This window comes from Lithobates pipiens, unplaced genomic scaffold, assembly GCF_037356315.1.
Source record: "Lithobates pipiens isolate NorthernLeopardFrog02 unplaced genomic scaffold, aLitPip1_a1.2 Scaffold_11, whole genome shotgun sequence".
NCBI lineage: Eukaryota > Metazoa > Chordata > Amphibia > Anura > Ranidae > Lithobates > Lithobates pipiens.
Genome location: NW_027507696.1, coordinates 23814563 through 23958741, shown reverse-complemented (window position 1 = coordinate 23958741; position 144179 = coordinate 23814563). Strand labels below are relative to the sequence as shown.

Below are 144179 nucleotides of genomic sequence, written 5' to 3'. Positions count from 1 at the left end.
CGTAGGCCTCTTCAGGATTGGGAGGTTTACTAAGCAATTGGCTGGCTTGACGTATAAGCGCCAATGACTCCTCCTCTGTCTGTGTCATCCTCCTGGGCCTTTTGCTGGCTAGGCGGAGGGGAGGGACCTGACTTTCGGTCCGACTCCTGCTGGGCCCAGCTATCTCCTGCGCGTGGCTGGTCCCGGCCTCCTCCTCCATACCACTGGTCCCAGCCTCCTCCTGGGTGAGCTCATCCTGTGTAAAAAATAAAGAAATAAATAAATAAAATATGTCTATATTTTGAAATCATCAATCACTGACAATTTTACAGTTCTCACTTGCAAATACATTTGTCTTGAAATACAAAAGGCTATCATTTTGACACCATCATTTTTCCATCAGTTCACCAAGATTTTAGCCACATTTGTGGAAACTACTGTATCCTTATATCTAATTTAATTTGTGATGAAATCCTAGATTTGGAAGCAATTCAAACATTGAACTTTACATCATTAATATTTGAGCAATCCTAACTTTAGAAACTAAAATATACCTGGCTCCAGCTGGGCGCATCAACTTCGTCCAGCAAGGAAGGGTCTGAAACTTCCTGGGGTGGCTCACCTGAGGTGGAGGGGAGGGTGGAGGGAAGGGTAGACGGAAGAGTGGAAAGTGACTGCCTGGCTTCTGACGGGTCATCCAGAAAACGCAGCCTGTTGTAATACCACAGCCTAGGTACATATATCTCATCTGTTGCTGCTCCTGATGTTTGGGACTCTAGGATCTTGTTGCGCTCCCGCCTATACATGTTACGCAGGCCCTGAATTTTGGAGCTCACAAACGTAATGTCTGCCTGGGGGAGTCGGGTTTTCACAAACTTCAAAATTGTCCCCAGTGTTTTCCTCCGGCCAGGACGGCTTGAATATAGTGGGTGCTTGGTATCCCACAGGTTCCTGTGCATCTCAAACATCTCAATGAATGTTGACAGGAATGCCTCCTCCTTAAAGGGGTCCGGAGTGTACTTTTGCATTTTGAGTTCTGAAAAAAAACAAAAAAAAACATAAATACTAATGTCAGACCAAACGCACACTATTTATATTGTGACAATGTAGGCGAGACACACACTACACCCACACTACACCCACCCACACTACCCCCACACACACACACTACCACACACACTACCCCCCCACACACCCACCCCCACACACACCCACACAAAACACCAACCCCACTCAATCACCAATCAACATTAAAATCAACTAACCATCCACAAGGTAAAATCCCACTATATACATTCCTAACGCAGGCCTAAAACCCTAAAAATAAAAAGATAACCCTCTTACCATCGCGTGTATCACTCGCTGCTTCCGTTCGGACAAACGTACGGCCTCGCTGTAACGCTTTATATACAGCGCATGCGTCAAGCTCCGCCTGCGTCGCCCACGTTGCCCGCCCCTGACGTTCCTTGTGACCGTATTTCCCCGCCCCTTTTACCCTCGTTCCGCTGTGGGAGATTGAATAGATAAAGATGGCGGACGGATTTTCAGTTAGCAGCGCGGAGGAAAGCCCTGAATCCCATGCTTCCGGAGCAAGGAAGAGGTTTAAGGCCACAAACATGGCCTTTGAAGAGATGGTGGAGATGGTGGATATACTTCGAAGGGAGGATTACGATGGGGAAAATGGCCCGTATCCCAAACCCAATATCCGAAAAGATCGCATCATGACGACAGTTGTGAGCACTTTGGAGAGCAAATTTGGGGTCCGAAGAGCCAAAGATCAGCTCCGGAAACGATGGTCCGACATCAAATCCAGGGAGCCGGACCAATACAGGAGAATCAAAAAGGCACTGAAAAAAAGTGAGTACTCTGCGCTTATCGTGACGGTCGTACATAATCATTCGTATAGGTGTATACAATATATTTGTAAATCTGGCGAATTTGATCGTTTGTGTGGTTAATCGTTCATGTAATGAGCGAATATGCTCGTTCGTATATGTGGATGTAAATAGCGTGAATTTGTATATGGTGTAAATTTATCTGGTGTTGGATTAGATTTTAATTAGTTATTAATTTTTTTGTATTGTTCATGATAAACTGAATTGTCACACTCAGTTTAAGATATCCTTGTGTACATGTCTTTATAGCTGCAGCTGTTTCATAAATTTATTCAGTGTAATGTAGTCTAAATAAAAAAAAGAGATAGATAGATAGATAGATAGATAGATAGATAGATAGATAGATAGATAGATAGATAGATAGATAGATAGATAGGTAGATAAAATGCTGGTTCAACATCTGGACTGGGAATCATTTAGTGTAGTTTGGGACATCATAGAACATTTTTTGACATAATCACACACAGGTACTCCAGGGGATGATTGGAGTGTGTCCGTCTGTGAAACTTGGACAAAAGATATAAAGTATCGCAGTTTGGTTAAAGGCTAGGTTCACATTGCTGCAATGTACGAGATCGAATGTGATTTGCACCGCACTGCAGTGCAAATCACATGTGATCTCTGTGTGATGCGATTTCAGCCATACATATAGTATGGCTGAATTCGCATCGCATCCGGCCCAAACTTGTACATGGCCCTTTTTTTAGTCCACAGCAGAATCGGATCACATGGGTGTTCACACCATGTGGTCCGATTCCTGTCCGAGTTTAAAGATTGCACTGTGATATGAGAAATAATTTGGAGGTGTCAATAAAACTTTACACTGACACTCCCAGCAGGTCACATAGGGCAGTGTGAACTGCCTCCGGGAGGCATGCGATGCGTGAAACCACAGTAGATTTGCAGCGTTCGCACATCGCAGCAGTCTGAACACAGCCTAACTAAAAAAATGTCATTTAAATGATGTATTAAACTAGGATCTTGTAACAACCAGCTAATAATTGTACACCACTTCAAACTAATGTTTCATATTCCAATTTCTGAACTCAAATATCACTGTGCTTAAAAGTATACCTTTTTTTTTGTTTTTTCATTCTCATAGGGGAACAAAGACTCAGACAAGAGTCGGAGCAGCCCAGGACCCCCCGACCTCACCAGCCTGATTGGGCAGTTAGCCCCAGCCCAGTGCCAGAGCTGGAGCAGCCCAGTCCATTGCCAGAGCTGGAGCAGCCCAGCCCATTGCCAGAGCTGGAGCAGCCCAGCCCAGGGCTAGATGTGGAGGAGGAAGAGGTGGTGGAGATACGCACCCCACAAAGTGAGTGTCTGACAACCCAGCTTAAGGTAAACAATTAATGGCTGTATATTTTAACAAAATTTTTTATCTACACATGTTTTTAGGTGATGATCTGGTTGTGGAAGGACAAGCCGCGGAGCCATTTTCCTCAGACAGTGCCCAGAGACTGATTGGTCAGATCATGGCCTGGAATGGCCAGATTGATCACATGCGGAACCAGATGCGGAACCATATGCAAAACATGCAACGACAACTGGACACTATGGAGCAGGAAATGAAGAACATGATCGATGTTTTAGGGAGAATCTAAGCCCCTTTTCCCTAAAATGAAAGATCATGTTCTTCATTCCTTGTAAAAAAGTTTTTAATGTTTTTATAACATTGTTTTTAGAGGCCAAATTTTATTTTTTTATTATATATATATATATATATATATATATATATATATATATATATATATATATATATATATATGTGTGTTTACCAAAAAAATTGTTTACCAAAACAAAAAAAAACTAAAGAAAAATACCAAAAAAAGAGGCACTTGTTGGAATGTGCACTATTAAACATTTAAAAAAAAGATGTGTGTGTGTGTGTCTCCTTCTTTCAATACTCAATACCAGTTTGGGAAGTCATTTTGTGTTTTCTGTCACAAAGGGCCTTATTTACTATTGGCAAAAACCACTTTGCAATACAAATGCACTAGGACAGGAATATGCAATTAGTGGAAATCCAGCTGTTGCAGAACTACAAGTCCCATGAAGCATAGCAAGACTGACAGCCACAAGCATGAGACCCAGAGGCATGATTGACTTGTAGTTTTGCACCAGCTGGAGGTCGGCCAATTGCATATCCCTGAATTAGGAGAATGTAGGAGACAACCACCTTGAAAAGCAAACAAGAACCAAACTTAAAAATTTGATCAGACAATACATATTTAAACAAAAGGAAATCTTTATTGCTCAGCTGGCATTGGAATAGCCCCCCTACCATTAAAATAGGTGACATACTGGTCACGCACCTCACGTGCTGTTTGGGGAGCTAAGCAAGGATGGGCATGATCCAGCCCTGTGAGTTCTGGCATTAGTCCGGCCTCAGGACCAATTGGCTGCAGGTAATGGGTTCCAGAATGTTTTCTTAAAAAGTTGTGTAAAATGCAGCAGCAGAGAATGACATAGTTCAGTTTGTACTCTGCCAAGTTTATTGCTGTCAAAAACAGACGGAACCGGCTGGCCATAATACCAAAGGCATTCTCCACAACCCTTCTTGCTCTGGCCAGCCGGTAATTAAAAACCCTCCTCTCCGGGATGAGGGTCCTTTGGGGGAAGGGCTTCATCAAATGGTCACTCAGACCGAACGCTTCATCAGCGATAAAAACAAAAGGTAGACCCTCCACATTATCAGCATCTGGTGGCAAGTCCAGGCCACCAGTGATGAGACGGTGGCAGAACTCGATCTGCCTAAACACTCCTCCGTCTGACATCCGGCCGTTCTTCCCCACATCCACATAGAGAAAGTCATATTGTGCTGACACCACCGCCATTAACACCACACTATGGAACCCCTTATAATTCCAGTAGTAGGACCCCGAATGAGGTGGGGGCACAATCCACACATGTTTCCCGTCGATCGCCCCTCCACAGTTGGGAAAGTCCCAACGGGCAGCGAACTGGGAAGCCACAGTCTGCCATTCCTGTGGCGTGGAAGGAAACTGGGGAGTCAAACACAGGAAAAAATAAATAAAAAATTAGTCATTAAATCAAAACAATTCATAACAAATAAAACTCAAAAACATTTTGGAACAGCAGTTAAACATAAATATTGAAAATGTTTTTCTGCAAAAAAAACAAATAGACGGCCCAATTCACAGATTACTCAGCCCTCTGATGGACCAGGGGACATAAGTTAGGTGGGTGAGTGGGGTGGGGGCCTAATTAATGAGTATACAATCCCTGCAACCAATTTGAGTGGGGTGGGGGCCTAATTAATGAGTATACAATCCCTGCAACCAATTTGAGTGGGGTGGGGGCCTAATTAATGAGTATACAATCCCTGCAACCAATTTGAGTGGGGTGGGGGCCTAATTAATGAGTATACAATCCCTATATATATATATATATATATATATATATATATATATATATATATATATATATATATATATATATATACAAAGGGTGTATACAAAGAGTATACAAAGGGTGGGGGGCAGTAAAACAGTACAATGGAGCTGACAATATGAATTAGAGAAAAATAGTCTCGGCTGTGTGTGTATAGGGGCCCAGGATTGCATGCTGGGGACGTTAGTGAAAGCAAATATGCACGTGGGACACAAAAAGGTAAAAGCTATAAAAAAATGACACCAAAAAAAAAAAAAAAAAAATCTAAAAAACAATTGCATGCATTCATATAAAGGGGACATTCACAGCATATTCCTGTCATGGATATTAAAAGTCATGATGAAATTGGGGCGTGGCCATCGCATGAGCTGAATGGAAGCTCTGTGAGAGAGCTCTGTGACACGAACGGGCATATTAGCGACAATTCACAGCGAATATCGATAAAAAAGATACGAACAGACGACGGAAGAGTTCCTGAATCCGAAGGTGATGTCAAAAAGCGGAAAGACGAACGGAAAATGAAAAAACTAACGACATTCTCCTCTCAGTCAGCGGGAGGGAGAAAAAAAGATGGCACAGATCCTCTCACAGCTGCTGTACCAGCAACAGCCTCCTCAGGGAGAGCGCAATACACTGACAGGCCTGATGCTGCTCTAGAAGAATCACCTCAGAAAACACATCTGGAATCTCCTCATGAGGAAGATTACCTCAGCCCTACATGTCGCAGCCCGGCTAAAACTCGTATCAAACTGGATTTCACAGGCCAGGAGGTAAGCCATAAATTACCTCATATTAGTCAAGATAACACAGTCATAACTCCTATAGCTTCACCTATAGCCGCATTCCCCACTAATAACCAGCCTATTCTGGACACCCAATTAAAAGAAATGAATAAAAATGAAAAGTCCTGCGCAAATCGTGCCACTGAAAAAATAGGATGATATATATAAATGTGAAAAACAAGAGTCAATGGAAAACTCATATAAATAAATACACCAATAAATGTAGGTGTATGGTGAAAAAGCTTGAGAAAGAGCAGGACCAAATGTTCCAAAATATCAGGCTCTCAGAACTCTCACCTCCAAGCAGGTATAATCAGGCAAAATACAGATGTTCCCAGTAAACTTCTCCTTTAATTCCCTGCGCACAATTCCCAAGTGGTATAGACTTCTGCCACTAGAGGGCCAATTCAACCTCTTGTATGTAATGCTGCAGCATTTGTATCCTCGTGGTATAAAACTTAAAGAGAACACAGAGGGAAGGAGGGAAGGGAGAGAGAGAGGGGACTCCAATAGTGTAGTGGTTTCAATAACTAAATAAATTTATTAAGAGAAAGCAATGGACTCTCACATTTAAAAAGAAAGTTCAAACAGATAGAGATCTGGCGTGTACCGCCAGTCTTACGTTAGTTCCGGTTTGTCCTACGGCCACTCCCTACGCGTTACGTCACCACGTGACTTCTTCATGGGGATCCCCATGAAGAAGTCACGTGGTGACATAACGCGTAGGGAGTGGCCGTAGGACAAACCGGAACTAACGTAAGACTGGCGGTACACGCCAGATCTCTATCTGTTTGAACTTTCTTTTTAAATGTGAGAGTCCATTGCTTTCTCTGCTCCTTTCTTTGGATGCAGAGAAGGCGTTTGATAGGGTCCATTGGGGCTATTTACAGTCAGTTCTTTTAAAATTCGGCTTTCATGGAAATATTTTATCGGCAATTTTTGCACTGTATAAGGGCCCCTCAGCGAGAGTATACACAAATGATATGATGTCTAGGCCCTTTGGCATCTCGAATGGAACACGACAAGGTTGCCCCTTATCTCCTTTAATATTTAATTTAGCCATCGAACCTCTAGCAGAACGTATACGATCTGACACAAAACTATCTGGTATAAAAATTGGGCAAATAGATAATAAAATAAGTCTGTTCGCAGATGACATAGTGCTTATAGTGTCTGATCCTATTTCATCTCTCCCAAATCTCCAAAATATACTAACGACATTTGGAGCAGCATCATATTATAAAATCAATGAAACTAAGTCCAATATTTTAGACCTAGGATTAGATAACACAACCAGGCAGTTATTGTCTAATAAATACCCCTACCACTGGAAAGACGAGGGGATTTCTTACTTAGGAATCACTCTCACTAACAAAACAAAACAGTTATTTAAAACAAACTTTTTACCATTAACCACTTCAGCTCCGGACCAATAAACACCTTAACCACTTTCAGACCGGACCATTTTGCTGGTAAATGACCAGAGGTCTTTTTACACTTTGGCACTGCGCTGCTTTAACTGGTAATTGCGCGGTCATGCAATGTTGTACCCAAACAAAATTTGCGTCCTTTTCTTCCCACAAATAGAGCTTTCTTTTGATGGTATTTGATTGCCTCTGCGATTTTTATTTTTTGCGATATAAACGTAAAAAGACCGCAAATTTTGAAAAAAAATGATATTTTCTACTTTTTGTTATTAGAAAAATCCAATAAACTCAATTTTAGTCATACATTTAGGCCAAAATGTATTCAGCCACATGTCTTTGGTAAAAAAAAAGTCAATAATTGTATATTTATTGGTTTGCGCAAAAGTTGTCACATCTACAAACTAAGGTACGTTTTCTGGAATTTACGCAGCTTTTAGTTTACGACTGCCTATCTCATTTCTTGAGGTGCTAAAATGGCAGGGCAGTACAAAACCCCCCCAAATGACCCCATTTTGGAAAGTAGACCCCCTAAGGAAATTGATAAGAGGCATGTTGAGCCCATTGAATATTTTATTTTTTTGCCTCAAGCGATTGAATAATGACAAAAAAAAATTTTTTTTTTTTTTTTTACACAAAGTTGTCACTAAATGATATATTGCTCACACATGCTATGGGCGTATGTGAAATGACACCCCAAAATAAATTCTGCTGCTTCTCCTGAGTATGGGGATACCACATATGTGGGACTTTTTGGGAGCCTAGCCGCGTACGGGGCCCCGAAAACCAAGCACCGCCTTCAGGCTTTCTAAGGGCGTAAATTTTTGAGTTCACTTCTCACTACCTATTACAGTTTTGAAGGCCATAAAATGCCAAGATGGCACAAAACCCCCACAAATGACCCCATTTTAGAAAGTAGACACCCCAAGCTATTTGCTGAGAGGCATGTTGAGTTCATGGAATATTTTATATTTTGCCACAAGTTGCGGGAAAATTACAAACTTTTTTTTTTTTTTTTTTTTTTTAACAAAGTTGTCACTAAATGATATATTGCTCATGCATGCCATGGGCATATGTGAAATGACACCCCAAAATAAATTCTGCTGCTTCTCCTGAGTACGGGGATACCACATATGTGGGACTTTTTGGGAGCCTAGCCGCGTACGGGGCCCCGAAAACCAAGCACCGCCTTCAGGCTTTCTAAGGGCGTAATTTTTTGATTTCACTCCTCACTACCTATTACAGTTTTGAAGGCCATAAAATGCCAAGATGGCACAAAACCCCCACAAATGACCCCATTTTAGAAAGTAGACACCCCAAGCTATTTGCTGAGAGGCATGTTGAGTCCATGGAATATTTTATATTTTGCCACAAGTTGCGGGAAAATTACAAACTTTTTTTTTTTTTTTTTTTTTTTCACAAAGTTGTCACTAAATGATATATTGCTCACGCATGCCATGGGCATATGTGAAATGACACCCCAAAATAAATTCTGCTGCTTCTCCTGAGTATGGGGATACCACATATGTGGGACTTTTTGGGAGCCTAGCCGCGTACGGGGCCCCGAAAACCAAGCACCGCCTTCAGGCTTTCTAAGGGCGTTACAGTTTTGAAGGCCATAAAATGCCAAGATGGCACAAACCCCCCCCCAAATGACCCCATTTTGGAAAGTAGACACCCCTAAATTTAGGGGTACACTAGTGAGACTAGGTAATAAATGGTGGGTGCCCTGAAACTATAAAAAAATAACTAACCAACCAGCGTCACCTGTAACAGTTATATGGTGATCACTGGTGAAAGGGTTAACTAGGGGGCAATTAGGGGGCTTTATGCGGTAGTATATGGGGGTCCCTGGCGCTATAAAAAGCTGCAGCGAACCTAAATACCTACCTGCCTAACTAGCGTCACCTGTGACACTAATACAGCGATCAGAAAAACGATCGCTTATTAGGCTGGGTTCACACTGGAGCGATGCGGGAACGCCACGAATGCGCGGCGGGTTCCCGCATCGCATGCCTCCCGGCGGCAGTTCACACTGCCCTATGCGAACTGCTGGGAGTGTCAGTGAAATGTTACTGACACCCCCAGATCAGTTCGCATATCGCAGTGCGATCTGCAAACTCGGATCGCATGGTGTGAACACCCATGCGATCCGATTCTGCTGCGGGCCAAAAAAAGGGTCCCGTGCGAATTTGCGGCGGGTGCGGCGAATGGCTGAACTTGAATCGCACAGAGATCGGATGTGATTTGCACTGCAGTGCGGTGCGAATCACATCCGTTCTCATAAACCGCTGCAATGTGAACCCAGCCTTAGTGACACTGGCGACGGGGGGTGATCACGGGGTTAAACCTTTATTGGGGGGGTTAGGGGGGTACCTTAGAACTAAAGGGGGCTAACCCTAACTGCCCTAACAGTTATTAGTCACAAATGACACCCGCCGGGTGATCAGGGGGTTAAACCTTTATTAGGTAATAAATGGCGGGTGCCCTGAAACTATAAAAAAATAACTAACCAACCAGCGTCACCTGTAACAGTTATATGGTGATCACTGGTGAAAGGGTTAACTAGGGGGCAATCAGGGGGCTTTATGCGGTAGTATATGGGGGTCCCTGGCGCTATAAAAAGCTGCGGCGAACCTAAATACCTACCTGCCTAACTAGCGTCACCTGTGACACTAATACGGCGATCAGAAAAATGATCGCTTATTAGGCTGGGTTCACACTGGAGCGATGCGGAAATGCCGCGAATCCGCGGCGGGTTCCCGCATCGCATGCCTCCCGGCGGCAGTTCACACTGCCCTATGCGAACTGCTGGGAGTGTCAGTGAAATGTTACTGACACCCCCAGATCAGTTCGCATATCGCAGTGCGATCTGCAAACTCGGATCGCATGGTGTGAACACCCATGCGATCCGATTCTGCTGCGGGCCAAAAAAAGGGTCCCGTGCGAATTTGCGGCGGGTGCGGCGGGTGTGGCGGGTGCGGCGGGTGCGGCGAATGGCTGAACTCGAATCGCACAGAGATCGGATGTGATTTGCACTGCAGTGCGGTGCGAATCACATTCGTTCTCATAAACCGCTGCAATGTGAACCCAGCCTTAGTGACACTGGCGACGGGGGGTGATCACGGGGTTAAACCTTTATTGGGGGGGTTAGGGGGGTACATTAGAACTAAAGGGGGCTAACTCTAACTGCCCTAACAGTTATTACAGTCACAAATGACACCAATGCAAAAAAAAAAAAAAAAAAAAAAAAATGACATTGGTGTCACTGTGACTGGGGGGCAGGGGTAATTGGGGGGGTGATCGGGGGGTAAAGGGGGGGTGTGAGTGTGCCTGGCATGTTCTACTGTGTGTGTGAGTGTTGGTGCAACTTACTGATCCGCTCTCCTCCGTGTCGGAACGAAAAATACCGACACGGAGGAGAGAATACATCACTTCCTCTCCTGTGTTTACATTACAGGAGAGGAAGTGATGTCACCGAGGATTTCTATTCGTCGGGAGCGATCGCGAGGGGGTGGCCATGAATGAATGGCCGTCCCCTCGTCCGGGATCGCTCCCGTACGAATACCGACCGCCGCAGGCACCGGGCGGGGGCCCGATCGGGCCCCCGACCCGCGGGAGGCAAGGGACGTACATGTATGTCCTTATGCCTGCCCGTGCCATTGTACCGACGTACATCGGCGTGCGGCGGTCGGCAACTGGTTAAGGACCAGAGGTCTTTTTGCAATTTCGCACTGCGCTGCTTTAACTGGTAATTGCGCGGTCATGCAATATTGCACCCAAACGAAATTTGCGTCCTTTTCTTCCCACAAATAGAGATTTCTTTTGATGGTATTTGATTGCCTCTGCGATTTTTTTTTTTTTGCGATATAAATGGAAAAAGAGCGAAAATTTTGAAAAAAAAAGATATTTTCTTCTTTTTGTTATAAGAAAAATCGAATAAACTAAATTTTAGTCATACATTGAGGGCAAAATTTATTCAGCCACATGTCTTTAGTAAAAAAAATGTCAATAAGCGTATATTTTTTGGTTTGCGCAAAAGTTATAGCGTCTACAAACTAGAGTACATTTTCTGGAATTTACACAGCTTTTAATTTATGACTGCCGATCTCATTTCTTGAGGTGCTAAAATGGCAGGGCAGTACAAATCCCCCCCAAATTACCCCATTTTGGAAAGTAGACACCCCAAGGAAATTGCTGATGGGTATGTTGAGCCCATTGAATATTTATTTTTTTTGTCCTAAGGGATTGAATAATGACAAAAAAAAAAAATTTTTTTTACAAAAAGTTGTCACTAAATGATATATTGCTCACACATGCCATGGTTATATGTGGAATTGTACCCCAAAATATATTCCGCTACTTCTCCCGAGTATGGGGATACCACATGTGTGGGACTTTTTGGGAGTCTAGTCGCACACGGCACCCCGAAAACCAATCACCACCTTCAGGATTTCTAAGGGTGCAAATTTTTGATTTAACTCCTCACTACCTATCACAGTTTCGAAGGCCATAAAATGCCAAAATAGCACAAAACCCCCCAAAATGACCCCATTTTAGAAAGTAGACACCCCAAGCTATTTACTGAGAGGCATGTTGAGTCCATGGAATATTTTATATTTTGCCACAAGTTGCGGGAATATTACAAACTTTTTTTTTTTTGCACCAAGTTGTCACTAAATGATATATTGCTCACACATGCTATGGGCATATGTGAAATGACACCCCAAAATACATTCTGCTGCTTCTCCTGAGTACGGGGATACCACATGTGTGGGACTTTTTGGGAGTCTAGTCGCGCACGGCACCCCGAAAACCAATCACCACCTTCAGGATTTCTAAGGGTGCACATTTTTGATTTAACTCCTCACTACCTATCACAGTTTCGAAGGCCATAAAATGCCAAAATAGCACAAAACCCCCCCAAATGACCCCATTTTGGAAAGTAGACACCCCAAGCTATTTACTGAGAGGCATGTTGAGTCCATGGAATATTTTATATTTTGCCAAAAGTTGCGGGAATATTACAAACTTTTTTTTTTTTTTTGCACAAAGTTGTCACTAAATGATATATTGCTCACACATGCTATGAGCAGAAGTCAAATTACACCCCAAAATAAATTCTGCTGCTTCTCCCGAGTACGGGGATACCACATGTGGGGGACTTTTTGGGAGCCTAGCCACGTACGGGACCCCGAAAACCAAGCACTGCCTTCCGGATTTGAATATAAAATGCTACCAAAAAACCTGTTAGCGATGGCAGGGATCAGGCCTGACTCTGCGATCGCTGCAGTTATGTGTTTAGTGTTTTGTAAGTGACAGTGATCGATCGATACTGCACTTGGGTGGGCTGGGCAGAGGGGCAAAACGCAGGTGCTAGCAGGTATTTGGGCTGATCCCGCTAACAATGCGTTTTTTTTGAACCCTAAACTGCTGGGGACGCTAGTATAGATCTGATCAGATCAGATATTGATCTGTTCAGATTCTATACCACTACGGGAGGTGTATGCTTTGCGTGTGGATGTTAGCGGTACTGGCACTAACCTAGCGCTGCCTGGGGCGACGCAGACCCTGACCCTAAAACCTAATTGATATCACCCGCCGGGTGATCAGGGGGTTAAACCTTTATTGGGTAATAAATGGTGGGTGCCCTGATGCTATAAAAAACAAACTAACCAGAGTCACCCGTAACACTTATACGGTGATCAGTGGTGAAAGGGTTAACTACGGGCAATCAGGGGGTTCAAATTTTTATTAGGTAGTATATGGGGGTCCCTGGCGCTATATAAAAACCTGACGGGGAACCTAAATAACTAACTGGCTAACCAGCGTCACCAGTGACACTTATACTGTGATCGCTGGTGAAAGGGGGTGAAAGGGTTAACTAGCAGCAATCAGGGGGTTAAAGCCATTATTGGGTAGTATATCGGGGTACCTAGCGCTATAAAAACCTGGCGGTGAACCTAAAAAAATAACTAGCTACCTAGCGACACATGCAGCGATCAGAAAAATGATCGCTTAGTGACACTGGCAAAAGGGTGCACACTTACTATTAGTCTTCTCCTCGTAGTCCGGTCAAAAAGACCGCCCCAAGGAGAATGACATCACTTCCTCCTTCCTGTGTAAACAATACACAGTGGGAGGAAGCTTCTCATTGGCCAGGAGCGATCCAGAGGGGGTGGCCGAAAACGAACGGCCATCCCCTCATCACGGAGCGCTCCTGGAGCGAACCGGACCGCCGTAACCAGCGGGAGGGGGTCCGATCGGACCCCCCACCCGCTGGAAGGCAATCACGTACATCTACGTGATTGTGCCTGCCTGTGCCATTGTGTTGACGTACATTGGCAATACGGCGGTCCTGAAGTGGTTAAAGAAACATTTTGAAACAGATCTGACAACACTTAGTAAATTCGAATTTACATGGGCTGGTCGCCTGGCAGCTTTCAAAATGATGACCTTACCAAAATTATTATATCAACTCAGGTCCCTTCCAATATGTATCCCTAAATACTACTTTAAATCCTTAAAAAGCAGTTTGGGAAAATATCTATGGAATGGCAAAAAATCCCGTTGCGCATACCATATACTAATTAAACATAGAAATATAGGTGGTGCGACCGTACCTGATCTACAGGATTATTATGACGCAACTCTTTTGACCCAATTGCAAGAATGGTTCTTGCCTACTCCTAAAACTTTATGGGGACAAATTGAGAAAGACATCACACGACAGCCTAATATGCAATTCTGGTTACTTAGTAAGAAAATTAAGTCCACAATTACAGCTCAATACCCACCAACGGTGAAAGCGATGCTACACTCTTGGCAGAGAATCGTCACATACAAATGGGATAAAACTCCAATCACGGTGTTAAACCCTCCTCTAACAATTATACCAACATTAATTCCTGGCGTACAAATACACGACTGGAATTTGGGTCGGGATATCAAACTTGGTTCCTTCTTCCAACAGGGCTCATTAAAGTATTTTTCTCAGTTAGGTAATGAATTACAGCTTCCGAATTCTGAGCGATCTACATATATTCAAATAGAAAAGTGTCTGCTACACAATCCACAACTCAGAGCTTCAATCTCGGTTAAAATATGGTCTTTCCTCAATAACCATGCCACCTCACAGAAAGGAGTAGCTACAATATACCCAATTCTAGGGGGAAAAAACATACCCAGCAAACTACCTTCCTTCCTTAAATGGGAACAAGATTTGGGGCAAGACTTTTCAATTAAACAATGGATGGCTTCCCTACGAAGCATATATAGGGCCACTGCATGTGTTACACTATGGGAACTGGCACAAAAAATTGTTCAAAGACAATACCTGACTCCACATATCCTAGCAAAATTCAAGGGGAACTCGTCACCTAATTGCTGGAGAAATTGTACCCAATTGGGGACCCTATTTCATATTATGTGGGACTGCCCAAGCTTACATAACTACTGGCAGGCAATCTCCCATTTACTCACTTCCGTAACAGGTATTGTCCTTCAACTTTCACCAGAACTAGCCATTCTGAATATGAATTTACATACGATTCCCAAACAATATCGTAAAGTAGTAACACATATACTTTTAGCTGCGAGACTATCAATAACTAGAAAATGGAAAACTGACTCTCTTCCTACTATGACAGAAGTTATAGAATTAACCCAACTCCACCACTCCTACGAATTGTTATTTCCTAATGACAAATCCCTATATATTAAGGAACAACAACTATGGGAACCTTGGAGTACATGGTACAAAAATTATACTTCCACAATTTAGATAATGCTGATTCTTTAATCATATAGAAGAAAGAACTCCTGTGCGTTTTAATTTTTTTTTTTGGATGGCTTTAAAAATAATTTCATAACAAAGTGACAAATATATCACATGTTTATTTATCTGAATTGAGCTGCGGAGTAAGAATAGATCTTTATTTTCCTTCATAAAAGATAACTACTGTGTTTGAATTTCCTTTAGGATGTTGGACTAGGTACTCCAAGACACAGATAGATCCCTGTAAGGGGTGTCTTGGGGTCCAGAAGTGGCCATTATCCATATCGCTATTTATAAATCTTACAATAATTATATTACGGACTTTATTATACAAATTCTAAGAGACTTACTCTTGTTCGAGTCCCTTTATGACTATGAATATGAGATACTTGGGAATACTACTTTATTCTTTATTGTGGATTATTTGTTTATATGCTATATTGTGCTGAGAAAACCCTGTCACTACATTATACTGTGTTATGTTACTTTTATTACTATATATTATTTTTTTTTGTTTTGTAACCCTTGTTGTAACTAACTCTGCTAAAAATCTCAATAAAAACATTTGAAAAGAAAAGTCATGATGAAATTAATACAAACATACAATGCATATAATGCAATATTAAAAGAACAAACTTACCTTCATATATTCCTTCTGCAGGACCCGAATAATGGCAGAACAGGTCTCTGGAATAATGATCCCCAGAGCCTGGGGGGAGATGCCTGTAGAGAACTTTAGGTCCTGAAGGCTTCTCCCTGTCGCCAAGTAGTGCAACGTGGCGACGAGCCTCTGCTCCGGAGTGATGGCTTGCCGCATGCAGGTATCCTGCCTGCTGATATAAGGGGTCAGCAAAGCCAGCAGACGGTGAAAAACGGGGTCCGTCATCCTGAGATAATTCCTGAAATCATCAGGATTATTCTCACGGATCTCACGGAGTAAAGGCATATGCGAGAATTGGTCGCGCTGGCGCAACCAATTCTTTGTCCATGAACTCCTCCTCGCCCTGTTCACAGACTGGGCTCGGGTCAAAGTATTAACCCCAACACCAAGCCCCCATATAGCACGAACTCGCGAACGAGTACGTCCACTCTCCATGGCTTTGAAACGGTCGGCTGGACAAACAAGCTTAACTGAACGCACTTAAGAACAGCCAGACCTATGAAGAACGACCTGAAACCCAGAAACGAGCGGACCAGAAGCGCCTAACAACAGGTACCAACTGATCCACGCGTACCGAAAGACAGATACAAACCTCACAGGCAGACTGCGCCGCAGAAAACGGACAAATTAATCTGAAGTATGAAAAGCGCGAATCGTCTCTAACCAAACTTCTACTAACGCAAAGTCAGCAGAAGGAGCCCAAAGGGTGCTTTGCTGTGTCTTGGACTTCCTATTTCTAGTCCCGTCATACGTGCTGTACGTCATTGCGCAAGCTTTCGTCGGACTGTTTGGGTATCCGTGTGTGGTCAAGTCCATTCAGTGGAAAGTACGACGGACTGTCCGTCGGATTGTATGATGGACTAAGTACGCCATACAATCCGCTCGTGTGTACGCGGCATAAGGCACACCTGTGCAATAATCATGCTGTCTAATCAGCATCTTGATATGCCATGCCTGTAAGGTGGATAGATTATCTTGGAAAAGGAGAAGTGCTCACTAACACAGATTTAGACGATTTTGTGAACAATATTTGAGAGAAATAGGCCTTTTGTTTACATAGAAAAAGTCATAGATCTTTGAGTTCAGCTCATGATAAATAGGGGCAAACACAAAAGTGTTGTGTTTATAATTTTTCTCGGTGTATATATAATTAGAGATTTAAACTGCAGGGTCAAAATTTGATTTTTGTAGACTACAAATGCTATAAGGTACAATATTCAAAGCTGTGACATCTCTAAAAACATAAAGAAATGTTCTAGGACTCAAGGAGGTTTAGGGAGAAAAGGCCTTGAACTCACAAGGTAACAGCTGTTGAGATGGTATATCAACCACACAATGGGGTTGATTTACTTAACCCCACTAGCGGTAATCCCGAGTCTGGCTGGGGTTAGGAATTTACTGATAGAAGCGGTAACCCAGAGCCAGAATCGGGATCGCTTCGCTGGATGCAGGGGAAGACACAGGTAGACTTACTTACCTTGTCCCCTGGATCCAGCGATGTCCCCCGTGCTGTGTGATCGAGCTGTCCTCCATTCGATTCACAGTGCCGAATGCCGCCGAGCTCTGTTCCCTGCGGCGTTATGGCGCACGGGAGCGGAGAACAGCAGCAAATTTAAAATAGTAAAAAGACACGAAACACACACAGCACGGTAATCTTACAGATTACCGTGCTGTATTACAAAATACACACCCCCTTTGTCCCTAGTGGTCTGTGCAATGCCCTGCATGCACTTTTATATTATAAATACAGTTTTTTTTCTGCCTGGAATTTGGAGATTGTCCATAGCAACCAAAACGTGTCCCTTTTTCAGTGTTTTAGGATTTAATTACATTATTGAATAATTTTTATTATTCTTTATTATATTATAAACTTTATCATACACGGGATGTCTGCTAGACTCTGGTTTGAACAGATTTAAGAGCGTTATTCCTAAGAATTACAGGACTAAAAAATAAAACGCCAGATTTCCATGCAAAATAATTGTACCGCTTTCAGCACCTAATTCCAGACTGAATCATACCGCCAGGGAGGTTAATGCATGGAACATGATAATTTTCAAAATGAATTTTCACTTACCTTAGTGAATGCAAAAAAAACACCCAATCAAGTACAAGGAGGGTTACAAAAACAGAATTTTTGCTACACATGATTGAATAATTGAAGTCAATACAACTTCACCCTATTCACTAAGCTAGATATTTGCAAAGTGAATTTTCTCTTTGCCAAGTCAATTTCATTAGGTTAGTGAATGCAGTTAAATTGTGCTGACTTTAATAATTCAAACATGTGAAAGCAAAAATTCATTTTTTTTTTTTTTCTTTGCACCTAATTGGCTATTTTTTGCAAAGTGAACATTCATTTTATAAAAGCAACATGCTCTGCTCCTTTAGTAAAAACCTGAGAGAGTGCATTATTTTCAGTTAGCTGGTTGTCTCATATACTTGCTCTGAAAGAAGGAACAGTAAAGTACAACCAGTGTGCAGCACTATAAACTATATATAGAAACATGCTTTTAAACATTGATATTCATTGATTTTAACATTAAACTGATTCCTTTTGAATATATATATATATATATATATATATATATATATATATATATACAAAGGATGGCAGCTTATTTTCTGGACAGCTGGTGTGTTTGCCCATTTTTTTGGGTTGTGGTCTCTTTAAGGTGGATGAATTTTAGTACTCAAGGGATCTAACCCATGCAGGGTAAAGGGTTACAGGGTAGTCCGGTTGGAGAGTTACAGTACTCTCTGGATTGATAAGTCCTCATTTGGGACCCAGAATTTGCACATCCCCAGTGACCCCGCACACTGCGGGGGATCTATCAAAACTGGAGCAGGCACAAACTGGAGCAGCTGTGCATGGCAGCCATGTGCTCATTTTGAGGGGCTCCCACCATCCCTGTGCTGTGCTCATTATGTGGGGCTCCCACCATCCCTGTGCTGACTTCCTCCTGGGGCTGTACCCCTGCTGTGCTCAGTATGTCAGCACAGCACAGGGATGGTGGAAGCCCCTCATAATGAGCACAGCAGGGGTACAGCCCCTAAAGGAAATCAGCATAGCACAGGGATGGTGGGAGCCCCTCATAATAAGCATAATGAGTCGACGACTGTCATATTGAGAAAGGTATTTTTTCTCTTTTTAAATTCATCATAACTAATGTTCGTAATTGTTACGAAAAGCTAACGAACCCAACGATCCAAAATATATTATGTACAAAATTCAGAAGCATGGCAATTCGTATTTCGGATCCTCCCAAATGTAAGAATTTACGGAAATTTGTACGAATTTTTGATTCGTATGAAACTAATCGCACATGTCTATTATCCTGCTGGAAGTAGCCATCAGAAGATGGGTACACTGTAGCCATAAAGGGATGGACATGGTCGGTAACAATACTCAGGTAGGGCGCTGTGTTTAAACAATGCTCAACTGGTACTAAAGCCCCGTACACACTATCAGATTGTCTGCTGAGTTTTTCCTTCAGATTTACCAAAACCATATAATATGAGGTCAAACCTTAGGAGTTTCAATGTGTATGCAATCAGGCAGGCCCTTCTACTACATGGTTTTGGTAAATCTGAAGGAAAAACTCAGCAGACAATCTGATAGTGTGTACGGGGCTTAAGGGGCCCAAAGTGTGCCAAGAAAATATCCCCCACACCATTACACGACTACCACCAGCCTGAACCATTGATACAAGGGGGGGATAGATCCATGCTTTCATGTTGTTTACGCCAAATTCTGACTCTACCATCTGAATGTTGCAGCTGAAATCGAGACTCATCAGACCAGGCAATGTTTTTCCAATCTTCTATTGTCCAATTTTGGTGAGCCTGTGTAAATTGTAGCCTCAGTTTCCTGTTCTTAACTGACAGGAGTGACACCCAATGTGGTCTTCTGCTGCTGTAGCCCATCTGCTTCAAAGTTTGATGTGTTGTGCATTCAGAAATGGTATTCTGCATACCTTAGTTGTAACGAGTGGTTATTTGAGTTACTGTTGCCTTTCTATCATCTCAATCAAGTCTGCCCATTCTCTTCTGACCTCTGACATCAACAAGGCATTTTTGTCCACACAACTGCCACTCACCAGATATTTTCTCTTTTTCGGAACATTCTATTGTAAGCCCTAGAGATAATTGTGTATTAAAATCCCAGTAGATCAGCAATTTGAAATACTCAGACCAGCCTGTCTCGGACCGATTACCATACCAAGTTCAAAGTCACTTGCCCCTTTCTTCCCCATTCTGATGCTTGGTTAACTTCAGAAAGTCGTCTTCACCTAGATGCCTAGTTTCTGCCATTGAACAGGTGTACATAATAAAGTGGCCGTGAGTGTATATATATATATATATATATATATATATATATATATATATATAAAATATTAAAAAGAATGTACAGTCCCTTTAAAGAATAGATAAAAGTGTTTGGAGTAAGGTAACAGAAGGCTCTGCTGAGTCAAAGCCAAAAGTCATAAAATATGATGCATCACCAATTATACCATAATCCTCTCTTCTTCTTGCCATTATTTCCAGCTCTCATTGCTCAGGTTTGGAGTTATTTTTTTTAATGTAAATTAGTTCTCGTAATCCATCTAGAACATTAACAATTAAAACACCACTGTTCAAATGGCTCCCATTTAGTCCTTATCTTTAATTGCTCTATACCATTATTCCTTTACGGTTAGCTACAATTATGTGTGGCAAATATAGTTTCACAAACAAATAAACAGCATGTGAGATATTCTGTTTCTGGCTGTGAAACCTAAGCTTCTAGTGTTAATGGCAATATTTAGATACAAATGCAAAGTATACAATGAAATAGCATGACATTTTACAAAGTTATATTGTATATATATATATATATATATATATATATATATATATATATATATACTGTAGATAATTCTGCACACTATAAAGTTGAATTAATAAAGGAATAACTTTCACTCAAACTGTGTTTATTTAAACTGTTCAATCCAAAAAAAAATTAAATGTCTATATTTTTTTTTTCTTATACCTGACTGGGTCCTTCATGTGAAAATAGACAGGAGTAGAAAAACTCTTCTGAGGATGCCAATTGCTGCACACTCTCCTACATTTATGGTGTGAAGCAAGGGCTTCTTGATCACCATATACCAATTAGTGTACACAATACTGGGCAAAGGTATACAAAAATCACCTAGGGATACATTGTTGAACTTGAAACCATCAGAATGCACAAACATTCAATTTCACCATGTGACGTTTCTGTTCACTGCAACAAACCAAACCCTTGCAAAAGCATTGAGGTCATCCATCACTCTGGTGAAGTACAAGATGACATGGTTCTTGATCCAGGAGAGAATAGCCGCAATTCCCATAAATACAGTCTGTAAATTTGAATGTATATAGACCCTATGGGAAGAACATTACCTCCCTAAAGATTTTGATTGGTCCTTATAAGCTCTTTGAAGTAGATTATTTCCACGACTGGCCCCATGGTACTGCAAAGATTCACTCCCTGGCTTCCTCCCCACTCCACACCTTGACACTCTTACCAGTGCCTCCTTCACCTATATATTGTTTTCTTCTTAAGCCGCGTACACACGGGCAGACTGTATGGCCTACTTAGTCCGTCATACAATCCGACGGACAGTCCGTCATACTTTCGAATGAACGGACTTGACCACACACACCAATTTTGAGCGGACTAATACGGCGTACTAAGTCCGCCATACTATCCGCCCTACTTTTGAAATGAACGGACTCGCCCACACACGCGGAGGAAAGTCCGCTCATTTCGAGCACGTCTCCAGGTAGGCGGGGCCCGCGAAGGAGACGTCGCTGACCCCGCTGCCTGGAATGGACTTAAAGGGGAACCCCAACACCGAAAAAAATCGGCGTGGGGGTCCCCCCCAAGTCCACAGCAGACCCTTGTCCGAGCACGCTACCCGGCCGGCCAGGAAAGGGGGGCGAGTGAGCCGTACCAGGCCGCGTGCCCTCAACATGGGGGGGTGCCTTGGGGAAGGGGGGGCCGCGCGGCCCCCCCACCCCAAAGCACCTTGTCCCCATGTTGATGAGGACAAGGGCCTCTTCCCGACAACACTGGCCGTTGGTTGTCGGGGTCTGCGGGCGGGGGGCTTATCGGAATCCGGGAGCCCCCTTTAATAAGGGGGCCCCCGGATACCGGCCCCCCACCCTATGTGAATGAGTATGGGGTACAATGTACCCCTACCCATTCACCTGTAAAATAAAAGTACAAAAAAAAAACACAACACACGAGATAAAATACTTTATTGCACAGCTCCGGGGGTCTTCCGTCTTCAGGGGTCTTCTCGCCGGACTCCTCCGCTATCTTCTTGTAGCTCTTTTACTAGCGGAGGAGTCCGGCTTTCTTCCTCGCCGCCGGCCTCTTCTCCCGACTTCGGGGGTCTTGTCCCCCTCTTCGGTTCTTCTGCCGGGCCACCGCGCCTTCTTATAGCTCTTTTACACCGCGCGGCCCCCCCTTCCCCAAGGCACCCCCCCATGTTGAGGGCACGCGGCCTGGTACGGCTCAGGAGGGGGGGGCGCTCGCTCGCCCCCCTTTCCTGGCCGGCCGGGTAGCGTGCTCGGACAAGGGTCTGTTGTGGACTTGGGGGGGACCCCCACGCCGATTTTTTTCGGCGTTGGGGGTCCCCTTTAAGTCCTTACCAGGCGGCGGGGCCAGCGACGTCTCCTTCGCGGGCCCCGCCTACCTGGATACCCGCTCGAAATGAGCGGACTTTTCTCCGGGCGGGAAAAGTCCGCTCATTTCAAAAGTACGGCGGACTGGCACACACACGGGCGGATTGTCCGCCGAAATGCGAGTACGACGGACAGTATTACGGAAATTCCGAAATACTTAGTCCGCCAGACTGCACGCTGAAAAAGTCCGCTGAAGCCCACACACGAGCGGACTGTCCGCTGAAATGTGTTTCGGCGGACTAAGTAGGCCATACAATCCGCCCGTGTGTACGCGGCTTTACTTTCTACATCTTGACTTTTTACCTGATGCTCATGCCATCCATATTCTCCCTTAATATGGTGCTTGCTCTCTGGTCAAAGTAATCTATTGCCGCACATAGGGATGAGCTTCGTGTTCAAGTCGAACGTACGTTCGACTCGAACATTGGCTGTTCGTCCGTTCGGCGAAGTCCGAACATTTTGGTCCGTTCGCATCAAATTCGTGTGGCGCTCACGGCCCACAATGCACTGCGATGGCGCAATGCATTGCTGGCTCATGATTGGCCAAGCATGCACTGTGACCCCGCATGCTTGGCCAATCGCAGCGCCAGCAGCGAGGAGAGCCATCATCATAGCTCAGGCTGTGTAGTGCACGCCCCACACTATATAAGGCCGCCATCGCGGCGGCCTCGTGTAGTGTGTTGGCGTCTGAAGCAGTGGGTGTTCTGTGTACCTTCAACACAGTACACACCGATCGTTTTCGGACGATTTTCTATCTTGCTGTTGTGTAGTGGTTATTGTCTGCGTGCCCTGACCGCAGTATACACCGCTATATTCACCTCACCTATATAGCTAGTGATCTATCTTTTATAATAGAGCTTGCAGTCAGTAGTGTTAGGAGATAGTGCGTGCTGTCTGCGTGCTCTGTACCCAGTACATACCGCTATATCCACCTACATAGCTGTTCTCTATTTGAGCCCACTTGCCATCTGCAGGAGTTATTGGAAGTTGTGTGTGCCTCCAGCACAGCACAGTATACATCTGTATATACCCCTTTATCTCTGGTGTTCTCTGGTTATTGTCTGCGTGCCCTGACCGCAGTATACACCGCTATATTCACCTCACCTATATAGCTAGTGATCTATCTTTTATAATAGAGCTTGCAGTCAGTAGTGTTAGGAGATAGTGTGTGCTGTCTGCATGCTCTGTACCCAGTACATACCGCTATATCCACCTACATAGCTGTTCTCTATTTGAGCCCACTTGCCATCTGCAGGAGTTATTGGAAGTTGTGTGTGCCTCCAGCACAGCACAGTATACATCTGTATATACCCCTTTATCTCTGGTGTTCTCTGGTTATTGTCTGCGTGCCCTGACCGCAGTATACACCGCTATATTCACCTCACCTATATAGCTAGTGATCTATCTTTTATAATAGAGCTTGCAGTCAGTAGTGTTAGGAGATAGTGTGTGCTGTCTGCATGCTCTGTACCCAGTACATACCGCTATATCCACCTACATAGCTGTTCTCTATTTGAGCCCACTTGCCATCTGCAGGAGTTATTGGAAGTTGTGTGTGCCTCCAGCACAGCACAGTATACATCTGTATATACCCCTTCATCTCTGGTGTTCTCTGGTTATTGTCTGCGTGCCCTGACCGCAGTATACACCGCTATATTCACCTCACCTATATAGCTAGTGATCTATCTTTTATAATAGAGCTTGCAGTCAGTAGTGTTAGGAGATAGTGCGTGCTGTCTGCGTGCTCTGTACCCAGTACATACCGCTATATCCACCTACATAGCTGTTCTCTATTTGAGCCCACTTGCCATCTGCAGGAGTTATTGGAAGTTGTGTGTGCCTCCAGCACAGCACAGTATACATCTGTATATACCCCTTTATCTCTGGTGTTCTCTGGTTATTGTCTGCGTGCCCTGACCCCAGTATACACCGCTATATTCACCTCACCTATATAGCTAGTGATCTATCTTTTATAATAGAGCTTGCAGTCAGTTGTAGGAGCTTGTGCGTGCTGGCTGCGTGCTCTGATCTCTGAGGACTTCCAGAGTGGTGGAGGAGGAAAGGGAGCTGATGACGTCGGTCAGCCCAGGCCAGGGGCCTGTTTCTCAGCCTAATGAAGGACGTGGAGCCCCTAAGCTCCTGGAGCTCGTCAAGGAGGAGAGGTTGTTTTTGGAGAACCAGCTGGATCTTGCAGATTGGTCTCTGAGACAGCCAGGAGAGGATGCGGAGAAATCTGCAGACAGAAGGAAGAAAGCTAAAAGCTTAATTGTGAAGGCTTCCCGCAGCTACTGCGAGAAAATGAAGGTCCTGGCGGAGCTAAGGAACCGGAGAGACAGATCGGGTGTTGTAAAGAGACAGGAGTTCAAGACGGTGATAGACGGGTTGAAGAAGCAGTGCAACTTGATGGGTGAGCTGTTATCCAACCTGATTGACAGTGCTTCTAGTGAGAAAGATTTTCTATCTAATGTGGACAAAGCGATGAGAATTGCGTGTGACGAGGGGACCCAGGCAGGGAGACGCCGCAGACAGCGTTCAGCCCCTGACACAGCGCCTGAAGAGGAAATGGCGGGTCCCTCTGTGGAAGCCAGCCATGAAGAAAAGGAAAGTGCGGTGGAAAGAAAGGTGGCCAGTGACAAACCAGAGGGAAAGACTGTGGTGGAAAGAAAGCCAGCGGTGTGTAAAGAAACAGTTTTGGAGAGAGAGAGTGCTGTGAAGGCTGGAAATGTGAAGAGCATTCCTGGTGAAAAGACTGCTAGCCCTGCTAACTCCGCTAATCCTGCAGAGGGGTCAGGTAAGCCTAAGGGTTGCCAGCCTATGAATGAGGCTGTGTTCCCAGAGGGCAGGTTAGACCCCGGTGAAGTGGGAAGGAGGCAGCAAAAGGACATTAAAGACAGGAGTGTTGTTAAGAAGATACCAGTGGTGCAGCTTGCTAGGATAGTAAGCAAAGGAAAAATGGACTTACCTGTACAGTCCCCAGTGATCCCAGCCGGTGGTTGCAAGCAGGGCACGCCGTCAGTTGCGTTGTCGGCTGCCACTGCTGCAAGCCGGTCTCAGGGTAAGGGGACTAGGGTATATGAGAGTCAAGCCAGCTTGGCTGCCGCTGTGGGCAGCGGTGCAGTGTCGGCCGGCGGCATGGCATCTGACAGTTCGGGAATGGCGGCCGTGAATAAGAAAACGCCGTCTTCCCGCGGGAGGAGGGGTGGTGCTACTGACCGCGAGGCCAATAGTAGCGCGGGAAGGGGTGATGATGCACTTCCGGTGCGCGAGCTGGTTCATGGCGGGAATAGCCCGCGGCCGGAAGTGACGGTGGCGGGTCCGGAAGTTGACCCCGAGGGTCGTTTTCAAAGGACTTCCGGTCTGCTTTCTGGTCAAGAGAGTGTAAACAGTAACAGTAATGTTGAAATGTCTAGTTGTATAGTGCCAGAACAAGCTACGGCCTGGGGTGACTGCCCAATGGGCGAGCTTGATGGTGAGAACCCTGCAATGACGTTCATTCGCGGCTTGGAGAGTTCTCAATCAGGGCCGAGCCAAGTGTCAGTGGATTCCTGCGGGGCCCATATGGAGGTGGAGTGGCAGGAAGCCTGGGAGGCTTTGCTTTATAGCTCTGAGGATGAGACCTATCCTAAAGTTCAGGCTGGGGTAAACGATGTGGGGAGTGTGACTTCCCATGCCGTGAGTGGGGGGGCTGCTTCTCATGTCGTACCCCCAGTGTCTGTGGCAGAGGCTCCTCCTCCGGGACCCGTACTAAGGGGGACACCGGAGGTAAGGTTGCTGACGGCACTTGGTGAAAGGCGTTCCTACGCCAATGTGGCTGGGTCCAGTGTGCCTCTGGACCACCTGTACCACCAGTTTGGGGCCAGTAACTTTCGGGTACCCCCGGCTGGTCAGACCCCTGGGGCCAGTACTTGGTCTAGGGGGACAGGTGGTCCGGAGCGCAAGCGTAGGAATGTGGTCCAGCTGAGATGGGAGGGTGAAGGTCAGTGTCCCACGAGGGGTCAAGTGGTTGACATGGTCCTGGCGTTGGGGTTCAGGGTGGCTGAGCTATTTGCTGTGATCCACCCAGCTGGCACCCCTGACTTTGATGTCAGTTTCACCAACGCTGTGACCATGGAGCGTTTTATAACCGCTTTTGGGTTGGTTAAAGGTACTGATCCCTGGAAAGGGTTCCGCCTGATTCCTTTGAGTAGGCAGGAGGAGATTAAAAACCTGACGGTGTTAGTAAGGAACGAGAGCCTGCCCCCGGAGGACATAGCAACTTGGCTGGGGAGACACGGCCAGTTGCAGTGTCCTCTAAATAAATGCTTAGACGAGCGTGGGGTATGGACTGGAGCATGGAACACCAGGATTCGTTTAAGAAGATCTGGCAACACGGTTGCACATGTCCCAGGAAGTGCTTTCCTGGGACGAGACAGAATCCTGGTGTTCTACCCAGGCCAGCCCCGTAGGTGTTTCAGGTGTGGGTGTCCAACCCACATGAGTGCAGATTGCACAGTTGTGCGCTGCACTAAGTGCAATAAGTTTGGACACTCAGGTGACACGTGTGGGTTGATCTGCTGCAACCTTTGCGGTCAAATGGGGCATCCCTTTAGCAGATGCCCCAGAGCCTACAGGGGTGAAGCTGCAGCAGGTGGTGGGCCAGGAGGGGATAGTGCTCCTCCTCCTGCTGGGCAGAGTTCTGGAGGGGAAAGGCAGGGAAGCACTCCTACGGCGGAGCCACAGGGTGCACCTCGAGCCCAGAAGGCAAGTAGGGTCCCTCAAAGAGAAAAGGGGGTACGGCCTGCAGATGTTGCCCAGGCCCCTGTCACTGAAGTTCAGGTGCCCGGTCCAGATATTGGTCAGGTGGAGGTAGTTGGGCCTCCCCTTTTGGATAAGGGGGGCACAGGGTTCTGTTTCCCAGGTTACTGCTCCCACTCCCCTTCCTCGGAGATGTAGGCCGAGCAGACGTCTGGTCACTGTCTCCTCATCCGATTCTTCGGCTGGGGATGACAGGTCTGGGGAGGAGGAGATGGAAGTCTCGGTTAAGGGGGCTCAGAAACGCCCAAAAGAAGTATCGGATGAGGAGGGTGAAGTGGCTTGGGTCACGATTAGGAAAAAGCAGGGGAAGAAGAAGAAAAAAAGGGCCCCGTTACCTGAGGTGGATCCTGGGCCACCAGAAGGGCCTAGCAGTAGGGGTGATGCTCTACTTGTAAATTTTTCTTCTGGGGAGGAGGAGGGGGAAGATGATATGTAAAAATAGTTTTTTCCCTTTTTGACTGTATAGTTTATCGTTGTTTGTTTTTGTAAAGTGAATGTAAACTGATGTTTGTTTTGTTATGTTAAGCTTGTAATTTGGTAGCAGTATACTGGAATAAAAAAATATCCACCTACATAGCTGTTCTCTATTTGAGCCCACTTGCCATCTGCAGGAGTTATTGGAAGTTGTGTGTGCCTCCAGCACAGCACAGTATACATCTGTATATACCCCTTTATCTCTGGTGTTCTCTGGTTATTGTCTGCGTGCCCTGACCGCAGTATACACCGCTATATTCACCTCACCTATATAGCTAGTGATCTATCTTTTATAATAGAGCTTGCAGTCAGTAGTGTTAGGAGATAGTGCGTGCTGTCTGCGTGCTCTGTACCCAGTACATACCGCTATATCCACCTACATAGCTGTTCTCTATTTGAGCCCACTTGCCATCTGCAGGAGTTATTGGAAGTTGTGTGTGCCTCCAGCACAGCACAGTATACATCTGTATATACCCCTTTATCTCTGGTGTTCTCTGGTTATTGTCTGCGTGCCCTGACCGCAGTATACACCGCTATATTCACCTCACCTATATAGCTAGTGATCTATCTTTTATAATAGAGCTTGCAGTCAGTAGTGTTAGGAGATAGTGTGTGCTGTCTGCATGCTCTGTACCCAGTACATACCGCTATATCCACCTACATAGCTGTTCTCTATTTGAGCCCACTTGCCATCTTCAGGAGTTATTGGAAGTTGTGTGTGCCTCCAGCACAGCACAGTATACATCTGTATATACCCCTTCATCTCTGGTGTTCTCTGGTTATTGTCTGCGTGCCCTGACCGCAGTATACACCGCTATATTCACCTCACCTATATAGCTAGTAGTAGTGATCTATCTTTTATAATAGAGCTTGCAGTCAGTAGTGTTAGGAGATAGTGCGTGCTGTCTGCGTGCTCTGTACCCAGTACATACCGCTATATCCACCTACATAGCTGTTCTCTATTTGAGCCCACTTGCCATCTGCAGGAGTTATTGGAAGTTGTGTGTGCCTCCAGCACAGCACAGTATACATCTGTATATACCCCTTTATCTCTGGTGTTCTATAATAAAGGCATCTGCAGGAGTTAGTGGGTGTTGTGTGCCTCCAGCACAATATACACTACCCAACTGCTGTTTTACCCAACTCCCTTCAGGCCATTACCATGTCTGGAAGGCCAGCAAGGAGAGGCAGACAGGCGCGAGCCGATAAAAGAGGGCAAGCAGGCTCTGTGTCTAGAGACAACAGTGCTGGTCGTGGACGCGGTGCATTGTCATCAGCACGTGGCCATGGGACATGCTTGTCCTTCTTTTCGGCAGCTGGACATGTTGAGCCGCAACATGCCAACGACTTGGTAGAGTGGATGACCAAGCCCTCTTCATCCTCCTCATCCTCTCTCACCCAGTCTCAGGGTAGTAGCAAAGCAGCTGCCAACGCATCGTCTTCCCTCCTCTCAATGTCATCATCAGTGACTCCTTCCCTAGACCCACCACGTCCTCCTGAGGAGTCTCCTGAACTCTTTGAGCACAGTGTTGGGTACATGCTCCAGGAGGATGCCCAGTGTTTTGTGGGCTCTGATGATGACACTCAGCTAGAGGAAGGCAGTAGCGTGAGCGCAGAGAGAGGGGATGCTCAAGAAGGACAGCAATCTGGCAGTCATGTTCCACAAGCTGCAGCATACTGCCAGGTTTGCTACAGCGATGAAGAGGGAGGGGATGATGAGGGCACTGACTCCACGTGGGTGCCTGGAAGGAGGGAGGAGGAGGAGGAGGAGGAGGCACATGTCCAACGAGGCAGGATGCCCTCCGGGGGCCAGCTTAGGGGCAGCACACCGACTGAATCACACCGCAGAGCTCCGCCTGTGCAGAGCGCTGCCTCTGCGTGTTATTCTAAAAGTTCTTTGGTGTGGGCCTTTTTTGAGACTAGTGCATCAGATCACACCGCTGCTATTTGCAACATATGTCTCAAGCGTATCTCACGTGGCCAAAACATCAGCCGCTTGGGCACCACATGCTTGACCAGACATATGTTGACCTGCCATGCAGCTCGTTGGCAAGCGTACCTCAAAGACCCACACCAAAGAACAAAGCGGACCTCTCCTTGCTCCTCATCAGCTGGCATCTCCAACCCCACTAGACCTTCAGTCCCCTCTGAAACCTGCTCTGAGAGGAATGAAGGTGTAGAATTAGGTGTGTCACAGCCAAGTGCTTCCGGGAACTCTGCTAGCGGTACACCCACGTCCGATTATAGCAAGCAAATGTCCCTGCCCCAGCTGCTGGACCGGCGAAAGAAGTTCACTCCCAGCCATCCACATGCCCAGCGGTTGAATGCTAGCTTGGCTAAATTGCTAGCACTTCAACTGCTGCCTTTTCAGTTGGTAGACTCGGCCCCCTTCCGTGAGTTTGTACAATGTGCGGTTCCTTAGTGGCAGGTCCCCAAACGCCACTTTTTCTCACGGAAGGCGATTCCGGCTCTCTACCGGCATGTGGAAGGCAATGTCCTTGCCTCGCTGGACAGGGCGGTCAGCGGTAAGGTGCATATTACCGCTGACTCATGGTCCAGCAGGCATGGACAGGGACGTTACCTGTCTTTCACGGCCCATTGGGTCACTCTTCTGGCAGCTGGGAAGGATGCAGGACAAGGTGCAGTAGTGTTGTAGGTTGTTCCGCCACCACGCCTCCAAAATGCTACTATTGGTTGTGACACACCTCTCTCCTCCACCCCCTCCTCTTCTTCTTCCTCCATGGCCTCTTCCAGTGCTCTGTCCTCAGAACCAGCAGTGCTCCGTAGGCGTTCCAGGGGCTACGCAAGTACGCAGGCAAAACGATGCCATGCCGTGCTTGCGCTGGTTTGTTTGGGGGACAGGAGCCACACTGGGGCGGATGTTTTGTCAGCTCTGCAGGGGCAGGCCGAGAGGTGGTTGACGCCACGCCAGCTTAAGCCAGGAATGGTGGTTTGCGACAATGGCACCAACCTCCGACAGGGACAACTGACCCATGTGCCCTGTGTAGCTCACGTCCTTAACCTGGTGGTGCAGCGGTTCTTGGGCAGGTACCCCGGCTTACAGGATGTCCTGAAGCAGGCCAGGAAATTCTGTGTGCATTTCCGCCGATCATTTAATGCCTGTGCTCGGCTGGCTGAGCTCCAAAAGGAGTTGAACCTGCCCAAGAACCGTCTTATATGTGACATGCCCACCAGATGGAACTCAACATTGGCCATGCTGCAGCGGCTGCACACGCAGCAGAGGGCCATCAATGAGTACCTGTGCGACTACGGCACCAGGACAGGGTCAGGGGAGCTCGGTTTTTTCTCACCACGCCAGTGGGGCATGATCAGGGATGCATGCACTGTCCTGTCACCGTTTGAGGAGGCCACAAGGATGGTGAGCAGTGACAGTGCATGCATCAGTGACACTGTACCTCTTGTCCACCTCTTGGAGCATACGCTGCGTGGAATAATGGACAGGGCACTTGAGGCAGAACAGAGGCAGGAAGAGGAGGACTTCCTTGCCTCTCAAGGCCCCCTTTATCCAGACAGTGTTCCTGCTGTGCCACCCATCACACAGGAAGAGGATGAGGAGGAGGAAGAGGAGGAGGAGGATGATTGTGTCAGCATGGAGGTGGAGGCTGGCACTCAGCATCAGCATCAGCAGCAGCAGCAGCAGTCTTATAGGGATGATTTACAGTCCCAAGAAACACGTGGACTTGTACGTGGCTGGGAGGAGGTAGCTGCGGATCATGTTGTCCTTAGTGACCCAGGGGACTCCGGACCGAATGCCTCAGCTAACCTACGCTGCATGGCCTCCCTGATCCTGCAAAGCCTGCGGAAGGATCCTCGTATTCTTCGGATCAAGGAGAGGGACCATTACTGGCTGGCCACTCTCCTTGATCCACGGTACAAGGGTAAGGTTGCCGACCTTATCTTGCCATCGCAGAGGGAGCAGAGGATGAGACATCTCCGGGAGGTCTTGCAGAAAGGTCTGTGCAATGCGTTCCCAGAGACTGGGAGGTTACAAACTCCTGGTCCTGGACAACGTGTTGCTGAGGCATCGGTCAGAAGGAGCGGTGGAGAAGGTGGCCGTCTGACTGATGCTTTCAGACAATTTTTTAGTCCGCAGCCCCAAGGTATGATCGGTTCCAGCACCCATCGCCAGCGTCTGATTTACATGGTGCAGGAATACCTAGGGGCAAGGTCAGACTTGGACACCTTTCCCACCGAAAATCCTCTGGCTTACTGGGTCTTGAGGATGGATCACTGGCCAGAGCTTGCACAGTATGCAATTGAGCTACTGGCCTGTCCTGCATCCAGCGTTCTTTCGGAACGCACCTTCAGTGCTGCTGGTGGCTTTGTTACCGATCACAGGGTGCGCCTGTCCACCGAATCAGTTGATCGACTGACCTTCATCAAGATGAATCAGTCTTGGATCACCCACAGCTACCAAGCACCTGAAGCTGATGTAACCGAATAATTTTTTTTGAAATACCACATCCCTTCAAGACTGCCTATGCTGATGCTGAGTGACTGTCCTGTTATGTTGATTGTCTATCCTCTTCCTCCTCCGCTGATATGTTGGAAGAACATTTCTGGTTCTGGTTGATGCCATCAGCCCAATTTTTCTGCCCCTGTTTAACAGGGGCGTTTAATTACAATTTTTGATGCAATGCTTTGCAGCAGGGCTAATTCCTGCAATAAAACTAGAGTATATGGCAGAGGTTGCAGTGTGGTGGCACCAGCACCAGTGCCTAAGGCCCAATTTTTCTGCCCCTGTTTAACAGGGGCGTTTAATTACAATTTTTGATGCAATGCTTTGCAGCAGGGCTAATTCCTGCAATAAAACTAGAGTATATGGCAGAGGTTGCAGTGTGGTGGCACCAGCACCAGTGCCTAAGGCCCAATTTTTCTGCCCCTGTTTAACAGGGGCGTTTAATTACAATTTTTGATGCAATGCTTTGTAGCAGGGCTAATTCCTGCAATAAAACTAGAGTATATGGCAGAGGTTGCAGTGTGGTGGCACCAGCACCAGTGCCTAAGGCCCAATTTTTCTGCCCCTGTTTAACAGGGACATGTAATTACAATTCTTGATATAATATTTCACAGGAGGGCCCCTTCCTGTGCCCACCCAGAGTAACGGTGAGGACTTATAGTGTTGTGGCACCAGCACCACAACCACCAAAGGTAAATTTTTCTACCACTGTTCAACAATGGCATGTAATTACAATTCTTGATATAATCGTTCACAGCAGGGCGCTCCAGCGCCCACCAAGAGTCACTTTGAGGGCTTACAATGTTGTGGCAAAACCAACACCTTGTTCCGCCATTTCTGCAGAGCATATAGGGCAGGCCCCTACTTTCAAACATCCAACTTACAAACATCTCCTACTTGCAAACGGAAGGAGACAACAGCAAGTGAGATGAAAAAAGATGGACGACAAAACAAATTATACAGGGGTGATAACCCTTCCCTATGTTTTCCAAAAAGCTTAAAAATAGTTTTTTTGACTGGAGCTACACTTTAAAAATGTACCAGTTGAAAATTACAAACAGATTCAACTTAACACAACAAACCTACACAGTCCCTGTCTTGTTTGCACCGCCTGTATACTGCTGTTCTGAGTATATAGGGCCTGGGGGCCACACGCATTTCCTTTTTTTAATATGGGTACAGGGTTGCCCTTAATATGCGTACAAGACCCAAATAGGCTGGTAATGGGCAGGGAGGGCTACCCATGCCATTTTTCTCAATGATTTTCAACCATATTGCAGGAACCAGATATAACATTAAAACCGCAAGCAGTTTTAAATGGTGTTATTTCCGTTTAATGTCATTTTGTGCAGGGACTGTTCTAAACAGGGGAAACACGTGGCACTTCACAGGCATACTACAGACACCCCCCAGGCACCATATTTAAAGGAATATTTCACTTTTTTTTTCACTTTAATCGTCATTAAAATCAGTGCTCCCGCCAAAACGGCCATTTTTAAAAACATTTTAGGCATTGACCCATGTCCCCTGGGGCAGGAGCCAGGTCCCCAAACCCTTTTTAGGACAGTATCTTGCATATTAGCCGTTAAAATTAGCACTTTTAATTTCGAACGTTCGAGTCCCATAGACTTCAATGGGGTTCTAACGTTCGTTCGAATTTGGGGTCCGTTCGAAAGTTCTGGTGCGAACCGAACCGGGGGGTGTTCGGCTCATCCCTAGCCGCACACAAACGTCCAAAGAAGAAGGGAAGCCAGTCACTGTTTAAAAGTCTTTGTCCCAGTTTATTAAGCTCCCCACCATACAGGCTGTTTTACCTGGTGTATACAGACCCTTGCACTTTTCACTCCATCAGGAGTCACAGTTTTTTTGCATGCATTCATCTTTTGGCAATATACTTTTCAATTTACCGTATTGTTACAAATTCTTATACTGTGCACTATTTACTATACTGACATTACAAATTCTATATGAAAATTTTTGGAAAGAGAAAAAAGGCAGGAGTAAAATTTGCTACTTTGGTAAATAAACCTCATGTGCTACCTTTCTCTACATATATCAGTTTTAATGGGCTGAACTGTCCGGTAGAGATTGTTTGATTGGTTGTTCTAAGGCCAATACCTTACAGCAGTGTTTCTCCACTCCAGTCCTCAAGGTGTCCCAATAGGTCATGTTTTCAGGCTTTACATTTTCATGGCCCACTGACCAGCCTGATGTTCCGGTGGCCACTGTCCAGCCTGATGTTCCAGTGCCCGTTGTCCAGCCTGTTCCACTGCCCTGCCTGCTGTCCTGGTGCCCGATGCCCAGCTTCATGATCCAGTTCCTGAATGATCCAGTTCCTGATGCCCAACCTGCAGATGCTGTGCCTGCTGCCCAGCCTGATGTTCCAGTGCCACTGACCAGCCTTTTGTTTCGGTACCTGCTGCCCTGCCTGCTGTTCCGGTGCCCAATGCCCAGCTTGATAATCCGATGCCCGAAGTCTAGCTTGATGATCTAGTTTTGATACCCAGCCTGATGATCTAGTTCCTGTTGATCCCGTTCCTGATGTTCAACCTGATGTTCCGGTGCCCGCCGTCCAGCCTGATGTCCCAGTGCCCACTGACCAGCCTGATTGTCTAGTTCCTGATGATCCTGTTCCTGATGCCCAACCTGCAGATTCTGTGCCTGTTGCCTAGCCTGATGTTCCAGTGCCTGTTACCCAGCCTTCTGTTCCACTGCCCACTGCCCAGCTTGATGTGCCTCTGCCCACTGCCCAGGTTGATGTGCCTCTGTCCGCCGCCCAACTTGATGTGCCTCAGCCCAGCTTGATGTGCCTCTGCCCATTACCCAGCTTGATGTGCCCCTGCCTGCTGCCCAGCTTGATGTGCCACTGCCCAGCTTTATGTGCCTCTACCTGCTGCCCAGCTTGATGTACCTCTGCCCGCTGCCCAGCCTGAGGTGCCTCTGCCTGCTTCCCAGCCTGATGTGCCTCTGCCCACTGCCCAGCCTGATGTGCCTTTGCCTGCTTCCCAGCCTGATGTGCCTCTGCCCATCACCCAGCCTGATGTGCCTCTGCCCATCACCCAGCCTGATGTGTCTCTGACCACTGCCCAGCCTGATAATCCTGTGCCTGTTGATCCTATGCCTGCTTTCTAACCCGCCTCTGATGATCCTTTGACCAAAGATCTGCTTGATGTTATGGACTCTATGCTTACTGCCCTGCCGGATTATTTTGCGGATGGTAGGATTTCATCTGCCATTGGGTCTGACACATCTGAGTCTTTGGGGACCTGATATGGGTTACCTGTTCTGCCTAAAGTTCCTTTTTCAGTTGCCTCAATTGGGTCCCTCCTACAGTATGTTGCTCTGATGGCGCCAAAGCCTGGTGGTCCAGACATACCCTTCACAATTGGTACCCACATTTACCTTCACAACCTTGGTAGTGGTGAGACTCAGGGGAGTGGTAGAGCACCATCTGTGCCTTGCCACAACTCGGATGTGATCGCCACAATTTCAGGTGCATTAGGGGACCTGTGTTGGGTAACCAGTACCTTGGGGAAACCTAGATGGCTTTTGAAGTGTAGTATAAATCCTGGATATCAGGAAAGCTACATGATTGTAACCAGACATGCCGGTGTCAGAGTTGCGGTATTGTCACTTGACTCCAGGTCTAAGTTTGTGGATGATCCATGGTACCCCAGCATTTGGATGCTTTGAGAGATCAAAGGTCCTATGTTTCTAAGAATCTGGCTGACAGGATAGCGGTGGAGTACCTAACCAGACCCAGGCAGTGGAACACTCAGCTTCATTTTGGATCCAGGCAGCAAGGCTTCTTATTTCAAACCAAGCACTCCTTGGACTTACGAGACATTTTTTTCCCTGGACTTTTTTCAGCTATGACTGGTTAGAGCATCCAGAGGTCGCTCCTTTGAGGGGGGATACTGTCAGGAAAAGGTTTCCCCTGCTGGTGGCACTGTGGCCCCCAGACCTATGGGCTACAGTTCCGGTGTCCACCAGCAGGTGGATCTCGGCAGTAGGGAGCTGACATCATCTCCTGCAATCAGGCGTCACCTGATACTGATTGCAGGAAGCACATTTAAATCTGCTAGCACACCTCGCTTTGGTGTTTTATCCATGAGCCTTGATCTGTGTTCCTGAATCCTGTGTTCCTGTATCCTGTATCCTGCATCCAGTCCTGAATCCATGCCTAGCTGGATGCCTTCCCGCCTGCTCTCTCTGTCTCCTGTTACCCTCTCCCTTTCCTGTCTTGCTCCCAGCCCTATCTGCTTGTTCTCCCATGTATGACCCTGGCTTGTTACGATCAGGATTGTAACCCATAACTATATATATATACATCTGGTTTCGGTAGTCATTTGTTGTGTGTCACTGTGGTTCTGTTTGCTGGTGGTATTTCAAATGGAAATTCTTAGGAAAAGAATGTTCTAATGCCGCGTACACACGACCAGACTTTTCGATAGCAAAGGTCCGAGGGAACGAATCCGTTTTGCCAATTTGATCATGTGTGGGCTCCATCAGACCTTTGCTGTCCAAAAGTCTGACGGACTTTAGAAATAGAACATGTTTCAAATGTTTTCGCCGAAACTCCACCGGACTCAGTTCCTATAAAGAAATCCGCTCATGTGTATGCTAGTCCAACGGACAAAAGCCGACGCTAGGGCAGCTATTGGCTACTGGCTATGAACTTCCTTATTCTAGTCCGGTCGTACGTCATCACGTTTGAATCCATCGGACTTTGATGTCATTGTGTGTGGCCAAGTCCGTTCATTCGGAAAGTCCATCGGACAGCCGGGCCTTGTCTGTCGAAAAGTTCGGTCGTGTGTACGCAGCATAACAAAGTTTGTTCAATTATATACTCATTAATGGGTCAAATCGATGTTCGGTTCCGACTGCAGTAATGAGAAAATTCGAAGGAGCGGAATGGAAAATTGTTCTCGAATGAAAACATTTCTAACAGTTTATATGGTTTTTGTTTGGTAAGGTCCATTCATTCCAAAATCAAACGTTAAAAGCAAACAAAATCTTTTGAACTACATTTTGAATGATCCAAAATTGTTCGTACAAATTTTGCTAAGACTTTATATAAGAATTTTCATTCAAAATACTATCTATCTTTGGCCAACTTTACAGTCAGCCTACAGGTTAACAGTAGGGTCAGAGCATAATAAGGGACAGTGATGTTTTTAAGTTTTTTTTTTAGTCAGTAGACATGTTTAAAATATATAAAAAATGTTTTATCAAAGACAGCAAACAATGTGGGGAAAACAAAATGTTGCTTGTAATTTTAATCATTAAGCTATGCAAGTATGAAACAATCAACCTCCTAGCAAGGGGTTCATCTATCCCAATGCAATTTCCACATGATTATGTGAGCGTCTTCTTGATCTTAAAATATACTGGTCACAAATCTGGAAATGTAAACTGCGCATATAAAAATAAAAATAAAAAAAATGTAGAAGTTGAGGTTGCACACATGGTTAAATGTTTAAATGTTTTACAGATTCAGAGGTATATGCAAATTCCAACCTTTCCTGTAAGGCCCCTTTCACACGGGCATTCTGTTTGTTTCATCAGTTCAGTGATTTTTTTATTTTTATTTATAAAGCAAAATGGATTCAGTTCAAATTTTCATCAGTATATCATCAGTTTTACATCAGTGTTTCAGTATTTTTTTTTTTACATCCACTACCAATGCAAGAATGGATGCAAAAACAAACAGTTTGTCTGTTTACATCGGTTTTTCGTCCATTACATTTTTTAAATGAAAGAAAAATAGGGCTTTCTTCTGTTTAAAAAAAAAATGATGTAACAGAGGTGGATGTCATCTAATGATCATCTGCTAACATTCCCTTGCCCATATAAATACATAGATGTCTGTTTTTCATCCATCAACAAAAATGGACAAATGGAACACCTGTGTGAAAGGGGCTTTTAAGTCAAGGTTTGTCCTATCCTCTGGTAACCTCCCTGTTGGTTACCCTAGAGAGTGCAGTTTAATTGACCAATAGGGAGGCTCAAGGCTCTTCCAAAAGTGTAGCAAAGTAAGGTACTATGAATTCACCTGCTTCATCATTAAAGGGGTTGTAAAGACAATTTTTTTTTCTAAATAACAAACATGTTATACTTAAATCCACTGTGCATCTCGTTTTGCACAGAGTGGCCTGAACCTGGTCTTCTGGGGCCCCCGTGGCTGTCTCAGCGCCTCCCCACAAGAACTAACCACCTTCATGTGAGCTCTCTCGCATGGTGGTTAGTTCTTGCGGGCACGCTTCTGTGATACGGCCGGCGGCTATAGCCACTCACTGTATCATTCGGCACACCACGTCATTGGATGTGATTGACAGCAGCGCGGGCCAATGGCTGCGCTGCTTTCAATCCATCCACTCTAGCCAATCAACGGCCAGGCTGAGCGGCGAAGAAGACATCATGGGCAAGCGCAGCAGGTCAACGGGCTCAGGTAAGTAAAACGGGGGAGCTTGGGGGGGGGGGGGGGGCGGTATTGTCAGATGTTTTTTCACCTTAATGCATAGGATGCATTAAGGTGAAAAAACGTGAACCTTTACAACCCCTTTAAACTGTCAGTAAAGGCAAAACTTTTTTTTCATTTTGAATAGGGTAAGAGCAGGTGATAAACCCCTGTCAGTTGTTTGTGTTATTTGCCATCTATGTCCCTTTGTGGAGATTTCCTGTCACATAACCAATATAGGAAGTGAGAGGAAATCCCCCCCCCCCTCCCCAAAGTGGAGGAATCCACAGATGTCATCAGAGTCACCAGAACTAGTGTCCCCATCGGAAGAATTTCCTTCTGTTCTGATGTTAACCGAAAATGTAGGGTTTTCTTTTACTTTCACTTTTAGTTATAACAGTAAACGGGACAAATAGAGAGGGTAATCTCTCTAATGGGGGCACAGACAGCAATAAAAACATAACAAAAGTTCTATTCTCGCTCCACTCTATCCAAAACTAAAAAAAAATGCCTTTAGTGACACTTTAACTTATGAGCTATAGGTAACATGACAAGGTGCTCCAAAGAGAGTGCAGTGGCATTGCACATGCGCTGAATTACAGGGCTGAAGGTTTCAAATGGCCATCCTTGCTGTAACATCACATGAGATGTGACACACATAGGAAAATTCAGTCTCCACAATTGTAACTGGGACGGGTTTAAGCAACAACATTTGGTAACAATTGCTTTTAAGGATTTGTAATTACATTTCTTGGTGAAAGGTGTGCTTAAAATCCGAAGCATTTAATCCTTTGTAGATTGTCAGCCACAATGAAACACAAAAGCACCTATTTGATCCAGAGAATATAGCAACTACAGGTCACAATCAAGCAGTCTTTTTTTTTTGTTTAATAGATGAAAAGTCTTTTGCAAAGCTGCTAAAATCAAGCTCTTGTATAACACAACTATGACATGTTTCAGTATGGATTTAGAAGGAGACACTACACTAACATATGAGACTGACATGCCTGTATTTCCCCCACTATCCAAGAGGAAATGTTACTTCAAATCCACTCCATTGCTGGGATGAGCCCTCTAGGTAGAAGGAGACTGTAGTTTGAGGGCAGCCACAAATCCCTTTCATAATAAAATGGGAAGCAAAAATGTCATCATTGCCATCAGTTAGAAATTTGTAGCTTGACCTAATCAATCAGAATATGTTATTTACCGGTAACACTTTTAGGTCCTTCCAAAAACAGAGTAATAAAGCGTCAGATTAAAGCGCCAGCTCTCACTATGCCAGAAAATGTGTACGTACACTGCTATCATTATAAACAGTGATCCAAATGAAACTTGCAGTGCCACTATAAACTGAGAAAATTTCCCTGCTGGTTGCATTCAGAGGTGAAAGAACATTATTAAAGAGAAGAAACCCAGTGCATTAATATATAGATAAATGCGGCCTCAACCAGCACCATTCCAGCCACGCGCCACCTGACATGTCTCGCCCCACTCACTGAGGCTTGGTCACCTCACCTCTGTGACCAAGCCTCCACGGGCGTGTGGCGAAACACGCCAGGGGGCGTGGCTGGAGCGGCGCTGGCTGGGGCCACATTTATCTGCATACTCATTAAAAATAACCGAAATAGTGCAAAAACGATGTATGCTGTGTGCAATAGGTATAGATGCACATTACATCCATAAAACAATATACAGTAATAATAAGCAATTATTATATTATCTACATACTAATGCACTGGGATGGTGAGTGGCGCCTTTTCTACTCTTTTAAAAAACAGGGAACAGTTTTACAGGATGGGCAATTTTATCTCTCTCTCTCTATCCTTTTTACTTTCACAATTTAATTGTTAAATCTTCTCATTCCTACACCCAGTGGCAGATATATAATGGGGCAAGTGCCACAGGGCCCCTGCCAGAAGGTATCACCCTCTATACAAAGTTATAATTAAAAACAAGTTTCTTTCATTAAAATGTATCTTGGGGAGCAATATTTTGCCTGCAATCAACTGTAAGGCCTCATGCACACGTTTTTGGACGTTTTCACAGCAGCTGTTTTTGGCTTCGGGCGTTTTTTTTCTACAGTCAATAAACTCCCTATCATGTTATCCTATGTGTCTATGCACACATAGGCTGTTATCAGCATTTTTTGGCTGGGGAGCTTTTTGGCTTTAAAAAGAACCCCAAAACGAGTGGGTTTTGTGAGGAGTTTTCAGCTGTAAAAATGCTCTAACGTCAAAAAAGACTGATAAATGTAGATAAACACTCAAAAATGCGGCTCACCCCGCGTTTTTTAAAGTTTTTAAACCATTGGAAAAAATATTAATTTTTTCCAATGGTTCATGTACATATACTGCAGCACAATGGAACCGCTGCATGAAATCCTGTATATGTACGGGGAGTGCTCTTGCCGGCAGGGCCATATGCGTGACCATCGGATTAGTTCCAGAACCGGTCAATCTTCAGGTCCACGCCAATGATTTATGGCCTAGACCTGCTAATCAGTTCTGACAAATGAAATCCTTCCCCTGCCTGTAAGTGTAAACACAGGCAGAGGAAGTGATGTCATCTCCCCTCGTGGAACTCTTTTCGTTCCAGAGTGAGGAGAGAGTACATCTCACAGTAAGTTGCACCAACACTGCACTAACACTAGCACACGTAGGTACACCTGTCACCCCCCAATCACCTCCCCGATCACCCCCCCAGTTAACCCCTTCACTCCCTGTCACAGTGTCACCCAGTGCAGTTGTCCGATTTTTTACTGTACTGGTGTCATTTGTGACACTAATCAGCATTAGGGCAGTTAGTGGTAGGCCCAGGTAGCTTTTGGGTACCCCCCTAACCCCCCTAATAAAGGTTTAACCCCTTGATCACCCCCTGTGACCAGTGATTATTGTATTACGGATGACTCTGGTTAGCTAGTTTTCTTTTATAGTGTCAGGGCACCCGCCATATATTACCTAAATAAAGATTTAACCCCCTGATCACCCAGCGGGCGACATCAGTTTTAGCGTCAGTTAGGGTTTGCGTCACCCCAGGCAGCGTCAGATTAGTAGCGCTAACACCCATGCATGCACCATACACCTTCCTTAGTAGTATAGTGTCTGAACAGTTCAATATCTTTGATCTGATCAGATCTATACTAGCATCCCCAGAAGTTTAGGGTTCCCAAAAATGCAGTGTTAGCGGGATCAGCCCAGATACCTGCTAACACCAGCGTTTAGCCCCTCTGCCCAGCACAGCCCACCCAAGCGCAGTATCAATCGATTACTGTCACTTACAAAACACAAAACACATAACTGCAGCATTCGCAGAGTCAGGCCTGATCCCTGCCAACGCTAACAGTTTTTTTTGTAGCGTTTGAAGCAGTCGCTGACAATCAGGTGCTCTTTTTTACTGTGAGGTTCACTAGCTGTACCAAACCAAATTTAGAGGCCACAATGTCCATTTGAAGGTACACTAGTGAAGAGCCCTATACGTTTCTGAGCATGACAGATGAGAGTGAAGAGGGTGAAGAAGAAGTCACCCATCTGTCAGGTTCAAGCTCAGAATACGGTCCTGTAGACAGCAGCGGCACCCTGACAGATAGCTCTGACGAAGGATTAGTGGTCTCTGCCAAGGTCAGGCATACCTGACTCTGTTCTTCTGCTGTTGTTGAGGTGCAAGAACTGCAGGGCTCTCGTATGGAACAGAGAGCCAGTACTAGTGCCGCTCATCCTCCTGGTGAACTGGCAAGCACCAGTGGCCTAGTACATCTTGGTCGTACATCCAGCACTGCAGTAACACTTGGTGACATGGCGAGTCCTATAGGTGCAGTTCAAGCTGGTGAAGGGGCAAGCATAAGTAGTATCCCCAGCCACCAAGAAGACAAAGACAGGCCTGCCGAGCCCATAGTGTCCTTCCTGCTGGATTTGCCAATCCAAATTGGGAGCCCGCCACTTCTGCAGTACCCATACTTCCCCCATTCACTGGCCAACGAGGAATTCAGGTGGACACACTTGATTTTATGTCATTTGATTTTTATTCACTGTTTTTCACGGAAGATCTCTATAGATCTATTGTGGACCAAAGCAATTTGTGTGCTGGTCAATTTATCGCTGCTTATCCCCAGTTGACCCTTGCCAAAGATTGGAGACCCATTACTGTCTCTGAATTTAAGAACTTCCTGGGCCTATCCCTCCTCATGGGGATAACTAAAAAAAGTGAGTTGCGGTCATATTGGTCCACTGACCCAATTCACCATATGCCCGTGTTCTCTGCCTCCATGACCAGGACACAGTACGAGCAGATCTTGTGGTTCATACATTTAAGGACAATGAACTCTATTGTCCCTGTGGTGACCCCGAATACAATCGGCTCTACAAAATTCGGCCCCTCATAAACCACTTTAACCAACAGTTTGCAGCCTTGTTTACTCCAGATCAAGTTGTCTGCGTTGATGAGTCCCTGATTAAGTTTTCTGGCCGTATCTTCCCAGCAAGTGTGCCAGATATGGGGTCACGATGTATAAGCTCTGTGACAGGGCAACAGACTATACATATAGTTTTATGGTTTACGAGGGAAGAGAACTGCCCAAACAACAAGCAGGAGAGAGCTTGCTTGAGATGTAATAATTTGCTCACAGTGAAGTGGAGGGATAATAAGAATGTTTTCGTCCTCCCTTCACGCCGATATGACAGTCCAAATTACAGCGGCGACTGGTGTTGTGGAGAAACCCCTCTGTGTCAACAAATACAACCTTAATACGGGAGGGGTGCACTTCAACGACCAGTTGATGGCGCCATACTAAATTGCCTGTAAGGCCAGACACTGGTACAAAAAAGTGTATACTTCCTTCCTTAAATTCCAGGAAGAGATCATCACAGCCCTTCTGTTTCCAGACAGTGCTGTGGCCCAACTTCCCAATGCAAATGCAGGGAGCCGGCTGCATGGGAGGCATTTTCCGTATATCCTCCCTGGTACCCCCACCAATCGATCACCCCAAAGAAGATGTCATGTCTGTAGCAAACGTGGATTTAGGCGTGACACCCACTATTGTTGTCCCTCCTGTCCTGACCAACCTGGTCTCTGCATCAGTGAAGGTTTCGAATGCTACCATACACTAGTGGAGTATTAGCGTAGGGTACAGCACTGCACAGACTAGGATATACTTTCACAGGGTCTCTTAAAGGGTCAAACATGGAACCGTTAGACCCTTTTCACACTGAGGGCATTTTGCAGGCGCTATAGTGTTAGAAATAGCGCCTGCTATCCGCCCTCAAACTGCTGCACCATTGTCTCTAGTGTGAAAGCCTGAGGGCTTTCACACCAGAGCGGTGCACTGGCAGGACGTCAAGAAAAGCCCTGTCAGCAGCTTCTTTGGAGTGGTGAAGGAGCGGTGTGTTTATCGCTCCTCCACTGCTGCTCCCCTTGAAATCAATGGGGCAACGCTGCAATACCACCGGCAAAACAACGCTATTGCAGCGTATTGTGGGCAGTTTTAGCTCTTTCTCGGCCGCTAGCGGGGGGTGCTGCAAATCCGACGGTAAAATACCACTAAAAATAGCAGTTTTTACCGCTGACGCTATGGGCATGGCAGTGTGAAAGCCCTCTTATAGTTAGACCCCTTTCACACTGGGGCATTTTTCAGGCGTTTTTCAGGAGCTTTAGCGTTAAAAAAAAGCACCTGTAAAGCGCTTGAAAGAAGCCTCATCTGCAATCCCAATGTGAAAGCCCAAGTGCTTTCACACTGAGATCCCTTTCACACTGGGGCGTTTTTTCAGGCACTTTAGCTTTAAAAAAAAGCACCTGTAAAGCGCCTGAAAGAAGCCGCAACTGCAATCCCAATGTGAAAGCCCGAGTGCTTTCACACTGAGGCGCTGTGCTGGCAGTCCTGCAAGCAGCTTCTTTGCAGCGCTTTTGGAGCGTTGAATACACCGCTCCTAAAGCGCCCCCTTTGCCTTGAAATCAATGGGAAGCTCCTGCAAAATGCCTGAAAAGCGACTGAAAAGCGCTTTTGGCTGCAGCTCTTTGTGGGCACTTTTAACCCTTTATTTGGCCACTAGAAGGGGTTAAAAGCGCCCAAATAGCGCTTGAAAAACACTGGTAAAGCGCTGCTAGTTTAAACGGTACTTTATGAGCATTTTTCGGGCGCTGACATTGTGAAAGGGCTCTTAAAGCACTTGGGCTTTCACATTGGGATTGCAGATGAGGCTTCTTTCAAGCGCTTTACATGCGCTTTTTTTAACGCTAAAGCGCCTGAAAAACGCCTGAAAAACGCCTGAAAAAATGTCCCAGTGTGAAAGGGGTCTTACAGTTACAAATAAAAGTGTAAAAGAAAAAAAAATAAAGTACAAAAAAAAATATTAAAGAAAAAAGTATATAGTATAGTTTAGTTTCTATTCTCTTCTCTCTTCTATTTTCTATTCTCTATTCTCTCTCTATTGTTTTGCTCTGTTTTACTGTATTTTTTAACTGCAATGTCTTATTGTTACTATGTTTTATCATGTTTGCTTTTCAGGTATGTAATTCTTTTATACTTTACTGTTTATTGTGTTTTTTTGTTAACTATTATTTTATTTTCAGGTATGCCATTCAGCTGCAGCACTGATTTATTTATCTTGACAGCAACAGTGTTTGCTCTCAAGATACATAAATCAGCGACTCCAGTGTTGTAGGAGGTGATTTCACCACTACAGTTAAAAAAAAAAGAGCATATATGATGAAGCATGGGGGCAGGGGTGGAGGGGCGATTTGCCCCTAACATTAGGGGCGGATTCCCCCCATGCTTCAGCATATACTTTGTACTCTTTATTGAGTTTGTGTTTTATTGTTACCATTGTTTACAGCATGGATTTATTTATCTTGACAGCAGCAGTGTTTGCTCTCATCATACGTAAATCAGTGACTCCAGCACTGTATAAGGTGATTTCACCACCACAGTTTAAAAAAAATGGTGCATGTATGCCCATCATTAGAAGTGGGTGGATGCAGGGCAGTATTCTAATGGTGGGCATACCCACTGATCAATCTCTTGTTTTCTTCAGCCCCCAATCTGCATGAAAAAAAAGAACATTACAATATATGGCCAAAAAGGAACAGCAACCAGCAACGTACTGGTATGTAAAAGCCCTGATAGCACACTCCCCCCCCCCCCCCCCCCAATGACCCCATTTTGGAAAGTAGACACCCCAAGGTATTTGCTAAGAGACAGGGTGAGTATTTTGCAGCTCTCATTTGTTTTTGAAAATAAAGAAATAAAGGGATTTTTTTTTCCTTTTTTCAGCTTTCAAAACTTTGTGACAAAAAGTGAGATCTGCGAAATACTCAACATGCCTCTCAGCAAATAGCTTGAAGTGACTACTTTCCAAAAAGGGGTCATTGGGGGGTTAGTGCTGTCTGGGCACTTAATTGCCTCGGAAACTGTGATAGGTAGTGAGTGAGGAGTGAAATCAAGAATTTACACCCTTAGATAGCCTGAAGGCGATGCTTGGTTTTCAGGGTCCTGTAGGCGGCTAGATTGCCAAAATGTCTCACACATGTGGTATCCCCATACTCAAGAGAAGCAGGAGAATGTCTTTTGGGGTGTAATTTCACATATGCCCATGGCATGTTTAAGCATTATATCATTTAGTGAATTAGTGATAACTTTGTGAAAAAAAACTAAAAATATTGTAATTTTCCTGAAACTTGTGAAAAAATATAAAATATTCCACATTGGTCAGGTGAACAGTACATGTGTCTTGGTTAAGTCTGCAAACCAGATCTAAAAGAGGGACGTTTGAGGAGGAAAGAAGACAGAGTGAATGGTCCATAAACTAAGTAAATTTCTTCAAACACCCAAGCTTTTTTTTAGCTATAACTGCAATTACAATTTAGACATCTACAATTCACTAAGAGTAAGAAGGCTCTCTGGCATTTGCTTGTCCCTGGGAGTAAAAACATAACACCAGATGTTCACTAATAGGATTGACAAGGGATTGGACACATGGCAGGAGATACCAAATCAATGTCAATAGCATCACAGTTCAGCTTGGCTACCAATTTTTGAGTATAAAGGATTTGCCAGAATCCAAGTAGAGGTCAAAATCAGACATAGCCTGCATTCATGCAAAGGAGAAAAAAAGGATTGATGTTCATTTACAATATTTCATGTCAAATACATGAACATCCATATCATGCAAAGTAGACTGGGACTGCTATTATGGAGCGAGGAAATAAATGGCATGCTGCAGCACTGAGGGAGTATTATAAATCCCTGTATAATATAGTATAATAATGTCATACTATACTAGCAAAGTTTATCCCATAAATGAATGGATTGAATTAGGTGGGTTTTTCAGCTTCATAAAATAATGGTATATGTTAGTGCTCAATTAGGCAATATTTTAGCTGGACATGTAATGTTTAGTCAGGAGTGTCATTTCCCTAAAATGGATCATGGGGTAGACAGAATGGAAGATGGTCATGGAACATGTGAAGAGAGATACTGTATGTGAGATGGACAATGAGCTGAACATGTTCAAGGTAATGAGGATCTGCAGCTAATCATGGACACTCTTTTGTATATAGAGTGTTTATGTGGCGAGTTTACACTTTTCATTGAACAGAGTTTGGATAACACAGGGTTAAACGGAAAGGTCATAAATTAACTGCACATTATCTGGACAGAATGCTTGGGGAGATAGTGATGTGTTCCTGCTTAGGAGATGTATGTTAGCTTGGGGGGCTGCAGACTCTGCAGGGCTCCAACACACACTCTGCTATTCCAACCCTTCACATATTTCCACATAAACTTCTCTCCTGGCATTAAACTTTGCCAGGTATTGTGCTCAGCTTACCACCCCAAACTGATGTCCCTCCCTCAGCTCACCTCTCTCCCTGCATGTCCTGTAAGCAGAATAGCTGTGCTCCTCCTCTGGGTTCTCTCATCATATGGCACTGAAGATAGAGGAGGGGGGGATTCAGCAGGACACACAGAGCAAGTATGCAGGAGACTGGCGGGGGGGGTGAGATAAGGAGACAGAAAATCAGGAGGAGCAGGCGTGGAGGAGTGCATTATGAGAGGTCTGACTAAATACAATCTCTTAGTAGCAGGGACCTGACCTACCCATCAGCTAGCTGTGATTGACAGGTAGATCGAAGCAGAAGCTGTCATGGGCCCCCTACTGGCAATGCCTGAATGGTCAGGTGTGCGGCACTTGCTATTTCGAGCTGTGTTGGCAGCTGCCTGTGTAGCACCTGCCACACAGCTTGCATACTTAAAAAGTCTTGCAGGACACGGCTGCTAACGGGAACTAAGTTCCTGTTGTGGAAAAAGTACAGGAACTCCGTTCCCGTGTGTTCCCGCAGGACTTGAGTCCTGCCTACAATATAACTTTCAAGGTTCAGCAGTCAAGAATATGTAATATATTATAGGGACTGATGGATAAGTGCTGCTTTGAAAAACCAGTTAGTCAGTGGCATAAATGCAAGTATAAGCACGTGCAGTAGCGCAATGGCAAGAGGCAACCCAATGATAAATGTGTTCTAGTCATACTGTATGTGGAAGCTAATGTATATGTACCTATGGCATGACATTATAGTGTACGTTTATCAAACAGAGATAATATATCTCATTGCAGTTCTCAGAGAAAAATCTTCTCCTCTGGCACTCGGTTTATGAAGCGGAGAACATTTGTTCTCAGAAGGAGAAGAGAGGAGAAATGTTTTCTCTGAGAACACCTGAGATCTGTGTAGAAGGGAGAGGACTGCCTGTGATCTCCTGAGACACCTGTGTGATTACAGAGCAACTGAGTTTAAGACCACCTTCACACCGAGCTGCCAAGGGCGTCATCAGCTAATAAGCGGCACTATTTTTAGCGGTGCTTTACCGTTGTTTTAGCATCGCTAATTGGCCGCTAGCGGGGCAGTTTTAACTCCCCACAAACGCCGTAGTGCTGCCCCATTGATTTCAATGGGGAGCAGTGGCGGAGGAGAGGTGAGTTCATCGCTCCTTCACCACTCCAAAGAAGCTGCTGGCAGGACTTTTTGTGATGCCCTGCCAGTGCACCGCTCCAGTGTGAAAGCCCTTTATTGCATCTAGCCCTCCCTATACATAGATATATTGCCCACTGTTCTGCAACACACGTGTCTACATCATTGTTGTCTATCACTATTAGCAATGTACAAATACAATATCCTGTTCAGCAGCACATGTTATGATTTTCATTTCAGATTTGCTCGAAAACAGTCACCATACAGTTAAAAACAAAAATAAATTACCAAGCTTACACGAGCCTTGCAACAAGAAGTCATGTAAGCGCTTTCATCCTTTCTCTGAGATGGTAATACTCAACTGGCCAACAAATCAGATGACGCAAGGTATTGATTTTAGAACTGATAGGCAAGTATTTAAGTAATACTGTAGAAGCTCTTCACCATTATCTGCTTTTTCATGGCTGGTGATGAATAAGGAAATATTAATTTAACAAGTATCTGCTCATACTTATCAACACTAGTTGTGGCCCCAACATACAAGAATCTATTCACATCCCACTGTTGCTGCCAGTTGTCCACACTGACAGCTATCAGTCTGAGATACCCCACTGATGTGAAACCCCCACCAACTGATAGCAACCTCCATCTGCTCTTTTCTAGCTGGCAGTGGAATACATGTTTCAGCATGACCAGTGAATTATGTCTATTATACACTTTAGGATTACATCTCCCAACATGACTTCTATAAATATTGCATGCCCAAAGTCGTATTTATGATATGTGCCCTTTTTAACTTCCAGGCCACCAATCAGATTTCAATAAAATTTCTAATCCATAAAAAAACAAAATAATAAAATGTTCTAACACCACCACTAAAACCAATTACATTATATCTATACCAAGTGCAATATACAGTATCTAAAAATAAAACACGTAATATTTAAAAAAATAAAAAATAAAAATCAGTGTTATAAATCAATACAAAACTAAAAAACTAAAAAAATATATATATATTAATGGATAAACAATTATTGTGGACCCAATAAGTGAAACAAAAAAAAAGACATAATGATAATAGTGCAGTCATGAAGTTTCAATGCAAACAGTGCAAAACCAATATGCATAGCCCATCATGTAATATCATGTAATGTGAAAGAATAAATATCTCCTAAATAGGTGTAGAGACAACAGTCCCTTTTGTGCAGCTGTTCAAATCTTCCACAAAGGGCTCTTTAACCTTTTCACAGAATCGCCATGTGCTTTATAGCTGTGCTCCCACCTTCTCAGATGGACTTCTACATTACAGAAGGTCGGACAAGCATCCACAGTATTTGGAGCATTCCACTCCTCTCCCCACAAATAGTTTTTCAGGTTGTCAACAGTAATGCTAAAGTCAATGCAGAGAAAACCAAATATTCCATAGTGCTATCCATGTCGATATTTATTATAAATTAAGGTTAAAAAACACTCATGTTTAAAAAGCAATCAATCAGCTTTTGGAAATTTTGTGTCCCATGCAGGCATCTATCCACAGATCAGCACTGTAATCCCAGTCTGTGTGGTTCCGCCCAGTGCTATGACATCCTAGACACTTCCATCTGACATGTTGCTTTCTGATTGGACTTCCTCAGAGATAGTTATCTCTATTTTATTTTTATTTTGGTTTTATTGTGTGAAGGTAGTGGTCTAGAGGTAATTTTCAGGAATTCTGAAGCCATGCAGTGGCATTTTATATTTATCAAAATTTCTAATCCATGTTGTGCTCGAAGTGTTAGGAAGGATTAACCTCTGGATGTTTTTTACTGTTATCTGTAGATCTGTTAGAGAGATTTTTTTTTCTCACTTCCTATCAAACTGATAATGGTCTTATCATGCTTACCATGATTTCAGTCCCAGTCCCATGGACACAGGCTTCCTAACCTACAGTCGGCCTCATGGATTCCCAGTGGTCCTGGCCAGACCCCACCCATTTACCAGTGTGGCCCACCCAAACCCTACTTTCAGTTATGCTGGGGACACTCACTGCCCCTGATTACCTTAATGACCTTATTCTAATTGCGTTATTATGCTTTTACAGTAACTTAAATAACGGCGATGCCGTGCTCCTAGGACAGTGATGGTGAACCTTGGCACCCCAGATGTTTTGGAACTACATTTCCCATGATGATCATCCACTCTGCAGTGTAGTTGAGCATCATGGGAAATGTAGTTCCAAAACATCTGGGATGCCAAGGTTCGCCATCACTGGCCTAGGGCATCACCTGGGACACAGCATCATCAGGACTATGATCAAGATGTGTGACTATCCCATCAAATCCCGAACAGCGGGCAGCTACGTTTTACCAAATAGGAGGTAAGAGAAAATCTACAACAAGGCACAAGCAGCAGTAAAAATCAGACAGATGCTTTTGGCTTTACTACTCTAGTAAAAAAAAATGCCTTTTCCTTCTGTGTTGCTGTTGGAAAGTTCCCCCACTTCCTGTCTTATAAAATGTTGTTAGTAGGAGAGGAGGTGAGTGGAAATCACTGACAGAGCAGAATAGAGGAGCAACTCTAATCAATGTGTGCAGAACATTGAAACAAAACTCTAACATTATTGATGTCTCTGTATAAATATGTCCCGTAAACCCCCCCCCCCCCCCCCCAAAAAAAAAACAGTTTAAAAACATATTGACCACTTCAGTACTGGGCACTTTCACCTCCTTCCTGCCCAGGCCAATTTTCAGCTCTCAGCACTGTCACACTTTGAATGACAATCATGCAGTCGTGTAACACTGTACCCGAATGAAATTTTTATCATTTTTTTTTCACACAAATAGAGCTTTTTTTGGTGGTATTCAAAGGGTAAGTTAATTTTGTGGAAAAAAATAATAAATGCACATTTTTTTGCAAGCAAAAGAATGTGCACTTATTATTTATTTTTTTGGAGCCTGTAAAGCATGGCACCAGCGATCAACAGATCACTGGTGCCATGCACGTCTCCAGCAGATCTGCCAGTGTATCTGCTTGCCCATACATCCCGTACGGTTAAGCAGATACAATCTGTTTATCTGTTCGCTTCATAGCGCCATGGTTGTTTGTTGAAAACTACAAGCCAACAGCCGCAAAGGCTGCCAGACTTTGTAGTTTGCCATGCAGAGTGCTCTGTCAATCAGTGACATGGCTGGGTGAAGCCCTGGTCGGCCATGTTATTTTAAAATTGTGACAGCTAGCGGGGAGGGAGAAGAACCCCACTAGCTGTCAACACAGGGATCAGGAAGGTGCCGGGGCCGGTCCGTTCCTCACATGTTACATGCAGAATATGGGTGTAACGTGTAACATGTTATCAAAGATTAACTTATCCTTTAATTACCATTGGGTTGTTGTATTTTTTGCTAAATAAACAAAAAAATTAAAATTCTGAAAAAAATGTTTCTTTGTTTCTCTTATAACATTTTGCAAATAAAAAAACCTTCTTAATACATTTAAGCCAAAATGTATTCTGCTACATTTCTTTGGTGAAAATAACCCAAATTAATCTATATTATTTAGTCTGTAGGAAAGTTATAGAGTCCACAAATTGTGGTGTATATATACCTGAAAATCAATCAATCCTGATGTACTGACGGCCTGTCTCATTTACCAGGGCAGTACAAATATCCCCCAAATTACCCCTTTTTGGAAAGTAGACAGACCAAGGTATTTTGTAAGAGGCATAGCAAGTTTTGTTAAATTGTTTTGGAAAATAAAGACATTTTAAATAAATAAATAAAAGTTTTCACAATTTCCACTTTTTTACATACTGTCACCAGTACAGTACATTATCATCATATAACGGATGTGGCAGTGTTCAGGGACAATGACTGGTGACAGTATGTAAAAAAAATAAAAATATTGTGATACTGCGACCAGAGCAACAAAGTGTTACCGTAGTAAAACTGTACTATTCTGGAGAAGTGATCAGGATTTTTTTTTTTACATGCTATGTTCGCTTATAACATATAATCACTGTTATTTAGCAACCATTTTTTCTGAAAGAAATCCCAAACAAATGGGATTAGGTGTTATTGGCCACAACTACTCACATGGCATACATGGTCTGTGATTGGCCCTGTCTGTACAATGTTATCACTGTAGCAACACAATAGTACACAATGAATGGCATGAATGCAAGCCATCCATTGTGTACAATTGTCATGGGATCTGCTGTGATTGATCACAGCGATCACATGGTACCAGCAGTGGGCCAGTACACTGTCCAGTGGACACATCGGTTGACAGATCACGCCACAGCATGGCCTGTAGGCGCAATTGTGGGAGGACGTCATATGATGTCCACCCGGAAGGGGAGTGCCCCCGTCCGGATTTTATTTTACTATAGGCCGGGCAGGAAGCGGTTAAATAAAATTACATCTAGTATTTCATGCAGAAAAACCCCACACAAAGTATAAAAATTACAAACAATTTAAAAACATGCCCACATTACTCCATGCATGCAATACCCCATATATGTCACCATTGGCTACAGAAGATGTACAGTATGTGTCAATTGATTTATCAGCCATGTAAGGTATTTCAAGAGAATCGCACCCGCTATACACTGTACAGAAGCTGAAAATACAGGAGGCCGAGCAACACAGCATAATGCCAATAGCATATTTAGTGGTACACTGTGGTGCATCAGAAAAAGGAGCATCTATGTTAATTGGTCCATTGGGGTGCATTAAGAGTCCATTTATAATAAATATGATATGTCTTAATGGACCCCTAAAGAAAACTTAACTTTAAATAAAAATATATTTAACATATACACTCACCAGCCAGCAACTGAGCAAATTTCAGTGTTTTTGGATTTGATTACATTATTGAATAATTTTTATTATTATTTGTAATAATTATTTATAGTTATTTATTATATTATAAACTTTATCATACCCGGGATGTCTACTAGACTTTGGTTTGAACAGATTTAAGTGAGTTATTCCTAAGAATTACAGGTCTACAATATAAAACGTCAGATTTCAATGCAAAATAATTGTACCGCTTTCAGCACCTGAAATCAGAAATAATCATACCGCCAGGGAGGTTAAACAAAGCATCAGAATGGAGAAGAAAGGGAATTTAAGTGATTTTAAACGTGGCATGGTTGTTGGTGCCAGACAGGCTGGTCTGAGTATTTTAAAAACTGCTGATCTACTGGGATTTTCACACACAACCATCTTTAGGGTTTACAGAGAAAATATCCAGTGAGTGACAGTTATGTGGACAAAAATGACTTATTGATGTCAGAGGTCAGAGGAGAATGGGCAGAATGGCTTGAGACGATAGAAAGGCAACAGTAATTTAAATAACCACTCGTTACAACCAAGGTATGCAGAATACCATCTCTGAACACACAACACATTGAACCTTGAAACAGATGGGCTACAGCAGCAGAAGACCACACTGGGGGCCACTCCTGTCAGCTAAGAACAGAAAACTGAGGCTTCAATTCACACAAGCTCACCAAAACTGGACAAAAGAAGATTGGAAGAATGTTGTCTGGTCTGATGAGTCTCAATTTCAGCTGCAACATTGAGATGATAGAGTCAGAATTTGGCGTAAACAACATGAAAGCATGGATCTATCCCACCCTGTATCAATGGTTCAGGCTTATGGTGGTCGTGTAATGGTGTAGGGGATATTTTCTTCCAACACTTTGGGCCCCTTAGTACCAACTGAGCATAGTTTAAACGCCATGGTCTACCTGAATATTGTTGCTGACCATGTCCATCCCTTTATGACTACAGTGTACCCATCTTCTGATGGATACTTCCAGCAGGATAATGCACCATGTCACAAAGCTGAAATCATCTCACCACTGTTTTTTTTTAACATGAAAATGAGATCACTTTACTCCAATGGCCTCCACAGTCACCAGATCTCAATCTAATAGAGCACCTTTGGCGTGTGGTGTAAAAGGAGATTTGAATCATGGATGTGCAACCGACAAATCTGCAGCAACTGCGTGATGTTATCATGTCAATATGGACCAAAATCTTGGTGAAATGTTTCCAACACCTTCTTGAATCTATGCCACGAAGAATTAAGGCAGTTCTGAAGGTAAAAGAGGGTCCAACCGGTACTGGCAAGATGTAACTAATAAAGTGGCCGGTGAGTGTATTACTACTATATACAGTAAGCCATGTTTTCTATCTGTCTGTTGATGCACAGTAGATAACAGTCCTTTCCTAAGTAAAACATTAAAACAGCACTCCATCCCACCCAAAGATAATAAAATAAAAATGAATAGCCTATTAAAAGATAACACAAAAACTAAACAGCTTTTGCTGCAATGCTCATCTTAACCCCAAGCTTTATTCTGCAGTACGTTTTTCTTCCTTTAGATGTCCTCAGTCTGATTGTCAGCATAATTTAACCAACTTCCTCTGAGCCCAGAACATCCTGGAGCCACCTCAGCCTATGACTGGACTGTGAAAGGAGATCCAGTACAATGATGAGGTTATCTCTATGTTACTGTGTTCGCTCCTTCTATCAGCATGCTTTTTTGCCAGCACATAAACCATTGTCACACTATCCCTGCTTTATATGGGACTGCAGGAGGTGGATTCCAAGTCAAATTCAGGTAATTGCATTTCTTGTATTTAAAAATAAATGTAATAATGTATTAATGATTATTGAGCGGCAATATTTTGTGTTTTTATACATCATTGGATTTCATCTTTAATATTGCTCAGGTGGTTACAATGTAGATAGACCTTCCCACAGTTTTTTGGGTTTTTTTTGTCAACAGAACTGGAGTTACACGTGAAAAACACACCGACAGTATGCAACTTGATTGTTGTACTTTAAAACTTTATTTTTGTATGATTCTTTATATTCATAACAGCACTGGAAACAAATAAACATGTAGGCACAGATTAATCCTGTATCTGTATTTTGAGTAAAATAGATGACTTTTCAACAATAAATACAACTTGAATGATACACGGTATAATGTAATAAATATCATGCTTTGTGTTAAAATTAGCCTTTCATCTTACATGTACAGTATATCCAGTGGTTTATATACATATTAGAACCTGTGTACATTTGCATACATTCTATAAAGAAAAAAGAAAAAGAAAAACATAAAATATATTAAAGCTGTATATTATTTTATATTTTCTACAATTTATCATTTTTACTACTAAAATAAGCATTTTTTTATATCAATGAGAGCATAACACTCATTTAAACCAGCATACTCTATGCAAAATAGTACTCAAAAAAACTACAATAACCATACAAGGGTATAAAATATGGTAGGAATTCATATATAGTATTGCTTACTGGCCTTGCTTATATTCATGCAAGACATTTTTTAACAGATCATGGCTTTAATACATTAAACATGATAAAGTTATATGGAAACCGGCATGTTATGCTTTATTTTACAATGTTTACATTATTTATTTTTTGCTTTTGATATAGATATGTTTTATATGATTATTTATTTATTTTAGCAGTGATCCAAACCACTACAAAAATGTTGAGTTTTCTGCTAATACACAAAGAAAATGCTTCCTTATCTGTATAGAAATAATCCATAACACGTTCCCCTAAACAGAAAATATACTGTAGATAAATAAACATAAAAATCCAATAAATATTTTTTTTTTGTACATTTTTAAAAAAGTTTAATAACATGTTTGACAAGTATTAGTTTTTCCATATCTGAAAACCATGGCTGTTTATTATGATACATGACATCGATTTCACACATATATATACCGGTAGGTAGCTTAAAGGAACTTTCCATGTTTAACCAAAATGTGTCCAATTTCTCCTGATCCTAGCTAATAGTCATCTTTGGCCTTCCTCTTCCGAGACCACCATGTTAGCTTTCTTTAGAGCACTACTTTATAACTGGGGCAATCACTATCTTTTAGGTAACCAATTTGTTTTTATTGTATAAGTAATTGTTAAAAGCTGTTTCAGTGTTTGTTGAGATGAGTAATATCAAACCGAAATTAGTGTAATTAAGGGCTAAACTATTTAAAAAAATAATAATAATGACACCTGTGAGAAATACATTAACTGTTTTTTTTTAGGTAGCATTAGGTTGGACACCTTGCAAAGTCTCTATCAAATGTCCTTTTGCTCCACCAACTGTTTTAGCAGAACCCCTTCCTAGCAATCTAGTCAATTTGTAACTAATCAGATAGGCTCCAATATGACATATGAGCTGTTGATAAATCTCAAATAAAATTATTCAATCAGTTTGCATTGTGTATAGCCATTGAGACATCTTGCTGTCTATTTGGGATAGAAATGAATGGTGACTATTTTTATCACATCCTATTTTCTGTATGTAGAGCAGCAAAGTAAAAATTCCACGTAAAACGTAAAATTACTCTTAAAACTGTCTCCTCCCCTCTCCTTACATCTATTGTGACTAACCGGTATAAGAAAGAGCATGTTAGCCAGTGTCCGCTGCAGCGTTGAGGAGCGATTTCTGAAAACGGATGGGCCATAGGAGTCTATGGGTGATGTCACTGTCCCAGGCTTTATAAGCTGTTGTTGAGTGCTCTGTCCTCTCCCCTGCAGGCTGCAGCCACTTCTGGCTTACAAAGCTAATCATATGACTGGACCAGAGCTGGCGGAAAATAGGTAAGTATCCAGATCTTTCTTACACAGGTTAGTCAGAATAAGTGTTGGGATGGGACATTTTTAAGAGGTATTAGGTTTTGTATGGAATTCTACTTTAAGTTGAAATAAAGCCATGTTGAAGAGTGCTTCCAATCTGCTTGTACCTTAAAATGTGTATAAACTTAAAAAAAAATAGTTTTGGAAACAATGTGGAATGGTTAGAGCACCTTTCTGGTTTTTATTGCTGTCTGAGCCCCTCTTGAGGAGATGTGTCCTTGTGACAATTGTCTCAGCTACAGAAAACTTGGAGTTGTCCTCAGAGTAGGAATATAGAGGAGATCTTCCAAATGGTAAACCTGTTCTGGTAACAACTGTGTAAAAATGGACATCCTCTCACTTCAGAGAGATCTTCTTTTCTTCCCTATGGTGTCTCTGGAACAGGAAATGAAGGTGGACCTCCACAACTGAAGACAAAAAGAAAAAAAACTGACCAGGGTCCTACCTATTCCCTACTCTATCCAAGTGTAGAAAAAAAGTTTTGGTTTTGCATACACTTTATGGCTGCTAATTACAAGTGTTAAGATGCTCTACCTATGATTTTTTCTAATTCAGAACTCTATTAAACATGTTGAGTATTCTGCAAAAGAACATAGCGGATTTAAGTATTACAATTCCACACAGATACAGAAGGCCTGCAGTGCAACGTGAGGTCAAGTGCAGTAAATTGAAGTAATCCTGCATTTACTTCAAGCATCCAATCATGCTGAAATAAAAAGAAAAAAGAACTTGATATTTGGAGGGAATCTAGGTTCACCTCGCTGCACTTCAACTGACTTTACAGAAAAATCAAACCCAATGGACATGTTCAGAGCTGTCAGACATCCTTTTGTGCTTGAATATATAGTTGTTCTTTAGCTTAGCCTGTAAATACTAAACTGTGAAACATGTAGTACAAATAATGGGTCTTACATCTAGGACAGTTGTGGACATGGCAGTCTTTTTGTGCTTTACTAGATGGATCACACTAATATAAAGTACTGAATGCAACCTCAGTTGTAGTTGTGAAACAGTAATAATAGTCAAATATACAACTTCTTGTTGAGAATTGTGAACAATATTTAGCTGACATGTAAATGAATTACTACCATTGTTGCAACCCATAAAAAATATTTTAGAAGTTAAAAACACTGCATTTTACATCTATTTTATTGTGGATGTCTCATATATTTGCATATTTCATTTTAAAACATTCTGCAAGTCTGGCCTAAAAATGATTGAGATACAGTTTGTTTAAAATACAGCTTGTGCTTTGAAACAAACTGATACACAAGTTAACTAATACCCCATAGAAAATCTAGTTTGGCTCAAAAATAGATATTTTAAGACATGTAGTGCTGAGCTGTACTCTCAATGGTTTCCAGAGAGTGTTCACCATTTTACAGGAATAAAGCCTCCAGCATAAAGTTCCGTTGTACAGAACTTACTGGTCTGGCCATGCACGTCCACAACTGCTCCCTCTACTAGCCCTTGTATCTGAAAATGATGCTAATCATGATGTGCTGGAGGCACTGAACCCACAGCTGACATATAAACAAACATATTATTCTTTAAAAAAAGGGTCGGGTCAGGGACTTTTTCCATGTGTTTCCTGCAGATACAGCAGCCCAATAAAAAGAATAGGCTGATGTGCCCGTGCAAACGTGAGCCACAACACTGGCAACAGTGTGAACCTAGCGATACAAACTCTTCCTATATCCTGGGAAAGCTGGCTACACATTATACAATTCTCTTGTACAATTTTCCTTTAGATTTACCAAAACCATAAAATATGAGTTCAAACCTAAACACTTTCAATTTGTATGCAATCAGGCAGGCCCTTGCACTATATAGGTGAAGGTAAATCTAAAGGAACTTGAATTTTTTTTTTTATAATAATGTGTATACTGTGTAGCCAGCTTAAGTCTATAGGGCAGGTGAAGCGGAATTTCCCAAATGAGATACAGATGACATAAAAAAAAACTGACAGGAAGATTAACCCTCTCCACACTATCTGGTCCTGTAATGTATGGCTTCTCTAACAAGTACATAGTAGCTGCATTTGAACATCTCACATAAATCCATTGTAGGCTATATTCTATCACTAGTTACCGGTAGCAATAGTCCACTGCCTAATTAATAAGATAAACGTGTCGACCAGGACAGCGCCAACTATACCCAATGGCATATTAGAGACTTAAATGTATTGTAAAGTGACTGTGGTAATGCAAACCCTTTAACTTCGGCATTCTTATGCATTCAATACTTGAGGTGATTGTAGCTGTATTAGTACAATTGTGACAGAGACAGTACTCAATTGTTTATGCATTCAATAAAACTGAACACTGTGCACAAAACTGGCATTGCGCAGTTTGCTTTCATATGAACTTGGACTAGTCCAAATGCTAAATCACATTAACGATCTGTAAGGATGGAAATATAGAAGCTGCCATAACTGTCACCCTACCCTAACCTGGGACAATGTTATGTGAGAAACATCCAAACTATGTCCTGCACACATGTCCAGGTCAGTGACTCATTAGGTAGCAAAGGCCTCAAACCTGCCCTATTGAAAGCAAGTCAGCAATGGCAGCCATTATCCTTACAGAATATTAATATGCAGATACAATAAAGGAATACTTTTAGCCTGTGTTCATTTCATTGACACCAATCTGTGAACATGATATACCTAAATACGGAGTAAAAAATGGAAACTTCCACTGTACCTGAATGGAAATTCAATGTGAAGATGTAATGTACATCTTTAATAAATTAACCCCTGTATTGGCCACTTTAGTCCTTGGAGCACAGCTATATAGAGATGTTTAAGTATGCTTTAGTCAAGTGAAATGAACAAAATCAGTACATATATATATATATATATATATATATATATATATATATATATATATATATATATATATATATATATATACTGTATGTATATATTATCACTGGGTTTACTAAATAATAAATCTGGTGCAGCTGTGCATGGTAGCCAATCAGCTTCTAAATTCAGTTTGTTCAATTAAGCTTTGACAAACAAAAAACATGGAGTCTGATTGGTTTCTATGCAGAGCTGCACCAGATGTTGCACTCTTCAGTTTAAGTAAATCAACCTCAGTGAGTGAAAAGAGCAGTAGAGTCATCTCCATAAATCTATTAATTAGCAGAACTCACTTTGTTCAGACAAACGTCATGTGATATAATTCTTCAAGGCTATATCAAATCATCACACTTGAATGACAAACAGTCAATGAACACATATGAGCTTATTTAATAAATCATGCAAAGTACAACGAGATGTGCAAATTATGGAAACTCTTAGCAATCAATTCGGAATACATTTTCTTGATATATTTTATGGTGGTAATATGTTTGCTCCTGGTTCCAGCACATCCTCGCTGTACTTTGTACTGCCTTACTAAATAAACATACTTTGTTCCTTCTTTACATTATTTATTACACCTTCATTAGTTTGATCTTCCAGTACAATTTCTGGTTATGAAAAAGAGACATTTATTTAATTATGATTTGACCTCAGTGCCTACCAGCATGTTTAAAGAAGGACTAAGCAATCCAATGTGAGGTTGTAGTGTTACATTTCTTTATCCATTTCCAACTAATCCCAGGGTTAATTCAATGTAAGATAATTCATAAAATGATCTATGTAATATTTTTCTTTTGATTTACAAGTATGAGCAACAGAAACATTGTCAGAGAACATAAACTTCAACTGATATATTTACCTGTTAATGGCCAATTTAGCAGCTATCGCTGAGACATAGATTGATTGCAATGAAGCCAACATTATGCATTTAATAAAAATACTAAGACTGTCCAGACACATTGCACACATAGTACAAGAAGGAAAATTAGATTCGGTATCATATCCAGTAATATATTAGGGGTTCTTCCTTCTGTTTAAAAAAAATCTCAGCCATTTTAAAAGCATTCTATGTGCTTCCATTGAAAAAGTGCACTTTTATACTGTCAAAGACATATTACCCATAAAATAAATTAAATCGCTTATTGAAAGAAATGTGTAGCCTACCATTGCTGATTTTTGCCATTGGAAGTAATAGTTGTCTGGCTTTTGTGAGGATCCAATGGCTTCAATATTTTTCAGACTTTGAGCTGGCACAAGAATCCAGATTGTGTTACCTGACTTTACTTAAACTTCATTTGCACATGATAGCTAAGCATCTAACATTTTCATTTGCACAAAATAGCTAAGCATCTAACATTTTCCTTAGGAACTGGCAAAGGCATGCTTCATACCCCTCTCAGCGTGATTTAACTTTAATTGTGACAGGTGTAGGGTTTGCTTGTTGCACAAACTATATGTGCTTTTCTTAGATTTTAGTTTTTTTATTATGTTTTTTTTATGTTAGCACAAACATAAACTAGGTAATTAGAATAACACAATATTTAAAAAATAGCGCAGTTACAAACCACTGTTAAAGGCCTGTACAGGTTTTGCATCTAATTTGTGTGTCAAAGAGTGTTATAGAGAATTCAATGGAAATCCAGCAAAAGGCTATAAATATATGATGTTGATATTTTTCATAAATTGTAAAGGAAAGAGACTCCACACTGCTGTCAGGCAAATGCTAAAGACAGTCAATAAGGTTCTGTTATAAAAACAGGGTTTTTTATAACAGAAAAAAAAAGGCTATGGTTTATTCTTAAATTAAGTTGCTGCCCATTGCAACCAAGAGGATTTCAAAGTTGGTTTTAGGAAAATATGCATTACACCTGACAATATTAGTTTCAGTAAACAGCCTTTTTGTTCTTGACCTTTTTTTAAATAAATAATTTACTTTGATATTTACCTTATAGGATTGGTTCTTTCTCATCAGAAGACAGTAATGCATTGAACATAACTGATTAAATAAAAGTATTCATCCATCCAATCATTTTCTCTATGTAACTGGTTGCATGCTGCTTTAATAGCAACTTTTGTTTTAAAATGAATAATAAACAAGATATTTGTGAATCAGCATTATACGTATGGTAACCCAAAAATAGTTCCAAAGAATGCACTTTATTGCAGCATGCCCTAAATATATTTATCATGATAGTAAATGCACTTTAAAATGAAATATCGTTGCTTTTGGGTGTGTGCTATCATGCAAAAAAGGTTCAGATATAATCCTCAGTTGGGATTGGGACAGCAGTGCTGAATGTATTACCAGATGCAAAATCTAGATTCCTATGCTCAGACACCACACAGGTGTATTTTATTGTGTTTATTATGAAATGCATGATTATTGCATGCAAATTAATATTAAGCCTGCGTGTATATAAAAACCATTTTTTTGGAAGCATTTCTAGCAATTAACATGCTAGAAATGAAAGTTCAGTCCTATTAAATTATACTGACCACTGTGAAAATTGAAATTAATTTTACTCTGACGTAAGTACAATTTCAACCCCAGTCCCGTCTGAGGCTATATAACTACAAATCATGTGCCAGTTATTTCCAGATGTTAAAATGATTGCATTGCCAAGTGTTGAACATGCTAGTGTCCCATTTTCGGTGATGCTGAAATGGGTGTAGCTCTATCCCCTTTACAATGATGGGCCTTTACATAACCACACATTTCCCTTTCAATTTTTCTTTTCTTTTTTGCTGTTTGCTCTTTTTGCCATCTATCTGGAGGCTCACAGTCCTGCGTTTCTCAAGGTTTAGCAGCTCTTGAAACAGCTCTTTCACATTGTGATTCATCTTGGCTGATGTCTCCATAAAGGCACATTTCCACTTTTTTGCTATTGCTTCTCCTTCGGAGCTTTCCAGTTCTCTGTTTTGTGTTTCATCACTTTTATTTCCAACCAGCATTATAGGGATGCTTTCAACATCCCCTTTAATCTGACAAATTTGTTCATAGATTGGCTTCAGTTCTTCAAGGGATTGCCTGCTGGTCACAGAATAAACCAAAATGAAGGCATGTCCTTTTGATATAGACAGACGCTGCATAGCTGGAAATTGGTGGCTTCCAGTGGTGTCTGTAATTTGTAAAGTACATATGCTTTTATCACAGCTGATCACTTGTCTGTAGGTGTCTTCGATTGTCGGGATGTAACTTTCTCGAAATGTGCCTTTCACGAACCTTAGGACAAGGGAACTTTTACCGACTCCTCCTGCTCCAAACACCACTACTCTGTAATCATTACTTTGTTCTGGCATTTTCAGAATGAATCAGATGTCTTCCTTGAGAAAAACACCTACAAAAAAACATACCAAAATATTATCAATACTGTGCTTTGTGGATAGTTTTTTTACTGACTATAAATCTGGCACTTTTAAAAAAAAAGCAAAAAAAAATAAAAATAAAGTGATATGTTTGTTTCTCTGTTGTTTAAAGCGTTAGATCAGGCCTAGGCTTTACTGCAGAAATGAGAGATGGAATCTAGATTTGGTGATATCATATTGCCACAGCATTCCTGAGGAAGACAAGCTTGTGCTTCGTCAACATGTCTAAATAGAATTTTATTACTGACTGCTTATCTATCAAGCCTCATGGATGCCTCATTATCTTTTGGAATATACAGTATATTACCACGAGTATTGTGACGCCTGTCTTTACATGCACATGAACTTTAATGGCATCCCAGTCTTAGTCCGTAGGGTTCAATATTGAGTTGGCCCACCCTTTGCAGCTATAACAGTTTCAACTCTTCTGGGAAGGCTGTCCACAAGGTTTAGGAGTGTGTCTATGGAAATGTTTGACCATTCTTCCAGAATTTGTGAGGTCAGGCACTGATGTGGACAAGAAGGCCTGGCTCGCAGTCTTCGCTCTAATTAATTTCCACCCCAAACTCGCTCATCCATGTTTTTATGGAACTTGCTTTGTGCACTGGTCCAAATCATTTGGTGGAGGGGGGTTTATGGTGTGGGGTTGTTTTTCAGGGTTTGGGCTTCGCCCCTTATTTCCAGTGAAGGGAACTTCTAAGGTGTCAGCATGCCAAGACATTTTGGAGAATTTCATGCTCACAACTTTGTGGTAACAGTTTGGGGATGGCCCCTTCCTCCTCCAACATGACTGCCCACCAGTGCACGAAGCAAGGTCCATAAAGATATGGATAAGCGAGGTTGGGTTGGAGGAACTTGATTGGCCTGCAAAGAGTCCTGACCTCAATCCGATAGGCCTTCTCGTCTACATCAGTGCCTGATCTCAGAAATGTGCTTCTGTAAGAATGGTCAAACATTTCCATAGACACTCCTAAAACTTGTGGACAGAGTTGAAGCAGATATAGCTGCAAAGGGTGGACCAGCTCAATACTGAACCCTACAGACTAAGACTGGGGTGCCATTAAATGTGCGTGTAAAGGCAGGTGTCCCAATACTTTTGTTAATATAGTGCATGAACTTCATGCTTAGTGGTGGAGTTATCCAGGATTTTCCTAAAGTTTTGTGATAATCCTGGAAAATCATGGACTCACCTGATATGTGTCCACAGACAGTTAATCATTATTGTACTGACACACCAGATACATGTCCGCAGACAGAGAACCTGTACCATACTGACACAACTGACACATATATGCAGACCCAGAATCTGTACAGTACTGACACACCTGCTACATACCTTCAGATACAGAATAAGTACCATACTGACACACTTGATATATTTTTACAGACATAAATTAATACCATACTGACTAGTGCTTTTTCTCAGAATGTACTCCCTTCCTCCTCCCCCAGGTCACTCATGTCTTCCCACTTACCTACCTCCCAGTACTGCCTCTTGTCTCTATCCTCTACCCACCTCCTTAAATCACCCCCTTTATTAGAATATAGAGCCAAGTATGTTGTAGTGCTCAGCAATTATTTGCATGTAATTTGTTAATAATAAAAGGAAATGCAGTCAAATGTACAAATCAAGAATAATGAACTCTGCCCCCAGGAGAGATAATAGATCTTTCAGCAACAAAATTAAATATGGTAATGGCAGGGTTTTCAGGGAAGATGCTTCATTGAAGCATATCTTTGCTCAAAACGTAGAATCATTTATTCATATCCACATTCTATTTCAGTTATTTCTAGTCCGCACCTATTAATCTGAATGATCTTGAAGTGTGTAAACGTAGTTTGTAAAAATCCCTACATTTTTATTTCCTTGAAATCTGCGACATACAATCACTATGCATTGTGAGTAGGCATTGCTGTGTCGAACATTTCACGGAGCCTGCCTTCTGAACTACAAAGGTGCTGAGAGGAGGAGTTTCAGGCGGGAGAGTCAGTACAGGAACCACTGCTTGCAGGCAGCCAAGTACCATGGGATATGTAGTCCTAAAAATTTAAGGTAAACAGCAGAGGAGAGACTGAAAAGCATGCAGAGAATCCAGGAAGTTGTGGAAAGAAATGGCCAATAGACAGGCTACCTCTTTACAAGTGTTATCCATTTTATTATAAATCATTTTTTTGATTATATGTACTGGTATGTCTCTTTTGATATATGTTCACTGCCAACCTTTTGATATATTAAACATAAAATTAATAAGTTAGTGTTTGATTGTTCCAAAGTGCTCACTGATCCAAAGTTACAGGATAGATCTTCTATTTGTTTGCACTTAGACAAACGTTTTAAACGTTTTAACTACCCTTTTCCGGTAGAAAAATCAGCCTGTGTGTTTGCAAAGCCTGTGTCCTAGCCTGGTATCTTCTGGAGAGCTTTGGGTCTCTCACAAGCCTGTAATATGTAAGTGATGACAGGCCATGTAATATCTCCTGTCCAGATTGAAGGAATCTCATTCTGTTATTGACCATTGACACTGCAATGATTCCAACTGAGGTGTCCTCGTCATCAGTTACCAAATCCTACAGGCATAGCTTTAACACAAAATCTGCAATGATATTCTCACATATAGCAACATGATGTCAGTGCACATAGCAAGAGGACATCTATGTTTTACAACTTCGAGTAGACAGAGTTTCTGATCCATGTGGCATTTGAGGCATTATAGGTCTTTGCTTTTCAGGGTAAGCAATTTCAATACAGGAGAAAAGCCTGTACAACCGCACAAGATTAAGGGGAAGGCTTGAGTTCATCTTTAAATATTTTATTTCTGTAAGCTAAAACATCTGTTAAAAGCACATAAAAAATTATTTGTTACAATTATCTAGTAATGCAAACTAAGTGGTGGTACCTGCAGTGAGATTTTATACTGTAAAAAGATAAACATAGACTTAAAAAATATTTTAAAAAATTTAGTTGTTTCTTTGGAGCAGAATTATACCTAGGATAGCAGATTATTGTAATTAATCGTAGGTGCAAATAAAGAGACAAGTAAGCAAAAGTGTAATAACATACAATGTACCACCCAAGCCTTGAGATATTTACACTTTGTTAGAACAAACATTGTACACATCGTGTTTACTGATAATAACATCTACCAGCACAGTACAGACTGCAGTTAATTATGGTAAACATAACTCCACAGCCCCTCTCTAACATTACATTGAAGGGGAAGGTTGCTTTATTAATCGTGACCAATTATGGCATATGCCTTTGCTGCTCCAGAAGAATAATCCAAATGATTTTTGGAATTATCGCCGGATGACAGACCCCTGCTTTCACCAATTCTTGGCATTGCTGACCCCCTATATTAAGAAGCAGGACACATGCATGAGGCTTTTATTTTATTTTTTTGCTTGAATAATAATGATTTGATTTGGTATATTTTCTATATTTTTGGACTTTTTGGTTAAGTTCTATTGGCAGATAGCATGTCTATTTTTATTTTCTTTCTTTTTTTTAATGCACAATAATAAAAAAAAGTGTAGAATAATACTTGGCTATCTGGGTTATTTGCAAAAGGCAAATCCAATTTGCACTGAAAGTGCACTTGGAAGTGCAGTCGCTGTAAATCTGAGGGGTAGATCTGAAATGAGTGGAAGCTCTGCTGATTTTATCATCCAATCATGTGCAAGCTAAAATGCTGTTTTTTATTTTCCTTGCATGTCCCCCTCGGATCTACAGTGACTGCACTTCCAAGTGCACTTTCAGTGCGAAGTGGATTTTCCTTTAGTAAATAACCCCCTATGTGTTTTACTTCAAACGACAGTTTGGGAGTAGGCAGTTCCAATAAAAAATATTTAAAATTGACAAGGGACACTGACATAGTTGTACCTTTGATCTTAAAAATTACGGGATAATTGTGTTGTGGTAACTTGCCCAAATAAAATAAAAATAAAAAATAAAAAAACACATAATAATATTATTCTTGATATTACTAGAAAAAAAAAGCCTTTGAAAATGTGTTTGCCATAACTCCATCAGTATCACCAGCAAAGCAGCTTCATTATTATCCCATTAAAGAAGAAAAGATTGTGTGCTGCATTTTTGAGATTTTATAATTTGCCACATCTCGAATGTTAATTCTCCATTACGAACGCTAGTTTACAAGACCGACCGCTTCTGGCTCCTTGCTTCCGAGCATGCGCATTTGTACTTTGGTCTTTTGTCCGACGGGCTTGTGTACACACGCTCGGAAAATCCGACAACAGACATTTGTCCGAAGAATATTTTAAAACCTGCTATCCAACATTTTTCTGTGGAAAATCCAACAACAATTGTCTGATGGAGTGTACAAATGGTCGGATTTTCAGCCAAAAGCCTGTCATCATACATTTCCAGTCGGAAAATCCGATTGTGTGTGCAAAGCTTTAGATGTACATCTTAAAGGCCACAATATACAGGGATATTGGAAATCATTATAGACACTGATACACATGCACCTACACAGGTTGAACTGGATGGACTATTGTCTTTTTTCACCTTCCCGACTATGTAACTGTGTAATGGTAATCAGTGCTGTAATCACTTTTCTGTGACCAGCATAACAAAGTTTGAGAATCACTTTTCTGTAGGGTCAGACTCAATGGTCCGTTTGGTCTTTTTCCTGTTGTCACTCTTCTATGTTTCTATGTTCTAGCTATCATACCAAGTTATTAGTTGTGTCTTCTCTCAAATATTTATGTGCCTTTATTACAACATAAGTAGATCACTTTCACACCGTTGGTTTACAAGTAAATCCGCCTACACCCGTAAACACACCACTGCGCTGCTGGATGTGTACAGGGAGAGACCTACAGCTGCCACTTAAAAAAACAACAATTGTGTACCGAATTTAGACCACTAATAGAAAATGTAGGAATAAATAGTGACGCTAGTAATATAAATAGTGGTGTTTAATACAAACGTGATGAATGTATAGATAGTGATCTAGTTGAAAAAAACACCAATGGTGATAATAATAAAGTCACCCTGTAATGAGTGACAACATTCAATGAAAATTATATATCATAATGGATGTCAAAATAAACCATATCAGGAATGAAAAATCAACTGTGAAAATCATAATTGAACAATTCAGAAATGGAAAATCAAATCACATGACATGAATAAACAAATAATAAAACACCCTGTGAAAAGAGTGAACTTAAAATAAGCGTAATATAAAGCGCAGTGAGTGGAGCAATCCACTGGTTATAGTCAAATCACATCAGACACAGCGCTGGTGAAACTGTGACACAACTATTAAAGTGGTTGTAAACCCTTACAACACACTTTGACCTACAGGTAAGCCTAGATTAAGGCTTACCTGTAGGTCCAAGAAATATCTCCTACACGGTTTAGGAGATATTTGCTGAAAGACAGGCACCGCTGTCTACGGCACATGCACGTAGACAGCGGCGTGCAGGCGCACTGAGCGTGGCACTGTCAACGGTGAATATGCCACGCGTGGCGGCTCCCGTGCGCATGCGCGGGAGTGACGTCACAGCGGCGGAGTGGCGAGACCCACCGAGAAGATGGATGTGCCGGACCAGGGGTGTTGTTCATTTAGCGCCACTATTTATTTCTACAGTTTTTATTAGAGGTTTAAATTCCGTACACACATAAGTAGATCACTACCTGTTTTCTTGGTTAGCTATCTTTTTTTTTACTGCATGTTCCACATATGTTTACAATAAAGAGTACTGATTTGAGCTACTACTTGATTAGTAGTATTTGAAATTGATAGAACTGTCGACAGATCACTTTCTAATGTCGTTTTAAAAGAAGCTATTTTTGTGTCTGGAGTAGGGCTTCAGCTACTGTAAATAACTATGCCGTGTTGCCAACATACTGTCCCTGTAGGTGCAGTCACGGGCGCCTTTTTATAGCTATACAGAAGCTTTCAAGCAGGGAAACAAGCTGTATATTTGCTGTCGTCAGAAATCAAGCATAACATATGTTCAGCATTTTATAGCCAAGAGCTCATGTCTACTGTAACTAAGCAAGACTGTAAATGACCATGAGTGTCTTCACATTATATCATGACACAAACCCCATGTGTGGCTACGTGGCATTATTAAACATCTGACTATTGCTCAATAAACAAAACTCCTTAATAATTATCTAGCTAACTGTAGGTATAACAAGGTTAAAAGAGCTTAATTAATGGTGAATTCACACAGGAGACTAAACCCTAGTGACACATACCTTCCTAAAGCATATACACAGCATATCATTATTTAACCCTTCTTTTAGGGCTCTTTTACACCACAATGCATGCATTGGCATGCTCATAATGCATATTGCAGCAAAAGGTGTCCTGGACCAAGGCCTTCACAAAGTACTATAAACCATTTTTTATCAAAAAAGGGCAGCAGCATTGCATTAAGTCTTCAAGTCTACAAAAGTTCTTTATAATATTCATAATGCGCATGCATATACAATTTTATACTGCTTTGCACTGCACGTTTTTTTCCTTTTATTACTTTTTATTACTGGGTTTATGCACTGCAGTGTGATGCAACTTGCTGCACTGTGTAAAAATAAATCTTGTCCCATGCAACAAATGTAAACTGACATCATAGAGCATGAAGCTATTTGCTTTGTTCTTACAATGGAACTGCATTGAGCAAAAGAAGTCAAACGCTAATGATGTGAACAAGCCATAAATGGTAGCAGATTGTTGTACTATTCTAGCCAAGGAATGGTGCAAAACGTTTGGAATTTAGGTCACACCTTTTATTGTCCACCCTGTATAGGCTTTTAAGACCCCTTTCACACAGGGGCGGTTTTCAGGCTCTTTAGCGCTGGAAATAGCCTCTGCTAAGCACCTGAAAACTGCATCCCATTTCAAGTGTGACTTTTCACACTGGGGCAGTGTGCTTGTGGGACGTTCCCAAAAGTCCTGCAAGCAGCATCTTTAGGGTGCTGTAGAAGTGCTGTATTTAGCGCTTCCAAAATGCCCTGCCTGTTAGAATGAATAGGCAGCTCTTCCAAAGCGCCTTAAAAATGTTTTGGAAGCGCCTCAACACTGGAGTTTTTAACCCCCTCTTTGGGGTTAAAAGTGCCCCACTAGCAGCCGATAAACGACACTTAAACAGCGTTAAAGTGCTATTAAAATGAGCGCCGCTTTACCGCAAATGCACCAGTGTGAAAGGGCTCTAAAACATATTAGATTTCATCATCATAAAGTAACCACATTTATTTCAAAAAATTGTGTAGTCCTCTTCTGTGTGTGAGGGGGAGGGGATTATGCCAAATGGCCCTCCCCAAACAGGATATTGGTTTAAACCTGTAGGTAAATAAGAGAACCAGAATCTTCAACAAGTAGGAAAGTGGGTTTGGTAATACAGTTGCACCCAGGACAGGGCCTCTGTGAGGGGATTCCATTCTTGGGAAATTAATTAAGTAATCTAATCAAAATTATTGGGAGCAGAGAACTATTGCAACCAGCATATAACATTAACCATAAGTAAATAGACGCCCTGGGGCAAGAAAACATGATGCCCCCCCCCCTTCCATCTGACCCCAGGGCTTCCAATTTTGGGAAGGTGTCCATGGACATCCTCCCAGAACTCTGGCTCCCACATGCCCCCTGCTATGTGCATCCAGCACAATCTCGGTGGCCCTTTACCATGTGATCAGCTAATCACATGTAAACAGATTTGCTGGGTATCAGCAGCCCTTTCCTCCCACATTGTGTCTGTGTGAGGAAAGGAGAGGCATTAACTGTCAAGAATGTCAGTAAATTGTTTACACTGATAATTAGTGATACCTATCAGTGCTGCCTATGAGTGCTCATCAGTGATGCCTATCAGTGCCGCCTATCAATTCCCATCAGTGCTGTCTATCGGTGCTCATCAATACCGCCTATCAGTGTTGCATTTCAGTGCTGCTTATCAGTGCTCATCAATACTGCCTTTCAGTGCCCATCATTTCCACCTATCTGTGCCACCTATCAGTGCCCATTCATGATGCCTATCAGCATCCATCAGTGCCACCTATCAGTGCCCATCAATTTTATCTATCAGTGCTGCCTATCAGTGATTATAAATGTCTATCAGTGCCGCCTATCAGTGCTCATCAATGATGCCTATCAGTGCCACCTATCAGTGCTCATCAATGCTCATCAGTGCCACCTATCTGTGCCACAGATCATTGCTCATCAGTGCCACCTATCAGTGCTGTGTATCAGTGCCACCTATCAGTGCAGCCTATCCCACCTATTGGTGCCCATCAGTGCCTCCTATCAGCACTGCCTATCAGTGCTCATCAATGACCATCATTGCCACCTATCCATGCCACAGAACATTGCTCATCAGTGCCACCTATCAGTGCAGCCTATACCACCTATTGGTGCCCAACAGTCCCTCCTATCAGCACTGCCTATTAGTGCTCATCAATGCCCATCAGTGCCACCTATCTGTGCCACAGATAATTGCTCATCAGTGCCATCTAGCAGTGCTGCATATCAGTGCAGCCAATCAGTGCTCTTTAATATTGTCTGCCTCCTCAGCAGGGTTTTGAGAGGGGAGTGTCTCTCATATAGCTCAGAGCAGACAGTTCTCTCTGCACCCTCCCTCCTTCCTCACACAGGGTAAGAGAGGAGAGAGCCGGTCTGCTCCTTCTCCCACCTCCCCTATCCTGTGTGTACCGCGGGAAGTGTGAGCTCGTTAACGTCACACTTGACTTCCCACAGAGCACACACAGGAGAGGGGAGCAGGAGGGAGAGAGTATAGAGAATTATCTGCTCTGAGCTGTACGAGATGAACACTCTCCGCTCAGAGCCCTGGGACTAGCTACCCAGCTGGGCCCCCTGACAGTAGCGGAAGGCCAGGGCCTGGTTGCAAGTATGACTGCTGTGACCCTGGTATTTCCGCCACTGTTCAGCCTCTGTGCATGCCAGCCGGTCAGATCATTAGTACAGCGGCTCTGACCGGACCTGACAGTTTTTTTTTGTTCAACCCTCTGGGGTTGAACATATTGTATACCGAGCTTAAGAGTGTGTGTAGTGAGTGTATCTTAATAAAAGTTGCCCTGGAAGGCTAGCTATTATACATTGTAGCAGAGGGTTGGGAACTTTGATCCGTCCTCTAATATTTTATAGCATCATGTGTCTTCCATATGGTTACTGGCATGATTACTATACCTCAAACTTAAGGATAACCATAAAATTACACCACTGCTTTTTTCAAGAGAACCTATGATGCCGTGTACACATGACCAGACTTTCTGGCAGAAAAGGTCAGACGGTCTTCCCGACGGACTTTCGACTGAGTTACGATGGACTTCCGAACGGACGGACTTGCCCACACACGAACAAACTAAAGTCCGTTCGAAAGTCAGTTCATTTTGAACGTGATGAAGTACGACGTTACTAGAAAAGGAAGTTCAATAGCCAGTAGCCAATAGCTGCCCTTGCATCGTATTTGGTCAGTCGGACCAGCACACAGACAAACAGTTTTCCCGATAGGAGTTGAGTCTGTCGGACAGATTTGAAACATGTTCTATTTCAAGGTCCGTCTGAATTTTTTAAAGAAAAACTATCGGATTATCCCACACACGATCGGAATATCCGACGGAATGATTCCGCCGGACCTATTATGCCGGAAAAGTCCAGTCGTGTGTACGTGGCATTAGGCAATAGAATCAAAGATATGACATCAGTGCTAGGAAGTTATGAATATTTTGAGATGCACAGTGAGAATTCCCATAGTGTGGCTGTTCTAAATTGTTCAAGTCCCAAGTACCACTTACCCTTTCACAATATTCTTGTACATTGTCAACGATAACCATTAAAATACATCACATAGAAACAAATGCTGTTTTCAGCTGAAACTGTTAAAAAGTTAGGAATAATCCCACAGCATGTGAAATATGTAGCTATTATCACAAATGTCACATAAAAGTCTGATATCAGTGCTGGGAAATTGTGAGTATTTTGCAAAGCATAGCAAGAATGTTTATAATTGGACTGTTCAATTCTCAAAGGTCCCAACTGCCACTTCCCCTTTCACAATTATCTTGCATTCTGTCAAAATATATTCTGTAATTAACTATAAATATAAGACATCAGTGGCGGCTGGTGCTCAAAATAGTTTTTTTTTTTGGGGGGGAGCGCAAACAAAAAAAAAATCAATTACAGCCACTGTGCCATCAAACGCTGCCACTATGCCATCAAACGCTGCCACTATGCCATCAAACGCTGCCACTGTGCCATCCAACGCTGCCACTGTGCTGCCAAACACTGCCACTGTGCCATCAAATGCTGCCACTGTGCCCTCAATTGCAGTCACTGTGCCATCAATTGAAGCCACTGTGCCAAATGCAGCCACTGTGCCCATTAAACGCTGCCACTGTGCCCATTAAATGCTGCCACTGTGCCATCAAATGCTGCCACTGTGCCCATCAAATGGAGCCACTGTGCCAAAACGCTGTCACTGTGCCATCAAACGCTGCCACTGTGCCATCAAAAGGTGCCACTATGCCCTCAAATTCTGCCACTGTGCCCTCAATTGCAGTCACTGTGCCATCAATTGAAGCCACTGTGCCAAATTCAGCCACTGTGCCCATTAAACGCTGCCACTGTGCCCATTAAATGCTGCCACTGTGCCATCAAATGCTGCCACTGTGCCCATCAAATGCAGCCACTGTGCCAAACTCTGCCACTGTGCCCATTAAACGCTGCCACTGTGCCCATTAAATGCAGCCGCTGTGCCAAACGCTGCCACTGTGCCCATCAAATGCTGCCACTGTGCCATTAAATGCTGCCATTGTGCCATCAAATGTAGCCACTGTGCCAAACACTGCCACTGTGCCCATCAAACGCTGCCACTGTGCCATCAAACGCTGCCACTGTGCCCTCAAATGCTGCCACTGTGCCATCAATTGCAGCCACTTTTCCAAACGCTGCCATTGTGCCCATTAAACGCTGCCACTGTGCCCATCAAACGCAGCCACTGTGCCAAACGCTGGCACTGTGCCCAGCAAACGCTACCACTGTGCCATCAAATGCTGCCACTGTGCCATCAATAGCAGCCACTGTTCCAAATGCTGCCATTGTGCCCATTAAACGCTGCCACTGTGCCAAACACTGCCACTATGCCCATCAAACACAGCCACTGTGCCAAACGCTACCACTGTGCCATCAAATGCTGCCACTGTGCCATCAATTGCAGCCACTGTGCCAAACTCTGCCACTGTGCCCATCAAATGCAGCCACTGTGCCAAACACGGCCACTGTGCCCATTAAACACTGCCACTGTGCAAAACGTTGCCAAGGTGCCCATCTAATGCTGCCAGTGTGCCCATCATATGCTGCCAGTGTACCCATCAAATGCTGCCAGTGTGCCCATTAAATGCTGCCAGTGTGCCCTTAAATGCCTCCAGTGTGACCCTCGCCCACTCGCCATCTGCCCGGCACTTACACTGTCTTGGTGGGGCAGTGGGTGTCGGCAACAAGAGGGGTCCTCCATGCACCTCCTGCCATCCTTATCTCCCCTCCTCTCCTTCTGATAGGTGTCAGATAGCAGCGCCTGTTGTTTCAGCCAGTCAGGTGACAGGTAACAGACCCAAGCACCTGATTGTGAGTGGCAGTTTAGTGTTAGGAAAGCAAATAGTCATTCGCTTTTAAAACACAGTGATCTGTGAGCGCCCAGCATGCCTATATAAGTCATTGCTCACCTCGCACACGGCATTACAGTGGGAGAGAGCATTGTGTCAACATCGGAAGAAGAGAAGAGGGATCAAGACGGGATGGGATCGCGCTGGAAACACATTCTCGCGGACAACTACTGTACCTCACTTTTGATTCTTAGCCCTTGTACACACGGTCGGAGATTCCGAGGGAATGTGTCCGATCGGACCGTATTGTCGGATAATCCGACTGTGTGTGGTCTCCGATCGGACATACTCCGATCATGTGTAGCCTACTCCGATGGGCAAGGTGCCACGCATGATCACAATCAAATTCAGACACGGAAGCGCTCGCTCAGGTAAAACTACCGCTCATAATCGATATAGCACATTCGTCACGCTGCAATGTTAAAAATTCTTTCATCAGGCGCATTCTCTTGTTCTTTACAATGCTGCAAGAATGAACTTGTTTTGATGCTCTTATTCACACACACTTCTCCCGAATGTATTTCTTTAGTCTTTTTACTCATTTCAGCAATACAATATTTTAAATCGTCACATCTACATAATCTTTTTTTTTTTTTTATTTGGTGGTTGTTTTTTTTCATCAACATCTCCTTTTTTGCACAGCAGGACCTCATTCTCTCACTGTGAGTGAGATGGCAGAGGTACAGTGGACAAGTGGAGAGGACATAGGCTCAGTGGTGTCCCTCCTAAATGCTACATTCAGAAGGCAAAGGTGTGTAGTGACATGAAATGGAATGCTCAGACTGTATGGCTCATCTCTTAGCCATGCCACCATAATTTTGACTTTCACCTTAACGCCCCGCCTGGTCCCGGGCATTTGCTAAGTGTGCACACACAGGAAGAGGCACCCCGCCCACAAGTGGTTGTCAACTTTTGTGGTGCAGGGGATCCGAAGTGCAGTCCAAAGAGCCACAAATAATGTTCGGTGAAAATAATTCTACAAAAAAGCTGACAGAAAACTGCTAACATGTAATAGCAAATGGTAAAAGACTATGGCCATGGTACAAGAGATGTTTAGAGACCGTGAACATGCTAGAGGAGTGCTGTGGACCAGAAACATGCTTCAGGAGATAGTCATGGCTGAAGACACCTCACATGACACTTGTAAAGGGCACTGCATAAAGCTGCCGTACAAATACTTCCTCATTTATGCTCCCTACAGTCCCCTTAAAAAAATACTTGTGCCACATATGATATTTCTCCCAGCAAGACCCATTGTAAAAGATTAGACAGAAAACACATAACGAGAGAAAAAGGATAGACCTCACAGAAAAAGATAAATTGGTAAAAAGGTATATTGTATGTTTATTTCACAACCAACGTAAAGGAAAAGAACAAATGCTTTTTTAAATTAAAGTAATTGACACCTGGTTGTGGGAATGACCCAGTTTGGTTGAAAATAGCTTAAGATTTTTCATTACGTAGAAATATTAATGCAATTAATTTTTCCACTAGAAACATTAACACAGAAAAACACAGCGCCAAGATTTATGTAAGTTAATGTGCTTTGGAAAATGAAGATATGAAAAAATAATTATAAACATTTATATCTCATGCTGATGGCAAAAGAAAAAATACCTAAATTTCAAAACCTACATTTTAAAAAGAGTATTTTAGATACCAAAGAAGGAGAGGCTGAATTTATAGATTGCATTACTTTTGTTAATAAGGATTTTGCTGTTACATATTCCATTACAGTTTGGCACAAGCCTAGTTTCATAACAAAGAAGCCTGACCTTTACATTACATTGGCTTATGCAGTTCAACTGTTAATTGAACAATGATAATATGCAAAGTGTATTAGTAATAAGAGTTTTACTGTTCTTTGTAGTATCCTCTTTAACCACTTGACCTCCGGAAGATTTACCCCCCCCTTCATGAGCAGGCCATTTTATGTGATACGGCACTACGTTACTTTAATTGCTCGGTCATGCGACGCTGTACCCAAATAAAATTGATGTCCTTTTTCCCAACAAATAGAGCTTTCTTTTGGTGGTATTTCATTGCCTCTGCAGGTTTTATATTTTGTGCTATAAACAAAAAAAATTAAAAAAATAAAAACAATACTTTCTACTTTCTGCTATAAAACATACCCAATAATTTTTTTTTTTTAAATCGAATTTCTTTAACAATTTAGGCCAATATGTATTCTGTTACATATTTTTGTTAAAACAAATCCCAATAAGCGTATATTGATTGGTTATAGCGTCTACAAACTTTGCGATATATTTATTTATTTTTTACTAGTAATGTCAACCATCAGCAACATATGGCAGGACTGCAATATTGTAGCGGACAAATTGGAGACTGACAGTTTTGACACTTTTTGGGGACCAGCGACACTAATACAGTGATCAGTGCTTAAAAAATATGCACTCTCACTGTACTAATGACGCTGGCTGGGAAGGGGTTAACATCAGGGGAGATCAAAGGGTTAACTGTGTGCCTAGCCTGTGCTTTCTCACCGTGGGAGAGGTGTGTTTACTATAGGAAGGCATAGATCTGTTTTTCTGCTTTGCGAGGGAATTCAAGGAACTGTCACGGAGGAGCCGGCATCAGGCTCCCCTCAAAAGCTGGGACGAGTCGTCCAGCATGAGGATACCTTCTAGGGTGTGTATTTCTCAACAGCTGGAGTGTTAAATAGAGCTGTCAGCCCGTCCGTTGTGGGGACCAATCGGAACGCGTTTCAGAAGCTAGCCAGGCCTCCTTCATCAACTGTGAGGCTCTATGTCTGCCAGCACCCGCCGATGATTGAGCAGAGAGGCAGAACGGCAGTCTGCCTATCTAAACCACGCAGATCGCCATTCTGACAGGAGGGAAGACATGGATCCTGTGTCTCTACAAAGCAGGGGCAAGGGGCCATGTCTTCCCCTAGCAGAAAAACACAGTTAACCCTTTGATCACCCCTGATGTTAACCCCTTCCCAGCCAGTGTCATTAGTACAGTAGCAGTGCATTTTTTTAGCACTGATCACTGTATTAGTGTCATTGGTTCCCAAAAAGTGTCAGTCAGTGTCAGAATGTCTGCTGGAATATTGCAGTCCTGCTATAAGTCGCCGATTGCCACCATTACTAATACAAAAATATATATCCCATAGTTTGTAGACGCTATAACATTTGCGCTAACCAATCAATATACGCTTATTGGGTTAATTTTTAACAAAAACATGTAGCAGAATACACATTGTCCTACATTTTTGAAAAAATAATAAATATTTTTTATTTTTTTCAAAGTTGTCTGTCTTCTTTTGTTTATAGCACAAAAAAATAATACACTCAGAGGTGATCAAATGCCACCACAAAACAAAACGACATACATTTTATTTTGGTATAGTGTTGCAAAAAATGGCCTGGTCATGAAAAGGGGGGGGGTAAATGTTTCAGAGATGAAGTGGTTTGGGCATAAAGTCTTAAGGCTTTAAGTTAGGTGGAGGGAATGCTAGAACCTCTGTCAGCTTTTTATTGTCTTTTTACGTAGCGCAGATTTTCTCCCACTTCCTGTCAGATAAAACATTGTTCCCAGAATAGAAAGTGAAGGGAAATCTCTTTAATGAAGTTGTAAACATGATCGAGGTTCTAACCTTTCAACATTTTATCAAAAACGAAAAAAAAATTTGGGTATATATACACTTTCAAATCTTCTATTTAAAAAAAAATTGTAGAGATTGTTTAATCTTTTTGGAAATGTTCACAAATAGCAACATTCACATAGGAACTAAAAACACAGTTAGAGCTTCCAAATAGCACTCAACACTCCTGGGATCAATTCACTGAGTTGTGAAGCCCCTCTACGTTTCTTGGTTTGACAGAATAAACACCATAAAAATGACCTATCTACCCAAATGGTTGTATTATTTTCGAGTGTCGCCGATTCCTATCCCAAATCATATTTTGAAGATTCTATGATGTATACTACTACATTTCATATGAGCAAATAATACACCTATATTGTTGACTGCAGTCCTATACTGCAGAGGCTCACATGGGTTTAGCAGTGCATTCACCTAAACTTTACTTTACCCGCTACCCATAAGCAACCTATCTGGACCCACCTTACAGTGCAAAATGCCTTTCTTCATACCTCATTTGGACTCCTCCAGTCCAGAGGAGTGCAGAAATCCCTCTGGCACTGGGATCAGTAACCTGATCTTTCCCCATCGACCTTTGCTGGGGTATTGAACATCCCTTTTTTCATCCCACCCTATGACAACCCCCCCACCTTCAGTTGGTGGCACTTAAGGCAGTGGCGGAATTATAGGGGTCGCCATGGCGACCGGGATCCTTGCTGCAGGGGGCCCTTGAGGGCCCCCTGTACTCTTCGATAGGAACGGTGGCTCAGAGGAGCTTTCTGATAATCAGCCCATTCCGAACTGTTATCGGCACTGTGCACGGAGCTCCTCACATTAGCCTAAGTGAAAGCACAGTGTCTGCTCTTTGTCTCCCCCTACAGTGCAGTACCTGGCCGGAAGAGCCAAGGTAAAGGACTGCTGTTTTTTTAATAAGACTATCTACTGTATGTGTGTTTATATGTGTGTGCATGCATGCGTGTGTGTGGGTGTGCATGTATGTGTGTGTGTGTGTGTGTGTGTGTGTGCATGTGTGTGTGTGGGTGTGCACGTGTGTGCGTGTGTGTGTGTGTGTGTGCATGCATGTATGTGTGCATGTATGTGTGTGTGTGTGTGTGTGTGTGTGTGTGTGTAGGTGTGCATGTATGTGTGTGTGTGTGTGTGTGTGTGTGTGTGCATGTATGTGTGTGTGTGTGTGCATGCATTTGTGCGTATGGGTGTGCATGTATGTGTGTGTGTGTGCATGCATGTATGTGTGTGTGTTCATATATGTATGTGTATGTATGCATGTGTGTGTGCATGTATGTGACTGTGCATGTATGCAAATGTGTGTATTTGAATGTGCATGTGTTTATCAGTGGCGGTGTGTCCAAAAGGGAGCACAGGTGCGGCCCCTCTCTCCAGCCACTCCCTCTATGACCAATGGATAGATTCATGCATTGCATAGCATGAATCTATCCATGGCCACCGCTGCCACCCCCATATTTAGGTGTCCAGCCCCTTTTGGGGTGCCGGGCATCTTAATTACAGCGGCGGGGGTGTCTTTGAAGCACCCGATTAGAGCCATCGGCTCTAATAGGCTTCAAAATAGGTGAACTGTGTGCGCCATGCTTAACACTCACAGTCCACCCAGGTATGTTAGAATAGTGAATTAATATTCACTTTCCTAATACTGAGCCGCCTCTCCACCAATCAGGTGTGCGGGTCTATTACCCCTCACCTGATTGGCTGAAACAATAAGCGCAGCTATTGGACGCCTATCAGGAGGAGAGGACGGGAGATAAGTGTAGCGCTGGTATCCTTGTCTTCTGATGTGTATTAGCAATTATAATGAAAGTCTATGGACGGTTCTATAGCTTAGTGTTTGGCACCATCTAGCGACCAAATACTGCAAGTGAACTTAAATGATATTTGGCTTTCAAGCATTGAACTATTTACAGGAAGTGACTGTTATTTACATTGGAGAGTTGACCCTTTTTACCCAGGATACCGAGTGACCTACCCATGGACACCCTCTCTTGCATTGTATGCTGGGTAAGAGATAAAAGGACCCTGAGTGGCCATTTTTGGGTCTGTTGGGAACGCATGGCTTGCCTGTGAGGACTTGTGCAGAGGCCTCCTGGAGGAAGCAGCCTACTGCCTTTGTGGAACACAACCCTGCTTGGTTGTGTGAGTGACCTGAAGTGCCAGAGAGACAGTGATCGGATTGAGAGGATCCAGAGACACTCGTTTGAGCATTGGAAGACCAGGTCCACCTGTCGGAACGGGATGGAGTGACAGAGCTGGCTGACGCAGAAGCAAGCTGCAACCACCGAACCAAAGTCACCATACCAAGTTTCCGATCCAGTTGGTGAGTGGGTTGCTACCCACCATTTTATAAACCATTGCACCTAGTCAGACTTATATACAGGCCTCGCTGAAATACTTAGTCCCACGGAGGAGGAGTATAGCAACTGACATTAGGCAGGCATAAGGCCTACTTACTATCACACTTCAAGCACTGTATTATATTTTCGGAAGCAACACAAGGATCATCCTTATTTAAACTTTAACTGATTTAACCTTGGATTACAAATTTATAAGCAGCTATCATTGCTAGCGAAGATCAGAAGATAAAGACTGAGTACTTTAAGTGAGATCTCACGCATAGCTATAAAAGTAGGGGGAGCTCCCATATATATATATATATATATATATATATATATATATATATATATATATATATATATATATATATTGTTTGTAACTGTTTTATCAAAGTTCATTGTTCTGTCTATCTATGTTGGATGACAGTACAATTGCTGTAATCACCTATCTACAAATATATATAGAAAAAATATACTTTGGTTAAGTACCTCGTCATGTGGAGTATTGTTTTCTGCCAGCAGGTGGAGCTAGTGAATCCTGAGAGGACAATACATGTATATTGTGATATATTATATTGTATTGTATTGTATTGTATTGCACCACAGCTGTGTCAAGGGGACTGAGGCAAGTTAGTGGGGTTTTGTTACTGGAGTGCAGGCCCAAATCAAATCAGCCACTCCTTCGGGGGTCAGTGCTACATGACGATGGCAGGAGACGCATGGAGGACCCCGCTCGTGGCCGTCACCCAGTGCCCCACCAAGACAGGGTAAGTGCCGGGCAGATGGTGAGCAGGCGGTGGGAATTCACAGTGGCAGCATTTGATGGCACACTGCCAGCATTTAATGGGCACACCGGCAGCATTTAATGGGCACAGTGGCAGCATTTGATGAGCACAATGGTGGCATTTGATGGCACAGTGGCAGTATTTGATGGCACAGTGGCAGAGCTTGATGGGCACAGTGGCAGCATTTGATGGCACAGTGGCAGCGTTTGATGCGTACACTGGCAGCGTTTGATGGGTACACTGGCAGCATTTGATGGGCACAGTGGCAGAGTTTGATGGGCACAGTGGCAGCATTTGATGGGCACAGTGGTGACATTTGATGGCACAGTGGTGGCGTTTGATGGGTACAGTGGCTGCAATTGATGTTTTTTTTTCTGAATTTTTCAGTTGGCTTGTGCCCCCTAAAAATGTTGAACACCAGCCGCCACTGGTTTATATGTGCATTTATATATATATATATGTGTGTGTATGTATGTATATGTATATATACAGGGCCGCTGATAAGCCAGTACAATTGGCCCTGTTGTACCGGGCCCAGCCAGCAGGGGGGGGCCCGGGCAATCTGAGCAGAGAATGATAGAAAAAAAATATATATATTTCTCCAGCCAGCACGAGATGAGTCTGACCACCGGAGAGGTGAGGAGGGGCAGGCACCACTCAGAGGCTGGAGAGGAGGAGGAGAACACTTTCCAGACAGTAAGTAAACTGAAAGCAGGGATTGCCTTCAGTTTAACAGCACCGACGGCAGGTAGCCTGCATGTGTGACTTGCTCACATTCCACTCACATCTCTGCTCATGTCCCTTGTGTCAGTGAGGAGAACAGCACCATGGAAGCCTCTCCTACACTGCTATCTACAGATTTCTGCCTCCCAGCAGGATGTCAAACCAATTGGTCTGCTGCTCTGTCATTCAGAGCTGCACCGCCTCTTCCTGACCTCCAGTCTGTGCAGGAAACACAATGTGCAGCCTGGAGATTTAAATGTCTGCTGAAGCAAGAGTGGTAAGAGCCAGTGGTCTCACTTGTTACAGCTGTACACTCAACCCTGTTTACCATCAATGGTGTACTGTGATGGAACATGTGAGCAGAGGGGTGCACTGAGGGAAAACGTGTGTAGCGATGACACATATGTACATAAGGAGAAAGCAATGGAACATGTGTACAGTGATAGAACATGTGTGCAGAGGTGTACAGTGATAGAACATGTGTGCAGAGGTGTACAGTGACAGCACATGTGTGAAGAGGTGTACAGTGATAGAACATGTGTGCAGAGGTGTACAGTGACAGCACATGTGTGCAGAGGTGTACAGTGATAGAACATGTGTGAAGAGATGTACAGTGACAGCACATGTGTGCAGAGGTGTACAGTGATAGAACATGTGTGAAGAGGTGTACAGTGACAGCACATGTGTGAAGAGGTGTACAGTGACAGGACATGTATGAAGAGGTGTACAGTGACAGCACATGTGTGAAGAGGTGTACAGTGATAGAACATGTGTGCAGAGGTGTACAGTGATAGAACATGTGTGAAGAGGTGTACAGTGACAGCACATGTGTGAAGAGGTGTACAGTGACAGCACATGTGTGAAGAGGTGTACAGTGACAGCACATGTATGAAGAGGTGTACAGTGACAGCACATGTGTGAAGAGGTGTACAGTGATAGAACATGTGTGCAGAGGTGTACAGTGACAGCACATGTGTGCAGAGGTGTACAGTGATAAAACATGTGTGAAGAGGTGTACAGTGACAGCACATGTGTGAAGAGGTGTACAGTGACAGCACATGTATGAAGAGGTGTACAGTGATAGCACATGTATGAAGAGGTGTACAGTGACAGCACATGTGTGAAGAGGTGTACAGTGACAGCACATGTGTGAAGAGGTGTACAGTGACAGCACATGTGTGAAGAGGTGTACAGTGACAGCACATGTGTGAAGAGGTGTACAGTGACAGCACATGTATGAAGAGGTGTACAGTGACAGCACATGTGTGAAGAGGTGTACTGTACTTCATATAATGGGGGCCCCCTGTGTGTCCTGAGAACAGTGTACTCATAATGGGCGACCCCCTGTCATGTCATGTGGATGGGGGAGATTTAAAGCGGGAGTCCGCCGGGACTCCGCATTTTTGTTTTTTTTTAAAAGCCAGCAGCTACAAATACTGCAGCTGCTGACTTTTAAAATAGTGACACTTACCTGTCCAGCGCGCCCGCGATGTCGGCAACCGAAGCCGATCTCTCGATCGTCTCTCGGGTGCTGCCGCCGCCATCTTGGGTATGGGAATCAGGAAGTGGAGCCTTTCGGCTTCACTTCCCGGTTCCCTATTGCGCATGCGCGAGTCGCGCTGCGCAATGAAGATGGACCCCGCTGCCTCTGGGGTCTGTGTGTTTCCCAGCAGGCAACGGGGGACTTTCGGAAAGGGGCGTAATCTACGCCCCTTTCCGCAGAGAGCTATCCCGGAAGTGGGTGCAGATACCTGTACTGTACAGGTACCTGCACCCCCCTCCCCCCTGAAAGGTGCCAATTGTGGCGCCGGAGGGGGGGGGGGGTTCCAATGAGCGGAAGGTCCACTTTAGGGTGGACCTCCGCTTTAACTCTTTATATTGAGAGACCCCTGTGTGTCTTAACTCACTGGGAAGCAGCCAGGGTTGGGGCTGAAGGAGGGACCAGGGGTGGGGCTGAAGGAGGGACCAGTGATGGGGCTGAAGGGGGCCCCGTCAGGTGGGCTGTAGGGGGCCCAATGATTTCTATCAGCGGCCCTGTATATATATATATATATATATATATATATATATATATATATATATATATATAGTATATGTGTGCGTATTGTGTGTGTTTATATATATGTGTGTGTGTGTTTACATGTATGTATGCACATTTTATGTAAAATGCTGTTCCTCCGAAAAGCGATCCATGCTCAGATTGCTTTTCAGAGGCATTTGCCAGCCGGTAGAGAGGCAATATGTTGCCTACTGACCACCTGTTTTAACCCCTTAAATGCAGCATCACTATGCTTCAATGCACATGCAGCCCCATTCACCTAGGAGTATACTTCAAGGATGCCCTGACTGGAAAAATATTTTTAGAAAACTACCTTGAAAAATGGGTATTCCCTTTAGACAATATATAATATTAGATGTTATTGTATAACCCTATCTTTGAAGGTGATATGACATGGTTTGTGATTTTTTTTTTTTGCAGAACTTGTCAATTCACTACTTTTTTTTTTAGAATATGTTATACTATTATTTCATATACTGTACTTTGAATTTAGGTAAGGAATGAGGGTCATTGAATAATGAGATCCCTTGTCTTTGTATGAGGGTAAAATATCTCACCTGCGCTGCTATTTAGACATGTGTGGTTCATTTCATTCCAAATCGAAATTCAGGCAAATTGTTTGTTATTTGGAAATTTGGATGTATCCATATTTCCGAATTACAATAGTAACAAATTTAAACAAATCTGAAATAACAAAACTAAATTTGACCGAAATTTGAATCAAATTTGAAAATGCATGAAAACAAGATTAGAATAAAATAGAATAGAAAATAAAGGAATCGTATAGAAGATAAAAGGATAGAATTAATATATATTAGAAAATAAAGAAATAGAATATAAAACAATAGGATAGAATAGAAACTATAATAGAAGAAAATAGGGCAAAACAGAACAGAATATAAATTAAAAGAATAGAATAAAATAGAATAGACTAGAAAATAATAGATTAGAAAATAATAGAATATAAAATAAAAGAATAGAATAGAAAAGCATAGAGTAAGGAAGAGCAGAATAGAATATAAAATAAAAGAATAGAATATAAAATAAAAGAATAACAAAGCACATATAAGAATAGAATAGAAAAAGAATAGAATAGAATCCAATAAAGTAAAACAGAACAAAATAGAATTGAATAGAAAATAAAAGCATATAATAGAATAGAAATAAAAGGAATAGAATATACTGGAGTAGATTAGATTAGAATAGATTAGATTAGATTAGAATAGAAGTGAAACGAATAGAATAGAATAAAACAATAGAATATAATAAAAAATAAAGAAAAGAACCGCCTTCTAATTCTAATTTCGAATAGAATGAATTTGAATTAGAATGGAATAGTTTACAATTTTACAGAAAATGATAGAATAGAAATAATAGAATAGAAAGGAACAGAATAGAATAGAAGAAAATAATAGAATAGAATAGAAAAAAAGACAATATAACCATCTTTCGAAATCCATTTTCAAATTTCAAATAGAATACATTTGAATTTAAATATAATAGATTAGAATGAAATAGAAAAGAATAAAATAGAAAAAAAACAATAGAATCGAGTAAAATAAAAAGAATATAATGTCTTTTTCAATTCGAATAGAAAAAAAATATAAATGGAATAGAATAGTTTAGAATAAAATAGAATTGTTTAGAGCAGAATAGAATAGAAAATAAAAAGAATAGAATTGAATCGAAAAAATAGAATAGAGAGAATATAAATTTGAATTCTGAACAGAATAAATTTGAATTCAAAGAGAATAGGTTGGAATAGAAAAAAAAAACAATGAAATAGAAAATAAAAGAGTAGAAAATAAAAAACACAATATAATAGAATAAAATAGAAAGAATATAACTGTCTTCCGAAATTCAGATTTAGAATAGAATAGATTTGAATTCAAATAGAAGAGATTTAAATAGAATAGAAAAGAACAGCATAGAAAATAAGAGAATTTGAATACAATAGCAAATAATTGATTAAAAAAAAACAATAGAATACAATAGTTATATAGTTACATAGTAGGTGAGGTTGAAAAAAGACCATCAAGTCCAACATATGTGTGTGATTATATGTCAGTATTACATTGTATATCACTGTATGTTGCGATATAGAATATAATGAAATAGAGAGGATACAACCATCTTCCGAAATTCTAATTTTGAAAAGAATAAATTTGAATTTGAATAGAAAAGATTAGAATAGAAAAGAACAGAATGGAAAACAAAAGAATAGAATAGCAAAAAAAACAATAGAATAGATTTCAGTAGAATAGAATAAAATAAAATAGAAAGAATATAACCATCTTCCGAAATTGAAAATTTGAATAGGATACATTTGAATGCCAATTCAAATTCAATTGCCATTTCGAATTCAAATCGATTTTGAATGGAATAAGTTAAATTCCGAAAACAAATTTACTGAATTTACAAAATTATTTAAATAACAAATTAAAACGAAATGAAACAAAATAATTTTTTTCATTCTGCACATGTCTACTGCTATACACCTATACATATTGTTTTGTTTTAGTACCACGTGGCGTCTCATTTAAGTGGAATGGCTTATGAAGCTGTGGATAGATGCACTAAATCTACCACTGACACTGCCATTTGGGACATTTAGGTTTTTACCCACGACCCCCTTTGCTCCTCGGTATTACTGCATTCACTGGCAACGTGAAGCTCTATTTGGATGAGTATAAACACTTTGGATGCTCTCTTCTTTTGTAATTCCTTTTGCATGTACATATGGAAACGTTCATACATTATTGAATACTGGTGTGAAGCTTCTGATAAGAATTTGTCATCTTATGTCAAGTTTATTATTTTTGGAAGATAACTGGTGTGCACTATTGGGCAAAGGCATGTGCATTGATATCACAGTACTTGTATCAGCTTTTATTTTTAACCAGCAGATCTCTTCATGGAAATATGCTGATGCATACATATTTGACATTTTGCAAGCTCAGTGAGAGCTGCATAAAATTGTCATTAGCAATAGGTGTGTGCATGAAACTTTTACCTAGAAAAAATAAACTCAGTAAGAAATACATTGATAGAGGAACATTTGGTGTAGTTGTAGACGCTGATACGAGTGCTTGCACCTATAGTTAAAAGTGCTCCTTTCAACAAGCAGGTCTCTTTATAGACAATTGTCGATGAACACAAGACTTATTTGAAGTTGTCATTAGCAATAGATGCATGAAATTAATTTAGTAAGTTAAACTTCATGATGATGTCACTAGAACCACAGATGCGTTTTGTCACAATTACGTGACTTTTTCAAAGGGTTTGTTTATTCCCTATGTCTTAAGCAGACACTGTACCACTATTTTTACAAGTGCTATAGAGGTGGTGTACTACTCATTTAGTGCACTTTTCCTGTGAGCATGGTTTGTGCTTTTATTAAAGTTCATACTTTTTTTTATGCTGTTACACTGTTAAATCCTCTCTTTTTTTCTTAGCAGAGGAGACCTGGAGGTATCTGTTACAGAAGCTATACCCAAACACCAACAAGGAGGATCAATGAGAATCTATGTGGGAAACCCATCTGGCCTAGGTAAATAGGTGGTGGGACAACTTGACTTTTCTTTTATGAGAATGAAGATCATGTAAAGCACAGCACATAGTTGGAGCACTCTAAGCCCTTGTACACACGGTCGGACATTCCGACAACAAAATCCGACGGATTTTGTCCGAAACTGTTGCATACACACGGTCGGACAAAGTTGTCAGAAAATCCAATCGTTCAGAACGTGATGACGTTATTTCGTTATGACGGGACTAGGTTCAGGCTAGTAGCCAATAGCTTTGGTGTAGGAATTTGATCTGAGCATGCGTGGCACTTTGTCCGATCGGAATTCTCTACACATGATCGGACAAGGTCCGATCGGATCATGTTGTCGGAAAATTTTACCGACAAGTTGGAAAACTTGGTCCGTTGGATACTCCGACAGAAACAGTGCGATGGAAACCACATACAGTCGGATTATCCGACAAAACGGTCTGATCGGACACATTCCATCGGAATCTCCGACCGTGTGTACAAGGGCTTAAAGGGACTCCAACATTGGACTAGAAGTTTATTTTTATTTTTTGTATTTCATTCTATTTTTTATGTGTTATATAATATTTTCTTGGAGTTATACAGCATATACTAACATAAAACTTCATTCAGATATTTGATTAGTCACAGTTTATATGTGTTTTATGCAGATTGATGCATTAACAGGTGTCATGCATTAAAAAAAAAAAGGTCATATAATAATTCTTTGAAGTTAAACAGCATATATTAACACAAGACTTCCATCAAAAATATAATTAGTCATAGTTTATGACTAGGGATGAGCTCGGTGTTCGACTCGAACGTCGGCCGTTCGTCTGTTCGGCGAATTCCGAACTTTGTGGACCGTTCACATCAAATTCGTGTGTGCATCGCAGTGCATTGCTGGCTCATGATTGGCCAAGCATGCACTGTGACCCCACATGCTTGGCCAATCACAGCACCGGCAGCGAGGAGAGCCATAATTGGTCACTTGTTAGTGGTGTGGGAATACACATTAAAGTTTAGACGGCAACTAGCTCTTTTGTTTTATATTATTTGTTTTTTGTTTATTGCACAGCCACATTTCTCTAGAGTAGGGGTGTCAAACTCAAGTTCATTGCGGGCCACATCAGCATTATGGTGGCTGGTTCTATCTGTAGCTCCCTACCATCAACACTCAAGAGTCCCCCCCCCTTACATCAACGTTCATGCCCCTTACCATGTGCTGCTGCCGAGAAGGAGCTGGGAAGCAGAAAGTGCAGGGTCCGGAGGAGGACCAGAGGAGGGCTGGAGTCAGCTGTCCAGAAGTTTGCTGAATGCTGAGACCAGTGGAGGCGAAAATGAGAGGGTGTTGCGGCTGCACATATAGGTGCAGGATCTGTAGGAGCAGTTCTGTCCTCCTCTCTGCTGCTGACTGCTGAGATAACTACCCCCAATAGGCCATGTTTGCAGGTTTTTCCTTTATCTTGCACAGGTGATTTAAGTCAGAGTCAATAGATTGGTATTTTGGACAGCTATATAGATAGCTAGAGAAATTCCCAAAACATGGCCTGTTGGGGGTACTTGAGGACAGGGTTGAGAATCAGTGCTCTAGAGTATTTTGTTAATTGCCACAATGCAGAGGCCAGTTTCCAGAGGTCATATTTTAGGCTAGCCCTGTACGTCTAGTCCAGAGGGGCCTGAGTATGGCCTCCAAAATTTGTGCTAAGGCAACACATTCCAGATAGCTGCTATATAAAGACAAGCTCAAGCCTCAGTGTAGTGAGGAGGCGTGATTAAGGTTCCATTAAAAAAATCCAGGAAGAAAAGGGGCTGGTAAAAATAAAAATAAATAGATTTTTACTTTACTCAGTAGACAAGGTATCCAGCCTTCTAGGACACCAGCAAAAAGCTGAGGCTTGCTGGGTAGAAGAGGGGTTATAAGAAGGCTGGCTGACCTCTTAAAGGTGACTGTATAGCCCATATATATCTCTCAATGAACGATAAGGAATTTTAAATTTTTTGCTCCAATTTGCCTACAATACACTTTAACACTATTATTAATATACAGTAAAACCTTGGATTGAGAGTAACTTGGTTTGAGAGCGTTTTGCAGGACAAGCAACATTTTTAAATACATTTTGACTTGATATACAAGCGATGTCTTGATATAAGAGTAGTGTCATGTCACAACTGAGTATAAAAGAGAAGAGAGGCGCCTCTAAGTGTAGCAATATGGTTACATTTCATGAAGGTACAACATTTAGCAACTCAAATGGTTTCAGATCACTCTACTGCAGGGTAGTCTCCCCGGTCAAGATTGCAGACTGACAGTGGTGAGAATGTTGACAGCTTTACCCCGAATGCCTGCATACTTAGGTGTGCCTCTTTTAATCATCAACCAATGTGAGCTCCTAAATGTTGTACCTTTATTAAATGTAACCATATTGCTACACTTAGAGGCTCCTCTCTTCTCTTTTATAATCTGTAACTCCTGCTAGATTTTTCTTCTAATCCCCTTGTGGAGGCTTTCATTTGTGAATGGGCATTTTATGGTTACACAACGTATCACATTGCTATAATATTTTTATATGGACGATAAACTGAAGGACTTATGAATAATGGATTGTGGAATGAATCATCTGAGTTTCCATTATTTCTTATAGGGAAATTTGCTTTGATATACAAGTGCTTTGGATTGCAAGCATTTTTCTGGAACAAATTATGCTTGCAAGCTAAGGTTTTATTGTATACACAAGTGCCGTGGCTACAGGTCTAATGTTGGTAGGAACAAGATGTAGCCTAGATGCATATTGTACAGGTTTTTGTATCTAGGCTCCTTTGAGTTTTACCCTAAACTATGCAGAATACCTATGTTAATAGATTATGCAGATGGTTGCAATTCCATTTACAGTAGTATGTAATGTGGTTTACTTTTCTTTTACTACAATACTAATTTGAAATGAAATATCATTTATTGTGCAGAGGTAACCTTGATAGGATGTTCCTTTATCTTCTTGATCAGCTTTGTTTATTTGTAAGGAGGATAATGCATATAATTATAATGTGAAATTTTTTTTATTATGTTTATACAGTATAGTGTTGAAGTATAAATCTAGCATTTATCTGAAACAATGGGTTTTAGATATACTGCATTTGAAATGTCTCATATCAGGGGTCGACAATTTTCTTTTCTCTATAAATCCTTGGGCATAATCTCTTTTAGATTTTTAAGCACAAGTACACAGTCTAATTGTGTTAGAGACACCAGCTGCTGTTTTGTCTTGTCTGCAAATCAGATTCATTATCTTATCATTCCCTCTTTTCCTGCATACCTGGCAACATATTGTAACTTGTGGCAAACCTGAGAGCAGATTAACATGCAGATGGGGAAGATTTTGTGTTATCGCTACACAACATACAAGAACATTAGAGGATAACATGCCAGGGGGTTAAAAAATACTCTTATATCTTTGATTTATCTACAATGCCTCAAACAAAAACATAACCTTGATTGACACAAAAGATAATAGAGAACCCTATGGCATTGTTTTTATGAATCTAAAGGTCAGTTTACGAGAAGAAGGGATTCTGAGGGTCAGGTATAAATGAGGACATCTTTAATGGCTCTTTCAGAGCACTGTTTTTATCTTGAATTATCCTTGACTCAATTGTAGTTGTACATAGTGATGGACAATTCTGCCTGGGTTAAATTCGCTGAGAGTGCAGTGAATCTGGTTGAACCCAAACCTTTCCATCAAATCCCATTGAAGCCTATAAGGGGGCAAATCCATGTGTCCATTTTTGGGCTATTAGGCAAACTGTTGTCAGAAAGGGCATTGAGAGCTGGAAATGTCCATGGGTGATGATTAACTAAGCAAAACATAAAAAAAAAAACGATTTAGTGGGAACTGTGGCTTCGATGGTGACATGGAAAAAATACTATTCTTTTAAATTGTACCCTTGGGAGCTGCCTTTAAACTATAGGGGAAGCCTTTTGGCTTCACAGCCAGTTACCTACTGCGCATGTGTGAAGCATGCTGCGCTTTCTAATTCACCCGGTGGCGGGAGAAGGAGGAAAGGGGCTGAACTTCTGAGAGTCGGCACAGTCTCCCAGAAGTGGGGAAGGATAGCTGTTAAAAACAGGTACCCACCCCCCCTGAAAGGTGCCAAATGTGGCATGGGAGGGGAGGAGGAAGCAGATAAGTGGAGGTTCCACTTTTGGGTGGAACTTCGCTTTAAGCTAAAGGCCTCAAATTTCTACAAACTGCCCTGTGGCACAACAGTTTAACAGTAAACTTTGTGAGATTATTTTTTCACAGTACAATACTGCACTGTTTTAAAAATGTTGAAAATATCAATACAGAGTGCATAAAATACCTAAAAAAATACAACTCCAAAACCCCTGTAGCCCCCCCTCCCAATCCCCTTATCACCAAAAATGTAAAAAAAAAAAACAATTATAAATTGTAGGTGTGTTTAGTACAATTTGGCCTGCACTAGGGCAGTAGGTGACCACTTGAATAGGCAGCAAATAGAAAGAGACAAGGCAGGTTTAATCCTGCAAAAAATTATATTATCTGAGAAACAATAGCCACAAATATTGTACAGTGGCTGGACAGTATGTTGACAGCTTGGTTATGCTTCATTAGAGGGAGAAAAGAGGCAGGTTTTATCTTGAAAGAGAAATTAGAGTGTATTATCTGAGAGACAATACTCAAGTGAGAAAGACAAGGCGGATATTATTATGTGTAGGGCTCCTGCCTTATGTAGTTATGTGCCTAAATGTACATCTAAATTTTGCATGTGTTATTGCAATCTGTAACCAGTCTAAGCTGTTAGTTACCTTTTTTTTTCCGTGGGTTGTCCTTAAGCCTGATGAGGTTGATTGGTTCCACTTATTTCTGAGAGGAGGTTACAGGAACACCAGTTCAGAGGAACTCTGTGGGTTATGAATATTTATCTGGCCCAGCCAATCTCTGAAGAGCTGTGCCCAGAGGTATGACTTAGAAATATGATAAACATTTGGAAGCACCTTTCCAGAACTTTCTCTCTCCTGGGGCTTTACACCTGAAGAATTGCTGTCTAGTCCTGGTCTCAGCATAAGCCATGTGCTTAGGGCTCTGGAAACTAGGATAGAGCTGGAGTGAATACCTAAAGGGAACTGGGCTAAAGAGAGGATCTTTTTACTGAACAGTGTTGCAAAGATGGTGGGTAGAAGCTGCCATCTGGGCATTGTAAGAAAGATTCAAATGCTCACATATTTGTGTTTGCTTACAGAGTGACAAAAGCTAGATTAGTGAGTAAATAAACACTGTGAATGTTCTCAAAGGGTCATAAATGTGCCTAGATGATCTCTGATAATCAGCATTTAAAAAAGAATTCCAGGTTTCATTTCACTCAAAATAATTAATTTGGGCCAAAACTATTTCCATTACAGAACAATACGGCCGCTGCAAGTGCTGTAATCGATTAGCATTAGCTGCATATAGCACTGTGTTCTGACAGCAGTACAGATGACTTCCCATCTTCTGCCAGAATTAAACAGAGTCAGGCTGAGTGCATGTCTGCTATTCAAAAGAAGCCTGGTATTTTTATCAATAAATACAAGGATTCTTCCGATTGGCGCAGATGGAGAGGTGGGCAGAGGCTGTTATGATTTTGATCTCAGAAAACTCTTTAAAGTGAAATGAAACCTGAGATTCTACTTTATAGGTCACTCTCATAGAGCCTTCTGTTGTAACAGTATTTCTGTCCTATGATACTGTGCTCTTTGGATATCCTACACCACCAAACCCTCTCTACTATTGTGAGTACAGCAATGAAAGGTAAAAACATTAAAGTGACTGATGCCCAACTTATTTTTTGCCCCACCATACACCTAGGACCAGACCTGAGATCCAAAATGTTAGCCCCCTAAGCCATCTGGGGGTTGACTACCACTGCTCAGGGGATAGGGGATGCTACACTTGAAATAGAAATTAGAGTGTATCTTTTGGGAGACATAGACACAAATATTACATTGAAATTGGCTTCAAACTCTAAAAGCACAAGGCAGGATTTACTCTGCAGCAAACATTAGAAATGATGCAGCTAACGTTGAGCTGTGGAGAAATTGTATTTGCCTTTATGTAACAAAGCCTACTGCTGTGCTGGAGACACTCTCAGACAGCACATGGTCTACCTAGCAAGTCAGAAATTCTAGCGTATACTGTGCAGGCTCAAGCCAGTGGTTCAGCCTGCACACCCAATAGCCCATGGGGTCCTCACTTCTATGAGTGTCTCCAACAGCCCTAGACCCAAAGTAGTTTACAATCCTGTGATTCAGGTGCTGCCTGTGATCGCTACCTGCAGCCTTAGTTCTGAGGCAGCGTCAGCACTGTTGCTTCCTTTTTCACAAATCAGAAAATATGAGATATGTTGGTCATCAAAAGGAGACCCTGCCATCATCAGGAAATGTGGTAAAGAGAGATGTCAGGTCACCTGAGACCAGGTGACAGATGCACTCCATAGGAGTCGGAAGTGCACCGCTAGGTAGTGGACCTTAGGACTGACTGCGGCAGATTGTACCCAGGGAGATTCAGGACACAGGTCTACAGGATCACTAACACAGATCTCAATGGGAGCTGGAGTATAGATTCCCCAGGGCGTGGAGATTAAGAGCCAGCGGGTGTTCGCCAGAGCCTCCAGTGGTGAGGATGGACTTCGCTGCAGTCTGGCTCCAGGTGGCGGCCCCTAGGGTCTCACAGTTCACGCTCACAGTAGACTACAGGAGAAGGAAGCAGCAGGCTGGAACGACAAGGATAGTAAAGGGATACAGCAGAGGCCAGGGAAACTAGAAGACAGGAACAACAGAGTACACGCCAAAGGTTCAGGGTCACAGGCAGACAGGGATGGTCGGAGACATGCAAAAGGTCAAGGTCACAAGCAGACAGGAATTGTAGAGAACACGTCAAGGTCGGTAACAGAGTCAAATGTAGAGCACACGGCAAGCAGGAAACGGGAAGCCAAACACACAATGGATGATCAGCACCGCTGGCTTGCAGTGCACAGGTTAATATAGGGTTCCCTGATAGGACCTGGGGTGGAGCCACACTTAGAGGAGAGGTTATAAAAACCACCAGGTGAAAATGGCTGGCCTCTTAGAACACATGAGGGGAGGTAAGCAAACAGAGGAAGATTACTGCATAACCATGACAATAGATTTATGCAGCAACTCCTCAAAGTGCCACACTACAAACTTGAGCTCCTTCTGGGAATTATTGCAATAAATTGGTCACTTTACCCTTGTATTGGGGATCTAATATAGCGGCCACCCAATAGTGGTCCCTCTCTTTAATGACCTGAATCCTTAACTCCTAGTGCAGATGTTTGAGCATAAAAGGCCCCATTCACCACACTTTGTCTACTACAGAAGACTTTGAGTTTTCAATGTTGCTGTTGACAACATTGTCCTCAACAATCTCACCCACCTATAAGAACCAGGTGTTTGGGAGAGGTGAAAAATTCCCCTTGAAGCTTGCCCTGTTTTCTTCTCATCCTCCTCAATCCTCCTTATATTCCTTCTTGGTTCCTGCTGTCTCTTGGTCACAGGGCTAGTGGCGATAGAGCGCAAGTTCCTGTTGGCCCTGGAACAGCAGCGATTGCACCTGTTCCTCCTGATACTATGCCTCCAGTGCCATGCCTATGGCACCACACAGTGTGTTCTCCAGGATAAAAAAGAGGGATTGTGATTTGGTTGTCTACTCAAAAACTGCCAAATGCTAGAAGAGTCCTGAATGCTGAGCTGTTGCTATGGTGAAAAGAACGATACCTTCCCAAGGCCTATCCTCGTGTTATAATAGCTTAAGCAATCATTGATGTCACATTGTTACTTATGTAATCCAGCTTGTGGGAGTTTTATAGTTTAGCTAGTTGGCAGGCAGCTGATGTTGACTCTACATTTCTGTTAAGCTAGTCATGGCTGAGTATGACCACCTAATGTGCCCACAAACCATTCTGGCCTGACAAATGAGTTCCTGAAAGCCAGGGTATTTCCTGTTTTCGGATGAACTGCTGCACCATAAGATTAAGGACATGTGCCAAACAAGAAAAATGTATGAATTTTCATTGGCAAAGGTCAGCTAGTAGATTGTTTCCATTGTCACACACAACCTTAGCTGGCTGAAGATGACATGGTGTTATTTACCTCTTGGTCCGGTCCTGCAAAACTGCAAGAAATGCTAGTGGAGGGAAGGGATGGCCTTCTGGGAGAATTAATTTTGGCTGGATACTTGCCACTATGGTTTAGCACAGGCCATACATTTGTGGAAGAGGGCTATCCCTATGTGCTGGAATGGGAGCAGCTGCAAAACCAGCAAGTTTGCAAACTGGCATGAGAATACTGGGCATTAGAATGATCTTGACATATTTTTTTCTTCCATTACAGCATCTGCGAAACAGACATTTGCCTTGAGAAGGATGCTACTGGAGATGGCAGGGTGGGTGTAGGAGAATTCTGCAGAGGTTCAAGCCTTTGATTGGCATGCTTCAGTGTGGCCCTATCACCTTCTTCCCCGCTTGACCTGGTGTGTCCTAAGCCTTTGATACCTATTTTGAGACCTTGCTTCCTGTCAATGGAGGCTGAAGATGTTGTGGCAGAAGCAGCAAGAGAATGTGGTTTTGGAGGGGTGGGAAGTACAAGTGCATGGCTTTCTTCTGCCCAGTAGCACAATATTCTCATTAAAATGTTTCTCCGACTGAGCTTAGTGGTGCAGATTAATTGTTTCCTTGTTTGTGTAGCACCAAAATGGCTGGTACTTTTACAAAACTGATATTCTGCAGACCACGAATGTGCTGTCAGCAGCACATACACTAAAACATGCCCACTTTGTTTTATCTACATTCATTTAAAAACTGCTTATAGCGCCACTTTTTTTGTTATTATGGTGGTTGTGCATACTATTTTTAATTGTGCAGCCTAATATTTGGGTTATTTAAAAAAGTGCAGGTTTTGTTTTATAATGAGGACATTATTTAATATGTCCACATGAACAAAATGGGTCTAACTGCAGCATATCATCAACTCCCAATAAACTGTTGAAACTATTTAGAAATTGAAAATCAGACAGCGATGGCAAAATACAATGATGATGAATGTGTAAGCTACATGGTACAGAAGCCACAAAAAACTATTAATATTACTATTGTAACCAGGTGCTTAGCTAAGAATGAGAGTAAGCCCCTGTACACACGGTCGGAGATTTCGACAACCAAATCCGTCGGATTTTGTCCGTCGGATTTTGTCCATCGGATCTTGTCCGAAACTGTTGCATACACATGGTCGGACTAAGTTATCGAAAAATTCGATCATTCAGAACGTGATGACGTAATTTAGTTACGATGGGACTACGTTCAGGCTAGTAGCCAATAGCTTTGATGTAGGAATTTGATCTGAGCATGCGTGGCACTTGGTCCGATCAAAATTCTCTACACATGATCGGAGTATGTCCAATCGAACCAGTTGGTCGGGAAATATTTCCAACATGTTGGAAAATTGGGTCCGTCGGATATTCCGATGGAATCAGTCCGATGCATACCACACACAGTCGGATTATCCAACAACACGGTCCGATAGGACACATTCCAATGGATTCTCCGACCGTGTGTACAAGGGCTTAGAAAAATGCTGACTGCAGCTTTTCTTTGTAGCTGCTGGCCTGTGGTGCTAAACTGGTTAGCAGCTATATCAGCAAGAGGAAGGAGCTGTTGAGCAGGAGTTCAATGGACTGAATCAGGCAGCAGTGCACCTTTGGAACTGTAGTCTGAAGGAGAGACTCTGCTGTGGTGATCAAAAGTTTTTAAACTAAATTCCCCAAAGAGGAGATTTCCAGGAGGAGGTGAAAGACCTGCATTCCCCCCATTCTGTACAGGACCTAATTTCATCTTGCCGTGAGGGAGACCAAAGAGTGCACAACGCTGTCTAGTGTGCAACATCACTGCTACATATCGGCGGTCTGAGCAGGATCTGGAGTGCTGAGCTTGGAGGTGCCAATAGACCTGGGTGCAGAGAATGGACTAATTGCTATTTGCGACTGAATGGTGAGATGCAGTATCACTGGGACTGGTGAGCTGCTGCTGCCGGGATTTAGTGTCTGCTGCTAGAGAGACTGAGACCTTTAGGAACTGACCATACAGCTATATAGTAGACTTATTGCTGCCTGCAGGTTTGACTAGGACTGTTCTCATGTGCACCAATGGTACAACTGAGCCCCAAAGCTAGCCAGCTGAGTATTTAGGACTAAAAACTACCCCTTTGCAGCTGCTACACAGAGACCTTTACCTATTGCTTATGCTAAGAGGTACCTCTCAGGAGACATTATACCATATCCATCACATTTTCTAATCTAGGTATAACGTTATAATTTACATTGCAGTTAATGCTTATATGCACTGTTTATTGCTGACTTTGCTGATTTAGGAGTTGACTTCAATCAAGTGGTACAGAACTCTATTCTAAGTTACTTTGGCATAGTGATTATACTGTATAGCAGACTGTGTCTGAACCTAACTTCTGTATGCTCATTTATGCTCATTATTTTATTATTATTATAATCTGTACTAACATATTGCGTTTATTTACCACTAAACAGTGCTTGCAGCAGTTTTCATTCAACTAGGTATGCCAGAGGGGCTGGGTATATTCACAGTGTTGAGGCAAAGAGCAGCAGATCCAATCAACCAAGTGGCTCCTGCAGGGGTAGTGCTACAGTACAACAGTTTTTGTTAATATACCAGAATCCCCATATGCGCAATGTGATATTGCCTGCCCTGACTGATTACATGTCCTGGTAGTGAAATATGGCTAAAAGGATATGAAATACTAAGGCTTCTGCAACACTGCTTGCAATATGTGTACTGACTGCTAAGTGCTGCACACTGTCTGTACATTAAACGCTATGCATTCTCCAGTTGTTTAACATTAGTTGCCCTTCAAAAAAATCAGCCACAGGGATCAAAGTGCAGCAACATTAGAATGAACTAAACATTTGTTTTATTCACTAGAAAATGTAATTATAAAACAATGAACTTAAGCTTTCCAGACCTGACATCGAATTTGTCTTTCTCAGGTCATACAGTATCTGACATCCAATTTACAAAGCTGTATGTCCATTTAATATAGTTAAACCACCCTAATAAGATAGTATGTTTAGAATTTGATCAGTTAATGTGTCAAAACCTTTTCTGACATAGCACTTTGGGTGAATGAAGAGGGGAAACACTATAATTATTTGCCTGGGTACATCCATGTACCATAAATTTCACATTGGCTTGATCGGAGTTATACTTTAATTTATATAAAATATTAACACAGTGCACTTGTGGTTTTTATGATGTACATCTTAAGCCAATAGATTTGCAATACAATGTTGAGAAAATGCTGCAAGCAGGACTCTCAAACTGTACTCCAAAACACTGTTATTATGTGATCTACACTACTGTAGGCCACATCCTTTTATATATTTTGTGAGGGTGTGAATGTCGCAAAATGCTCCTCATTGCAAAAACATAAACAAGCATGTACAAAATGTCCAGTCAGAACTATCAATACAATAGGCTGTTGCAGGCACAAACACGTGAATGCATGAGACAATTTCACATATGTGCCAAAGCACAGCTCCTATACACCATGGTGTTCTTGGCCAACATAGAAAGCCTATACTAATGACAACAGTGCAATAGACATTGCACAAATGTTCTTGAGTGGCAGTGATGTGATTAGAACCCCACTGGGGTTGATTTACTAAAACTGGAGAATGCAAAATCTGGTGCAGCTGCGCACTGTAGCCAATCAGCTTTTAACTTCAGCTTTTCCAATTAAACTTTTACAAAAAACATAGAAGCTGATTGGTTTCTCTGCAGGGCTGCACCAGATTTTGTACTCTCCAGTTTCAGTAAATCACCCTCATTGTGTCTGGTGGAAAAAGCTTTCTGACTACTGCGCATATAGGGTGCCTAAACCCTTGATCCTTTCCACAGGACAGGGGAATAACATTTCTATAGGTGTTATATTATCCTCACAATGGCAGACCCCGAACTGGCTCTGTTTATCAGCTTTTACTTAACCCCCATACAATATGGCAGTGCCACAAAACACTTTTGCAATCAAGATCAGATTCTACAGTATTGACCAAAATGATGTGGACACCTCTCCATATTATTGACCCAGGTGTTTCCAGTGAGGGGTACTGGTAATGCTACAGCATACAAAGACATTTTGGACATCAGAATGCTTCAAACTATGCGGTAAAAAGAATAGGAAAGCCTCATTACTGTACCCCTGTACACAAATCTGGCTCTATAAAGATACAGTTTGATCAGTTTGTTATGGAGGAACTAAAAGCTACATGCACAGAACTCTGACCTCAACACTACTAAACACTTCGGCTAAAGTTGACCCAGGGTAAAACACGTCATAAGGGAAGCAGTGTCCAGGGAGAAAAAATATACACTATACATCATATCGTGTATACAATTACATTTATTGAAAGAAAAAGGAAAGATTATATTGGATTGTGACCCACTTGTTTTGTTATTGGAGAAGACAGATCCCTGATTGGTCTGGCACGCACAGCTGGTAAAGCAGCCCATATGCTGCCTTGAGTGATACCAATTTGGAAGGACTTTGAACACCTTTGAGATAAATTGGCTTGCAAGCCAACTTTACAAATGCTCTTTTGACTAAATGAAATTTAATTTATATTCATTTGACTGAATTCCTACAGACATATACTTATCTAGCATTTTAACAATCTATACAATTATCACCAATCTGCTTTATTTATTTTTTTATTTATTTTATTTTGTTGTTTTGTTTTTACAAGTAAAAAGTGCTTCTGAGAAAAAAGGCAGCCAGGTACAAGCAATGCAGCACATTGTTGTACAATAAAATAATGAGGGAAAACACAAGTATCGACCATCCAAGTCATCATGCACAATCTTCCTGGAAAGGACTATACCCAAAAAGATGATAAAGTATGAGATTGTAAATTGATATTAAGACATTTAAAACTGCAAGGAGGTTAAAAAAAAAAGGTGTGGATGGAGGGATAATAGATGGGAGAGAAAAGACTCACACTGCATAGAGGGAAGAGGACATGGGGGGAGGAAAGGGGGAAAAGGCAGTCACGATATCCACTGGGTGAAGCATCTTTAGATAGAATAATTTCCCTGAGTCAATTAAAGGTCTAACTTGAACCCTAGGAGTCTATCCAGGCGGACCACATCTTATCAAACTTATTGGCGCAGTTCCTACTAACCTGTTTTATGTTTACGCATATGCCTATACAAGTGTTTTAGAGAGTGTTTCTTTGAAAACACATTATTACTGCAATACAGTCGATTTAGGAAACATACATAGATAATTAAAAAATAAAAATAAAAACCTTTATATGTTTCTTATTTCGTTGTAATTCATTATTGATTTGCGAGAGGGTTCCAAAGATAAAAGTGTTAGACAATACTACTAAAGACTGCAGTGTTTGCACTTGTAGGAAGAGATCAATTACAACTGACCTACAGCAGATTTTAAATAAAAGGGGAATTGGTGTCTTTCAAATGCTACCATGCACCAGCTTTTCTTGTGTGTAAACATTATGAAATATTCAACTCTAATAAATATTAAAATTAAGACACATTCCATTATAACTAAGAACGAGATAATAGAAACCTCTCTACCAATTATTTTTCCAACATAAGAAACATATTTTTTACAGTATTTGTATCTGGTGTAGTTTAGCTATTGTTTTAAGCTTTATTTATAACATTCTAACATTCTCATCAACCTATGTACCAGTGGAACTTACCATCTAACATTCCATAGCCTGTCATTGAGGAATACATAAGAACCTTATGTTTTATTCTCAAACCTGGGTTAATGAATAAGTTCACACAAATACATGATGAACATAAAATACTCCATACGGTGTCCAAGATGGATATGAATTGATGGCCATAGTGATACATCTGTTAACAAACATTGTTGCTAATGCTTAGATACATCATTCTGTTGATAATTGCTCAAAACTGTATTTCATGTGACTGAATTTACCAGCCAGAGAGTGGGAACAGCTGCATGGAAATCTCCCAGAATTTCAAGCTTTAGTTACTACTATGCATTTCTCTACAAAGTGCAATTGTAGGGAAGTTTTCTAGCAGTTTAATGCCAAAAAGAATTTTTAGATCGAATGGTTATCATCTACTGTGTTACCATACTTCAACACCTACTACCATCAGCTATGTGTTGTTTTAAAGCAGGGGTCTCCATACCTCCTAAACAATGGGCCAGTTTACTATCCTCTAGACTTCAGAGGGACTGGACTCTGGTCAGTGGCAGTAATAATTGTCTTGACATTAATGGGAATAAATAGTGTCCTGTCTTTGGTATATGGAGGAAGAAAGGTGCCCCATTGTTGGTGTCAGTGGCAGATTAAGCCCCATTGTTGATGTCAGTGGCAGTAATTATGCTCAATTGTTGATGTCAGTGGCTGAAGTTATGTCTCGTTGTTGATGTCAATGGCAGGATTAATGCCCCATTTTAGGTGTAGTGTCTCATATCAGTGGGAGGAATAGTGTCCCAAGGACCAGATAAAGGCAAGCAAAGGGTTGCATCTGGCCCCCAGGCCACAGTTTGGAGAACACTGTTTTAAAGTATATGTAAACCCCAACAATAAATGTTTCCCTATTGCTCTGTTAAATATACTGTTGTAAGTATTTGATATATCTATTTTATAAGTTAGGTAAAAAATACCTCTTGATCTTGCAGGAACTCTTCTGAGCTTAGAACTTCTTGTGCTCTCCTTGATTATTTCCCGCCTCGACTACTGCAACTCTCTTCTCACTGGCATACCCTTACACATGCTACCCCCCTCCAGTACTCTGTAATGAATGCTGCTGCTAGACTAATACACCTCACTAATCGATCTGTGACTGCTGCTCATCTCTGCCAATCCTTTCACTGGCTTTTGCTACCCCACGGTATAAAATTTAAAATGCTAACCATAACATACAAGGCCATCCACAACATCACTCCTAGCTATATCACCAACCTCATCTGCAGATATTGCCCAAATCGTCCTCTCCGTTCCTCCCAAGACCTTGTGCTTTCTAGCTCCCTTGTTACCTCCTTCCATGCTCGCCTCCAGGACTTCTCCAGAGCCTCTTCCATCCTCTGGAACTCCCTGCCCCAGTATGTCTGGTCATCCCCTACCATGTCTGCCTTTAGACAATCCCTGAAAACTACCCTACCTCCACCTAAGAATTGTACCAGAGCCACCACCATCAGATCACCCCCCGCAGCTATTTACTTTTGTACCAGTACCACCTCCCCTCCCTTAGATTGTAAGGTCAACGAGCAGGGCACTTCTGCCCCTTATGTATTGAACTGTATTGAAATTGTACTGTTTCCCCTCCCCCCCCCCCCCACACACACACACATTGTAAAGCACTGCGCAAACTGTTGGCACCATATAAATCCTGTATAGTAGTAATAATACTGACTATTAACAAATACATTATTCCTTAAGGAGTTCAGAACCACTCACCTCTATGTAATGGACAGTAGGAGAGGAACAGGGTTCTGTAGCCCTGTCTTGTTTACTTTATCCTGATTTAGAACAACAAAAAGGTGTTGTCATCCTGACACTTGTAGAGGTTACAATAAAGGAAAAAAAAACACACTTGAAACGTGAAAATGAATGCAGTTGTGACATATAAGGATAAATAAGCTGCTACATATTTAATTTTTGGTTTTGGGTTTAGCTGTGCTTTAAGCATTAGGCTCTCCCATGCTGAAAGGCGTATACATCAATATTAATATTGCAAAGGGCATACATATTTTCTTGCTATACTATACTGCATTTCTGGTGTGCTGAGTTGGCATTTTTCAGGAAGGAAGGGTTGCAGCAGGCGTGTAGTAGGTCTGCAAGTGACGGACAGATGAAATAAACTGCTACTTTAATGGATTTTGCTTTTTTTTACATGTTTCAACTATTGGATTATATTGTGCTAACATACAATCTAAGATTGTAAAACTGTATCTTCCTGGGACATAACAAGAGCATTTGGTACATTTAAAACTATGTGCATAAATAGATGTTGACACACAAATAATTTGCCATCTCTTATTTCCCCACTCCTAAAGTGTAAGTGTAATCGTCCAATGCTTACTTGTAGTTGACAATGGTTCTCCAATGAGGCATATAACACAGTGAACAAGCACAGGAAAACATTTGACGCAGTAAGTATGCTCTGTAATAAAAACATTGATTTCAAAGTGCTTCACACAACATCCAGCATCAACTGTAGAAGCTATTTTGCCTTTTTAATATCACTAAAGTGTGCAGACTCGTGTATCTCTCTAGAAAGAATGCAGCAGCCCACTGAGAATAAATATCTGAAAATGTACCACTCATCTTAAAAAAGAAAGCTTATGTTATATAATATACAATATAAAAATGTGATTTAATTTTAACATGGTTTGTGTGTTTACTGGCATCCTAAAATGTAATTTCTGAGGGACTAACAGAGGTGTCATGCTCTGAAAGCCAGGTAAGTAAAGCACTGAGCACTGACATCAATGGCTGCAATATAAAAGGCTTTTTCCCAAAAGTCTATTCTCCTGAATAAGAGCAGCTAATTGTTCTGCCGAGGTTCTTGCGTCACTGTGGCAATTAATTCATTTCATAAGCATAGAAAATTTAAATCAATTCCTGGCAGTATAGGCCACAGATGGGACAACAGGACATACGTATGAAGAATTCTCATAAAATATTTTTTTTTTTGCAGAAAACCAAAATAGCCACATAAGTATGTTTTCTTTACTTGATATTTGATTAATATAAGTGTATTTTTTTAATTATTATTATATTATACAAGATTTATATAGCACCGAAAGTTTACGCATCGCTTTACAACATTAGGGCAGACAGTACAATTGAAATACAATTCAATACAGGGGGAAATCAGAGGGCAGTAATCCAAATAGAGAGTTATAAACAGTTTGATAACAAATCCAGATAATTTATAAGGAAATTAACTTTCCTTAGGGTAATATGGAGGCTGCCATTGCTAATCCCCTTCTGAAATGGCTAGTTGCCTGGCTAATATGGTAAGCAATTGGGTTCAATACTACCAAGTCACTCACCTGGAACAAGTAAAAAAGAGAAGCAAGCAAAAGCAGCACCTGTGTTTCTCTCACTTAAAAGCATTGCTTAGTATAATCTGTTTATGGCATAGGTCATGGGTCTCCAAACTTTTCAGCACAAGGGCCACATTGTGCATTTTACACTTATCAACAAGCTAAGAAAATGGGTTTTACATATGTCCTCCCCTACATCCAGGATTGCTTATAAGAGTCCCCCCTCTAGATAAAGGAATTCCCATCAGAATCCTCCCTTAGATCCATGAGGACCCATCAGAGTTCCCCCTTAGCTCAAAAAGGGCCCATCAGATCCCCACTTAGATCCAGGAGTGCACTTAAGAGCCCCCCCCCCCCCACACACACACACACACGCACACAGATCTAGGAAGACTTTTCAGTGTCCCCTGGTACATTCATTTGTGACCATAAGAGTCCCTCCTTACATCCAGGTGTACCCATCAGCGACCCCCTTACATCCAGGAGTATCCATCGGGGGAATTGGGGGGGGGGGGGGGGCATGGCTGGTAGTGCATTCACTAGTCTCCATATTAGACACAGGCCACTGTCAGCCAGCCAGCTAGGTTTTTTTTTCATGAACAGTTGATAAACTGGTTGGTAAAATCTTGTACCTGGCCAGATACAGCCCACAGACCATAGTCTGGAGACCCATGGAGTAGGTCAACAGCACTAATAAAATATCAAATTATATTAACTTTAGGGCATGATTATGATTGGTGTTTCTTCATGCATATTTTACAGTGTGAAAATTTTTTACATGAAGTTGGTGCTCCCTCTGCTTGCATCAGTACTTTTGGCCTTATGCAATAAAGAGTTCTAATTATTAAATCAGAACTTAACTGTATCTGACCACCACAAACTGAAAATGCTATTTTAGTAATTAAAAGCAAACCCATCCATATTAAAATAGTTAATGTTGATTAAGACAGTTTAGTTCCACCTTAAGTACAGCGACCAATAGCACATTATCAAGATCAACATTCAGAAGTGTGAATTATTCTTGGCTGCTGCGGGTCACTGTATGTAAAGCTGACCTCACCATATTAGGCTTTAAGTGCAGTAACCAATAGCAATATGTCAAAATGGGGGGGGGGAGGTAAGGTTAGTAGATATACTTAACTTATCCTGTGTTCTGGACCAGTGGTTCTCAACCTCAGTCCTCAAGTACCCCCAAAAGGCCATGTTTTGGGAATTTCTCTTAGATTAAATAGCTTTCCAAAATACCCTGTTTCTCCTAAAATAAGACCTAGTGTGATTGTCGGTGATAGCTGCAATAAAAGCCCTACCCCCCAAATAAGCCCTAGTTAAAGTCCTTGTAGGTCTTCTTTTCAGGGTAGGGCTTATTTTTGAGGAAACAGAGTAGGGCTTATTTGGGTGGTAGGGCTTATATTGCAGCCAACACCGACAATCACGCTAGGTCTTATTTTAGGGGAAACAGGGTACCAACTGACTGGCAAACACGGCCTGTTGGGGGTACTTGAGGACTGAGGTTGAGAACCACTGTTCTAGACTATACGGGAGGTAATGTCACCTTATTTTTTGGCAAGATTTTAGGACATGCTGAGTCCATGATATCTTGTAACAAGACATGCTAGCACAGTGTAAGAGCATTACTCTTGCCTAAGCACTGCTGTTACAAGTTGGAGGTAAAGTAAATGTGTTATCTATCTATTTTCTCCAAGGACATTGTTTTTTTTCTTTATTATTTCTATAAAGCTTTTTGGCATGGAGTGCGTGAAAAATATATGCGGATCTTGCTTTTTTGGTTCATTAGTTACATCACATAACATATTTTCCAATGGAACGTATCTAGTATTTTACAGAATGTTTTAGCTTTATCAACTAAAAGCTTCTAAATGTTTATAGGTAGTGCAGGGCTACTGTAACTAAAAGCCTGGCAGACTAATTTTACAGATATGCCTTGTGAATCTATAAATACAGCTGGCCAATGAAAAACTAGCTTAATTAAATAGGGGAGTAAGGTACACAAGGGATTTTGATAGACATGAAGATATTCACTGCAAAAGGTATCTACATTGTGGATGAACACAGCTGTCCCAATTGTTATTATCTACTAAGAAGAACTCTGGTCTAAGTGAAAACTTTGTTAAAATAGTAAGGTTTAAAACTGATGATTGAAGCTAATATGCAGTTTGGGGTTTAGGATGTGGTTATCCATGGAAGTCTAGTGGTTTGGCTTCAAAAGGCTGGTTAAAGACCCACGGGACGACTCAGTGTGTCCACCAGAAAAGAAAAGAGGGAGGTGGGAGAGCCTTTAAAGTTAGTAAGGGACTCAAATATAATCATTACCTCAAACAAGTTTATCTATAGGATAAAAGAGAAAATAACTTAAATCTGCTGAGGTTGTGATAACGCAGTAGGGTACAAACACACAACCTTCCGTAGGGGCAGGTGGAGAATACTCTGCCCCCATGCAGGATTAAATAGCTCACTCATGATGCCACAGGGACCTAGTCCTGCATCCTCTGTAGGGTGCCCAGGCAGGTGCTGAACTAGGTGACTTGGAGGTCTAAAAAAGCCCACAGATAATCTCAGCAGCAGAGGCACCATGACAATATGCGCCTCTACTGCTTGGATCTCCACTAACTTTTTTAGACCTCTTCAAGCTCACCTAATATGTAGTTTTGCTGCTCTCCCAAATTCAGGTTCACAGGGTCGATTACCATCACATAAGAAATGGCACCTATTGTATTTTTGCTCTGAAAGTTACCTGTTGGTGTTGGAATTACAGTGGAAGATGTCCTGTATCAACTTTGGTTTTATAGATGTTTTGGTGCTTTATTGTGAGATAGGTAACATCTGGAACTTTAAATATTATGCAAAATCATTTGAGTGTTATCTCATTGGTGTATATTCATTGATATTCATTTTATGTATGGTAAGATGAAAACACAGCAGAGAATAATTATATATATATAAGTACTTTATCATTTTTACAAAGGTTATTTATTGAGGCTTTATAGTATTCTATACAACAATTTTGGAGGCGGGGGATTTACTAAAACTGGAGCACAAAGAACCCGGTGTATATAATAACCAGTCAGTTTCTGACTTCAATTTCAGCTTCAGCTTCAATTTAGCTTTAACAATAACACTTAGCAGCTGTTTGGTTTCTGTACAGAGCTGCAACAGATTCTTTCTGCTCCAGTTTTAATAAATCTTCCCAATAGGGTTTATGGTAAAGTGATAATAAAAGCAATAAAAAAATAATAATAACAAACATGTCATACTTACCTGCTCTGTGTAGTGGCATTGCACAGAGCAGCCCCGATCCTTCTGTTCTGCTCGGGTCCACTGCTGGCTCTCTTGGCCCCACCTGGCCCCTCCCTCCTGTTGAGTGCCCCCAGAGCAAGCAGCTTGCAATGGGGGCACCCAAGCAGGTGCACTCCCTAGCCGCTGCTCTGTGTGTCCATTTAGATGCAGAGCCACGGTTCAACCGCATTCCCTCTATTTCCTCATTGGCTGTCTGGCCATTGGCTCCCGCTTCTGTCTCAGCCAATGAGGAGAGAGTGCCCCCAAGAGGCCCATGTTCTCTTATGATTATTATTATCATACAATGTGTTGTCAATGCCTGTCCTGCTTAAAAAACTAAAAGTCAGGAGAAGCCATGCTGTGTCTATGGCTGCCTAATCATACCTATGACATGCTTTCAATATTTAAATTCTTAAACACTATTATGACTTTAAGAAACATTAAAACATCTATAGTGGAATGTTTCTTGCTTTAGTGATAGGATCTTTAAATAATGCTTTATTTTTCCAAGACAAAATGGATTTCAAGAAGCATTATCAGCCCTCAAAATTGTGGAGCCGCACTGGAGATGGCGCCACTGGCAGGTGGTGTTAAATGGGAGCTGATTCTCCTACCAGCCACTGCCACTGCCTCCTGCCATTCCCTTAGCAGAGCCTGGCATACACCGAGTGTCGCAAAGAGCTAGATGAGGTGGGGGGGGGGGGAGTTGGGTAGGAGCTGCCAATGTTTACATTTCCTATTAACAAGTTGGTGATTGGTGGTACGGACTGCCTAGCAACCAATTACTAGCTTGTTAATAGGAAAAGTTAACTTTGGCAGCTCCCGCTACCCTGTCCAGTGCTTTGCTCTGCTGTAAGTCTCTCTGCATCCTAAATCAGTGAAAGTATATATAGATATATATATATATTTTTTAATGCTATATTTAATATAGCATTAAAATATTTACTTATGGAGGCAGTAATGATATGTACAGTGCCTATAGTAGCAAATCATATTTATCCTTATTTTATTTATCACAGTCAGGTCAATAAAATATGCTTTATGTTACTATTGTTAAAGTTGTTGTTAATATATATTTTTGTAACTTAAAGCAGATCTTCAGTCATTTTTTTTTCATCTTTCCATCTATTAAATCTTCTGCCCTTGGTAAATACCTTATACAGCCCACTTCCTTCTTTCTCTGGTCATTAGCCTAGGGTTATGACATCATTAAAAGGCTCTCTCGCTCACTCTCGTGACAGTTTGCCAACAAGAGAGGGGGAGGGCAGGAGAGTGGAGGAGGGAGTCACAGTAGAGCCAAGGAGAGCTGCAGAGCTGGAGGGAGCTGGATGAGGGTGGAGATAGGAGGAGACTGCAGAGATTCATGTGTATTCATTGAGAGAGGAGAATTTGCAAGGAAGCAGTGGTGTGAGTGTGTCTGTGTGTCTGTATGTGTGTGTGTGTGTGTGTGTGTGTGTGTGTGTGTGTGTGTGTGTGTGTGTGTCTGTATATATGTGTCTGTGTGCCTCTGTGTGTCTGTGTAAATCCAGGAAGTGAACAGGCCGCAGCTTCAGATGCCCACAGTTAAAAAGGATGCAGCCAGACTTAGTGGAGAGAGATTTCTGCAGTATATTTGGCAAGTATAGAATCACAGTATATGTAAAATAATATGCAAAGTTGTTGGAGGGAAGCTTCAGAATGGCAAACATATTTTTATTACAAATTAGGTGAGCAGACTGTAGTTCCTCTTTTATTCTGCATAAAGCATTCAACCATGTAATTTCATGAGATAATTTAAGAGGGCATGTTTAGGGGCAGATTAGGTGCGGGGCAGAGTAGAGGTTGGGTGGGGCAACTAGTGGTGAGTAACTCTTAAAGGGGTTGTAAAGGTAAATGTTTTTTCACCTTAATGCATTCTATGCATTAAGGTGAAAAAACATCTCACACTGCCGGCGCCCCCAGTCCCCCCGTTTTACTTACCTGACCCCTCGAAAATCCTGCGCTCGCCCCCACCGTCCTCTTCGCCGCTCAGCCTGGCCGCTGATTGGCTGGAGTGGATGGATTGAAAGCAGCGCTGTCAATCACATCCAATGACGCAGCGCACCGGGGCAGGGCTGAGTGATACAGTGAGTGGCTATATCCGCCGGCTGTATCATGGGAGCACGCCCGCAGGTGCTTCTCACCATGCGAGGGAGCTCGCATGAACGTGAGAAGTACCTGAGGGAGGAAGCAGAGACAGCCGCCGAGGGGCCCCAGAAAAGCAGGTTCGGGGACACTCTGTGCAAAACGAGCTGCACAGTGGAGGTAAGTATAACATGTTTGTTATTTTTAAAAAATATTTTTTTTTACTGTACAATCCCTTTAAGTCCTGGCTAGTAGGTGGAAATGAATGCAGTCAACCACATCTAAGGATCGTATCTAAGAGGCACTATATTAAATGTTTGTTCTTTAGTTCTTGGGTGTATATATATATATATATATATATATATATAAGTTTAGCTTTGCACTTATGGCAACTATTCTCCTGGAGTTCAGGTATAATTTGAAGCCAGAGTGATCCTAATCAATTGTGTCAAAAGTTCTTAAAATAACTATCTTTATTTCTTACGATTAGAATGCTCACTATAGCAATTAGATTACGGGCCTGTACGAACTGGGCTTGTTTTGATGGTATCAGTTTGACATCAGTTTGAGATGCTCCTGAGATCATTCAACATACCTCAAGCAATTCTTGCATTCCTATAGACTGATATGGGAATGCAAAACCTGCTTAAAAGGAACAAAAGCCCATCAACTTCGAATTGTTTTATATTTTTTTTATATTAAAGTGTACAAAGTGTTAAAATGTGTATTTTACCTCCAATGTGGCATATGTTGTAAAATATCTTAGATTTAATAAGCTAATAATCTTTTACCAAAATCTTATCAAAAAGATTTTGATTAGTCTAAATATATTCAGTATTTACAATGTTGTATATCAAAGCAACATATGTGAAAATATTATATTTTTTTAATTTTGTTTTTTACATCATGCTATAACCATTGCATATAGTAATGTTATGATCCTCAGTCAGAGGATCTGCTTATCGTATTTGTAGCACTGCACTGGAAATTTGGTAGAGAAGGTCTAAAAAATAAACCTATACACCATGTAGAGCACACACTTTTACCAGAAAAGAAGGTCCTTTGAGTACATGAGAGTGCCTTGTGGCAATATAGATGTGCAATGGTAATATTTTATTAGAATTCATTCTGCTTTTTTTTTCTTTTTTTTTTTTTGAGCAGCAATATAACATATCTACACAATTTACTATATATACAAAGTATGCTATTGACTCTGATAAAAAAACATAAAAACATACTAATGAATCTTTATTGTGTACAAGTGACAATCTTCAGGCAACTTCAAGCACTGTCAAGTTTCAGTTTTTTAATGCAAAAGCAGATCAATTTAGTCTATGGCCAAATGTTTCCATTGAAACTATGAAATGGCCAAAACTCTTGGTAGCAGGATGCCTTGATTCTTTTTTAAGTTATTTTTGCAATCAAAAGCTGATTGCAAGTGATTGAGAGTGCTTGAAAAAGTCAACATATTTATTTAACAATAAAACAGGGTTACATTTTATTGCTGCAATATAGAGAAAAATCTATACAAAAATATATCTAGTCTACTCTATTACAGCTAATATAACTTGTGAAGCTTTTGTTTCATAAGTAAGTTTCTGGTCCAATCCAGTCTAAGCCCCCATACACACGGTCGGACATTCCGATCACAAAATCCGTAGGGTTTTTATGACGGATTTTGTCCTAAACTGGTGTTCCATACACACGGTCGGACAAAGTTTTTGGAAAATCAGATCGTTCAGAACGTGATGACATTCGTTCATTACGACAGGACTACGTTCAGGCTAGTAGCCAACAGCTTTGGTCTCGTAATTTGATCTGAGCATGCGTGGAACTTTGTCTGATCAGAATTCTCTACAAACGATCGGAAAAAGTCTGATCAGATTTTTTTGTCGGAAAATTTAAGATCCTGCTCTCAAATTTTTCCCATCTGAATTTCCGACGGAAAAAGTCCGATAGAGCCCACACATCAGATTTTCCAACAATATAATCCAAGCGGACCTTTTCCATCAGAATCTCCAGTTTAGTATATTGCATAGATAGCACTATCTCCAGTTTAGTATATTGCAGCACAGCAGATTATAAGTAAAAGTATCTGCTTATTCATTGGATTCTGGAACCAAAAACACTGCATGATAGGCCCATCCAACAAGTTGTAAGCATATCCAAAATGTTCCTGGTAATAATCGCTATTTTTTCATAATCAGGAACCATTGTCTGGAAATCTGTTCGGGACTGCACCATCTTTAGTGAGTAAAAGTGTTGCAATGTCTCATAGTTTAGGAACAAGCTTTCCATCCAAAATCTGAACTACAGTACTCAAAGCTCTACTACACCACAAGCATCGTTCCACATGCAGGTTGTCAGATATCAGATGCATATGTGGCCCCATTGTTCTAAGTTCCAGTTTTGGAAATAATGTTCCCCTTTATAAATAATTTGCTAAGGTCAATAATATTTTTTGTTGTTGTTGTGAGTGTTAATAAGAGTAGATACTGAGAACAACTAGATATGAATACCTGAAGTATAAAGCCATGTCAGGTTTAAATTGAATCTCTAGGCAAAACATTTTAGTTTGGGATACTGTGTAGAAGGATTATGTTTTTCTTTCATGTTTTTATTGCAGTCTGCGTCCCCATTGGGGAGAGAAATCCAAAACTTTAGAGTTGTACCCAAACCAAAGGTAAAGGGAAAATCTTTCAATGGGAACACCTGTTGCAGGGACAACTGTCTAACAAGGGAATTCCCCTAATTTCCTTTAACGTTTTTGCAGCAGGTGGGCCCAAAGGCTTCTTTACTAGATTAATCGTATGACTTGGCTAACAAAAACAGAGCCCAAGCGCAAAATACCCACATATATCAGATAAAATGAGCCATACAATTTGTCTGCCCCCTTTACATCGAGGAGTAAGATGGTAATTAATTAACCTTACATTGGATTCATGGTACACAGATACTCAAAACTGCAAAGATACACAATCTATATTTAAAAAGTAAGAGTTGCTATGTTACAGCAAACATATTGCATATGAGAGTTCTCATGTGGGATGTTGATACATGTCCACTAGCAGGAGCGTTTGGTGTAGGTATGGTTAAATGGTAGGAGCTACCCATCATCTGGTATAAAATATATGCAACCTTAAAATTCAATGAAGCATTCAATAGTTCATAGTGAATGTGGGATCATTCTCTTTTCGTTATGGTCAGTACAAAACACACACAAGGCTTAATAAGTAAGGGGAGTAACTTACATCCACTTTGACCCCTCCTGTTCCATAAATCTCTCTACCTACTTTTAATCAGAGAGTGACTATCTGAAAGTAAACGGCTTCTGCTGTGTGGTCTCTTTAGAACACTCTGTAAATCCTGGGTCAGTGGTATAAACTGTATTGAATGTTTATTTGTAAAAAAAATTTTTTTTATATAAATACTCTAAAAAAAGGATACAAACAACCAGTAATTTATAAACATTAAAAAGAATGAAAATTAAAACTGTCAAATCCATTATAGTTGTCATTTAAAAATGACCAGAAACCACTTTGTATCTGACCTAACAGCAAACCTGAAGTCAGGCAGAAGTTATTAAATCTTTCCAGGTATATATTTCCTGTCTCCTGCAATTCAATATTGAACTGTCACTGGGAAGGCACTGCGGTACTGGCATCCTCACTAGTAGTCAATACACAAGTGTGGAAGAAGGCAGGGACAATTTTTTTTACGTCACCCCTGAATTCTGGGGGACCTGGGCACTCTAAAAAAAATCTGACTAAGCAAACAAACACCTGCGTTTTTTTATTGTTTTTAAATATATACAGGTTATGCTGTAATGACTATGTGAAACCTTTTTTTAAGCTTGTTTCATGTTTGCTACTGTCATTTTTTTCTTGATTGTTTCACTGTCCCACTTTACAAGATTTATGGTCAAATATACTGTATATATTTTATTTTCTCCTTTCAGTTCCTATGAAATCTAAAAAAAATAGAAATAAATTAAGAATTTAAAATATAGGAGCTTTTTTTTTGCATGCAGATTCTAAGACTGTCATCAAGATCCTTGCTCTTCTATGTAGTGACTTGCAATAGTGCATGAACACAGGAGTAAAAACAGTTCAGGCTTCACTGGTTAAAAGTGTTTTGACACTCAGTAGGTGGCGGAGCCAGGATCAGGTTGACAGCCTAGAAGCTCTACTCTTTACAAAAGCAAGTCAACAATGGCAGCTCCCATATTCTTATCCTCCCAGCTGTCCTGTTAGGTGATCATTCACAACATACGTACAACTGCTTTTGGTAGCACTACTAATCAAACTATTGCATTTGCTAAAACAAGGAAGGAACAGCACCACTTCTACTACCAACATCAACAAAGTATAATAATTCATATTAACACTACAAACGCTGATGCTAATACTACTAGAAATATTGTTAGAACTAGAAGTACTAGTATATTTATAAAAAAAAAAAAAATAAGACAACAGAGATTGGCAACAGTCAATTTTATTGACTTGGTAGGTTTGTCACATCTAAATTCTGCTGTGTTAACGATACAACATTATGATAAAGCCTTTAAAATATAAGTAGAAAAATGGTAGCTTTCACGTCCCAAAACAGTAATGTTTAATGGATGTTCCCCATTGCCATTTCTTAATCCATGACATCAGCCTTCACCCTTTATGTAAAAGACCTTTGACTCTTAATTTAGAAATCAGTGCTATCAAGCCAACTAATCAAGATATATAAATATGTTGCTTTCTCTTTTATTTGTAGAATTTGATTACTATAGCTTTCGCAAATATATTGCTATCGGTTTCATTTGTATATAGATTGAGGCAGGTATTTTACAATGAAAAACTTTGAAGACAACATACTGATTTCCTTTATGGCTGCATCTTCAATGTATGCATGAACTCAGGAATGGGTGCATTATGGCATAGAAGCATGTTGGAAGATCTAATTATCTAACTTTAGACTGCAGCCAAAGCACCTTCACATGTGGAAGGGAGTTAAATAATTGAAATACTGTATGCTTATAGAAACCTACAATTTACACACACAACCAGTTATATAACAAATTAAACAATTTGTTTCATCAAAGGATTTTAAATCACTGCTTTAAGTGTTTATTATTTTAAGTACTAAAAAGGTAAACTATGCAATGTTATTAGCTTTCCTTCTCATTATATTAAGGGCTCATTCATTATGTTTTGCCAAGTGTTTTAAGTATATCTTAGCACTGTGTCACTAAGGCTTCATTTAGGTTTTTAGATTTTTTTTAAATGTATAAATGTTATGTCATTATAAAATGTTTTATTTTATTTTATTTTTTTTATTTTTTTTAGCAAGCACTTAAGAATACATATTTTTTTCTGTTTCGCCAACAAAAAACATACAGTTGTTGCTTCAAATAGATTTCCTGCCCTATTTTATTGTATGTTACATAATAACTTCACATTTGCATTAGTTGTGAATAAACGATGGGAGAAAACAATCTTATTTTGTCATAATGTTATATAAACTGCAGCTACAAAACCCTGCTGGCTCCCAAGTTTAATCTGTTTTTTTTTTTTTTTTCGTAACCATTCACTGCCTTTTGCTGAGATTGAGGGAGCTAAGCTGATTTAAAGGATGTGGTTGTTCGAGTATCTCTTTTCTGAATCATTCCGGATAGAAAAATCAATGGTAATGTTTAAAAGGGGGTCCCGTAATCAAAGGCCAGTTTTCATTTCCTAAAACATCCCGCATTGTCCATGCTGTTATTTTTTTTTTAAAGTTGAGAAAACAAAGCAGTGATGTTTAATTGCTTACCTTGTGCACAGTATTGATTCTAAATCAGGATTACAGTACATTAACTGAAAATATCCTCCGCACAACTGAGATGGATTTGCCTTTTAATGTTGCTGCCCTGCTGAGCATACATTGTACCAGCAGAGAAAAAGAGAGAGCGAGGCAGAGGGATAGAAAGAGAGTAGAGGGTCCAGATCACAAATCTACAGGAAAGGTCTTAATTATCTCATCCTATGTAAAATTCCATAAGAAGCAGGTGACTGCATAATCAGCACAATACTCAGTACAGCATATCCTTTATAATGGATCCTACTTTTAATGTACTGTATATATAGCTTAGCTGGAATCTAGTATTTTATTATAGAAATCATGCATACTTGATGCCGCCATTAAACTAAAATTACATTAGTGCAATAAAAACAATGACCATGTAATGGGTGTAGAAATCTGTTGCTGCTGCTGACCCCATTTCAACACACTATGATCCATGTAAATAACAACGTTACACGGACTGTATTGTAGAAGCATTGCATAGGAAATACATCTTTGAGGCTGGGAAAAAAATGCATAAGAATTACCTGGTTGGAAACAAGTCAGCAGCGGAGATCTTCAATTTTTTGCTGTCATACTACAAACAGAGCTGCCTTTTTAATCTGGATCTGGGTGGTAAAGGGCTGTCCCTTCTGTGACAGATATTTGCAGCTCAATCTGCTGCACTGTGAGCCTGGCTCACGACTCTTGCCTTGTGCTGCTTGGATTTGCTGTGTGCTGCTGCTTGCTGTAGTCTGTGGCTTCCCTGCCTCTCAATCTCTTCCTCCCTCTCTCCCTCTATCTCTCCCTCCCCCTTTTGTCTATTGCTGCCTGGGCCTTGGCTCTTGCATTTGCCACAGTACCTTGGCTGGAGTGCCTTTTCAGCCTGTGTGTGCGCTCAGGGATGGACAGGCTCCAGCCTCTGCTGCTGCTTCTTCTAATGGCGACTGCAAATACATAGAAGCTTTTTAAGTGCCACCTACTGAATGTTCCTGTGAACACTCCTTTTATTTCCTTCTTTTTATGTCCCGCAAGCACTTGATCTCTTTAGATAGCAGGTTAGGAGTTGGCATAATTCTGCTCAAAAATGTGATGATCAATTTGAATATAACTGTACCTAGCGGGGGAGTGTGAGCTGCATTGGATGCACAAAACCATGACATAAGGTTCCCATTGAGAGTATATGGTGCCCTATTAAAGTTCTGACTACTGAGACTACTGATTCATTTTTTTTTAAAAGGGAGAATCACAAAAGAAACAATTCCTGGACATAGAATTGCTCATTGTTCATAATTAGATAAAGCAGTAAGTATGCTTTCAGTTAGACTGACAGTTCCTGAATGTTATAATCTAATCAATGCATTCTGGGTGTGGCCTTGCTGTATAACCATCTCCAGTGTCTGAGGATAGATTAGTGTCCGGGTCTTGAGACTGCATGCATATGCTGTCTGCTTATGGCCCACTTAATCACACTGGTGATTTTGCAGCAGCGATTTAAATCAGTTACACAATCACTCATCTTAAGCTGGCTATACATTATACAATTTTCTTATTTAATTAACAAATTTAGGGGGATGGTAAGGGTTATGGTTTCCAGTTAGGTTAGGGTTAGGGTTAGGGATTACAGTTAGGGTTTCCCATCAGGGTTAGGGGGTTATGGTTAGGGTTAAGGTTTTTCCCTTGAAGAACAAGTTAGGGTTAGGGTTTTCGGTTAGGGTTAGGATTTCTGGTTAGGGTTAGGGGTTAGGGATTTTTTAGGGGGTTATAGTTAGAGTTTTCCCCGTGAAGAACAAGTTACAAGGGTTAGGGTTTATGGTTAAGGTTAGAGTTTCCCATTAGGGTTAGGGGTTTATAGTTAGGGTTAAGATTTTCCCCTTGAAGAACAAGTTAGGGTTAGGGTTTCCAGTTAGGGTTAGGGGTTAGAGTTAGGGTTTCCCATTAGGGTTAGGGGGTTATAGTTAAGGTTTTCCCCTTGAAGAACAAGTTAGGGTTTCCAATTGGGGTTAGGGTTTCTGCTTAAGGTTAGGGGGTTATGGTTAGGGATTTTCCCTTGAAGAACAAGTTAGGGTTAGGGGTTATGGTTAGGTTTAGGGTTTTCCCCTTGCAGAACAAGTTAGGGTTAGGGTTTCTGGTTAGGCTTAGGGTTAATTAAAAATATTTTAAAAATTGCAATTAAGATTTGTATAAAAAAGGCAAAATAAATAAAAAATGAAATTACACATACAGCTTTAAAAAAAAATTAAACAAAAAATTCTAATAATTGCAATTTAAAAATTTGCAATTCAATTTTGCATAAAAATTACAAAATCAAAAAAATGAAATTACATATACAGCTTATAATAAAAAATAAACAAAAAACATTATACAATTTTCTTATTCAATTAACAAGTTTAGGGTTATGGTAAGGGTTATAGTTTCCCGTTAGGGTTAGGGATTCCAGATAGGGTTAGGGGTTAGAGCTTCCCATTAGGGTTAGGGGGTTATGGTTAGGGTTAAGGTTGTACCTTGAAGAACAAGTTAGGGTTAGGGTTTCCGGTTAGGGTTAGGGTTTCTGGTTAGGGTTAGGGGTTAGGGATTAAGGTTTCCCATTAGTTTTAGAGGGTTATAGTTAGGGGTTTCCCCTTGAAGAACAAGTTAGGGTTAGGGTTTATGGTTAGGGTTAGAGTTTCCCATTAGGGTTAGGGGGTTATAGTTAGGGTTAAGGTTTTTCCCCTGAAGAACAAGTTAGGGTTAGGGTTTCTGGTTAGGGTTAGGGGTTAGGGATTAGGGTTTCCCATTAGTTTTAGGGGGTTATAGTTAGGGTTTTCCCCTTGAAGAACAAGTTAGGGTTTATGGTTAGGGTTAGAGTTTGGGGTACAGGACAGCCAATTGAGACATTACAGCACATGGACACTTGGACATTCCCCCTAACTTATAAATAGACCCGATCCGGCGGCCATTTTACATTCTTTCGTATGTCACTATAGGGAGAGGTTGCTGTGTGGTGCAAGGAGAGACTGCAGTGACCCAAATCGCTAGCTATTAGGTCCACAAAAGTTCTTTTCAGGACTGGTATGGTATAGGTGTTAGGTGTAGTTCAGGATATAGGTTTGAGGCACTGCTATGCTAGTGATTGTTGCAGCAGCCTGTCTTTTGTCAGTGTAGAGAGAGGGACAGGACGCTGTGTGCAGCAGGGACAGTCAGTTTAATCATTAGCTGTTACTATTAGGTCCACAAAAGTCCTTTTCAGGTATGGTACTGGTAAGGTAAAGTAGTACAGGATATAGTTTTGAGTGCTATTCAAGTTATTGTTCCAGCAGCCTGTGTTTTGTCAGTTTAAATAGGGACAGACAGGAAGCTGTGTGTGGCAGTGAGAGACAGTCAGTTTAATCCATAGCTGTTACTATTAGGTCCACAAATGTTCTTTTCAGGACTGGTTTGGTAATAGGCTTGTACACGTATAATATTCTTTCTTCCAAATATAGAAAGAATATTATACTTGACTGCTGCCCTTCTGCTGCAGTAGTCCTTTATGAGTAGAGGGACTGAGGTACAGTCTTCTAATCATTCACAACATACTAGTTCCACAAAGGTCCTTATAAGGACTGGTAAGGTATAGGGTACTACAGTACATAGGGTTGAGTGAGGTACAGTCTGCTATTCCTTAAGGACTGGTATAGGTCCACAATATATAGGGTTGAGGGGCACTACTGCTGACTGCTGCCCTATACTGCAGCAGTCCTTTATCAGTATAGGGACTGAGGTACAGTCTGCTAATCATTCACAACCTACTAGTTCCACAAATGTCCTTTTAAGGACTGGTAAGGTATAGGGTACTACAGTACATAGGGTTGAGTGAGGTACAGTCTGCTATTCCTTAAGGAATGGTATAGGTCCACAATATATAGGGTTGAGGTGCACTACTGCTGACTGCTGCCCTATACTGCAGCAGTCCTTTATCAGTATAGGGACTGAGGTACAGTCTGCTAATCATTCACAACCTACTAGTTCCACAAATGTCCTTTTAAGGACTGGTAAGGTATAGGGTACTACAGTACATAGGGTTGAGTGAGGTACAGTCTGCTATTCCTTAAGGAATGGTATAGGTCCACAATATATAGGGTTGAGGTGCACTACTGCTGACTGCTGCCCTATACTGCAGCAGTCCTTTATCAGTATAGGGACTGAGGTACAGTCTGCTAATCATTCACAACCTACTAGTTCCACAAAGGTCCTTATAAGGACTGGTAATGTATAGGGTACTACAGTACATTTGGTTGAGTGAGGTACAGTCTGCTATTCCTTAAGGACTGGTCTAGGTCCACAATATATAGGGTTGAGTTGCACTACTGCTGACTGCTGCCCTTCTGCTGCAGCAGTCCTTTATCAGTATAGGGACTGAGGTACAGTCTTCTAATCATTCACAACCTATAGTTCCACAAAGGTCCTTATAAGAACTGGTAAGGTATAGGGTACTACAGTACATAGGGTTGAGTAAGGTACAGTCTGCTATTCCTTAAGGACTGGTATAGGTCCACAATATATAGGGTTGAGGTGCACTACTGCTGACTGCTGCCCTTCTGCTGCAACAGTCCTTTATCAGTATAGGGACTGAGGTACAGTCTGCTAATCATTCACAACCTATAGTTCCACAAAGGTCCTTATAAGAACTGGTAAGGTATAGGGTACTACAGTACATAGGGTTGAGTAAGGTACAGTCTGCTATTCCTTAAGGACTGGTATAGGTCCACAATATATAGGGTTGAGGTGCACTACTGCTGGCTGCTGCCCTTCTGCTGCAACAGTCCTTTATCAGTATAGGGACTGAGGTACAGTCTACTAATCATTCACAACCTACTAGTTCCACAAAGGTCCTTATAAGGACTGGTAAGGTATAGGGTACTACAGTACATAGGGTTGAGTGAGGTACAGTCTGCTATTCCTTAAGGACTGGTATAGGTCCACAATATATAGATTTGAGGTGCACTACTGCTGACTGCTGCCCTATACTGCAGCAGTCCATTATCAGTATAGGGACTGAGGTACAGTCTGCTAATCATTCACAGCCTACTAGTTCCACAAAGGTCCTTATACGGACTGGTAAGGTATAGGGTACTACAGTACATAGGGTTGAGTGAGGTACAGTCTGCTATTCCTTAAGGACTGGTATAGGTCCACAATATATAGGGTTGAGGTGCACTACTGCTGACTGCTGCCCTATACTACAGCAGTCCTTTATCAGTATAGGGACTGAGAGTTTTGTCACAGGGTCATTTAAAAAATGACAGGCAGAGGAAGAGGCAGGCCCTTCCACAGGGGTGGTAGGGGTAGGGCAGGACCAACAGGCTTGAGCCAAAGTGGGAAGTTGCAGAAGGTGCGTTCAATTACTTTAAAGGATGCACCAGACTTGGTTGAGTGGCTCACTCAGCCTTACTCTTCTGCACCCTCCTCATCCTCTCGATCTGCACCCTCTTCTTCACTCTCTGCTATGTGCACCCCCAAAGACACTACCACCAACAACAACACCACCACCACCACCACATACCTTCCGTTGAGTCACAGGAATTATTTTCCGATCCATATCAAGACATTTCTGCCACTCTTGGCATTTGATCAGGAAGAGGAGGTAGCAAGAACCGCCACTCAGCAGTCTGACGACAGTACCCAGATCAGCCCAAGGATCAGGTTGGTCCCGGTGTTGCTGCCTACTCCGAGATCTCTACTTATAGCGGTGGGGAAGGTGACGTTGATGATGACGTGTCTAGTGATGTCACGTGGGTGCCCACAAGAGAGGAAGCGGAGGGGAGTTCAGAGGGAGATATGGACCAGCAGATAGGGAGGAGAAGCAGGAATAACTTACATTGCACAGGAGGGACAAAGCAGACTGCTAATGTATCAGGAGCGATGCATCGACCATGTACGGTCACATCTGGAGCTCCCAGGACGCCGTCACATGGCTCCGCAGTGTGGGCTTTTTTAACGTGTCCACTGCTGACAATAGCGTTGCCATCTGCAATCTTTGCAGTCAACGCATTAGTCGCGGTAAGCCCAACACTCACCTAGGGACGACCGCCTTAAGAAGGCACATGAGCAGCCATCACCGAGCCCAGTGGGAGCAACGGAACACACAAAGCCACACTCCAGGCTCTCACCGTCCAGCCTCGTCTTCTACTTCTCCTTCTCCTCTCTCCTCACAATTGTCACAAGCGTAAAAAAATGATGACGCCGGATAACCCTCTTGCCCAACGGTTGACAGCTGGCTTGTCAGAGCTGATAGCCCGCCAACTACTGCCATATAAACTGGTGGACTCGGAGGCCTTTCGCAAATTTGTGGCCATTGGAACACCACAATGGAAGGTCCCAGGAAGGAAGTATTTCTCAGAGAAGGGCATCCCAGAGCTATATGGCCATGTTCAGCGGCAAGTGAATGTATCTCTGGCACACAGTGTCGGTGCCAAGATACATCTGACCACAGACACGTGGTCTAGCAAACACGGGCAGGGAAGGTATATCACTTTTACTGCCCACTGGGTGAACCTTCTGATGGCCGTCAAGCATGTAACCCGTGGCACCCGTGTAGATTTGGTTTTACCGCCACTGATTGCATGCAGGCCTGGCTCTTCTTCTCCTACTCCATCCTCCTCCCTCTCCTCCTCGGCTGACTTCTCCTTTTCCGCTGCTAGCGTCTCTTCCGCTGCGCCGCCCAAGCTCCCCAGAACCTATTCGACATGCCAGGTGAAACGTTGCCATGCCGTGCTGCATCTGTTGTGCCTGGAAGCCAAGAGCCACACTGGCCCGGCACTCCTTTCAGCTTTGCGTTCACAGGCAGATCAGTGACTAACACCGCTCAATTTGACAGTTGGTAAAGTGGTGTGTGACAACGGTGCCAATCTGCTTAGCGCATTGAAACAGGGCAAAATTACGCACGTGCCATGCATAGCACACGTCTTAAACTTGGTCGTGCAGCGATTCGTTGTCAAATACCCTGGGTTCCAGGACATCTTGCGGCAGGCAAGGAAAATATTGGCCCATTTCAGAAGATCTTACATGGCCATGGCTCGCCTTGCTGACATTCAGCGGCGACACAATCTGCCGGTCAGACATCTTATTTGCGATTGCCCCACGCGATGAAACTCAACCTTCTATATGCTTGATAGGCTGCTTCAGCAGAAATGGGCAGTTAACGTCTACCTGTATGAACTCTGCGGCAGAACAGGTTCTGGGGAGCTGGGTTTTTTTTCACCGCGCCAGTGACTGCTCATGCGCGACGCATGCAGACTTCTGCGGCCGTTTGAGGAGATCACCAAACTGGTCAGTCACAGCCATGGCGCCATCAGTGACATGGTACCTTATGCCTTCTTTATGGAGCATGCATTGCGTCGTGTCATTGATCAAGCTGTGGAGGAGCAGGAGCGGGAAGATGAGGAAGTCGCAATGCTGGATGAATTCCCAGGGGGGGCTACTCTATCTGAGACAAGTGAACAACAGCAGTCTGAAGAGGAGTCAGAGGAGGATGGGGCTGGGGCGGATGAGGAGGAGCAAGAAGAGCATGCTTTAAACCTTTCTGGGATCCCTGTTGTTGTGCGTGGTTGGGGAGAGGAGAATGAAGAGGACGACATTATCCTGGATGATGAGCAGGAGCCAGGCCACCACATCGCTTCCAGTTAATGCAAAGCGGGGCCTTCATGCTCCAGTGTTTTAATAGGGACCCCCGTATAAAAAGCATAAGTGTCAAGGACCAGTACTGGGTGGCAACATACGTAGACCCCCGGTACAAACACAAAATGGCGGAAATGTTACCGCTGTCACAGAGGGCTGTCAGAATGGAGCACTTCCAGGCCTTGCTTCGAGAAATGCTGCATTCTGCTTTTGCGTGTGCTGGTAGAGGAGCAATTCCCACTCCCAGAGAAGGAGTTGCGAGTACCAATCCAACAGCAGAAGAAAAAAGGGGGAACTGTGCTTAACCTCAAAATCCCAGAATGAACAGGATGTGTGTGTATGTGAAAACAAAATACAAACCCTAAATATAGTACCTATGAAATCACCTCCAAGTATGGCACATATATATGTATGTGCATCCATGTACAACACTACTACCCTCAAGTGAAATACAGTAACATAGTATTAATGTGACAAAAAAGAAAGAAAAAAACAGTATATAGTGAAAAAAAACAATAAAAAAGGCCAATAAAACAAAAACATAAAAGAAAAATTGAAAATTAAAAAAGAGTCCAAAAACGAAATATGTACCTAATATTGAAAATAATTATAATAAAGCAATACTTTAAACACCAATAATTTAAACAATATTGACACTAAATAACATCCATGTGATCATATATTCTGTTATTAAAGTGAAATGTCCAAATGATTAATCCACCAGTGAGAAATCTTCATAAAGATAACTTGATTAAGACACACTATCCTTTTCTCTCCAGAAACAACGTGTGCTTTCCCGTCACCAGATATATAGATTGGCTCCTTACCAACTTGAGGCGACCACCCGTTACAGAGGGTCACAACAGGCGAAATAAGTTTAGATGGACATCCAGATTACTGCACCCTTCAATCGGTCCCAAATCCTCCACAAGATAGAGTTATGGCGGTCACTATCGTCACTCCATGTTACACTCCCCACTCAGCGTAGTATCATATAGAGGAAACACAGGCTCCATATAGTGTAAAACCGATAACTTTTCATTTAAAATCAAAAAATATATGCACTTACATGTAAAAAGTAACAACAGGCTCGATAAGAAGCATGCGCCGGCCGGACACACGCCAAAAAGCCAACCCGTCCTTCCTGGTGTATGTCAAGCGAGCACGACTGGGGTGACGTTCGTATGTCGCTCGTACGTCGCTCCGCCCAATCCAACAGCGCCTGCAAGAAGAGGCCAGTTTGAAGATGTGTTGGTGACTTCGGATATGAGGTCATTCTTTCAGCCGACCCATCGACAGGTGTCATCCGGATCCAGCATCAAGGAACACCTAGACCGTCAGGTGTCCGACTACATCGGGTTAACGGCCGATGTGGACGCTCTGAGAAGTGATGAACCCCTGGACTACTGGGTGGGCAGGCTTGACCTCTGGCCAGAGCTTGCCCAATTTGCAATCGAACTGTTGGCTTGCCCCTTGTCCAGTGTCCTGTCCGAAAGGACGTTCAGCGCAGCAGGGGGGATCGTGACCGATAATCGTACTCGCCTAGCTCACGACAGTGTTAACTACCTCACATTTCTAAAAATGAATGAGGCATGGATCTCGGAGGAATTCAACACATGTGACCAGTAGACCATGTATATGTCTATAAACAATTTTTTTAATCGAGCACACAGACCTTCTTTCTTCATTTGGCTCACTTCCTTGTCCAAAAAAAGCACACCGTACTATATGCCCGTACCCTCCTGTTTGAAGAGGTTGAGCAGTGTCATATTTCTACTGGGGCTGCTTATTATGAGGGGCTCCCACCATTCCTGTGCTGTGCTGACTTCCTCCTGGGGCTGCTTATTATGAGGGGCTCCCACCATCCCTGTGCTGTGCTGACTTCCTCCTGGGGCTGTACCTCTGCTGTGCATATTATAAGGGGCTCCCACCATCCCTGTGCTGTGCTGACTTCCTCCTGGGGCTGTACCTCTGCTGTGCATATTATGAGGGGCTCCCACCATCCCTGTGCTATGCTCATTATGAGGGGCTCCCACCATCCCTGTGCTGTGCTGACTTCCTCCTGGGGCTGTACCTCTGCTGTGCATATTATGAGGGGCTCCCACCATCCCTGTGCTATGCTCAATATGAGGGGCTCCCACCATCCCTGTGCTGTGCTGACTTCCTCCTGGGGCTGTACCTCTGCTGTGCATATTATGAGGGGCTCCCACCATCCCTGTGCTATGCTCATTATGAGGGGCTCCCACCATCCCTGTGCTGTGCTGACTTCCTCCTGGGGCTGCTTATTATAAGGGGCTCCCACCATCCCTGTGCTATGCTGACATCCTCCTGGGGCTGCTTATTATGAGGGGCTCCCACCATCCCTGTGCTGTGCTGACTTCCTCCTGGGGCTGTACCTCTGCTGTGCATATTATGAGGGGCTCCCACCATACCTGTGCTATGCTCATTATGAGGGGCTCCCACCATCCCTGTGCTATGCTGACTTCCTCCTGGGGCTGCTTACGGTGCAGGTGTCAGTGCTGTATATCACGGTGCTGGTGTCAGTGCTTTATGTCACGCGGCTGATGTCAGTGCTCTCTATCACGGTGCTGGTGTCAGATCACTCTATCACAGTGCAGGTGTCATTGCTGTATGTCACGCTGCTGATGTCAGTGCTCTCTATCACGGTGCTGGTGTCAGTGCTTTATGTCACGCTGCTGATGTCAGTGCTCTCTATCACGGTGCTGGTGTCAGATCACTCTATCACGGTGCAGGTGTCATTGCTGTATGTCACGCTGCTGATGTCAGTGCTCTCTATCACGGTGCTGGTATCAGTGCTGTATATCACGGTGCTGGTGTCATTGCTGTATGTCACGCTGCTGATGTCAGTGCTCTCTATCACGGTGCTGGTGTCAGATCACTCTATCACGGTGCAGGTGTCATTGCTGTATGTCACGCTGCTGGTGTCAGTGCTCTCTATCACGGTGCTGGTGTCAGTGCTGTATATCACGGTGTTGGTGTCAGTGCTTTATGTCACGCTGCTGATGTCAGTGCTCTCTATCATGGTGCTGGTGTCAGATCACTCTATCACGGTACAGGTGTCATTGCTGTATGTCACGCTGCTGATGTCAGTGCTCTCTATCACGGTGCTGGTGTCAGATCACTCTATAACGGTGCAGGTGTCATTGCTGTATGTCACGCTGCTGATGTCAGTGCTCTCTATCACGGTGCTGGTGTCAGTGCTGTATATCACGGTGCTGGTGTCAGTGCGTTATGTCACGCTGCTGATGTCAGTGCTCTCTATCACGGTGCTGGTGTCAGATCACTCTATCATGGTGCAGGTGTCATTGCTGTATGTCACGGTGCTGATGTCAGTGCTCTCTATCACGGTGCTGGTGTCAGATCACTCTATCACGGTGCAGGTGTCATTGCTTTATGTCACGCTGCTGGTGATCATCTCCTGCACCCTCTTCTTTGCCTACCCTGACCTTCCCTCTCCTCCATTGCCTTCATGCGCTCCACAGTCTTGAATTGTCACAATTTCACATATAAAAAAAAGAATGCTTGTAGTTGTTGATCCCAGATTCACCTCAAACATGTGTTATGTCATTGGCCATGTGGTGGGACTATGTTTGCACAGCTAGTAATTATTTTGTGGCTGCAAATTTGACCTGTAGGTTTGCAAAGTTCGCCTCCCATTGAAGTCAATGGGGCCCGCCGCGAACGTTACCCCCAATTGGGGTTAGGGTTTCTGGTTAAGGTTAGGGGGTTATGGTTAGGGATTTTCCCTTGAAGAACAAGTTAGGGTTAGGGGTTATGGTTAGGTTTAGGGTTTTCCCCTTGAAGAACAAGTTAGGGTTAGGGTTAGGGTTTCCGGTTAGGCTTAGGGTTAATTAAAAATATTTTAAAAATTGCAATTAAGATTTGTATAAAAAAGGCAAAATAAATAAAAAATGAAATTACACATACAGCTTTAAAAAAAAAAAAAAATCTAATAATTGCAATTTAAAAATTTGCAATTAAATTTTGCATAACAAAGACAAAATAAAAAAAATGAAATTACATATACAGCTTATAATAAAAAATAAACAAAAAACATTATACAATTTTCTTTAATTAACAAGTTTAGGGTTATGGTAAGGGTTATAGTTAGGGGTTAGAGCTTCCCATTAGGGTTAGGGGGTTAGGGTTAGGGTTAAGGTTGTACCTTGAAGAACAAGTTAGGGTTAGGGTTTCCGGTTAGGGTTAGGGTTTCTGGTTAGGGTTGGGGTTTGCCATTAGGGTGAGGGGGTTATGGTTAGGGTTAAGGTTTTCCCCTTGAAGAACAAGTTAGGGTTAGGGCTTTCCCCTTGAAGAACAAGTTAGGGTTAGGGTTTCCGGTTAGTCTTAGGATTAGGGTTGATTAAAAATATTTAAAAAATTGCAAGTAAGATTTGCATAAAAAAGACAAAATAAATAAATAAAAAAAATGAAATGACATATACAGCTTATAATAAAAAATAAGCAAAAAGCATTATACAATTTTCTTATTCAATTAACAAGTTTAGGGTTATGGTAAGAGTTATGGTTTCCCATTAGGGTTAGGGATTCTAGTTAGGGTTATGGGTTAGGATTTCCCATTAGGGTTGGGGGTTATGGTGAGGGTTAAGGTTTTTCCCTTGAAGAACAAGTTAGGGTTAGTGTTTTTGGTTAGGGTTAGGATTTCTCGTTAGGGTTAGGGGTTAGGCTTAGGATTTTCCATTAGGGTTAGGGGTTTATGGTTAGGGCTTTCCCCTTGAAGAACAAGTTAGGTGCTACTCACTCTGGTCTCATTGAATGGCTGAAATAGTTAAATAATATTGTTTTTTGGGCTTTGGGAGGGTCCTATGATGTTATCTTAAATAAACGCTCCTAGACACAAACGCGGCTAAACGCAGCAAAATTGGCATTTTTAAATGCCGGTTTCAAGCTGTCAAAAAATTTGTTCAGAGGGGGTTGCCTCAGCATCCCGTGTACATTAGAGTTACCTTCAACTATGTAGCGTAAGAGCCTGCCTGATTGCATACGTATTGAAAGTGTTTAGGTTTGACCTCATGTTATTGCTTTAGGTAAATCTAAAGGAAAATTGTACAAGAAAATTGTATAATGTATGGCCAGCCTTAGCTATTTTGTTGCTAAAAAAAGGATTTGCAGCCAGTAAAAGATTTGTGTCACAGAAACCAAATGCGATTTAATGCTCATTTGCTAAGCCATTGGAGTTTTGCAGCATTGGAAGCTATCTACCAATCACCAGCTTCAGTAACTACTGATGTTATCCAATTCAGATGCTGGAGACTAGGGCACAACAGTAAATTGCAGCTGTCTATATAAACAGCAACTCTGTATCTAGGTATAAATTGCCAGTAAAAAACAGAGAGGGTTGTAGCTGTTACAGAACTCCGGATCATGGCCCAAAGTAAAGTGACCCTGTGCCCAGAGGGTGCACTCTAAAGCAGGGTGTCAGGGAAATAGGCGCATCCCTATGCACAACCTCGCAAGGTATGGCCATGTTAACACGCGTCAGCGCACTCGGAGGCACAATGTGTTTCTAAAACGAACGCCCGGTATTACGTTTGAGCAAGCGCGCGTACGCGATGGTGATACAAACGCATAACGTTACAACGTCGTAGGCGTACGAACGCAATGGCGCACATACGACATGACATAGGCGCCTTACCTATTTAAACGTTCTTCTGACAGTGCTGCATTGCTGGATTATCAGCTCGTCAGCTTCTCCTGTATACCCGTGTCTGTGATTTCTGCTATCTGATCTCCTGTGTACCGACCTGGCTTGTTTGACCTGCTCCTGTTGTTCTCCTGGCTCTGACTACTGGCTTGTACCCGACTTCCCTTGTCTGCTTCCCGCATCTGATCCCGGCTTGGCTCTTGGACTCCAATACTCCGGTCTCCGGCTCAGGACCCGTAGCTCCGACCTCAGGACTGATCTACTGTGTTTGACCCCTAGCCTGGCCTTGACCCTGCTACTGGACTTTCGTTCATTCTTCTCTTGGACTTCCCAAGCACGGTTGCCCCCAGAGTCTTGCTCTACTCAGTTCCTGTCATCTGCTGCTACTACCAGGCAACCCGTGCTTCTGTGAGCACTGCATCCCTGTGTCATCTTCAGGGCTGGACTGGCCTACCGGGATACCGGGAAATTTCCCGGTAGGCCGTCTGTACTCAGTGCCCTGGGGCCGCTTTTGTCCCTGAGCTGGCTGGCGTCAGCCCAATAAACTGCAGCGGCGGCCGCCGCACTTTGCTATGCACTGGCACTGCCTGTGTGTGCCTGTGCCGCCTCTTCTGATCTGGCTCCGTCTCTTCTCATCTGGCTCCGCCTCCGCCCATTGATATGCCTGAGAGTGAGGGGAGGAGCATGAGGACGCTGACTCCTAATTGAATTTCAGCCCATGCGGCGCCAGCACCGCTGATTTCTTCTGCTTTGACTCAGCCCGCCCACTAGACGTCTGCACGAGGAGAATAGGAGGACGGCCGCCCCTGGATCAGAACAGAAGAAGGTACCCCTGCCCTGAGCTCTCACTTTGTCTCTGTCTTTCTCTGTCACTCTCTCTCTATCTCTCGCTCTCCCTGTCTCTCTCTCTATCTCTCTCTGTCTCTCTCTCCTTCTCCCTGTCTGTCTGTCTCTCTCTCCCTGTCTCTCTCTCTCCCCTTCTCCCTGTCTGTCTCTCTGTCCCTCTCCCTCTCTCTCTCTCTTTCTCTCCCTCTCTCCCTTTCTCCCTCCCTCCCCCTGGGGGGGGGGGGGTGCAAAGTACTGAAAAAACAAACAAATATCAATTGCCACCACTGTACCCATCAATCTCAGACACTGTGCCAAACGCAGCCACTGTGCCCTCAAACGCAGCCACTGTACCCATCAAACGCAGCCACTGTGCCCTCCAAACTCAGCCACCGTGCCCTCCAAACGCAGCCACCGTGCCCGTCAAACGCAGCCACCGTGCCCGTCAAACGCAGCCACCGTGCCCGTCAAACGCAGCCATCCTGCCCGTCAAACGCAGCCACCGTGCCCGTCAAACGCAGCCACCGTGCCCGTCAAACGCAGCCATCCTGCCCGTCAAACGCAGCCACCGTGCCCGTCAAACGCAGCCACCGTGCCCGTCAAACGCAGCCACCGTGCCCGTCAAAGGCAGCCACCGTGCCCTCAAACGCAGCTACCGTGCCCGTAAAACGCAGCCACCCTGCCCGTCAAACGCAGCCACCGTGCCCGTCAAACGCAGCCACCCTGCCCGTCAAACGCAGCCACCGTGCCCGTCAAACGCAGCCACCGTGCCCTCAAACGCAGCCACCGTGCCCGTCAAACACAGCCACCGTGCCCTCAAACGCAGCCACCGTGCCCGTCAAACGCAGCCACCGTGCCCGTTAAACGCAGCCACCGTGCCCATCAAATGCAGCGACGGTGCCCGTCAAACGCAGCCACCGTGCCCGTCAAACGCAACCACGGTGCCCATCAAACGCAACCACCGTGCCCATCAAACGCAGCCACTCTCTCTCTCTCTCATTTTTTGCAGCTAAAAAAAGTGCTTTTTTAAATATGTTTTTGCAGTTTTTTTGGGGGGGGGGGGGGGCGCAAAGTACTGAAAAAATAAAATAAAACTCAATTGCAGCCTCACTGTGCCCATAAATTGCCACCACCGTACCCATCAAACGCAGCCACAGTGCCCGTCAAACGCAGCCACCGTGCCCATCAAACGCAGCCACCGTGCCCATCAAACGCAGCCACTCTCTCTCTCTCTCTCCGTCTCTCTCCCTGTCTCTATCTCTCTGTCTCTCTCTCTCTCTCTCCCTCTCTCTCTCTCTCATTTTTTGCAGCTAAAAAAAAGTGCTTTTTTTAAATATGTTTTTGCATTTTTTTTGGGGGGGGGGGGCGCAAAGTACTGAAAAAATAAAATAAAACTCAATTGCAGCCTCACTGTGCCCATAAATTGCCACCACTGTACCCATCAAACGCAGCCACTGTGCCCGTCAAACGCAGCCACAGTGCCCGTCAAACGCAGCCACCGTGCCCGTCAAACGCAGCCACCGTGCCCGTCAAACGCAGCCACCGTGTCCTCAAATGCAGCCACCGTGCCCATCAAACGCAGCCACCGTGCCCGCCAAAGGCAGCCACTCTCTCTCTCCCCGTCTCTCTCCCTGTCTCTCTCTCTCTCTCTCTCTCTCTCATTTTTTGCAGCTAAAAAAAGAGTGCTTTTTTAAATATGTTTTTGCAGTTTTTTTTGGGGGGGGGGGCGCAAAGTACTGAAAAAATAAAATAAAACATCAATTGCAGCCTCACTGTGCCCATAAATTGCCACCACTGTACCCATCAAACGCAGCCACTGTGCCCTCAAACACAGCCACTGTGCCCTCAAACGCAGCCCTTGCCCATCAAACGCAGCCACTGTGCCAAACGCAGCCCTTGCTCCGTCAAACACAGCCACTGTGCCTGTCAAACTCAGCCACTGTGCCCGTCAAACGCAGCCACTGTGCCCGTCAAACGCAGCCACTGTGCCCTCAAACACAGACATTGTGCCCTCAAACGCAGCCACTGTGCCCTCAAACTCAGCCACTGTGCCCTTCAAATTCAGCCACTGTGCCAAACGCAGCCACTGTGCCATCAAACGCAGCCACCGTATCCATAAATTGCCATCACTGTGCCATCAAATGCAGCCACTGTGTCATCATACATAGCCGCTGTACCATCAAACACAGCCATTGTACCCATAAATTGCCACCACTGTGCCATCAAGCGCAGCCACTGTGCCACTGCCATCAAACGCAGCCACTGTAACCATCAAATGCCACCAGTTTGCACCATCAGATGCTGCCAGTGCCCCCCCCCCCCCACCTGGCACTTACCTCGGGTCAGCGCTGTCCTCCACGCTCCCCACCCTCCAAGTCCTCAATGTCTTCTCCCGTCCTCTCTTGCTATGATTGGACGCCTGATAGGCATTCAATCACAGCACCTGTCGCTTCAGCCAATCAGATGACAGGTAACCAGACCCGATGCACCTGATTGGCTGAGAGGCGGGTCAGTGTTAGGGAAGCAATTTATTTGATTCCCTAACACAGTGCTGTGTCATCAAACGTAGCCGCTGTATCATCAAACACAGCCACTGTACCCATAAATTGCCACCACTGTGCCATCAAGCGCAGCCACTGTGCCATCAAACGCAGCCACCGTATCCATAAATTGCCATCACTGGGCCATCAAGCTCAGCCACTGTGCCACTGCCATCAAATGCAGCCACTGTGTCATCAAATGTAGCCGCTGTACCATCAAACACAGCCACCGTACCCATAAATTGCCACCACTGTGCCCATCAAACGCAGCCACTGTGCCATCAAACACAGCCACCGTACCCATAAATTGCCACCACTGTGCCATCAAACGCAGCCACTGTTCCAAACGCAGCCCTTACGCCATCAAACGCAGCCACTGTGCCCCGTCAAACGCAGCCACTGTGCCCCGTCAAACGCAGCCACTGTGCCCGTCAAACACAGCCACTGTGCCCGTCAAACGCAGCCACTGTGTCATCAAACACAGCCACCGTACCCATAAATTGCCACCACTGTGCCATCAAACGCAGCCACTGTTCCAAACGCAGCCCTTGCGCCATCAAACGCAGCCCTTGCGCCCGTCAAACGCAGCCACTGTGCCCGTCAAACGCAGCCACTGTGCCCGTCAAACGCAGCCACTGTGCCCGTCAAACGCAGCCACTGTGCCCAACGCAGTTTTTTGGGGGGGGGGGGGGGCCAAACTGAAAAAAAATAAAAAATAAAACATCAATTGCAGCCTCACTGTGCCCATAAATTGCCACCACTGTACCCATCAAACGCAGCCACTGTGCCCTCAAACACAGCCACTGTGCCCTCAAACGCAGCCACTGTGCCAAACGCAGCCCTTGCTCCGTCAAACACAGCCACTGTGCCCTCAAACGCAGCCTCTGTGCCCTCAAACGCAGCCACTGTGCCCATCAAACGCAGCCCTTGCCCATCAAACGCAGCCACTGTTCCAAACGCAGCCCTTGCGCCATCAAACGCAGCCACTGTGCCCGTCAAACGTAGCCCCTGTGCCCTCAAACGCAGCCACTGTGCCCATCAAATGCAGCCACTGTGCCAAACGCAGTTTTTTGGGGGGGGGCAAACTGAAAAAAATAAATAAATAAAACATCAATTGCAGCCTCACTGTGCCCATAAATTGCCACCACTGTACCCATCAAACGCAGCCACTGTGCCCTCAAACACAACCACTGTGCCCTCAAACGCAGCCCTTGCCCATCAAATGCAGCCACTGTGCCAAACGCAGCCCTTGCTCCGTCAAACACAGCAACTGTGCCCGTCAAACGCAGCCCTTGCCCATCAAACGCAGCCACTGTGCCAAACTCAGCCCTTGCACCATCAAACGCAGCCTCTGTGCCTGTCAAACGCAGCCTCTGTGCCTATCAAACGCAGCCTCTGCGCTCTCAAACTCAACCACTGTGCCCGTCAAACGCAGCCACTGTGCCCATCAAACGCAGCCCTTGCCCATCAAACACAGCCACTGTTCCAAACGCAGCCCTTGCGCCATCAAATGCAGCCACTGTGCCCGTCAAATGCAGCCACTGTGCCCTCAAATGCAGCCACTGTGCCAAACGCAGCCCTTGCACCGTCAAACGCAACCACTGTGCCCGTCAAACGCAGCCACTATGCCCGTCAAACGCAACCACTGTGCCCTATGTATATATATAATGCACTTTTCAAATATGCTTTAAAATGTATGGTTTTCTTTTTTTATGAACAAGAAAATAATGACGTTATGCTGCTGGGCTGGTATAATAATGCTATGGGGCTGGTATGAAATTATTTCCAGGGCTGGTTTTCATTCCCAGTCCGGCCCTAGTCATCTTCAGGGTTGTGCTGCACTCGGCCGCAAGGGGAGCCCTCTCAGCATCTCGGCCTCCCTCCAAACTTGTGACACAGGAATATGCAATTACCAGACCTCCAGCTGTTGCAAAACTACAAGTCACATCATGCCTCTGGCTCTGGGTGTCATGCTTGTGGCTGTCAGAGTCTTGCTATGCCTCATGGGATTTGTAGTTCTGTTACAGCTGAAGGTCAGCTAATTGCATATCCCTGCACGTATTTACTTATCATAAACAAGCAGTAAAAGCACCTTAAAAGAAGCCCTCATTCACCTTTTGTACCTATAAGCATTATGGAGATATTAGTATACAAATTTCACACTGAAGACAAATTTCACACTAATAAGAGCAGCCTGTCAGCCCATTAATGTAAACAAATATCAAGTGTTTCTAAGCCAGTGATGGTGAACTTTGGCACCCCAGATGTTTTGGAACTACATTTCCCATGATGCTCAACTATACTGCAGAGTGCATGAGCATCATGGGAAACAGTTCCAAAACATCTGGGGTGCCAAGGTTCACCTTCACTGTTCTAAGCTGTTAGAACCCGACTGAGGCCCGGTTCACACTGGTACGACATACACTCTGACCTTGGGAGAACATGTCGCAAGATGTGTGTAAATCAATTGTTCCCTATGAAAGCCATTTTAACTGGTCTGACACAAGTCGGTTAGACTTTAGAAAAGGTTCTGCAGTACTTTGGTCTGTTTTGAGCCCATTCACTATCATTGAATTGGGATCAAAGTCAGATTCTTGGCCTAACCATCTGACTTGTGACATCTGACATGGGGATTACAGCAGCAGGAAAAAGAATTTATGTCACACTGGGATTGTTTTGATTGGTCAAAGGACAAGTCAGAGCAAAATCGTATCCTGTTCAATCAAGTCAGACTGGAGTTGGACCGAAGTAGGACTGATGTAGGACCAAAGTAGGATGACAGTCATACAACAGTCGTCTTGTACCAGTGGGAACGTGGCCTAAAACCCAACTTTAGCCTCTTTGTTGTGGCCTTTGCGAATACATTTATTCACCTTACAATCAGCTAGAGAGGACAGTGAGGGTTTGTTTTAAAGCTGTTTACTGCTTGTTAAGCAGCCCATTGCCCACAGGTGCACTTAATAGTAGATATGAATGAATGGGAGTGCAGAGCGCAAAAGACCCCATGCACACCACTAGATTTTCTGCAGATTTTTGTCTTCAGATTTACCAAAACCATGTAGTGCAAGGGCCTGCCTGATTGCATACAAATTGAAACTCTTAAGGTTTGACCTCATATTATATAGTTTTGGTAAATCTGAGGCCAACTATATACACTCACTGGCCACTTTTTTAGGTACACCTTGCTAGTACCAGGTTGGGCCTCCTTTTGCCTTCAGAACTGCCTTAATTCTTCGTGGCATAGATTCAGCAAGGTGTTAGAAACATCCCTCAGAGATTTTGGTCCATATTGATGTAGCGGATGACATTTTGGACAAAGTGTCATTCATATGTAAATTTAGTTTTTGCCTTGGAACAGTAGTGGGGTTCTGAGGGTTAATTATGTAGGTTAACTTTGACATCAGTTTGGCCAGGCTGTGTTAGAAGTTCTGCTTAGTGAGGTGAACATGACAAGCCAGAACCAGGCATGGTTGGATGTTTTGGGTATCAGCCTTCTCGGAACCAAACAGTTGGTGTGCCGAGCCCCGCTGAGAAGTCTGGGAAGGGGTACTTAAGACGTTGAGGTTACGCGTTCAGGAGGAGTTTGTGAGGCCTGTGTGGTCTGTTCTTGTTTCCAGGACCAGGGTAGCCCTGCGAGGGGTCCCGTTCATGAGGTGTTTGCCATCCCGCAACATGCTCCTGTTGGTTACCCCCAATAGACCCGCCTGGTCTGGGGTAGGGATCCGTCTGTTCCCGAGTCTCGGAACTGGCTGGTCCGAGGCGCAGTAACTGAGGGAGGATTCAAGGTGTCCAGGTGTGCTCTCGGCTTGGAGGGGCACCACAGCTCATGAAAGTGACCGGGGGAGGACTCTTTGGAGGAGGGCCGACAAGTGGCATCCTGAGAAGTGCCTGGTTACTGAGTTGGGAAGGACATTGATCAATCCACGCTTTTTTCCAGTACTATCAAGGAGACAGAGAACGTTCCAGGTACTGAGGAAAAAGGTTCCTGTTCACTTTCAGTTACAACTGTCCACATTCAGAGAGTTTTTATAAGTTCTGAATCAACGTGCTGATTGCCATGATCTCTGGCTGGAGATCTGTTCAGCCTTGAAGTGCCCAGCTGCGAGTGGCTACTCTCTGGGTGGAATTAGAGACTTTGTTAGATTTGCAGTTCAAGGTGCCTGAGTTCTTCACCCTTGCCCTCTGTTCCTATACGAGTGTTGTGGATGTTACCCCTGCAAAATAAAACCTTTCAAAAGGGCTTTATTGGTGTCAGCGTCCAAGTTGTTGTATATCAACCCTGGGAACCCCTAGACGTGGAAGAACAAGCCAAACGGAGGTAACCGGTAAGCCCAATAAGTCAAGGTTGACCTACAAAGGGTTATGGCCACTACATTGACATGATAGCATTATGCAGTTGCTGCAGATTTGTCGGCTGCACAACCATGATGCCAATCTCCCATTCCACCATATCCCATGACTGTGGAGGCCATTGGATTACAGTAAATTCATTGTCATGTTCAAGAAACCAGTTTGAGATGATTTGAGTTTTGTGACATGGGGGTTGATTTACTAAAGGCAAAAGACTGTGCACTTTTGCAAAGTGCAGTTGCACTATACAAGTGCAGTTGCTCCAAAGCTTAGTAAATGATCCTCCAATCATGTGCAAGCAAAATATTTTTTTTATTTTACTTGCACGTGATTGGGTACTTTTTGCAAAGTGAAGCTTTACCTCATTTACTAAGCTCTGGAGCAACTGCACTTGCAGAGTGCACAGTATTTTTGTCTTTAGTAAATCAACCCCATGGAGTATTATCCTGCTGGAAGTAGCCATCAGAAGATGGGTACACTGCAGTCATAAAGGGGTGGACATAGTCAGCAACACTTCTCACTACCACTGTAGGCCGTGGAGTTTGAATGATGCTCAATTGGTACTAAGAGGCCCAAAGTGTGCCAGGAAAATATCCCCCACACCATTACACCACCACACCCAGCCTGAACAGTTGATACGAATCAGGATGGATCCATGTTTCATCTTGTTTACCCCAAATTCTGACCCCACCATCTGAATGTTACAGCTAAAATAGGACTGGATATTTGTTCTCTCTCTGTAAACCCTAGGGATGGTTGTGGGATGGTTGTGGGTGAAAATCCCATTAGATCAGCAGTTTTTGACATACTCAAACCAGCCCGTCTGGCACCAACAACCATGTCACATTCAAAGTCACTTAAATCTTCTTTCTTCTGCATTCTGATGCTTGGTTTGAACTTTGTCAACTTCAGCAAGTTTTCTTCACCACTACACCAATTGAATAGGTGTGTATATAATAAAGTGGCTGGTGAGTGTAAGTGCAAATGCACAAAAGGTGCTGTTATATTTTAAGGTCGAAAATTTTTAAAGGATGGTTTGGGTTATATAACATGTAAGCCCAGCTGTCCCCATCACCATCTTCATTCAATGTAGGTCCTTCTGTGCAGACCTAAGAATGGCAGATGGTCAAATATACATATCCTGGGAAGTACTTATTTAAAATAAGTACAATATTTTTGAACTGGTTGAAAGCACAGTACTATCCATGCACGGTTTTTTCCTCTTAGGGCATAATACAGAGTCTGCATAAAAATGAGTTCCCCATTAGGACATATGGGGGAAAAGCCATGCATACAACACTGCAGAGCCCACCCATAAATATTACATGTGGACGGCAAAAGGGCAGCTGGGTTTATATCTTATATAATTATAATTGTTTAATTATGGTTTATAGTACTGTGATCCTGATTCAGTTTAAGATTCTATGAACACTAGAAATTAAACAAAACATCCAGATCACGTTTGTGATGGGAACTGAGCATTCTTACTTCTCATTGGGGCAGAAAGATGAATTGGGCTGGGCTGTTACTGTAGTTTCTATGGATGCTGATTCTGCAACCCCAATGAATTTATATTGTACTGCTATGTAATTCTTTCCCATTCACATGTTACACTAGTGATGATTTTTGTAACATATCAGATGCAAAGTTCATTGATCGGAACTTGGCAGAGATAACTTCAGGTTCTTAGAATTTCTAATTATGAACAACATTTGTTGGTACCTATAGCCATCAAAAGGATACTAATGTAGTCAAAATAATGCTAACCTTCATGTTCAAAGGATGGGTAAGGACAAGACTTGTAGGTGTTACCTACCTGCAGCAGAAGAAGAAAAAAGGTATTCTGCCCTGCCAGACAGAGCTGTGCTGTTTAGCAAAGCTGAGTAAATTTCATGAATGTTGTGGAGAAGTTTAAAGCAGTGTTCCATTATAGAAAAATATCCTAAGCTTTGAACATCTCATGCAGCACTGTTCAATCCATCATCCGAAAATGGAAAGAGTATCGCACAACTGCAAACCTACCTAGACTTGGCCATCCACCTAAACTGACAGGCCGGGCAAGGAGAGCATTAATTAGAGAAGCAGCCAAGAGGCCCATGGTAACTCTGGAGAAGCTGCAGAGATACACAGAAACTGTTTCTGCCTCTGCCCCAGTGGTCTGGTTCCAGACAAGATGGATGAGTGGAGTGGGTTGTTTTCAGCTTCCTCATCCATCTGTCACCTGGGCTTTCCCTTGGTTTCTACAGTGGGTAAGTGGGTCTTCTCACCCGCTGCCTTGAGGGTATGTATGGCTGTCTCCTTCTCACTACATAAGAAGCTCCATCTGTCTATCAGCCCTAGTTCTTCTCCACCTCTTTGGCCAAGAGGCAGCTGTGTGACTTAACTATCCAGTGCTTTCTCACTCAGTTTCATGGCTGGCTGTTTGTTCTCTGAAAGGATACATTGAGATTGTTTGTTTTTCTAAGAATACATTGTTGTGCAATAAACCAATCTACTCCATCTGTCACTGAAATCCTGCAAGCTCAGGTAGAGCTGTACCACAGGTTAGAACCATCCCATGGATGGATTGGCTGCAGACCAGGCCTGATTGATTACCTTCTGATGGGCTGTGTGGGACTCTGATCACAAGTGATTTAGTTTCTCACTGTGTAGCACTGCCTCCTTGAGGACTGCTGAAAATGACTTGCTCATCTGCATGGCCATGACCAAGTGAACCTTCCAACCCACCTGACATTCTTGGTTCAGACATCCTTGTAACACTATGCCGCAAGAATAAAACAACTCAGTAATATTAGGCTCTGAAATGTTAGCCAACTCAGCGCCAACTCAGCAAACAAATTCCTCCCAAGGACACAAACAATGGTTCAGCAATATATTATTTACACATATGTACACTATATTTAGTTCCAAAGTCACCTCCTATGAAATGTTTAAGTTAACTACTTATGTGGCTACTTTGAGAAAGATGTAATCTAGCCAGCCTATGCTATCTTAGCAGGCCTACTGAAGGTAATGTATATATATAAGCTTTCCTATGAGAGATGGCGAAAGAGTTCCACGTTGCAGATCTGTTGTTCTTCGCTAGTTGGTTGGAGCTCGTAAACTGTAATCCGTTTGGTTGTAAATAAAGCAATAGGTGCCTAGTGGTGAAGAGCTAAGGCGTCTGAGCACAATATTCAAGTAATGCAGTAAAATATTCTTGGGGTAAAGATGTCTATGCACAGTGTGCGGTAATAGTGACAATGCATAGATAAAAAGTCAAGCAATTTGCCCTCTCACCAACGGAAAAAGCGATCCGAGGTCTTCTGGACAGGAACACATGTAGCAGCACTCGGACAGAGGATCTGCTGTCTCGGTCTTCCAAAGTGAAACTTGCCCCACGCACCCACTCTGACAGACAGGCGATCTAAGAGATGTTAGCAACAGGATGTCCAACAGCAGATAACAGAGATAGGCCCCTCAGGCCTCGGGGTGGAACTAAAGCTCTACGTGGTAGGCAGCAACCTCTTTCTCCCTGTTACACAAAGAGGTCCGTCTTGCGTCAGACCCAGGAGGAGGAGAATTCTGTGTGGAATTCTCACTCTTTTTATATTCCCACCCAGCAATCATCAAGTCACTGCGAAATCCCTGGGATGTGTAGTCTTAGGGTACATGGTTGCATAGTAGCAGTCTGAAGGAGAACTATACGTCCCATAATTCACTTTGTTGGACGCACAGATATGTGGTCACTGATTGCACTGATTACCAAAGAGACAATCGATGTCTAGAAACACTGAAAGGTATGGTGCTTTCTGCTGACAGTCCACATTTCTACACTAGCATTACTAGTTTATTATTTATTCTAGCTTCTGGCTTCTAGGGTATGTTCTTTCTGCACTGTTTTTTTAAATTAAATTCTGGAACTTGTAGTCCATTCTAACTAGGTGTAGGTGTAGAAGGAGTCTGTTCCCATTCCCCCATGCCTCTTAGTGCGTGGTATAGGAGGTGGGTGGTCTGTCTGCATGGCAGAACATGCCCTGAGGAATATTATCAGTGGTGGCTGGTGCTCCAACGATGGGGGGGCAGCAGACGGACCTGACACGCCCCCCCCCCATCGCTCCAGCCCACACCCATCCCCCCATCGGCAGGTCCCTCACCCTGTACTGATAGGCGACAGCAGAGGTGCTTCCCCCCTCAGTCTCAATCCTATAGTAGATGCTACAAAAAAAATGCCATGCACCGATGAAATGTTTGGGTTTGGCTTGAGAAAAGGTGGCAACCCTAATCCCGCTGCCATTTTGTTTAGCTGGTTAGTGGCCATGGAGGAGGAGGGAGCGAGTGGGCTGTCATTTACTACTGTGTATACATCGACATGTGTGACATGTGTGACTCGATAGTCACATGGGCTGCTCAGATGTGATAGGGAGGAAATGCTCAGCATAGAAACACACTGAAAACTGAACATGTGCAGAGTTGCCACCACCGCTGCAAAATCCCTAGCTGAATTGGGGATATGAACAGAAGGTGAAGATAGATAGCAGCAGGATGAACCAGGTTTTTAGCAGAATGCAGAAAACGAATCTCATAGTGACTGAGTGAGTATGAACAGCATGTACCGTATTTATCGGCGTATAACACGCACTTTTCTCCCCTTAAAATCAGGGGAAAATCGTGGGTGCGTGTTACACGCCAATCCCCCATCGATCCCCCACCGATTGTGAGCCGCCGAGATACATAGCCGAGTGTACTCAGCTCGGCTCACAGTCCTGCCCAGTCCTGCCCTATGATGGACATAACACAGGGATTGGGCGTGACTATGAGCAAAGCTTAGTACACTCGGCTACTCTCTGCTCTGCTCGGGACTGTGAGAGGACCCGAGAGCCTCCGAGATACACAGGACTCTGTATCTCGTGGCACCATTTTTAAACTGCAAGACTGCAATGACAAGGCTGCAAATGACAAGGCTGCAAATGACACTGGGGCAAGACTGCAATGACAAGGCTGCAAATACTACTGGGGCAAGACTGCAATAACAAGGCTGCAAATGACAAGGCTACACTGACAAGGCTGCAAATGACACTGGGGCAAGGCTACAAATGACAAGGCTGCAATGACAAGTCTGCAAATGACACTGACAAGGCTGCAAATGACACTGACAAGGCTGCAGATGGACACTGATAAGGCTGCATTGATGGGCATTTAAATGTAAGTTTTTTCCTTAAACTTCCCTCCTAAATGTTTTTTTCCTTAAAATTGCCTCCTAAACTTGGGGTATGTGTTATACGCCGGCACGTGTTGTACGCTGATAAATACGGTAATACACCATTTATTGAGAGTTTTTGATGATGTGGGTTTAGTGACACTTTATTTTTGTGGTTCACTTATTACATTTAAAAAAGAGAAACTATTTAACAGTAGTCTGTTTTGTGCAAAATACCTAACAAAAGTTGTATTTTCTTTCTGTTGTCTGTGAAAGAAAAACAGAAATTGCAGAGGAGGCCTTTGGACAAATATCTGGAAAATTAATTAAGATAATTGGATCTGAAATTGGATCAGTGATGATTTCTCTGTAAAGTGCCTGCCAATGATTTAGTAATTTGTTTGTTCTTAGATATTTATTCCTTGTAGACTTGAGGCTGATTAGGCTGTCACAGTAAGATAAAGAATAATATGTTTCTTCCTTTTAAATTAAACATAGCATCATGGCAACACAGGTATTGTCTAGCTTTTGTGAGTTCAGGCACTGATGTGTAGGAGAAGGCCTGGCTTGCAGTCTCCACTCCAATTCATCCCAAAGGTGTTCTATTGGGTTGTGCAGGCCAGTCAAGTTCCTCCACCCCAAACTCACTCATCCATGTCTTTATGGAGAGGGGATTATGGTGTGGGGTTATTTTTCAGGGGTTGTGCTTTCCCCCTTAGTTCCAGTGAAGGGAACTCTTAAGGCGTAAGCATACCAAGACATTGTGGACAATTTCATGCTCCCAACTTTGTGGAGACAGTTTGGGGATGGCCCCTACCTGTTCCAACATGGCTGTGTACCAGTGCACAAAGCAAGGCCCATAAATATATGGATGTTTGGGTTGGAGGAACTTGACTGAACTGCACAGAGTCTTGACCTCAACCCTGCTCGTCCACATCAGTGCTTGACCTCACAAATGCTCTTCTGGAAGAATGGTTAAATATTCCCATAAACACACATAGACATAGACCTCATGGACAGCCTTCTCAGAAGAGTTGAAGCTGTTATAGCTGCAAAGTGTAGAGCCACTCAATATTGAACCCTATGGACTAAGATTGGGATGCCATTAATGTTCATGTGCATGTAAAGGCAGGTGTCCCAATACTTTTGTTATATATATAATGCTC

At 42.8% G+C, this 144179-nt stretch overlaps 1 protein-coding gene across 2 annotated transcripts; it reads right to left on the bottom strand.

Annotated features, from left to right (window-relative positions):
- Nucleotides 1–60372: 60372 nt before the first annotated feature.
- Nucleotides 60373–117768, bottom strand: DIRAS2 (DIRAS family GTPase 2). Of its 2 annotated transcripts, none has more exons than XM_077469907.1 (2): nucleotides 117662–117768; nucleotides 60373–63685 (listed from the first exon to the last, which is right to left on the bottom strand). In XM_077469907.1, the coding sequence occupies exon 2, from the start codon at nucleotides 63645–63647 to the stop codon at nucleotides 63048–63050; it is 600 nt and encodes a 199-aa protein (XP_077326033.1). In that variant the 5' UTR covers nucleotides 63648–63685; nucleotides 117662–117768; the 3' UTR covers nucleotides 60373–63047. The 2 variants fall into 2 exon arrangements, with proteins under 2 accessions (XP_077326033.1, XP_077326023.1); XM_077469897.1 differs by lacking the exon at nucleotides 117662–117768 and adding an exon at nucleotides 117347–117584.
- Nucleotides 117769–144179: the final 26411 nt, after the last annotated feature.

Excerpts from the sequence above, each read along its gene's own strand:
- DIRAS2 (XM_077469907.1), bottom strand. The coding sequence starts at position 63,647 with ATGCCAGAACAAAGTAATGATTACAGAGTAGTGGTGTTTGGAGCAGGA.